Genomic DNA, 144,179 nt, shown 5'->3' on the forward strand with positions numbered 1-144,179 from the left:
ACAAGTTAGGAGGCCCAAAATTCAAAGATCTAGCAGATTTAGCCAAGGTGTGTTGGGAATATTGTCTGAAACAGAACATAGTAGTGCAGTGAGAACATATACCAGGTCTGAGCAATGTGGAGGCAGATTGGGTCTCGAGATATTTCAGGGATTTGAGCAATTGGACCATAGACAGAGGGATCTTCAGGAGATTAATGGATCATTGGGGTCCATTTCAGGTGAATCTGTTTGTGAACAGATTTAATAATCAGGGATGTTTTTCAGTTGGTGTCCAGACCCAGAGTCAGCGGGGATAGATACATTCAAACAGGATTAGAGGGGTCTAAAGCCTTATGCATGTCCTCCATTTTCAATGATAACTCGAGTTGCTGTGATGGTATACAAGTGGAAGGAGACTTTGGTGATTATAACACCCATTTGGAAATCCCAAGTTGGGTATCTGATCCTGTTGGAGATGTCAATAGGGTATTCAATACTGTTGCAGATATTTCCATAGATATTGAAGGGTTCAACAGGAGAATTGCACAGTCTGTTTATGAAAGGTCACTTGAAACTGATGGCCTGGAAAATTTCAGGTGAGTATGGGAGATATTAGATATTTGACAGAGAGCATTAGATCTTATTAAGGAGGCTTAGGCACCAGGGACTCGGAAGATATTTAGAGTGGAATGGCAAAAATGGATTTGTTGGTGTGTGGAGAGGGATTTTGATCCCATTTCAGTGGATAGTGTGATGGCAGTGAATTATTTAGTAGAATTGTTTAGGAAAGGATTGTCCTACAGAACAGTTAGTGTTCATCGATCAGCTATTGCGGCTGGTCATATTTTAGTTAATGGTGTCACAGTAGTTCAAGATGGTCTGGTAAAGAGACTTGTGAGGAGTATAAGGATTGCAAAACCACCAGTATCTAGACATAACTCGGTATGAGATGAGACCAAGGTGTTGGAATACTTGGAAAATTTAGGAACAAATGAGTTATTAAAATTGAGAATGCTGCCTCTGAAATCAACAATCTTATTATGTTTGGTCTTTTTAAGAAGAGTTCATGCTGCTAAAGCTTTCGAAGGTTTAAACAGAGTGTCTTGTCCAGAAGAAGTATTCTTTTACTTGAACAAAAGGACTAAAACAAATTCTATTTCTATATTTTACCCGTACCTTGGTGCTCACGAAAATGTGTGTGGTACGCTGTGTGAAAGAGTATGATAGGACTGTGCAATTAAGTATGGGAAATTTGAAAAAATGTTGATTTCCTTTAGTAATCCACATAAAGGAGTATCTTCAACAACAATTCAGGGGTATCTTCACCAACTCTGGCAAGATTGGCAAAAGAAGTGATGAATACATCCACGGTGGATGTTTATGTGTTTGGTGCACATTCAGTGAGAGGTGAGTCTGCATCACAAGCTATTATTTTGGGATGTGCACTGCAAGTGATAGTAACATGTGCAGATTGGTCAAATGATTCAGTCTTCGGTAAATTTACTTTAAGCCCGTTGAGAGTGCAGCAGGTTGCTTAACAAAGAAGCTTAGAACTTACAATAATGTTAACCTCTGGTCTTGACATAAAATAGAGATTTTCCCCAGCTTTGATGGTCAAAAAATCAGGATTTTATAAAGACACGGAGGCTAAGACTATTGCCACACAATTACCCAACCCTGTTTACAGGTTAATGTGTTCTATTTTTAAAGTGCGTGGCCAACAATAAAGGAGGCAGATGAAAAGAATGGGAGATCTTCAAGGAATGTCCGAATATGATTCATTCATGGGCGTGGATCATGGACTTCTTTCTTTTGGGACAACTGTTGAATTTAGAAAGCTTGAGAAATATGTTTCAATATGTTTAATGTTCAACTGAAAAAGAAGAATGGGGTCAGAGGGTTCTGGTCTTTTATTAACTTGGAATTTTTGATTTTACATCCATAAAGTGGAAGCTTTGAACTGTCAAGTATTGTGGCAGTAAATGTATCCCTATTTTTCTTGTGAGTGACTGTGACTGAGTACATTGACTTTGTAATTAATCAGCAATACAAATAATAGTATGGCACAGCAACATTTTTCAATAAGTCCTCTTAATCCATTTTGCCCTGCAGAGTTGGAGCCTTCCATTAAATGGATCGAATGGGAGGACTATTTTTTAAACAACATTGAGGCTATAGATGAAAAAAAGGATATGCCTCCAGAACAAAAGAAAAGGTTTTTGTTGCACTTAATGGGTGCACATGGTTTAAAAACATACAACCGCATGCCTAAGACAATTACTATTGGAGATCTTAATGTATTCCAGGCAGCATTTAAGGAACTTGATAATTATTTTGCTCCTAAAGTGTGCATTGGTATAACCAGGTACAAATTCTTCCAAAGAAAGCAGGGGAAGGATGAACTTGTGGATGATTTTATTGCAGATTTAAAAAGGCTTGCACTAGACTGCAAATTTGGTGTGTTACATGATGATCTTATAGGGGACTAGTTAGTAATGCATGCTAGTAACACTACAGTACAAGAACAACTGTATGTAAATGGTGACAGGCCATTGGATGAGGTATTGGCTATAGTGAGTAAGGCAGAGATGTCTGGAAGTTGCACAAATATTTTGAAAAAGAGTGATACAGAACATGATACTGTGCGCAAGGTGACAATTCAGGGGAACACAAAAAGTATTTCACGTAAACCAAGGGTAAGACTGGAGGAAAGGAAGGTCTCAAATGTTTTTTTTGTGAAAGCAAGTAGCATTTATGCCCATATTTATACTTTTTTAGCGCCGCATTTGTGCCGCTTTTTGGCGTAAAACGGCGCAAACGTACAAAATACCATTGTATTTTGTAAGTTTGCGCCGTTTTGCGTCAAAAAGGGCACAAATGCAGCGCTAAAAAAGTATAAATATGGGCCTTAGTGTACAACAAGAATCGCCCTGCTTTAAAACAGAGATTCAATAATTGTGGTGTCAAGGGGCATTATGCCAAAGTCTGTAGGAAAAAGAAAGATAATGTTAAATATGTTATGGATAAAGGAGATGGTTCAGATAACAATGATTCTGATGCAGACAGGAGGAGATATTCTAATGTTATGAATCTTCAGGAAAAATTTCTCTTGAATATAAATGACTCAGAAATGAAAGATAGCCAATATGCAGCATGACTATCTGAGGAGTTTGTGTTAACATGTATGCAGAATCGGAATCACCTTCCACAATTGTGAACGAGGGGGTATGGAAGGACAATTTCATCACAAGTATTGGCGCACACCTACAGGAGCCAGAAATACATCCAGAAGGTTATATTGGGGAAAAGATAGAATTGCTTGGTTACAGATGATTAACTTTCCGATTCAAGAACAGAGTGACAGAAGGGCAAATTTATATTGCCTAAAATGGGCCATCTGTTTTAGGTTGGTTAGACCAAGGAAAATTGCACATTGTCTTGGATCCAAACAGTGAAGAGAAAGTGTTAGTTCAGGATGAAGGAGTCACAGTAGGAGAAACAATATTACATCAGTTTCCTAAAGTTTTCAGTAAAAGGTTTGGAAAATTACAAGGTTTTGATCACAATATTATGCTTAAAAGTAAATCAATGCCGAAAGTTCATAAGATGAGGAATGTTCCTTTGTTGGTAAGAGATAAGGTTTCAAATGAGCTTGAAAAACGTGTAAAAGCTGATGTTATAGCACCCATAGAATCCTCAGAATGGATTTCTCCGTTGGTGGTGGCGCAACGAAGTAATGGAAAAATCAGGTTATGTGTTTTACTCTGGCATTTGAATGAACAAATTGTGGTGTACCCTTTTCCCTTACCAAAGATTAATGAGATGGTCATAAGCCTGAAAGGAGCAACATTGTTCTCAACTGTGGACTTAGCATCTGCTTATCATCAAATCTAGTTATCTCATAAATCCAAGCATTTAACAGCATTCACATCACCCTTTGGCTGTTTTCAGTTCAAGAGAATGCCATTTGGTTTGGCTTCGGTAGCAGTGGTTTTCCAGAGACTTATTCACAAATTATTCAGTAAAGAACAAGGAGTATTATTTTTTCATAATGATATCTTGATTTGTGGTGGAAACAGAAAGGAACATGATGAAAGGTTAAAAAGAGTTTTGGAAATTCTGGAAGAACACAAGTTAACTGTGGAACACACCAAATGTAAATTTGCTGAAAGCACTATCACGTATTAGGGCCATGTGATTAATGGAGCCAGCATCAAACCCAAACCATTGCTTATCAGTGCAATTGAAAAATCTACACCTACTAGCAATGAAGAGGAAGTAAGGTCATTTTTGTACTGTGCTAAGTTTATTCCGAAATTTTCAGAAAGTACTTATAACATCAGACAACTATTGAAAAATAAAACTAAATTTGAGTGGTCAAAAGAATGTGAGGAAGATTTTAGGAAAATTAAAAACAGTATTAGCAAAGTGGTTTCACTCAGACGTTTTGACCAAGAATTGAACACTGTAATCACAAGGGATGCGTGCAATAAGGGCCTAGGACCAATGTTAACTCAAAGAAAGATAAATGGCGTGTAGACAGTTATCTCTTTTGCCTCAAGGTCTTTGTCTCCAGTGGAAGAAAAATATCCCAAAATTGAGTAGGAAGCTTTGGCATGTGCATGGGCTTTAGATCATTTTAGGGCTTTTATTTGGGGAACACCGTTAGTCATTCAATGTGATCATAAGCCTTTTATATAAATATTAACAAAAGAAAGAACTGTCCTTGCATCAGCCAGAATGGCAAGACTTTCCATGCAAATGCAAGATTATATGTACAAAATTGTATATGTTTCGGGAAAGAATAATGTTGTAGCTGACTATCTTTCATGCATGCCTGCCCCGTTAGAGGAATGTACGGATGATGTGTGGGATGATTGTCAAACTGCGTTAGCTCATGATTGTGGCACACCAGCATTAAAGAGAGGCGAATGGGAGGAGGAATACAATAAAGACAGTGTGTTGCAGGAAATATCTAGATTCATCTGTAGTGATTGGCCAAGGAAGGAATACCTTGATAAGGAAGTCAGACCATTTTGGGAAATTAGATCAGAGTTGTCCGTGGATTGTAAGTTGATTTTCAGAGGAGACAGAGTTGTTTCTCCAAAAGGGGCCCATCAAGCAATTTTGGAGTTATATCATGAAGGCCATTTTGGAGTGGTTAAGACAAAATCGCTGTGAAGAAATTGTTCTAGTAGCCTGGAATGGATTTGGTAATAGAGGGATTTGCCAGGGAGTGCTTAAGATCTGCTTTTGCTGACAAATCAATACACACATTAAGGCCTCCAGTGAGTGAATGCTGCATTCCTAAACAACCATGGGAATCCTTTGCAATTGATTTGATGGGTCCTATCAGAGAATCTCAAAATATATTATAGTATTAATAGACCTTTTTACGAGATGGGCAGTTGTAGATTTTGTTGACAGGGCAGACACGGAGTCGATTTTGAATTTTGTGGACGCTGTTTCCATTTCAGAAGGAATTCCTTTAACAATTCTGAGTGACAATGGTGTGCAATTCTAATGTAAGGCTTCCAAGGAGTGCTTTGATAGGGTAGGAATTATTCACAAGACCACACCACTGTGCAATCCCAGTGGGAATGGCATGGTTGAGAGATTCAACCAAGTGATCAAAGGAGTGATTCAGTAAGCATTGTCATGCAATAGTGACTGGGAAATGCAAGTAATGAAGTCAGTGAGGGTTGATAGAGTCACCACTAATGAAATAACTGGGTTATTGCCTTTGTAATGATGAGATGAAGAAATCCTAGTATGAAAGCAAACCCTGGACAGTTAGAAGATACCAAGGTAGAAAACTAGTCACCTGAAATAGTGAGAAACATTACTGGAAATTCATGAAAAGAGTATACATTACTATGATGACAAGCATTGTGCTGAAAATGTAAAGGTAAAAGTTGGGGATTGGGTTCGCCTCAAGAAGCCTTATAAAGTTCACAAGGGTGAAAGTCAATTCTTTGATCCTGTGTTGGTGGTAGAGGTATTACAAAGTGCTGAAAGAGTACGAAGTGAAAAGGTGTGGAGTAAGAAGAGAGTAGCAATGGGATCACAGGAATTGTGGAGAGATTGTGAGGAGATTTTGGTTGGTTGGAAAGTTCTCTTTTTGCTTTCAGGGCCTTGCAGGGAGTGGGATGTCCTGGTTGTGATACTGTGGTGAATGGTAATGATGTGGTAAACAATGATATGGAGGCAAATGGAAATGATATGGCTTATAGTAATTCTCACAAAATGGATAAGGTACCAGGAAGAGTAGAAGCTACACCTAGAAGTGACGTTCCACAAGGTGGGAATGAAGAACAAGGAGTTTCTGTTACGAGGAGGGAAAAGAGATTGCCTGTTTGGCTTAAAGATTATGTTGTAGGGAGGAAGTATTAATTAGTTTTGCTATGTTGTTTTGTTCTTTATCATTTTTGTTGTATTAACAATTACTTTATTGTGTACTTTACTTAATTGTAATTCTGTATGTTAATTGTTTTGGTTGTTCAGAAGGGAGGGGATGTATTATGGGTTTTACTGTAATTATAAGAATATAATGTTTCCTCTGGTGACGCCTGCAGGGTTTGGTGGGAGCACAGAACTCTGCAGGCTGAAGAGGTTTTGACCTGCCTTCCGTTATTTCCATGTATTACTTATTAAACCTAAAATTAATACAATCAATGAGTGATTCTTCTACAATTGGTGTGTTCTAAGTTCTTTAAAGAGGCTGCTGAGTAGTGGCAAATAAATGGACACTGCAATAATATTAGCCTTCCTGTCTTTAATTAAAGACAGGCCAATTGATGTTTGCCTTAGTTAAGTGCCATATACTAGGAGGAGAACACATGCAAAGAGGCATTGGTAATTAGCCTCTGCCTGCTCATTGTACACCTAGGTAATCACATTAAAAAAGTGAGGAAACAATGCAAATGAATGGATTATTCTGCAGCTGGCATTAGGGTTGGGTAATGTTTATAAATGTAATTTAATTTAAAATAATGGAAGCATTGCTGAATTTTATATACGCAAGTCAGCATCCCTTTAATCTATTTCAGTTTGCTCCTAACCATGTTCTTTTTTTGAAAGGAGATTAAGTTTCTGGGAAGGACAAAACAAGCATTTTTAACATAGAGCAATTAATATTTGGTGTTGAGATTGACCCTGTTTCAGGTGTCTCAACCAAGAAGCCAACAGATCATGCATTTGGTAGTGGTTGATGTTTATTTTTCATTACTATATTTGTCCTTTCAAAGATTTACACCCCAAGACGTGCAGATTTGTTTCTGATATATGTTATAGTGAAGAAAGACCTTGCAGCTACCTTTGACTCTCTCTTAGCCCTTCTGTTCCCCCTTCTCTCAGCAACCAAAAAAGTGCCTTTTATCCAACAGTGGCCAAATACATATCCCAAAGGTAAAACAATACACAATCCAAGGCACTCATGTAAAATGAAAATGACCATTGTCCATATCTTGTAATGCAACAGATCCTTTTGTTTTATTCAGTGCGTTCTTGAAATTCCAGAATGTCCGGCCAACATGTGTTTCGCCGTGCGAATAGTACTGAAAACCAAAATAATTCAATCTGATGACAGATATAACCAAAATTAAAAAATCAGTCAAGTGTTACTGGTAACTATAGCAAAATTAACAATGGTAATTTAACTGACATTTAAAGAAGGAGCATTGTCATCCATGCATCAAAATTCCAAAGTCAACAACGTGAATAAAGCCCAAAACCTCCATAATGGTGTGCGGTGTACAATTAATCGTTACTGAAAGTGAAATTATCAGTCACCGATCGGTGTGGAAAGATATCCCCAAGCATGATGCATCAATAAAAGTGAAGTGCATAGTTCTAGCCACCAAAGATAAGACATTTCCTTTGTTTGAAATTATGATCGTACCTCTCAATCCACTACTTCCCTTCAAGAATCACTAAAACTAATTGTTGCCATATTGTGAAATTGAAATTCCAATATCTATTCTGTAAGGATCACAAACAAACAAATTAAATTATCATCAAACAACTAAATCCTGATAGAACTCAATATACCATGAAATTATCGCAAAAGAAAAAGGGGAGCGGGAACCACCCATTTCACCCTTATCGACAAAAAATAATATCCGTATACATAATTATTTCAAACACCACTCAAAATAAGTCCACTTACTAGTACTCATATTGTAGACTAACAAGATTACTCAAGAGTCTAAAACTCAGTTGTATGTAGTGTGAACAAATGTGAAAACATAATAATCACAGCATACGATTGTAAGTTGCCCAAAATTACTTTAACCCCTAAATCACAGCCACTCTGTTTGATTTGTATAAAAAAACCTGTTAAGGTCATGCCTCCAATTACAGTAATCTTAAAAAATATGTTGACCACAGAAGGAGAATTCATTTGTAATTACTGTTAGCAGTCAGAATAGTCAAGCGAAAGCAATGTATCTGTATGATATTTACCGTTATCTAGCAGAATATCTTTGCGGTCAGTGTTACCGAAAGGTGTGTACACAGGTGATCAGTATACCCGACTCCATCTTAGCCTCGTTATAAATATTACAAGCCTAAACATAGATGATAGACTGCTTCATCTAACACTAGTCGACATCTTGAATGTATTATCGTGATCAGCAGTCAGCGTTATCGAACGGCGTGTACATAAGTGATCAGTAGGCCCGACTCCATCTTAGCCTCGTTATAAATATTACAGCCCTAAGCATAGATGATGGACTACATCATCTAACACTGGTCGCCATCTTAAAAGTGTAGTTGTGATTGTCGAGTGTGCAAAAACTGGCAATATATTTGTGAAAATACACAGTGCACTAGCAATTGGTATAAAGTCCACTGAATTCAAACCGTAAAAGTGTGTGAAGTCAAAATTAGCAGCAATATTTAATTTTTTCATTCAAATTATTGGATCGCCCCCTATCACCAACATTGCTCATTGCAAAAACAAATCAAAAAGGAATCCCATCCCAAAATAGCCAAAATAAACTGAATATTAATTTTGTACTCTAGAAAAGGAGCAACAAACAGTAATGAGTTGCATTAGTCCATCAATACCATTAGAAACAATTGGAGCTATTATATAATTAATGCTCCCCTAAAGTACCCTTCTCAATGCTGAAAACAGCATGCCTGGGAACTCTCTCCCTATCAATCAACAACATATTCCATAAGCAGCAAACTTAAAAAGAATACAAAATAAAAAATGGCTAGTATTTTTCTACGTTCACACATTAAGTCCTGAATAATGTAAACATAGAAGTAACTATGACTGATCATTACATTGACATGAAGAAGTGAGATATAATAACATAATGTAGTAAGTGTACATTCATCTAAGAAATCATTCACCCAAGAAAAAATCTAATTCATGATTAGTATTCAGGCCCTCCTCCACTGCCCTTAGTCTCAAGATCCAAATATATTCCCTCTTTCTTAAGTATAATTCTCTGTTGCCCCCACGTGGGTCTTTATGAACATGCTCCGAATAAAAAAATTCAAACTCTTAATAAGTCCCTGCTTTGAACATTGTCTCATATGCACTACAATGGGGTATCGAATATCATCCTGTCTCAAGGCCCTGTAATGTTCACTTATCCTTAATCTCAATGATCTAATCATACTTCCGACATACATACGTTTGAATTTACATGCAATCGCATAGATTACAAAATTACTGTTGCAAGTAATATTCGTAAGTATTCGAAACTCCTCTCCAATACCATTGGTAAAGTTACATATAACATTTAGAGCCCATTTGCACATCCCACAATGTCCACATTTATAAAAGCCCTGCGTTCGGGTTGTCAACCAGTTGCTATTGGGTTTCTTGGTAGGATAGCTGGGGCATAATATATTTTTCATATTACTACCTTTCCGATACGTAAAGCGCAGATTGTCTGAGATAAACTTTCTCAAACTATCATCTGCACGTAATACATGCCAATGGTCATGCATACATCTGCGTAACAGGTCCGATATCTGTGTGTAATTCACTATGCGTTGAATCTCTTCACCTCTATTCTTATGTTGGTATCTCAAAGTATCTTTTCTAGAAATTTTCATAATCTTTTTCCGAGCTTGTTCTATGATGTGTGGCTGATATCTACATTGATTAAAACGTGTTTCCATATCTGTAATGCATTGTTGAAAGTCTAAGTCATTACTGCAATTACGTCTTTCTTGCATCATTTCTTCATATGGTATTGCCATGATTTGATGTCTCGGATGTGCACTGTTGCATGTATTAGAGAATTGCACGCTGTGCTTTTCCGATATAGTCTGCTCTCAATTCTCTCATCCTGAACATATAACTTAACATCCAAAAACGAAATGTTGGTGGTGCTATATTCACAAGTGAATCTAATGTTGAGCTCATTGAAATTCAAGTACTCGCAAAAGCTATTTAATTCAGCAATGCTCCCAGTCCAAATCATAAAACAATCATCAATATATCTGCCCCAGTATAAAATATTAGTGTTCCATTTTGTTCCTCCCAAGCCCCAAATGAATTCTAGATAACCCATTAACAAATTTGCATATGAGGGAGAGAATCTCAAACCCATTGCTACCCCTTGTTTTTGTCTATACCATTCAGTTTTGAACAAAAATAAATTGTTGCATAATATCAGTTCAGTCATAACTATCAGCATCTCCATATGTTCCCATAAACTGGCTGATCTCTTATTCAGAAAATATTTCAACGCAAGAATACCCAGATCATGTTTAATACTAGTGTACAATGAAATCAAATCACATCCAAAGTGACCAAAATCATCCCTGGCTCCAGCTAGTGTCCTATATATGGGAACATACGGAGATGCTGATGTTTTGTATCTCACAGTAGTGACTGAAGTGTTATCATGTACATAATATGCCCCTACTTCACTTTCTTTTGCTTTCTTTTGGCAGAATCATCACTAGCGGTGAAGGAGACAGGACTGCGTCGAGTGGGGAAGCATCTCGCCACGGGACCTCCGGTCCACCACCAATACAGAGGGACCCAGTGGCCTAGAGGGCAAGGGGAGTGCCATGGGGGAGACCAAACATTCATCCACATCCTCGGATTCCTCCTCCAGTGGCCACTCCCTAGTGGTGGTAGATCCATTGGGGACCACCTGGGTATCATCTTTGTCCACCACCCTCGTTCTATCACTGTACTCCCTGTTGCTCCCCACCTAGTTGACCGTGCCCACTCACTCAAGAGGATGGGCGTCTCCTTTGCGACAGGAACCTCTGCCCCAGCCCCTGTTACTCCTGCTGCCCTCAGGGAGGAGCCTATTGACCTCCTGAGGTCGATTTCTGTGGGCCAGTCTGCCATCGTGAATGCCATCCAGGGACTGGCGACACAACCCAAGCAGACAAATGTGTTCCTGGAGGGCATTCACATTGCAATGTATGGCCTACAGAGATCTTTTCAGGCTCTAGCCTCCACACTGATGGCAGGCAGTCACCATTTGCCTACCGGCCCAATCCACCTTCCTCTTCCCTGTCCAAATCCACCCTTCCCCGACCCAGCCAAAGCACACAGACAGACTTGAATGCATCCACTTCAACAGCCAAGGGAAGCACAAACACAGGCACCACAAGACACACCACTGGCACATATACAAACATCCACCTTCAGACACAGCAATTGTCATGTATTGCCCTGACTCCCTCCACCCCTAGAATCACACACACGACATCTGGCACACATAGAGACACCACTACAACAGTCACTGATACAGCCACCACACCCATCCTACCCAGTGACACCACCCCAGCAGACCCTCAGACATCCACCCAGTCACCACACCCATAGACACCACAATTACAGACACACTTACATGCAGCATATCCACCTTATCTGCAGTCATAATCGCCAACAGACACCAACCCATCCACCTCAGCATCCCTTACACCACCACCCCCCTCAGCCCAAAACACAAAAACACCTTCACTCACCCACCCATTAGACACCCACCACACACAACCACACCTCCCACAAACATGCCCCCAAGACATCCACACCTACACATCATACAACCACTCCCTAAACCTCCTAATCCCAACTCTCTTCTGATGACCATCCCCGTGTATCTAAAAAAGATTTCCTTTATGCCCTTGACCTTACTCCTGTTCTCCTGTGCCACCCCAAAAGGCGTGTTTCCCTACCAAAGTCCCTCCTTTCTACCTCCATGGCCTCCACTACCTCCTGCAAGCAGCCATGCCCCTCACCCCACCAAAACGAAGGCCACCCTTCCCAAGAAGGCTCCCACCTCCCAAGCCCAAACCCAACCCCCCCAAGCACTCCCTCCATCACCCCCCCAGATAATCCCTGAGTTGCCTGCCTGTCCCCTTAATGCCCCTACCTGTGGAGGTTACATGGCAGTAAAGGAGTCGAGTTGGTGCCCTTTATTGCATCTTTTAGGCTACTGACTTTGGATGGGCCTATGGCCTTTGACAAAAGACTATTTAATGTTTGCTTCTATTACTAAACCCAACCAGGTGTTGGGTTTTTGGATACACTTTGTCCTGCATTTCCTTCCCTAGGTTTCTGTTGTTCTAGGCTTACATTGGTTGTGTGCCTATAGTGTGTGTGTGCTGATCGCTGCTCCATGTTGTCTTTTTTTGCTTTTTTTTCCAGTTTGTGAGTCTGTGTGCAGTGCATTTGTCCCCAAAGCTTAGGTTGTGTGTTGTGTGATGGGTATGTCTATGTAGCTGAGATGTTGGTGTAATTGCATTGTGTTGTGTTTGTAGTGGTATGTGTTTCTTTTTATGATGTGCGATGTGGGCATGTATGGTGTATGACTTGTCACCTGATGTGGCTGTTGTCTAAATGTGGCATGTGTGTTCTTGAGTTTTGTCAGTGCAGACATGGAGTGTGTTGAGTTGAGTTGTTTGCTTTAAATTTGTAGGTGCATATGTTTATTTAGGTGTGTGTCCGTCTGAGCTGGTTGTTGTAGGGGTATGTCCCATGGAGTGTGAGTTGTGTGTGCTTTGTTGCCTTGCCCTCCACTCATTGTTTGACTGTGCATAACAATTGATGTTGGTATTACTTGTCCCTGGGATCTAATTGTGGTCAGTTCCTGTGCCATGTTTTGTGGGGCATTGTTCAACATGATATGTCTTGCAGTGCAGTCTCCTTGCATGAATGATCCTGCTATTCCCATCACAGCTGTGCAGGTATTGTTGCAGTGGTGTGCTTTGTGTCATTTGTCTATGTGTCTCTGTGTGTATTGTGCATGGCATTGAGCTTTCATTGTGCAATGTGAGAGTGTGCTTTGTGTGCCGATTACAGAGTTGTTTGATGGTGGTGTTGTGTGTTCCCTGGCACATGGATGTATATGTGTGTTGTATGTGTGGGCAGTCCCTGGCCAGTGTTGGGTGTGAGTGTGTGGAATGTATTTGTATGTGTGGAATAGTTGTGTTGTGTTTGCTGTGTGTGTATGTTGTGTGGCCATATGTGTCCCTGCACCTGTGTTGTGTAGCCGTGTGTATCTGTGTAATATTGCCGTGCAGTGTATGTGTGTGCTGGCTAAAGCGTGCGTGTTGTGTATGTATGGATGTCCTTATTACAGTGTGTGAGTGTGTGTGTCTACAATGATTGGTGTAGCTGCTAGCCGTCGTCTCCCCCCATGATGTTTTGCCAGCGCAGTATGCTGTTTTTAAATGGTTAATGTTACAGGTAGGTGTGTGCACTTGTGGTTGGTGTCTTACACATCAGCGCTGATTCCGTTGTCTTTCGGCGAGCAGGAGCAGTGGCAAGACTTCAAGGAATGGCTCTGTTGTTGCTCCAGGCGTGTGTGGCTGTCTGCAGGTGAGTGTTTCCATTTGTGTTGTTAGTTTCTGCCTCCTGATGCACGGTGATTGGACTGCCATGGTCACATTGGTGGTGAAAACTGTCTACTAGGTCTGGTGGAAACATGGTCTCCACTGTCCTGTCTGTGGCTCTCACAGACGGCAGCAGTGGCGGCAGACCGCTGATGGTCTTATGTTGCCTCCACTGCTAAACTCATAATATGGCGGTCCACTCTGGCAGCCTGTTGGCGGTTGGACTGCCACCATCAACATGGCGGTCCTCAGACCACCAAACTCGAAATGAGGGCCAATGTGTTTGTAAGTATCACATAGTATCATGTTCTGTTGGTCAGCTGTTATCTCAGATTTGGGATGTCTGTTTGAAATATGTCCAGAGAAAAAGTAATGCTGATAAATGTACTTGTTTAAAACTCCAGGACTTTGGTGCTTGTGATATTTCCTTCACAAGATGCACTGAGTGAAATACCAGCCTTTATGTCAAAGCATAGTGCCCTCTTCACCTCAGACTTCTTGACAAACAAGCACTGACAAAGCCAGAAGATCTGGCCTTCTCAAGCTGGTTTGATCGGTATTTATTTTTATTTGTTATTGGAAGAACATGCTAGAAAAATATAAAGAAGAAAAAATAGAACATGCTTCGGACTGAACATGGCTGCACTGTGTGTAAAAGAAGGTTTTACCTTCACAGATATTTTAATCATCACACATAATTATTATAAAAAAATAAGGGTGATTCCAAGCAGGCAGATATACCTCGGAAAGTATCCTTTTGATTTTCATGCACATCACTGGAAAATAAGATAAAGAATCAAAAGATGAAAGCATTGGCACAACAAAGTATTAGCCAACCAGCCCTGACCCAGAAGTGCACTTCTTTTTCCAGGAATGTGTACATGAGATCGTGAAAATACCATTATTCACTGTATAAGAGATCCAGTGGTTGAAGAGGGTGTCCTTTGTGGTGGGTGTAAGCAGTAAGCAAAATATGAATGAGAGTTCAATGTGAAATTTTAATGACAGTTCCATGAAAACTGCTGACCCAGGATGACAAAGAACCACTATCTCAGTATATGTGTGTGCATTTTTAATTTCTGAACGCTTTTCATTAACTGAGCCTGACATGACACCTAAAATTGCCTCTTAGCCAGAAATAAAAATACCATAGTTTTCAAAGTCCTTAGGACCCATCTCACCAAAAAATCAGAAAACAACTATGCTAATCTTTTTAAGGCACACAGCCTCTTAGTCAAACATGACCTAATTCTTGTGTATTCACCTGAAAATAGACCCTGTTTCAAAGCACTAAGGGCCTCATTTACAAACCCTTTGTGTCACCGCTGTGTCATTTTTTTGACGCAGCAGTGGTGCTTGCAGTGCACTACACTGCTCCATATTTACCAATTGATGCATTAGGCCTAATGCATCAGTTTGTAAACGCCTGTGTCACATTATACCTGCACCAGGTATACTGTATACAGGGTAGGCATGCCCACAGGAAAAGCCACAGGAAATTTACATGTCACTGCCTCATTCTGCGACTTCACTGGGTCACAATTTTACCCCCTGCTCAGAGCAGGCATAAAATTGACACAGGGCTTTTTCCTATGGGAGACTCCTCATATTGCTGCAGTTGAATCAGTTTAACAGTGCTACTCCAGCAAAGCATGAATTTAAACCTAACAGATGAATCATAAATTCTGATGCATCTGTGAAAACGTATGCCACAGAGCTCTTTATTGTAAATGCAGCACATTCATGGCAACATTAGGGGATGTGTGGGAAGCACAAGAAATCTGACGCACCAATGGTGATGCGTCAAATTCTTGTAAATGAGGCCTACAATTCAGAAACATAAACATTTGCTAATCTGGCTTTGTGAGTAGAGACCTCACACGCCCATGCACCAAACTACACTATGAAAGCTCAAGTATGTTCAGTGTATTGATTTGAATCTTGTTTGACATCTTTCATTTTTTAATTTTTCAAGAGTGGTTCAGTAGTATTGTTATGCTTTCGATCTTGAAGTCATAACTAATTCTATAATTATTCCCACATCGCCTAGAAGTAATTTATACAACCGCCTGTTTATTTTTTGAAGATATAGACACATAAGAGGTGCACTCAATCCACAAATGATCTGAGCAATAAAATATTGTTTCTGTGGAGTGCAGAAGCCGAAAAAGGAAAGATATATTTGGCTCTATCTACAGCAATTCAAATGACCTATCAGTAGCATTTACAGTTCCTTCTTTCCCTTTCTTTTGCCAAATGCCTAACACCTTAATTTACAATATTGGATGTTTTCCATTTTTCAGACGATTTTTTTTTCGTTTGCAATTATTCTGAAACTCCAGGCGGGCAGTGAGAGATCGTTTTAATTTTTGGCAAGCAATTCATGACAGAATTTGTCAATGTGAATAATTACCTGTGATGAGAAAGAACTACTCAGCTTCAACCATATGGGCTCAAAACTGGGAAGGAAAGAATGGATGTAAACAGCATAATGGAGAAATTACTCACATTCACTCTTGCAATCGACCGCCTTGATTATGACCAGGAGGTTAAATTCTAAATGCGCACAAGAATCACAAATACAGGTTTTGTTATAATTTTGGGGCCTCGCAGTTTTTCCTGGCAGTTTTTTACCAAGTAAACCTCTCAAAATGTATCTACAGAAAAGGCTAGGTAAAGCAAGGCATGCATGCTATTTTCTACGGACAAAACCTGTAGTATTAAGTATGTACACACCACAGTAAATGCTCCACCCCAGTTAATTGATATCACTGGCATAATATCGGAATCAACAATATCATGTAACACAAGTATGGTGTCAAAAATATAATTTACAAAAATATTGTCTCCCTCCATAATTATAATGCTAGGTACAAAAATATTGAAAAAAATCGTTTCACACTAATATTGTTACAAAGCATACAAAAATATTGTTTAGTAATATATAGTTTAAAGTAGTAAATCTCACTTAAATATTTTAATATATACCACTAATCTAAAGTTAATTAAATAAATCTAATTGATATTTAATACTATTTATAAATATATACTTATATAAAGACAGAAATATATTTGTGCACGTTTATATATATACATATATATTTATTATTATTTTTTGTTTTTTTCTTTATATTTACTACTATAAAAAGCACTATAGGGTAGGATTTCAGAGGGGTTGAATATATTATTCCCATTTCAAAAAGCACAGCACTTGGGAAAGCACTGGACTTCAGAAAGGTAAGATTTACTATTCCCACTCCAGCCTGGAAAGCAATGGACTTTGGAGGGGTTAAATTTACTATTCCCACTCCAGTTTAAGCAAAAGTAGGTAAACTACTTCTTTTCCAACATGTCATATATTAAAATAGAAAACCTAATATAGACATTATCACTTAACATTATATACAGATATATGTTTAAAAAAGAAAGAAATATAACCAATTTACACAAATGGTTATTTAATTATTATTTAATTAACTTGCCACTCTATACCCCTATAAACCCAGCAACCCACACCCAAACTATAACTAAAAGCAATAAGTATAACTCCTTTTACATAATTGATATTCAGCTATACAACTAATTACTAATAACAATTAATTTTTAATTATTTATTAATTTACTTCTCGCCCTACAACACCACAACCCTACAAACCCAGCAGCCCACACCTAAAATGTAACTAAAATACATATTTATTACACAATGTACATAATTCTTCATCACATAAATATTAATTATACATTATTAATTATTATTTTCAATTATTACTACATTGTTGACCCTATACCCCTACAAACCTAGCAACCTGCAACTAAAATATAACTAAAATAAACCAGTATCACATAATTCAATAATTAAAAAATAATAATAATGTATTGTTAAGTCATTATTACTTAGTTAAAGTCTGACCCTATAGCCCTACAAACCCAGCAGCCCACCTGTAAAGAAAACTAAACATATGATTATTACATAATTCACATAATTAATATTCAATGAAATAACTAAAAAAAAAAAAAATTAATAGTTCATTAATTATGACCTAAAACTCACCAAATATATATACCACCATATATATATATATATATATATATATATATATATATATATATATATATATATATATATAAAAAATTGATTACCACATCTGGCATCATTCAGAGGTACACATGGTATTGCTTGCCACACTAGTGCTCATCTAATTTCTGGTCAAATATTATTCCAAGATTTGTAGTTGAGACTCAGATTTCCTATTTGGGAGAAGAATCAGGAATGCAGCTTCTACAGCTTTATCAGCTCTTGCATTGGTTTACGGTCGCAGTTTCACAAAAATTCACGGTGTCCCACAATCTGGTACCCTTTTTTGTGGCTTTCAGCAAAGTCATTAAGATACATCTGTTCAGACTGCCGTTATATATCACATGTTTCCAACTCAGCTCCTCTCCTGTGCTCTTCAATCGTCCCCTATGTATGCAGTGTTTCAGTTTTATGTGACATGGACCATTGCCTTTGTGGAAGGGTACATGATATGAAAATACCTTATATAAAAATATAATTAATGCTTGCATGTTGCTGAGCAGATGATTCGGGGATCCAGCCACGTTTATTTAGTGCAGTGCACAGAATTAGAGGAAATCCTGATATGTGACTGTCAAGCTGCTGCTCTTAATTCTCAAAGTATCCCAGACATCTGTTGCTGCCGAACTTCATGCACTAAAACAGTTCCTGGTATTAAATATGTATTGCTTATTGATGTCATTTTAATTAGCTCAACTTATTTGGCCATTCCTGTGCATTCTCTAGCACATCTGATTTAAAATTTATCTTTTCAATACTCTTGCAGAACTCATTTTTTACCTGTAAGCAGTATGAAATGGCATGATCCATGAGGTCTAATCATCTGCCAGTGGTCATCCCCATAACACCCTTAAGCAAGAAGCAGGCAAGATTTGTCTTGTTGGCAGAAGCCAAAGCCTTTCAGCATGTATTAGACTGCTTTTCTTCTGCACAATCTTCCTACATCCTGATCCACAACAATGGTTTGTGTGGTAGTGACTCCTTAGCTTTAACTATCAGGATAGTGGGACTATGAAGTCAGAAAAACAGACAAATGCAAAAACAGCTGATGATAGATGGAATGCAGACCAAAACAGCCTCCAGTCACAGATCTGGGTTTATTTCTTCTGTTTTTTGTTTGCCATGCTATTCCAGTTTGCACCCAGCCATATGTAAATCAGTATTGACCCTGTTCCCCATGGGAACAGGCCATCCTGAACTGTCAGGCCAGGTCCTCCCTGAACCAGAAGCAAGCATCCTGGGACCATCACCTTTCATCAGCCAGGCTAGCTGTATCCATATTTAGTTTGAGTTTTGTGAAAAAATTAAGCAAAAGCTGGTGTATTTGTAACCAATAAATATGCACTCATTCTTGAATGCCTGAGAGGATTCAATGATATGAACTCTCACAGATGCTAAACCAATGCACTAATTTGAGAACATGTACATTTTAGTATCAACCATGTGTAAATGTGCTGCTAGTAACACATTTTTACTAAAATGTGTTTCTTTGTTTAACCTCCTTACCAGCTATTGACTACTCTGAATGACAGCATTAGAATCACTCAAAAACAACCTAATTTCTGTTTTTATCCATATTTAAACAGACACGAAAATAAATGTTTTCTCTCTGCATTTATCTGTAGAAATCAGTAAAAAAGAGGGAGTCTTATTTATGATTAACATATCTCAACTACTTTCATGACAGGAAATTAGAGAGCATCAGGACATAACAAAGAGACTGAAAGCTGTCAAACAATAATTAACAAAAACAATTGCACAGTGTAGGAAATGCTTCTTTTTTATGATCATCCCCCGCCCCATTGTTTGGGCTGTTGCTGTTGTTTTTTTTTATTCTGTGCAATGAGACTCTGTGCAGGCCCTAACACATGTTGGAATTGGGAATTGGTTATATGTCAAATTGGTATATTTATTTCATCTCTGTGTCCCTAGTGTACAAAGCATACCCAGGGCCTGTAATGAAACTAATAGGATTCTTTGGGTTACCCACTATAGTAACGGTACATACATGACTGTTATCCTAAAACTGAAATTTCTGCCTGTCAATGTAACCCCTTTTGTCATGCCTAAACCTTCCTTTTAAAGTTAATAAGTTGCCTCTGAGTGTACCTTATTGACCATAAGGCTGGGGTGCATAGTATCTAAAAGTAGGACAAGTAATGGTTTTATGTTTAGCTGGTCCTTACAGTGACAATGCCCCAAAAGCTATTTTCACTGTAACATGGTTAGTTGTTCTATAGAAAAGCATTGGGAAGCAATAATAACATTTAATGATATCTTCCTTCAGGAAACACCTAGAAAGTTCATTCTTGGACTTTTTAAAGTATTTATTACAAGCCCAATTCACTGACAAAGTTGGATTTGTAATAACTATTTTGCAAAAGGCACTTTCAGCAAGTCACCTCTTCCCTGCGTAAAGTTTCTGGAAGCACATTTGCATGAGCTTGCAGCTGTCCCTCAGGAGCTGAATAGCTCCTCCATGAAGTGTAAACTTGCTCCAAGAGTTGAGACGAAGGCCTTGGGTGTGGGGCGGTGTTCTGTCCCTCTGAATGCATGATCATCTGGGCTGTATTCAGGAAAATAATTAACTCCAAAGAGGCCTACCTGTCATCGGCAGATGTAGCTAACACCTGAGCCCGCCCCTCCTTTGTCCCTCAATGTATTCAGGTATCAATCCCTGTGTGGTATTGTATCACTGACTATAGAGATGAGGATTATTGGCATATAAGAATATCCAGGACAGATTATCAAGAGACAAAATATTGAAACTTATTTAACTTCAAAGAAGCCTACCCTGTCACTGGCAGATGTAACTAACACCTGGGCCTGTCCCCTTCTTTGTCCCTCTAGTCAGCCAGGCACTAATCCCTATGGAAGTGTGTACTACTAAATATAGATATGAAGAATATCAACATACAATATTACTGAGGACAGAATATTGAGTAACAGAATAATGAAGCGTAAGTGCATTTAGGGAAGTATAGATTTGCTATTACTATGTAACTTGAAGTTATATGCACTGCATAGGTACATATATGTGGAGTTAGGTATAGAAAATGTAGACTTAGGGTCTCATTATGAGTTTGGTAGTCAGACCGCTAGACTGCCATGGTGGCGGTCATCAAAAGACTGACAAATTGGCAGTCTTACAGACTGCTTTATTATGGGTTACACAGGTAGGATCGACAAAATCCATCCAAAAATGCCAGCCTGTCAGTACCATTGAGGGTGAAAAATAGGCAGTCTGACCACCAACACTGACAGCCCATTGACCAGCCACTGACTGTATTACAAGACAAAAGTTGCAGTGGTGGTCAGTCATGCCAGTCCGCCAATGGTGGTCTGAACCACTGCGGTTCACGGCCACCAATGTAATACACAACACCACATTGGATGGATTTGAAAAACAACACAGCTAACACACATTGCCACCCTCGACACACCTGCAAACCACACTATAAAACACACCCCTTCACACACCACAATCTTTTGCCTCTCCAGCACCAAATACAGTAGCCAGAACGCATCAAATACTAAGCAGCAGAATAGGCACCCCTCCAACTTCCCCTAAGCACATACTCCCCACCCTCAACACACTTCTATTTACAATCACAGCCATTGGTACTTCCCAAATTCATAAACTCACTGTCACCTATTAACTTGCTCCTTATTTTTTATCACCTCCATGTCACCCCAGGAAAATCCCTTTTTCACTGAAAATAAGTTAAGACTCATGGTAGATGAAATCATAAGAGTAGATCCACATTTTATAGAGCCTGAGTCCAAAACAGTACTCTTGCCAGGAAAACGGAAATGTGTTGAAGCACAGGCAACAGAACGAATTCTGTAAGCCCCCCGCCACGCACAAGGGAAGACGTCAGGAAGAGGTAGAATGACCTAAGATTAAAGGTCCTTTCCATAGCATCCAGTCTCCAGCTGCAGGTCCAGAAGACTGGCAGTAGCCCCCCTCCTCTCTTACAACTCACATCCTGGGAGAAGAAGGTCTTGGCCATCCTGCATCCTGAGGTCTTGAAAGAAATACCTGGGAGGGTGGAGTCTAATAAGTCACAACACAAACATATCTCACCAAAATGTATTGCCATGCATGGTCACTGCTCACCTTTTGCCACCTCCACTGTCACCCCGCTCACCAGCCCACTTTCCACCTGTCCATAGACCCCAGTCTGGCATCTCACATGTGAAGTAGGCTCACCTGGGGGAACAACTTCTGTGTATAGTGTGTGTAGTACAGAGATTGCAGCACTACAATTCCCAGCAGGCACAGTTCTACAATTACAAAAACCAGAACAGTGTATTCTTCTCTGTGACCTCTGCACCTGACCGGCCCTGAGCTGCTGGTGTGGTAACTTTGGGGTTGCTCTGAACCCCCAACGGTGGGCTACCCTGGACCCAAACCTGAGACTAGTAAGTGATTAACTTACCTGCTAAAACTAACAATAACTTACCTCCCCCAGGAACTGTGAAAATTGCACTGTGTCCACTTTTAAAACAGCTATTTGTGTTTTATGTGAAAAGTATATATGCTACTGTAATTATTCAAAGTTCCTAAAGTACTTACCTGCAATACCTTTCAAATGAGATATTACATGTAGAATTTGAACCTGTGGTTCTTAAAATAAACTAAGAAAAGATATTTTTCTATAACAAAACCTATTGGCTGTATTTGTCTCTGAGTGTGTGTTCCTCATTTATTGCCTGTGTGTATGTACAACAAATGCTTAACACTACTCCTTTGATAAGCCTACTGCTCGACCACACTACCACAAAATAGAGCATTAGTATTATCTCTTTTTGCCACTATCTTACCTCTAAGGGGAACCCTTGGACTCTGTGCATACTATTACTTACTTTGAAATAGTGCATACAGAGCCAACTTCCTACATTGGTGGATCAGCGGTAGGGTACAATACTTTGCATTTGCTGGACTACTCAGCCAATACCTGATCACACGACAAATTCCAAAAATTGTCATTAGAAATTGATTTTTGCAATTTGAACTATTTTTCTAAATTCTTAAAAGACCTGCTAGGGCCTTGTGTTAGATCCTGTTTAGCATTTCTTTTAGAGTTTAAAAGTTTGGTAAAAGTTTGAATTAGATTCTAGAACTAGTTTTTAGATTCTTAAAAAGTATTCCAACTTTTAGAAGCATAATGTCTAGTACAGATGTGAATGTGGTGGAACTCGACACCACACCTTACCTCCATCTTAAGATGAGGGAGCTAAGGTCACTCTGTAAAATAAAGAAAATAACAATGGGCCCCAGACCTTCCAAACTACAGCTCCAGGAGCTGTTGGCAGAGTTTGAAAAGGCCAACCCCTCTGAGGATGGCAACACAGAGGATGAAGATAGTGACTTGGAGGAAAATTCCCCCCTACCAGTCCTATTTAGGGAGAACAGGGCCTCTCAAGCCCTGATTCCAAACATAATAGTCAGAGATGCTGCTTCCCTCACAGGAGGGACCAACATCTCTGAAATCACTGAGGATAACTCCAGTGAAGAGGACATCCTGTTAGCCAGGATGGCCAAAAGATTGGCTTTGGAAAGACAGATCCTAGCCATAGAAAGGGAAAGACAAGAGATGGGCCTAGGACCCATCAATGGTGGCAGCAACTTAAATAGGGTCAGAGATTCTCCTGACATGTTGAAAATCCCTAAAGGGATTGTAACTAAATATGAAGATGGTGATGACATCACCAAATGGTTCACAGCTTTTGAGAGGGCTTGTTTAACCAGAAAAGTGAACAAATCTCAGTGGGGTGCTCTCCTTTGGGAAATGTTCACAGGAAAGTGTAGGGATAGACTCCTCATACTCTCTGAAAAAGATGCAGAATCTTATGACCTCATGAAGGGTACCCTGATTGAGGGCTTTGGATTCTCCACTGAGGAGTATAGGATTAGATTCAGGGGGGCTCAAAAATCCTCGAGCCAGACCTGGGTTGACTTTGTAGACTACTCAGTAAAAACACTAGATGGTTGGATTCAAGGCAGTGGTGTAAGTAATTATGATGGGCTGTACAATGTATTTGTGAAAGAACACCTATTAGGTAATTGTTTCAATGATAAACTGCATCAGCATCTGGTAGACCTAGGACCAATTTCTCCCCAAGAATTGGGAAAGAAGGCGGACCATTGGGTCAAGACTAGGGTGTCCAAAACTTCCACAGGGGGTGACCAAAAGAAAGGGGTCACAAAACCTCCCCAGGGGAAGGGTGGTGAGACAGCCAAAAACAAAAATAGTAAAGAGTCTTCTACAGGCCCCCAAAAACCTGCACAGGAGGGTGGGCCCAGAGCCTCTTCACAAACCAATTTTGGGTACAAGGGTAAAAACTTTGATCCCAAAAAGGCCTGGTGTCGTAGCTGTAATCAGCCTGGACACCAAACTGGAGACAAGGCCTGTCCCCAGAAAAATACCACTTCTAACTCCACTCCAGCTAAAACTGGAATGGCCAGTCTCCAAGTGGGATCAACAGTGTGCCCAGAGCAAATCAGGTGTCACACTGAAGCTACATTAGTCTCTGAGGGTGGGGTGGATTTAGCCACACTGGCTACCTGGCCTCCTAACATGCAAACATACAGGCAGCAGCTCTTAATTAATGGGACAAGTGTAGAAGGCCTGAGGGATACAGGTGCCAGTGTCACCATGGTGACAGAGAAACTGGTTTCCCCTGGTCAATACCTGGCTGGACAAACTTATCCAGTCACCAACGCTGACAATCAGACTAAAGTACATCCCATGGCTATGGTAACTTTAGAGTGGGGAGGGGTCAATGGCCTGAAACAGGTGGTGGTCTCCTCAAATATCCCAGTAGACTGTTTGCTTGGAAATGACCTGGAGTCCTCAGCATGGTCTGAGGTAGAACTGAAAACCCATGCAGCCATGCTGGGTATCCCTGAACTGGTGTGTGTCAAGACAAGGGCACAGTGCAAGGCTCAGGGTGAAAAAGTAGAGCTGGAGTCTGGAAAAAGGGCCCAGCCTACCAAGAGATAAGGAAAGTCAGCTGGGAAACCAACTGCAACACAACACCAAAAAGAGAACCTCTCTTCTCAGGAAGAAGTTCTGCCCTCTGAGGGAACTGAGCCTATGGAGCTGGAACCTTATCAGGTTGAGCTCTTGGGCCCAGGGGGACCCTCAAGGGAAGAGTTGTGTAAGGGACAAGAAACCTGTCCCTCTCTTGAAGGCCTTAGGCAGCAAGCTGCTGAAGAGTCCAATGGCAAGAAAACTGGAACACATAGGGTCTATTGGGAAGATGGACTCCTGTACACTGAGGCAAGAGATCCCAAACCTGGTGCCACTAGGAGAGTGGTAGTGCCTCAGGGGTTCAGAGAGTTTATTCTGACCTTAGCCCATGATATTCCCCTTGCTGGGCATTTGGGACAAACCAAGACGTGGGAGAGGTTAGTCAACCACTTCTACTGGCCCAACATGTCCCAGAAAGTTAAGGAGTTTTGTGTCTCCTGTACCACCTGTCAAGCCAGTGGTAAGACAGGTGGACATCCAGAGGCCCCCCTCATTCCACTTCCAGTGGTGGGGGTCCCCTTTGAAAGAGTGGGTGTGGACATAGTGGGTCCACTTGAACCTCCCACAGCCTCAGGAAATATGTACATCCTAGTAGTAGTGGATCATGCTACTAGGTATCCTGAAGCTATTCCCCTTAGGTCGACTACTGCCCCTGCAGTAGCCAAGGCCCTCATTGGTATCTTTACCAGAGTGGGTTTCCCTAAGGAGGTGGTGTGTGACAGAGGTACCAACTTCATGTCAGCATACCTGAAACACATGTGGAATGAGTGTGGAGTGACTTATAAATTCACTACACCCTATCATCCACAAACTAATGGCCTTGTTGAGAGATTCAACAAGACATTAAAGGGCATGATCATGGGGCTCCCAGAAAAACTCAAAAGGAGATGGGATGTCCTCTTGCCATGTCTGTTTTTCGCTTACAGAGAGGTGCCTCAGAAGGGAGTAGGATTCTCACCCTTTGAACTTCTGTTTGGCCACCCTGTAAGGGGACCACTAGCTCTTGTGAAAGAAGGCTGGGAGAGACCTCTTCATGAGCCTAAACAAGACATAGTGGACTATGTACTTGGCCTTCGCTCAAGGATGGCAGAGTACATGGAAAAGGCAAGTAAAAACCTTGAGGCCAGCCAACAGCTCCAGACGTTTTGGTATGACCAAAAGGCTGCCCTGGTTGAATTTCAACCAGGGCAGAAAGTCTGGGTTTTGGAGCCTGTGGCTCCCAGGGCACTTCAGGACAAATGGAGTGGCCCTTACCCAGTGCTAGAGAGGAAGAGTCAGGTCACCTACCTGGTAGACCTGGGCACAAGCAGGAGCCCCAAGAGGGTGATCCATGTGAACCACCTTAAACTCTTCCATGACAGGGCTGATGTAAATCTGTTAATGGTAACAGATGAGGATCAGGAAGCTGAGAGTGAACCTTTCCCTGGTCTTCTGTCATCAAACCCTAATGATGGCTCAGTAGATGGAGTGATCTATTCAGACACCCTCTCTGGCCAACAGCAATCTGACTGTAGGAAAGTCCTGCAGCAGTTTACTGAGCTCTTGTCCCTAACCCCTGGTCAGACACACCTGTGTACCCATGATGTGGACACAGGAGACAGCATGCCTGTCAAAAACAAAATATTCAGACAGTCTGATCAAGTTAAGGAAAGCATCAAGGTGGAAGTCCACAAGATGCTGGAATTGGGAGTAATTGAGCACTCTGACAGCCCCTGGGCTAGCCCAGTGGTCTTAGTCCCCAAACCTCACACCAAAGATGGAAAGAGAGAGATGAGGTTTTGTGTGGACTACAGAGGACTTAACTCTGTCACCAAGACAGATGCCCATCCCATTCCTAGAGCTGATGAGCTGATTGATAAATTAGGGGCTGCCAAATTCTTAAGTACCTTTGACTTAACAGCAGGGTACTGGCAAATCAAAATGGCCCCTGGAGCAAAAGAAAATACAGCATTCTCCACACCTGATGGGCATTATCAGTTCACTGTTATGCCCTTTGGTTTAAAGAATGCCCCTGCCACCTTCCAAAGGTTGGTGAATCAAGTCCTTGCTGGCTTGGAGTCCTTCAGTGCAGCTTATCTTGACGATATTGCTGCCTTTAGCTCCAACTGGCAGGATCACCTGGTCCACCTGAAGAAGGTTTTGAAGGCTCTGCAATCTGCAGGCCTCTCTATCAAGGCATCCAAATGCCAGATAGGGCAGGGAACTGTGGTTTACTTGGGACACCTTGTAGGTGGAGGCCAAGTTCAGCCACTCCAGCCTAAGATCCAGACTATTCTGGACTGGGCAGCTCCAAAAACCCAGACTCAAGTCAGGGCATTCCTTGGCTTGACTGGGTACTATAGGAGGTTTGTGAAGGGATATGGATCCATTGTGACAGCCCTCACAGAACTCACCTCCAAGAAAATGCCCAAGAAAGTAAACTGGACTGTAGAATGCCAACAGGCCTTTGACACCCTGAAACAAGCAATGTGCACAGCACCAGTTCTAAAAGCTCCAGATTACTCCAAGCAGTTCATTGTGCAGACAGATGCCTCTGAACCTGGGATAGGGGCAGTTTTGTCCCAAACAAATGATGATGGCCTTGACCAGCCTGTTGCTTTCATTAGCAGGAGGTTACTCCCCAGGGAGCAGCGTTGGAGTGCCATTGAGAGGGAGGCCTTTGCTGTGGTTTGGTCCCTGAAGAAGCTGAGACCATACCTCTTTGGTACTCACTTCCTAGTTCAGACTGACCACAGACCTCTCAGATGGCTGATGCAAATGAAAGGTGAAAATCCAAAACTGTTGAGGTGGTCCATCTCCCTACAGGGAATGGACTTTATAGTGGAACACAGACCTGGGACTGCCCATGCCAATGCACATGGCCTTTCCAGGTTCTTCCACTTAGAAAATGAAGACTCTCTTGGGAAAGGTTAGTCTCATCCTCTTTCATTTGGGGGGGGGGGTTGTGTAAGGAAATGCCTCCTTGGCATGGTTACCCCCTGACTTTTTGCCTTTGCTGATGCTATGTTTTGAATTGAAAGTGTGCTGAGGCCTGCTAACCAGGCCCCAGCACCAGTGTTCTTTCCCTAACCTGTACTTTTGATTCCACAATTGGCACACCCTGGCATCCAGGTAAGTCCCTTGTAACTGGTACCCCTGGTACCAAGGGCCCTGATGCCAGGGAAGGTCTCTAAGGGCTGCAGCATATCTTATGCCACCCTGGGGACCCCTCACTCAGCACAGACACACTGCTTGCCAGCTTGTGTGTGCTGGTGAGAACAAAACGAGTAAGTCGACATGGCACTCCCCTCAGGGTGCCATGCCAACCTCACACTGCCTATGCAGTATAGATAAGTCACCCCTCTAGTAGGCCTTACAGCCCTAAGGCAGGGTGCACTATACCATAGGTGAGGGCACCAGTGCATGAGTACTGTGCCCCTACAGTGTCTAAGCCAAACCTTAGACATTGTAAGTGCAGGGTAGCCATAAGAGTATATGGTCTGGGAGTCTGTCAAACACGGACTCCACAGCACCATAATGGCTACACTGAAAACTGGGAAGTTTGGTATCAAACTTCTCAGCACAATAAATGCACACTGATGCTAGTGTACATTTTATTGTGAAATACACCCCAGAGGGCACCTTAGAGGTGCCCCCTGAAACCTTAACCGACTATCTGTGTAGGCTGACTGGTTCCAGCAGCCTGCCACAACCGAGACATGTTGCTGGCCCCATGGGGAGAGTGCCTTTGTCACTCTGAGGCCAGTAACAAAGCCTGCCCTGGGTGGAGATGCTATCACCTCCCCCAGGCAGGAGCTGTAACACCTGGCGGTGAGCCTCAAAGGCTTACCCCCTTTGTTCCAGCACCGCAGGGCACTCCAGCTAGTGGAGTTGCCCGCCCCCTCCGGCCACGGCCCCACTTTTGGCGGCAAGGCTGGAGGAGATAATGAGAATAACAAGGAGGAGTCGCTGGCCAGTCGGGACAGCCCCTAAGGTGTCCTGAGCTGAAGTGACTCTAACTTTTAGAAATCCTCCATCTTGCAGATGGAGGATTCCCCCAATAGGGATAGGATTGTGACCCCCTCCCCTTGGGAGGAGGCACAAAGATGGTGTACCCACCCTCAGGGCTAGTAGCCATTGGCTACTAACCCCCCAGACCTAAACATGCCCTTAAATTTAGTATTTAAGGGCTTCCCTGAACCTAGAATTTAGATTCCTGAAACTACAAGAAGAAGAGGACTGCTGAGCTGAAAAACCCCTGCAGAAGAAGAACAGAAGACATCAACTGCTTTGGCCCCAGTCCTACCGGCCTGTCTCCTGCCTTCCAAAGAAACCTGCTCCAGCGACGCTTTCCAAAGGACCAGCGACCTCTGAATCCTCAGAGGACTGCCTTGCTTCAAGAAAGACAAGAAACTCCCGAGGACAGCGGCCCTGCTCCAAAAAGACTGCAACTTTGTTTCAAGGGAGCAGATTTAAAGACCCCTGCAACTTCCCGCAAGAAGCGTGAGACTTGCAACACTGCACCCGGCGACCCCGACTCGACTGGTGGAGAACCAACACCTCAGGGAGGACCCTCCGGCGACTCCGAGACTGTGAGTAACCAAAGCTGTCCCCCCTGAGCCCCCAGAGCGACGCCTGCAGAGGGAATCCCCAGGCTCCCCCTGACCGCGACTGCCTGACTCTGAAAACCCGACGGCTGGAAAAGACCCTGCACCCGTAGCCCCCAGCACTTGAAGGAATGGAACTTCAGTGCAGGAGTGATCCCCAGGAGGCCCTCTCCCTTGCCCAGGTGGTGGCTACTCCGAGGAGCCCCCCTCTTGCCTGCCTGCACCGCTGAAGAGATCCCTTGGTCTCTCATTGAAAACCATTGAAAACCCGACACGTGTTTGCACACTGCACCCGGCCGCCCCCACGCTGCTGAGGGTGTACTTTTTGTGCTGACTTGTGTCCCCCCCGGTGCCCTACAAAACCCCCCTGGTCTGGCCTCCGAAGATGCGGGTACTTACCTGCTGGCAGACCGGAACCGGGGCACCCCCTTCTCTCCATTGAAGCCTATGTGTTTTGGGCACCTCTTTGACCTCTGCACCTGACCGGCCCTGAGCTGCTGGTGTGGTAACTTTGGGGTTGCTCTGAACCCCCAACGGTGGGCAACCTTGGACCCAAACCTGAGACTTGTAAGTGATTAACTTACCTGCTAAAACTAACAATAACTTACCTCCCCCAGGAACTGTGAAAATTGCACTGTGTCCACTTTTAAAACAGCTATTTGTGTTTTATGTGAAAAGTATATATGCTACTGTAATTATTCAAAGTTCCTAAAGTACTTACCTGCAATACCTTTCAAATGAGATATTACATGTAGAATTTGAACCTGTGGTTCTTAAAATAAACTAAGAAAATATATTTTTCTATAACAAAACCTATTGGCTGGATTTGTCTCTGAGTGTGTGTTCCTCATTTATTGCCTGTGTGTATGTACAACAAATGCTTAACACTACTCCTTTGATAAGCCTACTGCTCGACCACACTACCACAAAATAGAGCATTAGTATTATCTCTTTTTGCCACTATCTTACCTCTAAGGGGAACCCTTGGACTCTGTGCATACTATTCCTTACTTTGACATAGTGCATTCTCCAAATTAACTTGCTTGTCAACACCCACCTGAGAGGATGACCCTTGTATAGTGTGTGTGTAGTACGGGCACTGGCATGACTACAACTCCCAGCAGGCAGTGTTATTGTCACTCCACTCAGCCAGTCCAGTGTCCTCTGCACCAAAGACCCTTGTCACTCAACTCTAAATTGAGGTATCCTCACCTGAGAGGATAACAGTTGTATACTGTGTGTAGTACAGGGCCTGACATGGCCGCTAAGGCCAGGAGGCTCTGTCAGTGTTACTCCACTCAGCCAGCCCAGTATCCCCTGCAACAAAGACCCCTGTGTCACAGCCCTCTGCTGAAGTCTACTTACTTGGGTGGATAACACCTGTATACTGTGTGTAGTACAGGGACCGACAGGAAAGCTAAGGCCAAGAGGCACTGGTACTGACACTGTAAAGACCAGAACAGTATTCTCTTCTCTGAAGTCCACAATACTTTTAAATCTCATATGATTTATACTCAATGGGGGAGTGGGCATCTGTCAGTTATTGGGGAGCAGGGAGAGTGACAGAACTCACAGCAGGCACTGTTCCTCCAACACCAAGCAACAAAACAGTGTTCTCCCCCAAAATACCCAGGGACTGTTCCTCCAACTCCAAGCAACAAAACAGTGTTCTCTCCCAAAATACCCCTGTCTACCAAATCATCATTGAAGTGTACTTACCTGGGAAGAAACCATAAGTATAATGTGAGTAATACAGGAAGTAAAATGGCTGCAAATCACAGAAGGCTCCCTTACTGTCACCCCAACCACCAGTCCAGTGTACACTTGCAAATATACTCTTCTTTGGGAATTCACACATGAAGTCCACTCACCTGGGGAAATTACATATAATGAATGCATGAAGTACCGGGAGTGACATTACTGCTAACACCAGGAGGGTCTGTCTCTCCAACTCCAAACACAAGCACAGTGTGCATCTGTTAAAATATCCATGTTTGTGAACTCGCAATGGAAGTGAACTCACCTGGGAGGTTGACTTATTTATACTGTGTGTAGAACATGGAGTAATGTGACTGTAAATCCCAGAAGGGCCAGCCCCTGTAATTCCACTCAACAGGCCAGTGTCCATATGCCATAATGCATCTGTCTGTTACCTCACAAATGAAGTTTACTCACCTGGGAGGGACCACGATAAAGATCCTGGTACACTCTGTGATGTGGCTTGCCACCTAGATCCATCTTGAGCAAGTAAGTCAAGTTGCAAATATTGTGGACTGGAAGGACAGCTCGACCTGTGTGAAAAAACACAAGAACCTAAAGTCTCAAGATGCATCATCTGCATGGTATTGGCAGCAGACACATTCACAATGCGCTGACCACATGATGACTCCAATCACATTTACAACAAAGTGCTGGGCCCACCTGCATAACAGTTAACTGGGCCTTAAAAGGATCAAAGACACATCCTGCCAGCCACTAGTTTGCCTGCACTGATGGCATGATGTAAGTCAATGCACATCCTTCCAAGTGCTAATGAATTCATACCTCCTGCTGCTGGTTTTCTGAAATGGAATTGATATGTTTCACAAATGTTAGGTCACTGCAGTTTATACCACATGTACCTGTCACATAAGGGAAACCTGCTAATCCAATGTGTACACAGCCTTTGTTAAATTTTGCTGTCAGCTATTGGAGGTAGATGTCAAAATACAACCTGTAACATTGTATCTCTCACATCAACAGATTGAGCTGCCACTGGGGACACCGACACCACTGAAGAGACAACCACCACCCCCACGGAGGAAGCCCTCAGTGAGGATAACACTCCTGAACATCTGGACTTTGAGGATGGTTCCGGCCCATCAGGGCAATCTGGTCAGAAGACACCAGTGAGCCTTACCGTGACCACATCGACTCCCCAGCCCCGTTGCATCAACCTCCCAGGCAGCCATTCCCCCACAACCTGCATCCCAAGGACAGTGACAACAATCTTGTGCCCCAATCCAGGATCCGGAGTCACAGCAACACACCTCTGACAATGATGGTCCTGGAAGCAGTGGTGGGAAGCCAATCTTTGGCAAGGGCACAGGCATAGGGGTAGGGTGCATGGGAGGGATATTGTGGACCAGCAGCATGAGGCTACGGGGGATGATCCCAGCCAGGACACCATCAGCCAAGTCTTGGGAGCCTATCAAGAATCCCAAGGCATGATGGGCCAGGTACTTACCGAACTCATGGGAAATGAAGTAGCTGAAGAGGGACTTCCTTTGTGAGCCACTGGAAAAGTGGGAGGCCACCAACACCATCCTGGCCTCCCTGTCAGGGCTGTTCAAGGAGTTAAGTAGTACCCTGATCAGGGACCGTACAACACCACACCCTTTCCTTTGGCCAAGTAACACCAGTCCCTTCAACAACAGTGGCAGTCACTGGAAGGGAGGCCCTGTCAAAAGAAGGCCGTGCCTCAGACACCCCTGCCTCTGTAGCAGCAGAACCCCCCACAAGCAGGGACGTCCAGGCAAGAATCCAGGAGCATCGGATGGCAAGACACCAACCAGCGCCAGTAAGTGACCTCTTCCTGAAGGAAATCCTTTGTGCCACATAATCACTCTGTTAACTGTTCTTCAACCACCTTCCATTTTCATGGTAGTAGGACACTGGACTTTGAACTTTAAATGTTGTGGCATCCATTAAAATCATTACATCCACCATAACTGATCCCTTCACCTTCCTTTTGTGCTACATCACATTATTATTTCCTGCACCTATGTCAATAAACTCACCTATCAGACATCCATTGCCTGCTTGCTTCTGTTCCACATTTTGAAATGTTGAGATGTAAGCCCATGTGATGCACATTAGGAAGACACAAGATGGTGATGGAAGGAGTGATATGTCACAGGTAGTGCCATGCTGAGGATTACTAGCAACATACTGATATCATTGTCTGGTCACACCAAATATTTTATTGCACTGTACAGCACATAGGCTGTCAAACCGACTGGACTGCCCTAGCCAAGAACAGATGAACCATAGTGAGTCAGGCTAAATATACCAAGGTACAGTCCAGCAGACCACAGAAGAAAGGGTTTTTAGAATAGGCTAAAAGAGTTGTGGATTTTGTCACCACCTTGAGCCTTATAACATACAAAACAGGTCTGCCAACATAACATAAGCCATGGCACAGACAGGTGGCAGTACAGTTGTTTCGGATCATAGGTCCATCCCATTATAATGACCAAGCATCTGGTGGTATGACATAAACCTATGTCAGTTTTGTGGCACAGGCACCGTGGCCTGCAATGATGAGACACATCTTCAGCAACATACAGGTCATTCAAGATCATTGTCTACACAATGTGAAGGTAGACTGCATGGATTGCACTTGATGACAACATATCTCAATGCCATATCATCACACACATGAGGAAATTGGCCCAACACACCACATCAAACCTGTGTATTGTGCACTTCAAACTTCTACCCACCCACTGTGCAAGCAGGTTTGGCATAGGACTCATACACCCCAAATCTGTGGCCAACATTACATGGATCAATCCATGTCCACTTCCTATGTCAGAACAGCATCAGACACCTGCCAATGTCACAACTCTGAAATGCCCACATGAGGATGTCAGGGTGACGGTACATGGATAACACCCACACAAGGAGTTTAGGTTGGAAATGAATATATATGACCAAAAGCTCATATCAAACATCACTTGATACACTTAAATTGCAATCAGACTGACACAAACCCAGCAGATTATCAAGGTAGTGAAATGTTCATATCTGACTTAACAAATAATCCTTGACTGTATGATCCTCTATCTATTGGAAATGCACCCTACTACATATATTCTGACAATGACAGGTCCTCTTACACAGTAACAGTCACAGTAATCACATCACATTACATACTTACACTCAGGTAAGAAGTGATTGATGAGATCTGCCCGCAAGTCTTCACCTTCCTCCTCATCATTGTCATCCTGACTTGGCATTTCAGGATTCCCGCCCAGTGGCACTGCAAGTTCCCCCTCATCTGGGATGTATGGGATATTCCTCTGCAGGGCAATGTTGTGAAACATGCAGCAGGCCACATAGATCCTACACACTTTTTTCAGATGAGTAGAGGAGGGCTCCACCTGTCTTGTCCAGAAACCTAAATCCAGCCATCAAGAGCCCAAAAGCCCACTCTACAATACACCATGTTCTTCCATGGGCATTTGTGAAGTGGACTTCCCATGGCACAGTTGGATTCCTCACTGGTTTTAACAACCATGGTCGGTTTGGGTATGTACAGTCCCCTATAATGAAATGAGACATGTGCAACTTTGAGTCCCTCTCATCGGATTTGTTGCAGCAAACATTGCACACACACAAATAGGAAAGATGTGACTTACCAACCAACTAGGCCCTCTCTGGCTACAGTTGTGACATCAGCTAGGGATTGCGCTGTTCCGCATAATGCAGGCATCATGGACTGAACCCAGAAAATGGGTACAGACATGTGAAACATAGAGATCCCCCAAACAAACAACTTGGACATTGAAGAAGTGGAAGCTCTTTCTCTTGTAGTACACTTGTTCATTGCTATGCAGTGGGACCAAGGCAACACGTGTAGCATCCATGGCTCCCACCACATGTGGGATGTGTGCCAAACCATAGAAGTCAGCCTTCACATGGGCAAAATCCTCACATTGAGGAAACCGGTTATAGCTGTCCAGATGTTTCAAAATTGCTGAGAGTACATCCTTCAAAAGCAGACTGAACATGGGCTGGGACATCCCAGAAGATAGGGCCATTATATTTTGGAAGGACCCTGTGGCCAGGAAGTGCAACACTGCCATGACTTGTGCAAAGCGTGTTATGCTTGTTGGTTGATGAATGGTAGGCATGAGATCTGGCTCCAACTGATGACATAGGTCCACAATGGTTAGCCTATTCAGATGGTAGATCTGAATGATGTGGCATTTTTCCATGGTCTGAAGGTCTGGCAGTGGACGATGGACAGGAGGTTGTCTGATCCTCCCTATCCCTGGGTAACTATGTATGACAAGAAATGAGCATTGCGACTATCCAACATACAGGATGCATGTCAATGATAAAATGTGACAAGGCATGTAGTAAGGTGTGGACATGATACATAGTACACATCACAACTGATAATCACGCAGAAGTCACATTTTATCCCTTTGCTTTGCAACATGTGCACACGTCATGTATCTGGTAATCAACATTTTGTGTATTACAAATGCCACTCAGACTGTGAATTGATGTCCCAAGCTATAAAATGACCTTTGTCGGGGTGAGGTGGGGAATTGTGCTGTAATGCAAATTGCCATATCTGCCTAGCAATGTACAACAATGGTGTATGAGTAGTAGGACCTACATGGCAGGACAAGACATGCACCCATTACTGCAAATATATACAGTTTCAGAGGTGTGACACATCATTCGAGGCATATAATGCATTTCTGGCCTCTAAAATGGTGGCTGCCTGACCTACTCCATTGGACAATAGGATCCTTCCATGACATCAGGCGGAAGTCATCATGGCAGTAGGCACTTGCAACTGCAGTGGACATAGAAATAGGCTAACATTGTTGTCGGTGATGGTAACAGGCCAATGGCTGTGTCCACAGCAGGTGTCGGCTGTGTACGTGGCAGACATGACCGCCATGTTCTGCAAAATCCCTCACTTGACTCCTGACACTACTGCCAGCAAGAACTCAACTACCTGAGCTGCTGTGTACCGCCTCTAGAAGCAATCATGCCACATCCAGCAGGTGATAGGGCAACAGCCATCTCACCAGAGGAGTTGGAGAAGCTGGTGTCTGAGGTCCTACCCCTGTATAAACAACTCTATGGTGCACCAGAGGAGAAAGTAAGTACCTCATGGGCACATATTTTCTCTGTACTTAACTATATATTCCCTCCTCACAGGCTAGATTCTGCTTATATGTGCCTGAATGTCAATTCAAGGCCATGTAGGTGTCGTTAGTGTGGCATCAATGGGAGAGTCAATGTGCATGTATTTGTGTTCAGGGCAGCCATCCCCAGACATCTCTTACCTCATGGATGTTTTCAATGTGAGACAACAATATTTGTATGATAGTATGAGCTGTGTATGCATGCTGTGTGTGTCAGTTGTGTGTGAAGTGAGCAAAGTGTATGTTGCCACAGAGATTCCAACCCACATCTGCCTCTGCTAAACTGTTGTTTGGAAGGCATATCCTGACTCACTCTGCCCTTCACGTTCCAGCACACACACCTAATGCCAAATTGCTGTTGGCTACATGATGTACTGTCCTGCATGGAAGTGGAGTTTCATGTAGGTTCTGTCTACTCAGCCTGCAGAGATCAGGGCCTGTCAATTGTATCTCACAATATGGGTCCAAGTCTAGACTGATATCAAATTACTTTTGCCATGCAACTTTGGCACTCTGCCCACTCCCTGTATCCTAGCATATCCTGTTATGCGGCCATATATTGGCTCTGTGGTAATATGCAGCTTAATGAGGCTAATTTCTCTGATGTGAATGTAAATGGTTTTGGGGAGAGTTAATGATCTGTGACTAATGTGCACTTGACATCATTGTCAATGTGTATATCAGACCCCTGACAGGTCCCTTAATCGACAGCCTTATCGTCACCTTCATACAGGTCACATATGTTATGTGCAGGCTCATTGCATTTCTAACATTTCAAAAGTGCTAATTGCGTGCTGTTTCCTGGTAACCAGTGATATGTGATTCAGTAGTCTGATCGCATTGCTGGTAATGGAGAATGCATGCCTATGTTGTTTTGGATGCAATCTATGTAGTATGGACACATATGTCCAAAAGTGTGTTATGTGTTAATGATAAGACACACCGAACCCCACCCCCTGAAGTGAAATGAGTCTGCATTTGTATCTGCACATGTCCACAAATGGACAGACTAGACTCTTTCAGTGGCCACTATGCCAGTCTCTTCATTATAACCCCATGTTTAATGTTTGAGTTTATACCCTGGCAGTAGCCTGAAGGGACTGTGTGCAGAGGACCATTCTTACAGATTGTGAGTGTTTTGTTGCATTCATGCCTAATGAGTCTACCTTTCAGAAACCAGAGAAGTGTGATGTATCTCATAGTTTCTCAGATCTCAGTCAAGTTGCTAGATCACGTCCCACAAGATGTCAGTTGACCTACCTAGTCAGTGCAGGGCCTGAGCGGGGCGGTGGGTTGGTCTGCAGATTGGGAAGTGTTGTAGTTGGCTAGTAGGTGCCACACTTGGCTAGTATGGTCAGAACAGACTGTAGACATCTGACACCCACAATCTACTTATCTTCAGTGTGTGATGGGTGCTGGTGCCTCATTCCAGTCTGTGATGTGTAGGTGTCCATCATACATGTGACATGGTTTACATGGTTAATTGTTTTCTGGTGTAGCAAAGTACTTTTCCTTGCTAAGTGGGGAATCTCAATTGGCAGGATTTATGTGACATCACTGTTTCTAGCATGACTACATGTCAGCTTGTGCCCCTTTCTGTTTAGGAAACTTTTGTAACCTGCAGTTTCATGCATTGTCTACCTATATTGATGGGGTGATGTCTGTATTCCCTCACATATATGTTCATGGCAACCTGTTTGTGGATTTGCTAATTTACAATGGGGTTACATTTCATCTTGTGCCACAGACAGGAGTGTGTCACCATAGTTTGTTGTCTGACAGATAACTTCATGCATCATATTATGTCATTTGTTATGTAGAACTGCAACAGCAATGAGGGACATCACAGGTAGGCCCATTGTGTGTAGCCATTTTGTGTATAGCTATGCCCTTGATGTGGAATCATGTGGAAGAGTGCTCTGCACATGTGTAATGGTTAAGGATTGTGCAATGACTGTCTGCATGCATCATGAGTGACTTGCAGTGATGTTGACATACCGTATTTGGGTACAGTCATTTATCCACAGACAGACTCCAGGGGTGCCATGTCCAAGTTGTGGATAATGTTGTTACTTCTCATTGGGCAACAGGTTGAGGGCCTTCTATTAGTCCTTGCAAGTTCTGTGTCTCTCCAACATACAAAAGGTCAGATGGCTTCTACAGAAACATTCATAGGATGTTACTGTAATAGGTGTCGGACATTAGTGCTGACTATCCTGGGGCTTGCTGATTCACTTTTTGTGTATTTCCGGAGACATCTCTCCCTGACATTTTGAACCTGACCTGATCTTTTCAATGCATCATGTGCGGACTATCTGAGTGACTTGATACTACCTCCTTGACACTGTTGATATGTTTTGAGTGTCACATAGGTATTTCCATGTCACCTACTCCAGGATATTGTACTTTTGTAAGGAACATTGCAGGATGTCAGGGCATCAGTTCTCATTATTGGTTCATTACATATGTGCCAGGGAGATGTGTTGCATGACCTTCTGTGACATATGTGGGAATGGACTATACAAGGGGATATTATTGGTTGCCTTTAGTAAACTGAGGCCTGAGCATGTGGGACAGCTTTTGGGATGAATAGGTCTCCTAGTTGTTGTGTGGTTATTGTGGTTCCAAGACTTCAGCCATGCAATTGGAGTTGCCTGAGATCCTGATTTTTCTATGGGCAATTTTCAGAAATCCACATGGCATGCATATGTTATGGCACGTGTATGTGCCACTTAGGTGCAAGTTGTTGCTGGGTCCTACTTGACATAATAGTATTGTTTATTGTTGAACTTTGCCCTTTTTTCGGGGTCATCCCCAAACTTTATGCCTCATTCCCCTATTTTTTCTGACATGTTTTTGTTGAGTTTAGGACTCTGGGCACTTTGCCACTGCTAACCAGTGCTAAAGTGCTTATGCTTTCCGTGTAAATTGTATTGGTCATTGGTTTATCCCTGATTGGTGCATTTGATTTACTAGTAAGTCCCTAGAAAAGTGCAGTAGAGGTGTCCATGACCTGTAAATCAAATGCTACTAGTGCCACCCACATAAATAGCCCTGTAAACATGTCTCAGACCTGACACTGCAGTGTCTGTGTGCAGTTTTAATCTGCCAGTTCGACCTGGCAAGTGTACCCACTTGCCAGGTCCAAACCTTCCCTTTTTATACATGTAATGTGCCCCTAATGTAGGCCCTTGGTAGCCCCATGGGCAGGGTTCAGTGTATGTTAAAGGTGGGACATGTAATGATGTGTTTTACATGTCCTGACAGTGAAATACTGCCAAATTCAGTTTTCACTGTTGCAAGGCCTATCTCTCTCATAGGTTAACATGGGGGCTGTCTTTAAATAACTTTGAAGTGTAGCTTCCCTTTGGGAGCAGATAGAGGTTTGGAGTTTGGCGTCTCTGAACTCACAATTTAAAAATACACCTTTTGGTAAATTGGTTTTTAGATTGTCCATTTGAAAGTGCCACTTTTAGAAAGTGGACATTTTCTTGCCTAAACCATTCTGTGACTCTGCCTGCTTGTGTATTCCCTGTCTGTGTCAGACTGACAGTTGGGCTGTTTCTGAATCTCCACTAGACAGTAATACAAAGGGAGCTGGGGTGCAGCCTGCATATCCTGATGGGCCATCTGGGCTAGACTGGAGGGAGGAGAGGTCACCTACACCTGAATAGGCTGTGCCTGCCCTCACCCAATGCAGTCTCTAACCACCTGGTGTGTGTCTGGGGCAAGGCCTGGGCAAGTCAGGATCTTGTGAACAACAGAGACTTTCCTTTGAAGTTTGCTTACTTCAAAGGCAGAAAGGGGTATAAGTAGTGGACTCAAAACCCCAGATTTTCAGAGTACTTCTAGAACCAAGAGGAACCTCTGCCAAGGAGAAGAGCTGAAGAGCTGGAGGAGGAGTACTGCCCCTTTGCCTGTCACTGTGCTATGCTGGGGTGCTCTGCAGCTGCTGCTTCTGCCTGAAAGATGACAAAAAATGGACTTTAAGGTATTTTCCTGCTTGTGAAGTGTCTCCACATGCTTGGGCTGAGCTTGCCTCTTGTTTTGAAGTCTCAGGGCCATCAAAGACTTCCTCGGCCAGTACCTGGACTCTCTGCTGAGACTCCCGCCCCACCAAGTGGTGCCCTATCCAGTCCATGGGCCCTTGAAGCTGGTAGAACAAGGACTGAAATACACACACAGGAAGCTGTGTGGGGAGAATTTTGACCCATTACCTGCAACGCGGCTGTAAAAATGGCATGCCACCCACCTTGTGGCTGAAATCGACGCACCACCTCAACACTCAAAAGTAGCTCACACAAACAGTCCCACCACCCCCAGCATCACAGACACTACATGAAGCATACCAACAGGCACAATACCAACATTCATATGCACACACAGTACATCCATCAAACCAGCAGACACCACCCCAGCAGACAAACAGACATCCTCTACAAGCACCACACCCATAGATATCACAACTACAGACACAGATACATCCACCAGATCCAGCCAACCTGTAGTCACCACCCCAACAGACACGCACACACCCACCACTCCCACATCCCTCAGCACCATCACTTTGTGTCCCACCAAGACACACAAACGCTCACACACCCAACAGACACCCACCATAAATGAGCAAACCACCCATAAGCACACACCGACAAAATCCACACTTACACAGCCTACAAACACTCTCTCAACCTCCAAGTCCTGACCCCCTTCTGATGACCGTTGCTGTGTGTCCAAAACCTTTTTTTTTGTCTAACCTTGACCTTTGGCCTGTTACCCCCAAACCCAGATGTTTTCGTTTGCATCAGTAGGCATTGTAGCTGGATCCTTTGACCAATACTAAATTAATTTATAAACAAAATCCCCTGGCACATTTTGTTGTTTGAATGCAGACGATACAGCACCGCCAAAGCGTCTGTAACTTCACAAAACTCCTTAAACCAAGCATCTAGCAGAAGTGCCTCAGCCCTTGCAAACTGAACAGCAAACCTAAAGCCACAAAACTATTCACTAGCATTTGTAATATGTAAATCATATTAAGCATGTCAAATCTATGGGCAGATGAAGTCTGAAACTTTCATACAGGCAGTAAACATCACCTTTGGCAAAGGAAGGGATGGTCCTAGCTTCACTAATGGCAACATTTTACTCGCCCAGCCCGCTACATGTGATGATTTTGTACCTTGATAGGTCCCATCCTTCCACATCCTCCTAAGTATGAGGTGAGTAAAAGAGGGGTAGGTGGATGCAGTTAATATGGAAGTTGGGACTGCGGGACAGTTCAGGGGACAGGGGACTTCTCATAGCAAAGAAGACGCATGGCTAGAGGTTTAGTTGAATGTATGTGGTATATATGTCTCTGGGGCGAAAGCAAAATATGGAAATGGATGCCAAGTTATAGTTGGGCAATGAGTTGGTGGGGAATCATAAAGAATACAAGGCAACATATCTTTGATTAGAGATCGAGGTAGCAAGTAGTAGGGGAGTAGATGTGTAGAACAACCAGACACTAAAAATATATATCCTAAAACGTTCTAAGTGTTTATGCTTAAAAATATTCATATCCAAATCTAAAGAAATACTGGTCCACTCAAAACATATCTATAATTCTTTTTAATCCAAAGTGCGTAATACAGCTATTACAACTCTCAAATTTACCTATTTAAGACACCCTGGACTATGTTACAGAAAAGGTGCTGAGCAATGGCAAGTTACTGGTGGTGATATATTCTCACCCAGTTTTCATGTACTAGTGAGAATGAAGTATTATAATGAAGCCAGCAAGAACCAAGAAAGAGGTGCAGCAGCACCACGAAAATTAAGATCAATCACTGCACTGTCCTAAATGTGTTGTTAATGCTCAATATGGCATGGATTGCCCCGCAATGAGGGGGTAACTCACCAAGCCCCACCACTCCAAGCTAGAAGTCTGTAGTTGCTCTCACAGACCACCTACTCTCCTAAACTGTGCCAGTGGCACTCCTTAAAATGGCAGATCATGATTGGTTTCTACAGTGTCCTCTCACTGCCTGTTTCTGCCCTAGTGAAAAAATCACCTGTCTCACCTGGGGTAGTTATTATGTGTGTAGTTGGCCACTTGCTGCAGTTCAGTTTATAGGCCACATCACAGCCTAATCCAGGGTTGGTTGATCACGTGTGATGGCATTTGAAGGATCGTACAGGGTATTTCCTTTGTAGGTGGGTACCCGCAGTTTGGACGTATATTCAGGGCCACTAGAATAATGCGCCAGGAGAGCACCTAACTATGCAGCAGGGTTAACTAAATTATGCAGCAAAAAAAGTATATTTATGAAGAATAATGCGCCACATTTTTTGATGAAATTACTTCATTATTTTGTAAGTTTTACACATGGTAATGTTGTCTGGTCAAAGATTTTACCTCATTAGTACTAGTTTAACAACCAACTTTGATTCGTTTGAGCTAGAAACATTTTTTTGTTAAAATCGGAAGATTATGCAGTAGATGACAGATTAGGTTGCAAATACAGAAAGACTGAAAGTATGCGAAAAAAGCCGCAAAATCACATCATTCCAGTGGCCCCTGCATAGATCCAGACGGGCTATGCTGCCTTCCTTCGTCATTGGTTACTCATACTTCTTGTAAAATTGCAAAATAGATTTAATGGTACTTAAACGATAAACGAAAAGAAATCAACATTTTTCCGAAAATACTAGGAATTACACTTGTATTGATGCTATGCCTATGTCTTGATGTCAGGCCATTTTTTAGAAGAAAGAGCAGCTCTTCAAAATATTATTATTGTTCTGCTACAGTTCTCTTGTTTCAAGATCATACGGATTTTACCACTGGCGTTTTCAGTGTATGTTATTTTCAGCGCTCTAAATGTGTTTGTTTGGGATAGTTTCCAATTACAACAAATCCATAATTACTTAACAACTTAAGGCTGGGAAGTCACCAAAATCCCAGTAATAAAAAGCACCCGGTGTGTTACATCTGCTTCAACTAATAAAAACACATACGCAAGCAAAAGATGTATTTATAGACGAGTGTTCATTTCTCCTCTCTGCTCATATTATTTTCAAACAATGCCCAATGTTTGAGCAATAATAGGGTAACGGGAATAGTTTTTTTTCTTTTTGCAGAAGAAAACCTGGTCGAAAGATACAGTACCGCTAGAGTGACTCAAATGTGTGGTAGGCCAGAATTGAAAGTCTTACAAATAAGCACAACAACATTTCAGTGTGAAACTGCAACAGCCATACATATGGACTCAGCTACATGATTTATTAACAATTCATTAAAACGCCATGGACAGCAAAACTGACATTCCATGAGCTTAATCAACCTCTCACGTTTTAGGATGAAAAATGATTTTTTAACACAAGCATCACTTTTCCGACATTGTGTACCAAAACATCTGGAAACCACCATTTATTAAATTGTAAAGAGCAATTAGCCGAACGTTAGTCATATATGTGTTGAGAACAGAATGTGAAAAATGAGTTGATGAAAGGATAGACTATATGAGGAGGTTTAACAAAGAGCGGATATTAGCAGGCAAAACTGGGGCGATGGCACAAAGTATGAATGTTGGAACCGTCATCCTTCTCAGATACAGGCCTGACAGCTCTGCAATGCATACTTCCGCCTGTATCACGACCTTTGTATGCGGTGACAGGCCCTTATTTAGAGTTAGCTGTCAATGAGATATCCATCTAAAAGGTTATGTATGCCCAGGATGCCCAGCTCTAAAGCGCCTTTCCTCGATTAAGCTGAAAGTGTAGCCATTGCCTGTGCTACCAATTCTAACACTGTCTCTTGAGGAATCCTCCAACGGGAACAGAATTATAAGGGTTGCCCTATTCAGAGAGATTCATCTGACACTATGTCATCAGGTTATTTCCTGACAAAGACTGGAAAAAATTGTGGTATCGAAAGCACTGGATGATAACTCCAAGCAAAGAAGAGACTTAAGGGCATATTTACAAGACCCTTGCGCCCCTTAGCACCTCTGTAGAACCATTTTTTCTGTAGCACAATTTTCTTACGCTATAGTAGCGCTTAACAGGCCCTCACCCTGTTCCATTTTTACAAAGTGGTGCAATGCAATCATTCCATTACTTTGTAACCCCTTGTGCCACATTATACCTGTGACAGATATAAATTATGCAAGTGGGGCGTTCCCCAGCAGGGAGGCACAAAAAAGGCACAGTACAACTTACAAGATTTCACTGCACCATTCCTGCTTAATTTTTTAGCACCTGCTTAGGGCAGGGGTTAAGATGATGCTAGTGCATTAGCCTATGGGGCTTCCTGTGCTTTGCTGGACTAGCACCAACATTTTTGGTGCTAGGCTAGTCTAGTCCAGCAAAGCGCCAAAAAGCATCAAATTTGTATACGCTATTGTCCTAATGTGCGTCATGCTGCGCTGTATCGTAAATGCAGCGCTACCATGCTGTTGTTAATGGGCGCAGGGTGACACAAGGAAACTGGCGCATCAAAGCCAATGGGCCAATTTCTTGTAAATATGCCCTTTATTTGTTTTAAAAAATAAACCCTTGGTTTGGGGTTTTGCGTTTGTGAAACTGAAAAGAAAATGCAGACAGGCCTGCCATGGAGTGTAGCATGGCAGACCTGCCACCACTGCTTGTGTTGTTTTGGTGGGAGCAGCTTTGCAAAAAATAAGCATAGGCTACAGAGTAAATTGTGTTTCCGATTTTCAGATAAAACTGGTTCTAACTGGTAAAGCTCCTCTGTAGGGAATATTTGTGTTACAGTATAAACAGGAAAACACAAGATTTTTGCTGCAGCTTTACCACTTGCTGTCCTCCTCTGTCCAAGCCGTATAACTAGAGCCTCTACCACGAACCATTTTTCGATAGTGGATTCCTCTGCTATGATTTACTCTGTCCGTGGTGAGCCACTGAACATGCCCTCAGGATCATTCAGTAGGTTTCTGGACTCCCAGGAACTTCTTCCACTACGGTATTGAAAGCACGAATCACCTCATATTGCTTGCACTCATTGTTCTCTTCATTTTGCTGTGGTGGCCAGCTGATTAACAACCTAAAGCTCTAATTTCAGGATTGTGGTGACACAGATCCCTGTACGTATGGACAACTGCAAAATCAATGTCCTCTTGCTCTCAATTGTACATTTTGATGGTCTGAAAACCATGCCTATAGGAGCCGCATTCCTTCATACAGGAGGATTAGCAACCATATGAAGAACATCTATAACACTCATGTGTACGTCCAGAACGAATTCATGTACTGAACTAGCAGAAACTTTCCTGCCTACAGTGTATACATTGTCTCACAAAATCTATGCGATGTGCTTGGGCCCTTAACAGTGCAGCACAGACAAATGAAAGGGGCAGCCACTGCACTGTTAGTCCTAGTTTGTGCTGCAAACAATTTGAGCAAAACAAGTCCATGTACCCGTTCTGAGCTTGTACTCTGATATAGATCAGCTCATGATACAATCCCAGGTACGCAAAGTCCAACTTTTATTACCACTGCTTCCATGTAAAAATGAAGCTTGGAACTTATAGTGCTGAACAAGGCCTGACACTTGGCAACTTCATTACCTGGGACAGCCATTGCTACTGCTTTTAATGGAAACATATTGAGCTGCCTTCAAGATGGATAATAAAATAGAAGAGTGCACACTGCACTAAACACCAAGGATAAGTGCCTTCTGCCACTCTTACACATGCCCAACCAGAGCACAGCTCCTGCACTGCTTACAGATAAACAAAAAGGCCCACGTGGTTGGAAAAAATCAGTGCTTTTCAGTCCTTGTGCTGGCTTTCAACTAAAGTAAAACGTGCATAGTCAGGGCCCAACAATGTAAATTAAACTTAATTGACCATGTGAACTGCAAAGGCAAACAAGCAATGGTGCCTGCATTAAGTTTATGTTCTACTTCAGATGCCTCTTCATACAGTGCCACAGTTTCCTGCCTCCAAAACCCTTTACCTAGCTGTATGGACATTAATTGCTTCCATATGAACATGTAGCGCAGGAACAGGCTCAGGTTATGCCACCAATCCTTTCTTGGTATCTCAAGACAAAGAACAGGACTGTGTGACACTGACTTGCAATAGCGGAGCACTGGGCACCCCACAATAGATATCTTATATACTAAGAATAAACTCTCAGCCAGTCTTTGTTATTTGTGTGTTAAATGCCCACCTCTCACTTTTTATTTGCGGCAATCAATTAAAAATGAGATACTAACACATACTTATCAAAGTACATCCTTGACAAGGTGTGGGGCTGGATTACCGGAAAGAGGAGCTTGAGTGCTAGGAAATGAGACAGGCAGGTAGGTGAGAGAAATAATGGAAAGCTCTTTTAAAGACCAAATTCACGAAAAGCTTACAGAGAAGTGAGTCAGGATTGTGAAAGAAGTAAGGAAGAACTGAGGAGGAATGAATGAGGCAAGTAAAGGAAAAACAAATGTATTTTATAATGATGAAAGAACAATCTCTGTGATTTCACTGTACATTTTTGAAAACATTTGAAAACACTTAAAAACCCACCACAGAGAACAGAAAAATAGGGAAGCCTAATAGACAGATAATAAATTGAGAAATATTGCAATCACCCAGTGTCACAAAAAATGTTCTAAAATGAAAAAAATAATATGGCAATCACTAACGTAACCAAACAACTTTTCTGAAGGAAAAAAAACTTAAGATGTGTTAAAAACGTCCAGCGGGTTAGTACTACAGAAGAAAAGTACACACAGGCAAGTTCACTCTACATGCGTTTCACTCAATGAAAACAGCATCCTTCCCAATTTCATATTTGAATTTGATTTCCTTTTGAAAAGGTGACAACCGTTAGGGCAAAATGTAATGAGATGTTAGTAGTTCAAAATGGAAAGAGAAAAGGCCACTCCCACAGTGGGGAGAAACTGAAATGCTTTAATACACTTCCCCTTTAGCCCTCCTTCTTAACCATAATACTTAATACGCACCGACAAAGCCAGTTAGGTCTGCAGTTAGCTGCCAGATTTTTTGCAATTCATGTTTTGTTTTGTCATGGTTTTTGAAAACGTTATTGTTCAGGAAAATGCGGGCCCTCATTAATTTATAAAAACATTGGCTAAAGGTAAAAATGTTTGGTTTGGTCTTAAAAAAGCACACATTACCAAAGTACTCCGTGGCACTGAAAGGAACCACTTTGTTCATGGATGTGCTCCCTGTGAAAGTAAAAGGTGAAAACATAAACACTAGCACTGAAGGGAACTAACTTGTTTGTGGATGTCCTCCTTGTGAAAAGGCAAAATGCAGTCACTCAAAGAAATGTTAACCAGTGGCTTAAGTAGGCTGACCTACTGCCCTATGCTGTATGCTTTAGTGGGTGGACGCAAAATGTAAATGACATAATGAGAGACCAAAGGATGAAGGTAGGTAGCTGAAAGTCTCTTTAAGTAAATATATTATACATACAATTTTAGTAAAATCAAAAGGTCCTAACTAATGCCACACCTAAAAATGTGAGAGAGGAGGAGGCACTCTAACTCAGCAATCAATGCAGGAATCTTTTTTTAGGAGGAAAGGACATTAGTGCAAGTAAGTGACTGAGTGCAAATAGGCAGTACATTTTATCAAACTTCAAAAGGTATGTCTTGTCTTCCTACTAGACTGTCAGATTATTACACGACCACAGAGACATAACAGCATTTCCAAGTAGTCCAGAGTTCTACAGTGAGGGTCTCTGAGGAAGTATAAAAATTCAGCAAATCTGAAAACTGAAGAACCAAATTTGGAAGGACATGTATAGCTGAACATCACATATGAAACTGAAAGGAACAAATATAGAAGTGCAGAAGTCTGAAGATTGGGGCGGAACTAAACAGCAGAGCAATAAAACAGTGCAACTCTCATATTGCCACGAAGTCAAAACCTTTTATTGCCTACATTGTGCTCCGTACACAATAATTGAATTTGGTAGACTAAGAAAAAGATTGAGCTCTTTCTACAAAGTATCTCCCTAGTAAACAAGTGCATAGCGAGAGAAATTACAAACATCCATCTGAACTCTTCACATTGGCGCTAAAGTAAATTAATCCAAGTACTCTGTTGTCCATGTACTAGACTGAAACAAAAAAATCACAATAGGTCACCCTCTATTTCATGCGTAAAAGCAGTATCATTTGCTGCTTTTGTGCAATTGCCCGAAAAAACGTTTCAAATATTTGAAAAATTGTGTTAGGTGGAGGCATTTCCTTGTTTATACCACCTTTTTAAGCATATTATATTTTTACTTTGTATGTTGTATTAGCATCTATATTTTTGCTGTGTTACATGAAAACACATAAACACTAGTTTCTAAGAGGGCTCCATTGTCTACAACAACAGCAGCTGCTCCCTCCTTCTCATCATCCTGATGTTCTTGCATTAAAGTGTGGCCCGATGTCAATAGTTCATTTAAACAGCAGAGCTACTGTTGGTGAATTATATATCCATGTTATCAATATGTGGCATCTTTGATCTTCCTCATATAGCAAAGACAATATCGGGTGAAAAAGCCCAGTTCTATTTTTATTCTAGTCTCAATTGGTAACCAATGCCAGGGGCAGGATGGGAGACTGGTCAGCAGAATATAGGGTGCTTCTGCAAGAATGGTACAGCCAAAGACTACACATATATTATGAATGCATTAGCTCTGGTCTTTACGTAAGAGGGAGACAGAAGAAGTGTAATTTTTCTGAGGACAAGTGGGTAGAAGTTGGCAGCTTTGGTAATTGTATTTGTATGTAGGATCACTGTAAGACAGGAATAGAGTGTAAAACTAAATTAGAATTGGTGGGAGATGGTAAGAACTTAGCATGTTCAGCTCACAGAGGCAGTAGAATAACAGTTGTTTTCTGTTTTTGTGTAATGTATTACAAACTTGATCTTTTTGGGGGTGAGTTTAAGAAGTTGTCTGCCATTCAGGATTGAAGCGCGATGAGCAGACATTCAATCAATCAATCAGTCAATTTATAAAGCACGCTACTCACCCGTTAGGGTCTCAAGGCGCGGGGGGTGGGAGCTACTGGTCGAATAGCCATGTCTTGAGGTGTTTTCTGAAGGTCAGGAGGTCTTGGGTCTGGCGTAGTTGGAGCGGTATGGAGTTCCAGGTCTTGGCGGCGAGTTGAGAGAAGGATCTTTCTCCGGTGGTGGTGCGGTGAATGCGGGGGACGGAGGCGAGGCCGAGGCTGGCGGAGCGGAGCTGGCGGACGGGGGTGTGGAAGGTGAGTCTGTCGTTTAGGTAGGCCGGATCTGTGTTGTGGAGGGCTTTGTGTGTGTGGGTGAGTAGTTTGAAGGTAATCCTCTTTGATACGGGTAGCCAGTGCAGTTCTCTTAGGTGGGCAGAGATTTGGTTGCGGCGTGGGACGTCAAGGATGAGTTGGGCGGAGGCGTTTTGGATACGTTGCATTTTCTTTTGTACTTTGGCCGTGGTTTCTGCATAGAGTGTGTTGCCAAAGTCCAGTCGGCTGCTGACTAGGGCGTGGGTGACTGTTTTTCTGGTTTCTACGGGAATCCACTTGAAGATCTTGCGGAGCATGCAGAGGGTGTTGTAACAGGAAGAAGAGACTGCGTTGACCTGCTGAGTCATGCTGAGTGCTGAGTCGAGGATGATGCCCAGGTTCCATACTTGGGTGGTAGGGGTGGGGGCGGCTCCGAGGGAGGTAGGCCACCAGAAGTCATTCCAGGCGGAAGGGTTGCTGCCGAGGATGAGGACCTCAGTTTTGTCTGTGTTTAGCTTGAGGCAGCTTGACTCCATTCAGTTGGCGATGGAGTGAAGTCCCTTGTGGAGGTTGTTTCTTGCTGTTGTGGGGTCTTTCGTGAGGCAGATGGATCAGCTGGGTGTCATCTTCGTAGGATACTATGTTGATGTGGTGGGATCGTGCGATGCTGGCGAGGGGAACCATGTAGACGTTGAAAAGTGTTGGGCTGAGGGAGGATCCCTGTGGGACGCCACAGATGGTTTTGGAGGATTCGGACAGGTAGGGCGGAAGGCGGGCTCTCTGGGTTCTGCTGGAGAGGCAAGAGGAGATCCAGTCAAGGGCCTTGCAGCAGATCCCAGTGTTGTGGAGGCGTGTTCGAAGGGTGTGGTGACAGATGGTGTCGAAAGCTGCGGAAAGGTCCAGGAGGATGAGCGATGCGGTTTTGCCTTTGTCGAGCCTGGTCCTGATGGCATCTGTGGCAGCAATGAGTGCGGTCTCCATGCTGTGGTTCTTGCAAAATCCGTATTGTGCACTTTGCTGTCTTCCAGGTAGCGGGATAGTTGGCTGTTCACGATTTTTTCAGTGACCTTCGCTGGGAAGGGGAGAAGGGAGATGGGCCGGTAGTTTTTGGGGTCATCTGGATCTGCAGGGTAAGGATATCTAACAATGAACAGACTTGTCGATAAAGCTTGGTATCATCCACATACTGATGAAGTAAGAAGTCTATATCCTAATGAATGGAAATTTAACTTGGTATACATGTTGAAGAGTATTGATGACAGAATGAATCCTTGGGGCAAGCCGGAGATTACTGCATGGCAATTAGAAGTTGTTCACCAATTGTGATTAGTCTAGTCTGAAAGAAAAGAGTACCTCGGATTAGATTCCTGACACACAGGTTTTCACTTAAGAGGTGCCAGAGTATCCAATGCCAAGTTTTAGAACTTGTAGGTAGCATCCAGCTTACATCATCCATGTTGAAACAGTGACAGTTTCAAGATGATATACTCTTCTAGCTCAGAGGAAGACAGAGTCAGTGAATGGTACCAGATTTTCTGTGGAGGGATTTTACTTAGCAGGGCTAGTTATGGGATGATTATCTTAAATGGAATGAGAATATGGTCAAGCCAGTCAATCCCTATGGGAAGGAGGCATGTGATTGATTTGGCTAGAAGTGATAGGCTTAGATCAGCCTTCATTTTAAGTTGGTAAGGATGAGGGTTGATGATCATGTAGCAAGACATACTTTGGGTGTTCCATGGTATTGCAATTAATGTTGTCTCAGTCATTACCGAAGTCACCTAGGGAGTTGTTATTTATAGAAAACTTCTGGGCCAAAATTTAAGAAGGGCTTAGCGCCACATTAGTGTCTTTTTATTGGTTCTAATGTGGTATTAGGTAGGCAAAAACTCTGCACCAAATTAGCAAAGTGGTGCAATGCACACATTGTGCCACTTTGTAAACCCTTGTGCCACATTATGCCTCCACCAGGCATAATGTATGCAAGGGGGCATTCCTCCAATAGGAGACCCAGAAAAATGGTGCAGTAGAATCTATGAGATTCCTCTGAACTATTTTTCTCATCATTTGTAATGCCTGCTCAGTGCAGGCATTAAATTGAGGCACACCATTGTTTATAATGGGTCTCTATACACTTTGCAGGATTAGCACCAAAAGTTTTGGCAGTAATCCTGCAAAGTCCAACAACAGCATCAGAAATTATGAAGCTATTGATCCTAACGTGGCCATGGTGCATGGTATCATTAATTCAGCGCACACATGGTGACGTTAGAGGGCACAATGGGGTGCAAGAAAAGTGGCACTTCATGTAATGAAGCACCACTTTTCTTAAATCTGGGCCTTAGTTTGTAGACAGGTAATCAGTGATCTGTTCTTCAATGTTGGTTTTGAACTTTAGAGACAGTAGTTTTTTTGGCATTTATTGATTTTACCAAAGCAGTACAGAGTAAAATACCATCCATGTAGTTGCATAGGTATATGCTTGTTGTACAGCAAATTAAGGCATGTGCACAATAAATCACCATGTATCCCCCAAGCGACAATCAGTCTATAGTATAAGAACATGATCAACTAATGTGAATTGTCCTACCATACAGGAAAACACATATCAACACCTTTGGTTCATGTGAGGTAGTTTAGTCAATGATTCAGGATCCCCTATTTTCTCCCTTGCAGGTGCTACAGACTGGGAATCTGAATTGTTAGTGCAAGAATATCCTTAATGGACCCCACATGACTTTGGGCCTAAATGTAATAGGTTGTAGAGATGTATATAGTTCAGATCGATCATTGATAGTAATCACGTCTAATATCCACTCACCTTTGTTAAAACATTTCACTCTAAACCAGTGCATGGCCACCCTCCACTTGGCTCGCAAGGTGCCATACCTGTGTATGTACAGGTGTGAAGTGGTAGTAGTTTAACATAACTAAGAAGTATCAACTCAGGGTCTGGTGTTAGTCGACTTCCAGTCATGAGGAGAAGATCTCATGCCAATTCTGAAGGACAGGTGAATATGCCCAAGTCAGGTGAAAAAACCTGCCCAATGTGTTTCACACCGTGGGTAGTTATGAGACCTGGAAAGATCTATCTGGTGCTGTTTGGCAGGTGTGATATACATTTTGTGTAAGAACTTAAACTGAATGAGTTTGTGGCAATGATTAATCAGGTTTGTGTACAGCCTTATTTCCATCTAGCTACTTTTCTCTTGCTCCCAGGATCTCTTTCCCAGGCGTGTTAATGGGGTAGTGTATCCCCCTTGCAGGGTCCTGAAAGCATCACATAGAACTTTGAAACTCCCTGGTGGCATTGGGGGACATACATGTCTCTGTCAATGGGCTCATCTCTTGTTGTTCTGTTGGAAACCACTGTAAGCTCTCATGAGGCGTATGTCCTAGGCTCATGGATGTGTAGAGGATCAGTGGTGTGAAGTGAACAAGGAACAGAAAGAGGCGTGCCTGTGGATTACTCTTTCTTTACCATAGTATAAGGTATTCTTCTATACGAGTGATTCCACCATCTAGTAAAATGGCCCGAGTCACCAAATAATAGGTCTTCAAATCCCTTCAAATCCACCTTTCTTATTTTTGATAGAGCAAGAGTGTCCCACTCTATCCTGGGTTGCTTGTTAGCCTAAACCAATCGGATAAGGAGCGTTCTCTGGGAGTGAAAGAATGCTTTGTTTAGAATAATGGGAATATTAAGAAACAGGTAGAGAAATTTAGGGAAGGTTATCATTTTTATGAGTGCTACTGGTCCTTTCAAAGACATTGGTAGTTTTATCCAAGCATTCCCTTGCTGTGTCAGCTTGTCTATGGCTTGGCTGTAATTCATCCTAATTAGCTTCTCTCTGTTTCTATGTATGAGTATTCCCAGGCATTTGATGAAGTTGGTTATCCATTGAGTCAAGAATTCTAGCATCGGGTTCTCCGCATAGTTTGTCAGGGGAGTCAGCATTGTTTTTTCCCAAATTGATCTGGATCCCAGAATATTCAACATTTCTCATTACTTGACGGATCAGTCGAGATAAATTCTCTCCAGGGTGGCAAACAAATAGGAGAGTATCATCTGCGTACTTGGAGAACAGTATACAGTCCAAGTGGAAGGCCAGCCCCCTCTGCAGATGGGATTCCTGTATTTTCCTGGCCAAGAGATCCATATCAAGTATGAATAGCAGTGCACCCGGTTAATAAGAAAAATATCAGATGTCAGGCCATTGATCCTCGCCTTTGCTATTGAATTTGAAGCTGTTTCAGAGTCAGGAAATGATTCAGGATGCCAAATTGCTGCGACATCACCACCAGGAAAGGCCATTCTATTGAGTCAAAGGCCTTTTCAGTGTCCAAGAAGGCTGCAGCTGCGTTCGACTGAGTGTTAAGCTGATGTGCTAGAGCAAACACTGTCCAGTGGTTGATGACAGTGGACCTGTGTGGTATGAATCCAGACTTCACTAGGAATACTATCCACTCCATCAACAGGGATAATTGATTGGCTATGACTGTGGCCAGTATTTCATTGCCTAGATTCAATAGGGACAGAGGACAGTAAGCGCCACATTTATTTCCGTCTCTCCCTGTATTATGGTATATAGAGTTGATTGCCTCCCACAACATTGGGGGTAGTGAGTCCTCTTTCAGAGCCTCTTCATACTTCTGAAGGGAGCTAATAAATGCCTAAAAGATTTATAAAACTTTATTGTGAACCCGCCAGAACCCAGGGCCTTGCTCCAAGCCATAGTAGCTCCTATGATTTCATCTAATGTCATGGGTAGGTCAGAAACAGCATGTGGCTTTTTCCTAACCACACCAGGTAGCCCTCTATTTGGTTGGAGGAGAAGGCAATACCAGACGTAGAGTATGCTTCAAAGGCAGCCACTATATCCTCACTGAGGGTTTGTTTACGCCCATCAGGTTTAACAATTTTTAATACATGGTTGCAATAGCAATCTTTCCTCAGCGACAAGGCCAACTTATGCCCTGGTCACTCTCCCTCACTTTATTTTCTAGCTTGTGCAAATCTGCTCATCTACATGTCCCGCTTGCAGCCATCCTCAGAGGCCACGGATACACAACTCATCACATCCCTCACTGAAGACCTGGACAAGCCAAGAAGAACTTTCACACTGGAATGAAAGCAGTCACCGCCTGGATGAGGGACAGCTGCCTCAAGCTCAGCTCAGACAAGACCAAGCTCATCATCTTCGGAAACTCCACTTCAGCCTGGGATGACTCCTGGTGCCTCACATCGGTCAGCATCCCACCTACTGCGACTGATCACACCCGCAAACTGGGAATCATCCTCAACTTCTCCCTAACAATGACCCGACAGGAAAATGCAGTCACCTCTTCCTGCTGGCACACCCTCTGCCAACTCCGCAAAATCTTCATGTGGATCCCAGATGTGCCCTAGTCACAAGTAAGCTCGACTACAGCAATGCACTCGACACTGGCACTATGACAAAGAACATCAGGAAACTACAACTCATCCAAAACGCCACCGCCAGAATCACCCTGAACCTCCCCCGCCAGGAACACATCTCCCAACACCTGAGACTCCTCCATTGGCTCCCGGTGGAGAAGTGAATGAACTTAAAACTACTCACCCACACCTACAGAGGCCCTTCACAACATCAGACCGGCCTACCTGAATCATCGCATCTCTTTACATAACCCCACCAGACCCCACCGGATCGCCCAGCAGGCACTAGCCACCATTCCACTCATCCAGAAAACCACTGCGGGAGAAAGTTCTTTCACCTACCTCACAGCCAAGAGCTGGAACAACCTACCCACACACCTCAGACAAAGTCCATCACTCACCATCTTCAGGAAGAACCTCAAGACATGGCTCTTCGAATGATGCCCAGACCCTTCACCAGCACCCTGGGACCCTCACGGGTAAGTAGTTGCGCTTTATAAAAACTGATTGATTGAGGCATGCAACCTCCTTACCTGCCAATTCTGCATATTTCCGCAGAAGTGGGTGCAAGTTTTGAAGATGGAGCCATTTTGGGGTTTCCACTATCCCACCCTTTAATCTTTTCTTATCACCCTCTAGAAACCAAGGTTGTCTCTGTATGTCTTTTAGCATCCCATTGCGTTTAACAACAACTATCCCTCTGATATAGGCTTTAAAGGCCTTCTACAGGGTGCCATAAATGAAGTGAATCCTTTCTTCAAAATATTCTGATGGATGTCCGCATTTTGTTTCAAAATGCAGGATCATGGAAAGCATCTGATGGAAAGCTTCAAGGTGTGGTAGCCAGGTGTAACTGGGTCAAGGTGAACCGTAGATCGACCAGTGAGTGATCAGATAATGTTCTGCAATGATGTGTCACATCCCTCACCAAAGACCTCACACGTTGTGCTACCAGCCAGAAGTCTAGTCATGAGAAAGAGTTATGTGATGGAGAAATGAAGAAAAACTGTGTAGTTGTGGGGTGTTGATGTCTCAACATGTCCAGTAGGGAATATGTGTCTATTATTTTAGTGAATGCCCCCACTGCTTTTGTATGTCTAAGGCCTGGAGTGGTCTAATGCAGGGTTGAGGACTAAACTGAAATTCCCCCCCCCCATATTACGTTTGCAGCATCTGAGCATCTTAAGATGGCATATACCTCCCAAAACAATTCTGGTGACTCTGCATTGAGCCATACGTTTTTAGGAGCACCAGTTTCTGATTGTGAAGAGTCACTTCGGAGAAAGTATACCTACCCTTCCGAACTGTCAGACACTCTTTGAGTTTAACATGAACATGTTGATGGATGAGAATGAAGACTCCTCTACAGTTGGAGCTGTAAGATGAGAATTAGCGATGTGGTCCTCTCTTCTGGCTAGTATAGCTGGACACACTGGTGTGTAATGAGTTTCCTGCAGCATTATCATACCAATCAGTGCCATTCTTACTCTGATGTCATCATTGAAGCTTCAAATGCTCCAGGATTTCAGGGTCCAGTTATTCTGGGACATAAATTGAGATCATAATATGGAATGTGCTGTAATTAATGATCTGATACCCAGAGTAAGGTTCTTCTGTATGAGACAGAACTGGATGAGACTGAATGGAATCAAAGGGAATGCTATCAAACTCCCAACTTCACCCACCCTCCTCCCACACTAAGATCCCCAACTGTTAATGGTCAGTGACAAGGATTATGTGGTGGTGTCCATGGTAAATGTGAAACAACATTGTGTACTTCAAGTTCCCCAGTACCCAAGGTGGGTAAGTGTGTAAAAAAAAATTGGAACAAAACTGTCAGTGAGGCAGATAGGCATGACTGACTGATATTCTAGATGACAGTGAAATTGCCACATCGACTTTATTCCACATCACTTAATGGCGTGGATGAAGTGTGGAGGCCGCTGCCTTGTCCAACACAGTTAGAACCCAGGATGGTCCTGTGTGAATTTGGAAAACATCTTACGTGTCTGTGTCACCTCTGCCACCATTGAAAAGATCTACAATTACATCCATGTGTACCATATTAATTGAGTCAGGTATCTCCATGATCCTGATGTTATTGCAGCAGAAGCGGGCTTCTAAATCTTCATTTTTTACTGCTATTGTCTACATACATTTTCCAAGTCAGGAGACCTTCTCGGCTGAGGCAGCAGAGTCATACTCCATGTTGGAAATCCTCCTCTCTGCACCGTGAAGATGGAGATTTGGCTACACCAGGCACTCAGAGAGATGGTTGAGCTGGCTAGTCACACAGTCTAGCTTTCCTTCTATGGAGGCCAGACTTTCATTGAGTTGCAAGGCTTCAGTGTAGGCTCCAGGGCCAGGTGCCCCAACCCTGCACCTCAATGCCAGCCCGGCCAGTATCAGATCCTTGTCTGCTGGCCCCACAACTCCTCTGTTCAGCTTTGCCCATCATAGCAAGTGACATTAAGACCCAAAGGGGCCACACAGAGTCTTTGGCAGGGGAATACAGACAGTTGCCACTGTACACCTATGTAGTATCACAAAGAGAGTGTCTGATGGGGCCTCAGCACATATGTGCAATCAACACTGCTGAATGGTCCTTCAAGTGTTGCCCCTGCACACGTCCATTAGAGGAACTCAGGTTTGCCTCTCTCCACCACTCCAATGCACAGTCAGGACTTGGATGGTCTCAAGGACGCAGTCTCTCTGGAATCTCACAACACAAGGCTGCCTTTTTAGTGCCCTAGCTTGCAAGGGAGTGTTGCCTTTTCTTTATAACTTCTGTCTATACAATGCAGGCACCGCCCCAACGGCCAGACATGTTAACAGCAGTCTCAATGTGGTAGGTCCCTCATGTAAGTTCCCAGGAGTATCTGACCTTGCTTTCCACTAATAGAACACAATATATTCAAAGAAGTACTGGCCACTGAGGAATCCAGAGTCTACTGAGGAGCATGGTTCCAGAGGCAGGGAGTGGCCCTGGGGCTCCCCAGTCTCCTTGTTGTAGACTGCAAGGCCCTCTGCCCATCAGCATCTACTTGCATGGCCATCTCCACAGCTGGAACAGGTGGAGAGGCCCTGCTGCAGGCAAGGTGGCTGTCCATGGTTGCAACTCCCACACGGCCCCTGTGCCCCCCAACTCAGCAAGCGGCAACAACAGTGAACATAGACTCTCCAACCACCACTGGTCCAGTTGGACCTCAGAGGCCTACTTATGCACGAATATTAAAGCCTCAGTATGGTGTGCAACAACAGCGGGGATCCTCAGGGATCCCAACGCCAGATCTCAAATGGCAAGTAACTCTCAGGCCGCCATTAGTGGAGCACAAACCACAGAGCACTGGTGGGATGAGTGATTATTGCCCAAGCACACCACTGAGCACAGAAGAGTGTGGGCATCATGGTTGCGTGTCAGGCCACTCCTCATGGAGATGGTAATTAATGTGTGTATAGTATGTGTATGAAGGCATGAAAGTAATGGTAATCTTGAGGAATGCAAAGGATAAAGTGGTGCACAGACAATCAGTGAGCAATTCATTTAGGGTCAGATGTATGATTCTGGCCCATTGCGATTCGGTAATTGCGATTTTTAAGAAATCGCTATTACCGACTCGCAAAGGGCCATGTATCACATTTGCGAATCGGTAATAGCGATTTCTTAAAAATCGCAAATGCAATTACCGAATCGCAAATTGCGATACTGGCCCCATTCGCAGCTATGGGCCTGTTGGCCCATAGCAGCAAATTTTTTGCATTTCCAAAATTTCGATTTCTGAACCAGAAATCGCAATTTTGGAAATGCAAAAGGGCAGGGTGCTGGGGGCCTCAGGCCCCCTCTCCTGCACCCCATTATTTTTTTTTTAACATGTAAAGTACACACATGCCAAAAGGGCATGTGTGCTTTACATGTTACATTTAAAAATGCAGTTTTACTGCATTTTTTATTTTTGCACCAGGTTACCACCTGGTTGCAGCCCATGGTATTTTGCATGTGCAAAATACCATTCTGCGAAAAATCGCAATTTGCGATTTTTTGAAGAATTGCCTTGCGACCTGGATTTTGCGAATCGCAAATTGCGATTCGCAAAATCCAGGTCGCAACGCAAAAAATCGCAATTTTTGCGATTTCTGTTTTGTGGTCTGGGAATGCCTTTGATGCATTGCAGACCACTATTTTGCACTCGCAAACGGCCGATTTTGCCATTTGCAAGTGCAAATTTTTTGATAAATCTGGCCCTAAGTCTTTGTGATGGCTCTAACTCTTCCATTCTGCTGAATTTGTCAGTTTTCCCCGCTCATGGTATGGCTTAGAGGTACTAGGTAATTAAGAATGGACCAAGAGTAGGCAATGAGCCATGATTTGGGTATTACTATGAAATCCAAGTTCTTGATTTCAACAAAGTAAGCTCTTTATCTACAGCAATATTCCTGTTGAGTAGAGACTTTAAACAAAGTGACAATAGGTCTGAATGTAGAGAATTGATACATGAATCCAAGCCATTCAAAATGAAGGGGGCTTCTAATGGGCAAAGGGCTACCAAAGGTCAGAATTTAAGACAGGTCAGTGTGGTATGCAATTTGTGAAATTCAGGTAGCTAACAATTCAACTAAAATAAATATAGGCAGTGAAAACAATTTCCTGGATAGCTTATTCAGGTAGTGCAGGCAGTAAGCAGTTTAGATAGTTAGCAGTTTAATTCCGTGTGAAAGCTGCCACCATTCGGATCAGTACATGATCTGTCAAACTGCCTCTTTTTGAAGATAGTTGGTAGAGAACTTTCATTCATAGGCACAATTCTATCCGAGCAAATCTGAGAAGAGGAAAGTTTAATATCCAGAAGCTCACTCCTCACATTGGTATATGAAACAGTTCCTATACTTCAAATCAAGCAATTGATTTGCAGTATTAATAGCATTGGAGGAAATACCTCAGTTCAAACCTATATAAAGTTCAAAGTTCAAATATATAAAGGAAAAACAAGGATTGTGCATTTAAATTATTAACCTGGAGCTGCTAATAATCCTCAGAGATAGTTCAACGTGGCAACAACCATATTTTTGAGCCTCTGTGTTGTAGGTTCTTGAGAGATGCTGTTCCCCAGATTGTTTTTATGGCATAAGCTGAGAGTGCAGCTGTTGCCAGACAATCATGTGAGAATCATGAAGAGTGCGGCTATGTCTCAGCCCGAATGTTGGGAGTCAGGAGTATTTGTTTTGATTAGACAGAAGTCATGTGCTTTCACAAAAAAAGTGCTTGCCCTTGGCACACCTGTGATAATTTTTTATCCAGCTGGCTGCGCTTGAATCTTCAGGGGCACACCCATGCCACTGTGATACTATTAAAGTGTTTTAGATAATTTGATCGAATATGGCATTTGTCCTAGCAGCAGCACAGATTGGAGAAGGGCAGTCATTAACGCACATGGATTTTAAGTTCTGGCTTGACAGTTCATTTTTAAGCCAGACTTATTGGCATTGCTAATGTTTGTTTAATTTTTGCCTGCTTGCTTTTGGTTCTCCCCGTAATTTATTCCAGTACCTTTCTGCAACACATCTATAAATCCAGTCCATCCACCACAGAGCTATGTAGCTGTCCTGTGGAATGAAGCAGGTCACACAAAAAACATGCAACTCCCCCATGGCTGCCACTATCATCCAAAGCCACAAATTTTGAGAAGGCAGAGACCAGCTGCTCAGTAGCAAACTGGTCAGGACAACCAGCAAATCATCAATCTCCACACCATGCAGACAGGTAACATAGCCTGCTGCAGTGAGGGAGAACAGCAGTTTTCAAACAGATCTTTTGATATAGGGGGTAGCCTTGGCACAGGAAAAGAAGCACTCGGTAGTCCACATTTGAAATTTTGGATGTTGATACAGAAACACATGTTAATGTAGTATATGCACCTCATCAACAACAGCCAACTGAGTTTGTTTCTCTGACAGCAGAAAACAGAAAGATTAAGCAATTCTGGCTATGTCACTTTGAGAATCACAGGGAACAGCTCCTGCTTCTGTATCTTGCTAGCCCATTGGCTGGTTCAGGGTGCATCATCTTCATTTTTAAGCTCATTAAGTTTATGATCTGAGAGAATAGCGAGATCTGCGGTCACTTAAAAGCTTGAAAATTCGGGATCAGATAGATGGAATAGCTAGATGAAGTGAACTCAGCTAGTCATATGATCATATGTATATCAATGTGCTGTGATAACCAAATAAAAAAAGCTAAACTTTAACTTGGATATCACTAGATTATACTTCATTTTATAGTATCCCATGGGACCATGCATTTTCAAAAAGTGACTATAAACAGTGTAAAAGTGATACCTTAAATGAGGAGTAAATTTCAGGAAATTTGATTTCCCAAATACAAATGTTACCTAGAGTAGTACAAGCACATATTTCTCTTCGTTGTGCCTCTATGGTATGTCTTGAGATACATTTGTGCTCATCTAGGGAGTGCTGATTAGGATAGACCCCAGACATGATGCACATTTCCCAACAATATACATGCATCTCATGTGCATTTAGTGTGTTTCATGTGATTAGGAGATACACAAGGGGGTTCTCATATATTTTTACCACAAAGATGGGGGCATGTCAAGGCATGATACATATGATTCAGAAAGTCAATGAATGAGTGTGTATGCATGTTTTGGGATATGACTTCAAGAGTCAGATTTCATAAGACTAGATTGTGGTTACAGATGGAGGGCCTGATTTACTCTGTCACAACAGTGATGGATCTCCCATCTACCAATATATAAATTACATAGGATATAATGTGATTTATATACTGGTCAATGGGCTATCCATCACTGTTGTGACAAAGTACCTCGTCCGCCAATATCTAAATTATGCCATGTGTCTTATTTTCAGACATAACCAAGCAATTGTGATGATGTTTTACATTCCAAATACATTTTGTTGTGACACAAGAGTTCTGGTGTCCTCTTTTTAACTGGGCTCGTTTTAACTGTGAAGTACCTGGTTAGACTGGGGGACTGCATATCTCACAAAGTCACTATGTTGAATGATGTGTCATAAGTAAAACTTAATTTACGAGTCTAGGAGCTCAGTGAAGATAGTTTGGGTTGTGAGACATGCATTGGTCATTAATGTTGACTCCAATGAGGGGTGTGAAAGAGTGATGTCAAAGAATACAAAGTGCTAATGGATGAATAGAGGTTCACAACTGGGCTTGATCAACAAATCACATTTTCAAATAATGTGAAGCACATCAGGCTTCACATTAAGGGCAGAGTATGGTTAAACTTCAAACTATGAAGGTTTATTAAAAGCTAATGATTTACAAAAGGACAAAATTAGGTTAGTATCAATGTATAATCAAAATATGTATTAATCGATTAATGTGCAATTCAAGGTATCAAAGTAACATAAATCAAAGGATGACCTGAAGAGGGTTGCCTCAAAGGCAAAAGGACAAAGGAAAGACAGTTCTTTAACTTGGAAGAGTACTCTGAATCTCCTGCTCTATGCTGCTCTAAACTGTATAGAATAACTGAACTCTGATTTATATTGCAGTAACTTAAAATATAGAATTCTAACATTTTGTACATCTGCAAGCAGCTCTCATAAGGTTGCCCAATCAGGTTAAAGCAAGATAATACAACTACATTCACATTTGGTTTTCAGAGTTTCTCGCTAACATGGTTCATTCCCCATTCTTTAAACTTATAATATCTGTCACAGGACTAGACACACAAACCAAGGTGTACTCTGTAGGCATCTTCTTGATTGTACTATTCATTAAATTATTCCAAGATTATCACAAAGAAAAGAAAACATTTATTCACATGGGAAATAAAGTAAAAGAACATACCAATCAACAATTACGATTCCAGCTCACCTTGTCATAAAATGCTCAGGTGTCACAAGCAAAGATGTCAACTTTAACTTGATACCTAGAGGGAACTTCTACTCTTCTACTTGATATCTATGGGAACCTAATATCTTTATCTAGATACTTAAGGTACAAAACATTATTTTTTAAACATGTGGAGGTATCTCACTTGAGTTCATTAATCAAAAATCTCATTTAATCTGTAACTGTGGTAGCATCATTCATGGGGTTTTTTCAAACATATCTTGAAGATGTCTAGACTTATAAGCTCTCAGATCAAGATCACTTTCAGTGAAGTTGTTCCACTCAGGAGCGGAATATCTTTGGTTTGACACTTGATTTCTCTTTTGCCTTTTGACAGCCAGTTGTTCAATATCACTAGCATTCTGTTTGGTTGGCTCTAGTTCTTCCCTTATTGTTTCTGGGATCTGTTCCTCTGACACAGAAGTACTCAGTCTCCCACCACTTTTCTGCCACTTCTCTTCACTCCTTACTCTACCATCCAAAGTGCTTGCACTTTTTTCTAGTTCATGGTTCTAGTTCATGGTGCATACTTTCAGTTTCAGTCTCAGCTGTGGTTATTCCCTGCTCATAACACTACAGACTGTGCACTTGCCACAACTTGAGTTTGGATCCCTTGCATACTATCTTTACCTTCTAAGAATTTGTTCTCAGCTTGAGTTTGGCTCTGCAAATCAGTGGTTGTTATCATCACTTCTTCACCCGCCTAATTCACTCTCTTGGTATGGGAGGCATGATCCTTTGGGGCACAATTAGCAGCTGTGTTTCCCAAAAGGTTAACTTGGAAGGGTCCCTTCCAACGTGGGTAAATTCATGACTTTCTGACACGTTTCTTCACCAAGACCCAGTCACCTCCACTGAGGTCAAGGTACAGCTCTTGTCTTGCATGTGGGGTCAGCAAGTCAACCTGTTGAGAGACTGACTGAACCGCATCTGTTAATATTTTGCAGTAGTAAAAAAAATATAAATAATTATATCAACAGGTGCAGCTACAGCGATTAATGGGATTCTCATGACTCTTGCCATCAACACTTCATGTGGGGAAAGTCTAGTATTTCTCTTTGGAGTGCTTTGAAGTCTCATCAGAACAAAGGGAAGAGCATAAGGCTAATTTAAAGAAGTAGAGGCACACACCGTGGCCATCTTACATTTCAGAGTACTGTTGATCTGTTCCACAATACCAAAAGCTTTTGGTCAGTTACAGTGGAATCTCTGGTCAGTCCCTATGACTACACACAGCAATTTAGTTATTTAATTTTTAAATGATAGACTTGATCTGACTCCAGATAAATCGATAGGCCAAATCTGGGAATCAATTCCCTCAATAATAATTTGGCTACAGTGAAGCAATCAAAGCTCTGGTCAGGTATGCTTCAAACCAACAAGTGAAGAGGCAAACTATAACTAGAATGTAGCAAAGCTCATTGCATGAAAGCATTTCAGCACAATCCAATTACATGTTATTAGAGGAACGGTTGAATTTCCCTATGTGACTCATGGTCCCCACTGTTCATTTACCTGCATTTACTTGTTGGCAAGTGACACGCCTTTGACACAAATTCAATTGGGATCATGCCAGTAATTCCTAAAGGTGCAAATCATATAATTTCTTCCTGCATGTGTGTGTAACTGCCGAGGTGCCTTGCCACTGGAAAAAGCATAGCATCCGGTAAAACAGGTCTCTCATTGCTTGAAACGTAAATCATGTTTTGATTCCTTACATATCATCCACTTTTCTTTCTCTGTTTCTGGCACTTCATTCTGCAATACCCACAATTAATCAAATGTGTTGACAGTGCTCATTAACATGTTTGAAACAGGGTCGTTCTTGAGTTGATGTTGTTCATCTCAATTAAATGTACAGGACTCAAGAGCACAGAACCTGCCCATTTTGTCTTCATAGCTGTTTCTTGAGATAACAAAATCACATCTGCTCTTGTGTGCTGCACATTTCACAAATGATACCTACCGAAGCACTTGCAATGCTTCCAACAACTCCATGACATTGTTTCACTCCTAATTAGAGAACCAGGGGAGGTTGGGAAACTCCACTGTGACCACAACTGTCCAAAGTCATGGACCACATGACTTTGGACAGTTGTGGTCACAGTGGAGTTTCCCGACCACACCAAATTCACACTAATTGTCAATGCAAATTGTGACACTAAAACTATTAAAAACACCTCATGCTCTAGTCAGGGTTATCATTTCAGCCACTTGTTTGGAAGTTACATTGCACAAATAGGATGTTTCCACAACACTCTCTCAGGTACAAATGCATATGCTGCTTTCAAAAATCCTTGTCTATCTCTTAAATAGGAGCCCTACACAAACAAAGTAAAATTGGGCTCATGTAGTGGGACATTTTGAAGGGCAGATCTTGGCTTGGTGCTCAGCCATTTATGGTCAACATAACCATTTTCAGAATCACTTTCTCGGGGAAGCAAAATAATAGTTGGGTTTAGGACTCAAGAGCACAGAACCTGCCCATTTTGTCTTCATAGCTGTTTCTTGAGATAACAAAATCATATCTGCTCTTCTGTGCTGCACATTTCACAAATTATACCTCCCGAAGCACTTGCAATGCTTCCAACAACTCCATGACATTGTTTCACTCCTAATTAGAGAACCAGGGGAGGTTGGGAAACTCCACTCTGACCACAACTGTCCAAAGTCATGGACCACACCAAATTCACACTAATTGTCAATGCTAATTGTGACACTAAAACTATTAAAAACACCTCATGCTCTAGTCAGGGTTATCAGTTCAGCCACTTGTTTGGAAGTTACATTGCACAAATAGGATGTTTCCACAACACTCTCTCAGGTACAAATGCATATGCTGCATTCAAAAATCCTTGTCTATCTCTTAAATAGGAGCCCTACACAAACAAAGTAAAATTGGGCTCATCCAGTGGGACATTTTGAAGGGCAGATCTTGGCTTGGTGCTCAGCCATTTATGGTCAACATAACCATTTTCAGAATCACTTTCTCGGGGATGCAAAATAATAGTTGGGTTTAGGACTTTACAACTCTTAAAATAATTTTTTTTTGACTTCCACAATCATGTGTTCATATTTAGTGTGTTTGCTGTCTGCCATGTGCTGAATTTGAGTGTAGGTCAATACGATCTAGACTAAGGGGGTCATTCTGACCCTGGCGGTCATGGACCGCCAGGGCCAACGACCGCGGAAGCACCGCCAACAGGCTGGCGGTGCTTCCGGGGGCATTCTGACCGCAGTGGTAAAGCCGCGGTCAGAAAAGGGAAGCCGGCGGTTTCCCGCCGTCTTCCCGCTGCCCCAGGGAATCCTCCACGGCGGCGCTGCAAGCAGCACCGCCATGGGGATTCCGACCCCCTTCCCGCCATCCTGTTTCTGGTGGTTTTCACCGCCATAAACAGGATGGCGGTAACGGGTGTCGTGGGGCCCCTGGGGGCCCCTGCAGAACCCATGCCACTGGCATGGGCACTGCAGGGGCCCCCTAACAGGGCCCTATTAAGATTTTCAGTGTCTGCTTGGCAGACACTGAAAATTGCGACGGGTGCAACTGCACCCGTCGCACACCAGCAACTCCGCCGGCTCCATTCGGAGCCGGCATCCTCGTTGCTGGGGCTTTCCCGCTGGGTGGGCGGGCGGCCTTTTGGCAGTCGCCCGCCAGCCCAGCGGGAAAGGCAGAATGACCGCCGCGGTCTTTTGACCGCGGTACGGTCTTCTGGCGGTTCCCGCCAGGCGGGCGGCTTCCGCCTCCCGCGGGGGTCAGAATGACCCCCTAAGTATCCAATAGCTATGCCTTTTGTTGTTGGATGCTAAAGCACACTGTGGCTATGACTTTAGGGCACCCAGGAAGATCCATGGCCACTGGATCAAGTGTGGCAGAGAAATAAGCCACGGGTCATTTTACTTTTCTGTGGGTCTGTGTCAAGACAGATAGTGAGCACCATTGTATCTCATAGTAATAAAAAAATAAAGTCCTTGTTGTAGTCAGGCATCCTTAGGGCTGGTGCACAGCAGAGTTTCTCTCTGAGCTCTAGGAAATTACTTATGCATTCATTGACCTAGGATAGTGGACCAGTCACATCATTAAGTGGAAGTCTCTGTAGATGCTTAGCCACTAGCAAAAGGTTGGGAATCAACTGATGACAGTACCCCACGTTTAGCAGGCACATCCAGACTTCTCTGTATGTCGTAGGGGGAGTTTATCCTCAAGATAGTAGAGATACAGTTTTATCATGCATTCCTAGCTCCTTCCTCAATGTGGTGTCATAAGTAGAGAACCTTCCTCTGGCACTACTGAAGCTTTGTAGGAAACATCTTGTGTCCGTTTTCTGCAAGGTGATTCAGCAGGGTAATTGTGTCCTGCTTGAAAGGTTCTCAAGTTATTGATATGACTAGAAGGGTGTCTATGTACAGGACCAGGACTGAGTTGCAAGGCTGCTGTAATGTATCCTAGTTTTTCTTTAATATCTATTTATAAATCAAGGGGGTCTCTGCATATGCCTATGGCATTCAACACCACACAAACCACACAACGATTTTCACTAAAAATCAGCGGAGAGAAAAATAAATTGACTATCTTCACATAACTTATGTAAGAGAATAAAAAAGAATGCCTGGCAAACATCAATGACAGAGAGCAACTCAGTATCAAGAAGAATCTGAAAAAGTAACACAGCAGGATTCAATACCATAGGACGACATGTGACTGCAAGTTGATTCACTTTTCTGAGGCCTTCAGTTCTTGTTTGGTTTCTGCAAGTCCTTCACTGGGGAGTTGTAGGGACCCCCTAGTGGTTTCCTTCAAGATACTCTGTTCTAACATGGATTCAATGACAGGTGTATTTCCTGCTCCTGTAATTATACCATGCAGCCACCCCCATGTCTAAACCAGATGGTGATCAAAGTGTTTGTCTATGGCCAAGACAGACCACTTGTCATGCTAAGAAAGTTCCATAGTGTATGACCATCAATCAGGGGATGCACAGATTTATGTAGTGAAAGAAGGCAATGGCATGCTACTAGGATGCCTGGCTGCGGAACCCCTTGGCATGGTAACTTTTGCTTTTGGAGTACATCAGGAAGCCATTACTCACATTCTAGAGGAGTTTCCAAAAGTGTTTGAGGGCATTGATGGCCTGAAGGGCAAAGAGATAAGACTACATATAGACCAGTCTGTACAGCCTGATGCCCTTCAGCACAGGCGTGTCACTTTTCAATTGAGGCCTCAAGTGGAAAAAGAGCGGGACAAGTTTGAGGCCACGGGCATAATCAAGAAAGTGACAGGACCAACCCCTTGGGTGTCTCCATTGTGATGGCCAGGAAGCTCAAACAGCCTTGTGATGTGCAAATATGCACTGATATGCATCGATTTAATGTCACCATTAAGAGGGAGCGACACCTAACTCTCACAATAGACAATTTGATTGGTGGACTAAGTGAGGCAAGGTGGTTCACTAAATTGGATTTCCACTCAGGCTACCACCATCTCGTCCTTGTAGAAGAGTGCCGCTACATCACAACATTTGCGACTCATGTGGGCCTAAGGAGCTACAAGAGGCTATGTTTTGTCATTTTGAGCACCACCGAAGTATTCCAGAATGCCATACATGAGCTCCTAGCTGACTTCCCCAGGGTCGTAAATGTCAGTGATGACGTTGTGATATATGCCAAGACCATACCGGAGCACAATCTGAGACTAAGGAACGTAGTTCAAAGAATTTAAGGCCCATATTTATACTTTTTTCACGCTGCATTTGCGTCATTTTTTGATGCAAACGCAGCGCAAACTTCCAAAATACAATTGTATTTTTGAAGTTTGCGCCGATTTTGCATAAAAAAACGATGCAAATGCGGCGCCAAAAAAGTATAAATATGGGCCTACGTTTCTGGCCTCACTCTGCATCGAGGGAAGTGCGAGTTCCTGAAACAAAAACATCACTTCTTTGACTATGTATTCTAAGTGGAGGGAATGGCCCCTGACAAATTACAGGACATTAAGGAAGCACCTCCCCAGCTAAAGTGACGGAGGTATGCAGTTTCTTAGGTATGGCCAATTACTGCAGTCATTTTATGAAAGACCTCATGACCCTAAAGCAACCACTCATAGGCCTCATCAAAGCTACAGTCCCCTGGTATTGGGGTCCCGAGCAAGAAAAGGCTTTCCAAGCAACCAAAGATGCTCTGTCTGCTGACATGGAGTTAGTCTGTTTTGATCCTGGAAGGATACCACCATATCAGTAGATGCCGGCCCAAGAGGTCTTGGTGAAGTGCTGATGCAACAACAAGCTGAAGTACCTTTTCGTGAGTCTCTCACAATGACTGAACAGAGGTACTCTCAGATCGAGAAGTAGGCAATAGCCATTCATTGGGGATGTCACCACTTCCATCTGTATGTCTACGGCATTCCAGTTACTGTTATAACAGATCCAAAGCCACTGATCTCGCATTTCAGAAGGGCCCAATCAAAGCCGCCCTTGCATATTGAAAAGTGTATGCTCCAACAAGCAGTATAGTCAAGTGTCAAGTGAAATATCGCCCTTGGCCCCATAACTCCGCAGACTACCTGTCCTGGCACCCTTGGGCTGTCAGCCAGAAAAAGAAGAGGCAGATGAAACAAAGGAGTATGTGAGGTACGTCGCTGACTTGTCTGGTCCCCCTCCCCCTCTCCATGGAAACCCTTAGACAGGCCACCAGTCAGGATGAGTGCCTACAAAAGGCACGGGAAACTGTGAAGAACAATCAGTGGCATGCGTTCAAGAGCCAGTATTCCTGACTCACCCTAAGGCCAGAGGCATCATGGAGAGCCTCTACATTGTGCGACAAGATTTGAGTGCCGAACCCGATGGCTGCCTCCTGAGGGGGCATCACTTAGTCATCCCCACCAGCCTTACTGATTATGTATTTCACCTTGCCCATGCAGGTCACCAGGGCATGGTCAAGACCAAAAACGGGCTACAGACCAAAGTGTGGTTCCCCTCGATGGAGCAAACAAGTTAAGGTCGTGCACCTGATGTCAAGCCTCCAGTGAGGCCAGTCCACCAGTTCCCATGATGACTTAAATGGGCCAACAAGAGCCATGGGTGTTGCTCAGTCTTGACTTTGGGGGCCTCCCTGACGGAAGACACACAGTAGTCATAATAGATGACAATTCTAAATATCCCGAAGTTGAGATCCTCTCCTCTCTAAGTGCCAGTCTGGTGGTGCTTAAGATTGAGAAGATTATGGCTACCTATGGCCTAATAAAGGAACTAAGAACTGACAATGGCCTGCGCTTCCAAGGCCAAGTAGTGGCCTCCTATCTGAAGTTGCTTGACATCACTCACAAAAAGATCACTCCCATTAACCTCAATCTAACTGGGAAGTAGAGTGATACATGAGGACCTTTAACAAAGTTATTCAGATAGCCTCTGCTAGCCGGCAAGCTCATGATCTGGCCATTTACAAGTTCATACATGATTATTGCTAAACACTGCACTCTACAACAGGACGAGAACCTGGGCACCTCTCTATTGGTCGAGTGGTCAAGGAGTTGTGAGGTTATTTTAGCATTTAAATGAGCACATTATTTAGCCCTGGGCCGGAGGCTAAATAATGTGCTCATTTCTCACCTATTTACATTTCACTTTTATTATTTTAGCAAAGCTTTATTTTAGTGGAGATATTTTTCATTCCCTTATCAGTTGCCCTTCCACGCAGAATTTGTTATTCATTTCTTTGTACAAGATTTTCACCCTGTGCTCAACCCAAGGCTGTACACAATATTTATATTACCGGTCCAAAGAGTATATTTTCTTCCGTACACAGAAAAAATATGTGCTGACACATCAGAGCAGTTCTTAGAATAATAAACAGGTTATTATAAAACATGACACTGCCCACGCCAAGGTAGAGGGGACATTCCAGCCAGCTTGTCATCTCATGCTGTCCATCCTTGCAGTTTCTTCAGAAACCTTTTGGCTACTCTTCATTTACATGGGAAGACTCCCACCAGACTAACAGACCTTTTCTTCACCTCTGAACGCAGTTATGGGGGTTGGGATTCCTTCTTGGGACCAAAAGGGTGCATTAGGGGTACCACTGCCTTTTGCCGTCATGGCAAAATTTAGTGTAGGTAGGAATATTAAGGACACTATTGTGACTTTATGGAGGGAATCTTCTTGTGTTCCACTTTCCTGGTCACTTCTGTGATAACGCTGTGCCTTATTATCCTCATAATCACAATTCCTGCTTTTTTCAATAGAACACAGTTGCTTTGATAAAATATATATTGAACCAAGATCCTGCTTCTATTTGTCTTTGCATGAAAGAGATTGGTGTAACTGAGAGAAAGGGATATAATCTGTTAGACCATGACTTCCCTGATGAGTCTGTGTGTCATGCAATAGCTGCTACAAATCACTCTTACCTTTGGTATTGGTGTGGTGCTGATAGCTAGCCAGAAGGGTTATGCTAGCAACTGTCACATGTTCTGGGATCAGACTGAGTACCCTATACTTGGTGATGCTGCCACCCAAAATCCAGCAGTCTTGTTACTATAAGTGGAGTCTATGACATGGGGCTGTCAATGTTAGTTAGGCCCTGATTTGACGGATCTCCCAAGTAACTCTGTCTCATTTCATGCAAAGTCACCTTAATTACCTTATACAGAGATCTCCGTGGTATTAGGGAATATATTCCTCAGCTGGATAGGTAGAAACTATTTGACCCTGTAGGTTGTTCAAGCTTGAACTCTTAAAAGGATTCCCCAGTTGGTGTTTCCATCTTTGAATGATTAAATTTCACTTTTAAAAATGGCGGACCAAAACAGGGTCGTAATTGCAGTAAACGTGAGACTCTCTCTCACAATGCATCTATTACATACACGCACAGATGAAGGAGGAGCTGTTACATTTGTCAATGAGGCTCATAACGCGAACAGAACAGAAATATTTTATTCTTGGGTCACTTTTCCAGCAGCAGATGGGAATACACACACTTTTCATCATTACACTGCAGCAAAATAACCCACACAATACAGACCATGTGTATACTTAGAAATACCCCTATCTTATAAAGAACACTAAAACTGGCTTGATGGCATCCTACCCCACATTACACAAAACGTTGGACTAGGTCCTTTAAGTAATTAAGGACCGACACGGCCAGAGTTGGCTATCTATACAACACATCCTAACACGGGTAAAATGGCGGCATCGGACATACGCCTCTGATACAATAGTTTAGTAGATGATTAATACAATTTGTAATTTGTATTTTATATATTGCCCAAGCTAGAGCTTCTCCAGTGCAACCACATGTGGCCACAGCGGACATCAATCCTGGTACGGTGCATTCAATTATGGGTAAAGTACCCACAATACGCGAAGAGATTCCATTTTGGTTAGCCCAAAAAATGAGCACATTGGAAGCAGTATTTTCCTATATGGGACCACACGATAAACACAGAATTCTCACAATGTGCTTGCCGTTTGGGATGGTTTCTTCAGTGGGCAACTGCGCCAATTGGGGTGCAGTATTTGCTGCACTCCACACTACCACAGAAGCTACACTGACACTTGCGAATCTCCCAGAAGTTTTAACCAAGTTCAGGATGAATATGGGGCTGCCCTGGATCTGGGGATGCAATTAATGGGCAATTTTGCCACAGTATCCTCAATCATAATAAGCAATCATAAAGGGGAAGCAGTAGTGCTGGCAGTATGCCAAGGGCTCTTGGATGTTACAGTAAAGGATCAAGAGAGCGAGCTGCCAAAGATTATCACTGAAAACTATTCAAGTATAGGTCTGGATAGTCTGGGGGGCTGACCAAGCAAACCACAACTGCAAGGTAAATCCAATAAGGATTCTTCCAAGCAAGCCACGGAGGGTTCAACAAATGCTGGGATAAACAAAAACAAATTAAAGATAATGCAAAACAAAGAGGAATTTCTCTGTGCTTAAAGACCTCTGAGAAATTCTACAACTTGAGAAATAGCGATAGTTAAAAAACTCCTGATAGATACCAATATTTTAATACATGGCAATCTTGTTCCTTTCAGGACTTACCGGATAAATGAAGTGAGAAACGCGGGCATTTCAAACAATGAAACGAGTACGTGAAACCAAGAAAAGATTCACAGTGCTTATCTGAACCTTCCATAAAAAAGGGAAAAAAAACCTTCACAACAAAAAGCACATTTTAAAAAGAAAAACATGACAGCGATTTTGGCTAGAAATGCCACACATAATGAGAGCTTTACTGAAGAACAGGATGTGGGCACTGACGGCGCTAGACAGCGTGACAGAGGTCACAGTAGTTCGCCGGAATCTTCAAGAGCTTCTGGAGGTGACAGCAACCAAGACTTTTTAGAAGTCGAAACCGCAGGCATGCAATTCTCCCCCCAAGATAGGGTTTACAAAGTGAAAATACAAAATGAGGGAGACATACGGTGCACAATTTAATGATATATTCTGGGAAAAACTAACATTATGTTATGACATCCTATTGACAGAAACGATTGGCTACCAAAATTTGTCCGTGAAATCCCACTAGTGGTAGATGCCATTATGTTGTCTTTCTCGGTTCTTGTTCCTGAAGAATTAAGACAAGCTTACTCAGTAGAATGGGCATTGGCACACGCCCCAAAGCTGTATCGCAACCATGTAGGATGGGACAAAGACTCACCCTACCACATAATACTGGTAAGATCAACACCATTACCACAAACACAATACCCCATTATTAAATATAAAGCTAAAGCACCAGTGAGGGAAGTACTCACACAGCTTGAGAACCAGGATGTGATAGAACCCTGCATATCACCAATAAACAACCCTTTGTTCCTTGTAGCTAAACCAATCCATTCATATAGAATAATCTTAGGCTACAGACACTTAAACAGTCACACACACACATTTGCTATACAAAATGCTCATGGCACAACACTCATCAATAATTCAGGCCCATATTTATACTTTTTGATGCAAACCTGAGTTAGCGCAGGTTTGCATCAAAAAGTATAGCGCCGGCTAGCGCCATTCCAGGACGCCAGCCGGACGTCATATTTAAGAAATGGCGCAAGCTGGCGCTAAGGCCCAGTTAGCATAAAAATAAATGATGCTAACTAGGTAGGGGAGGGGTAGGGAAAACTGGAGGTTGTGTGTGAAATGATGGCACTAGTCAGGTTAGAGTCAAAATAATGACTCTACCTGACTAGCATCATTGTTTTGACGCACAACCCCCATGGACATGACTCCGGTCTTAGTAAAGACAGGAGTCATGCCCCCCAGCCCAATGGCCATGGCCAGGGGACCTATGTCCCCTGGCCATGGCCATTGGGCACAGTGCCATGTAGGGGGGCCCAAGTTAGGCCACCCTATGGCACTTTGAAAAAAAATAAAAAATACTTACCTGGACTTACCTGGGGTGGGTCCCCCCATCCTTAAGTGTCCTCCAGGTGTGGGTGCGTGTGGGTTGGGGTGTCCCTGGGGGCAGGGAAGGGCACCTGTGGGCTGTTTCCATGGTCACTGACCATGGAAAAAGGCCCACAGGTCCCCTAACGCCTGCCCATACCAAAGCGTTAAATAATGGCGCTACCATGCTTAGCGCCATTATTTAAGGCCCTCCTCCTCCTGCGTGTAATTTTTGCAAGGGAGGATAAATAAGGCGCTAGGGCCTTGGAGTCATTTATTGCCCAGGAATGCCTACCTTGCATCTCATTGACGTAAGCTAGTTTTTCCGCAGGCAAAAAATGACTTTAACTCCAATATTTTGGCGCTAGACATGTATAGTGCCAAAATATGAATATGGAGTTAAGTTTGCGCTGGATTTGTGTAAAGAAAATGTGCAAATCTGGTGCAAACAGAGTATAAATATGCCCCTCAGGCCCATATTTATACTTTTTGGCGCAAACCTGCGTTATCGCAGGTTTGCATCAAAAATTATAGCACTGGCTAGCACCATTCCAGGATGCTAGACAGGCGCCCTATTTAAGGAATGGCGCAAGCTGGCGCTAAGGCCTGGTTAGCGTCAAAATACATGACACTAACTGGGTAGGGGAGGCGTAGGGAAAACTGGAGGTTGTGCGTGAAAGGATGGCGCTAGTCAGATTAGAGTCAAAATAATGACTCTAACCTGACTAGCGTCATTTGTTTGACGCACAACCCCCATGGACATGACTCCTGTCTTAGTGAAGACAGGAGTCATTCCCTCCAGCCCATGCCCAGAGACCTTATATCCCCTTGGCATGGCTACTGGCACAGTACCATGAAGGGGGCCCAAGTTGGGCCCTCCCTATGACACTTTGAAAAAAATTTACAAATACTTACCTGGACTTACGTGGAATGGGTCTCCCCCATCTGTAGTTGTCCACCAGGTGGTAGGGTGGGTGTCCATGGGGGCAGGGAAGGGCACCTGTGGGCTGTTTCCAGGGTGTCTGACCATGAAAAAAGGCCTGCAGGTCCCCAAACGCCTGCCCATAACCAGGAGTTAAATAATGGCCCTCCTCCTCCTGTGGGTGATTTTTGCACGGGAGGATAAATAAGGTGCTAGGGCCTAGTCATTTTTTGCCCTGGACCGCCTACCTTGCATCTCATTGACGCACGGTAGTTTCCGCAGGCAAAAAATGACTTTATCTCTAATATTTTGGCGCTAGACATGTCTAGTGCCAAAATATAAATATGAAGTTAAGTTTGCACCGGATTTGCGTAAAAAAATTATGCAAATCCGGCGCAAACAGAGTATAAATATGCCCCTCAGTGTGCAAAAAATACAAATGAACCTTGGATATTTGCAACAGTTTTTTTCTGCCAAAATGTAGTGCCTGAAAGCAGGGATTTGACCACTTTCATTGCATTCGACTATTAAGGGAAATATTGTCAACTCCCACAAGAGTATAAGAACAGTCCTGGATTGTTCTTAGCACGTATAACATCCATACTACATGACATTGACCCTGAGGTGTTGTCCTAAGTAGATGACATCTACCTAACAGATGAGGACCTGATCATGCACCTAAAACGGGTGGACTGCATTGTTGTGGGTTTCGCTGAAATAAGATGCAAATTTAATAGTAAGAAAACAAAAATTGTGTTTCTCAGTTCCCTGTTTCGGGGATATGAGCTATCAGATGAAGGAAGAGAGCCTGCCACCCCACTTCATAGAAAAGGGTGCGCAATTACAACCACCAATCACCATCAAAAAGCTACAATCAGTTTTGGGCTTTTTCAGTTTTTACATATATTCCAGATAATGCACAATGCATAAACCCACTTTATGACTTGATACCTCCAGGTTTTTCAAATAAATATTGGACAGTTGAAGACTCACACATTATGAGAGCATTACAACAGGACATGCTTGAAGCAAACCACTTACACATGTGACAACAAAATAAACTTTGTCATCAGAGTAGTCGCTGGTGCCTTTGGGTTCACCTATGTAACATTCAATGAAGGTGATGCCATCCCCATAGCATGCAAATCACATTTGTATTCAACAGCAGAACAATAATCTTCTCCCACTGAGAAAATTCTGACTGTTGTCCAGATAGCTGTCATAAAAGGGAGACCTCTAGCCTAGAGGAAACAAATTGTTCTTGTGACCCCATTGAGCACATTGACACATTCTCCAGGGCAATAAACCGCCTGACCAATGCCAGCTCAAGCCTGACAAGTTGTACTGTCAACATCCAAACTGAGATGTCCCACTGCAGCCAGCATGTCGTGCATGGCCTGTTGCAGGTAACAATTGCACTTGAGAACATCCAGACACACAACCTGTGTATGCCCCCATCCCACCCCCACCTGAGAGCGAGGAGGGATGAGCCATGAGTGGTGTTTCTGCTCAAGAGGGCTGGCCCACTTGAGTACACACTCTGAGTCTGAGACAGGACCAGGACCAAGTCGCAATGCATATGAGAAGTGAAGCACAGCAAGAGGACGGAAAAAGTTAACCCATCTGACAATTCCTAGTTTCACTCTGTTTGGCATATATGTACTATGTGTAGTTATATATTTTTTGTTTTTATGGGATTTGTCTGATCCACCTGAATATAAGGTGGTCACAGAGTTGTGCACTAAGCAACAACCCCTGTGTGGGACATTTCATTACTACCATGCCATGTAATGTCTTTCCTCATTGCATGTTGCCCATCCCTCAGCCACAATTGTGCCATCCTGATGTCCCTCTAGTGGGTATTTGTCATCATCAGATTCTGGTTCAATGATGACATTGCGCAGTACCCTCCTCAAATCAATGTTGTGCAGCATGCCACAGGTCGATAATATCTTGCAGCATGTGTGTGGCCTGTAGAGAAGTGCACCCCCGGTCTTGTGGATGATCCTGAAGTGGGATGTGAGTATGCCAAATGTTCACTCAATGACTGAGTGTGTTGACTTATGTGCCTTGTTGTACAGTCTCTCACTTGTTATCAGGGGTCAATTAAGGTGTGAAGATCCAATGGTGTAAGGCATATGCACTGTCACCCTTGGAGTATGAGTGGGAAAACCATTACGTCAGTTGACACATACACCTCTGGCCAGTGCATGCAGTGGTTTTGAGATAAACTTGCCTAGCAGGAATCCATCTCCAAATTCCCCCTGTGGCAGTCAGTTGTATAATCCACTTGGCCGGAACATGAATGAGCTGTGTGTGCTGCTTCGGTACCTGGCCACAAGATCAGTGATGACACAGTAGGCATCACACACCACATGCACATTCATGGAGTGTGTGCTCTTTCTCTAAATATATTCTTATGTTGAAGGGGGGCATAAGGCAATATGCGTGCCATCCACAAAGCTAATGACATCGGGGAACTGTGCCACCCTATAGAAATTGTGTTTTGTCTGCTGCAATGTTTGGGGATATTTGGAAAATGGATGTATTGGTTCAGTTGAGCACCCATTACCTCCAGGAACTTGTGGGGGTACCTTGATAATGCACTCTATGACACCCCGCCCCTGCTATAACTGACTGGTTACTCCCTGAGGCAAGGAGATGTAGGCAACACATTACCAGCACATGGGGAGGTATGGGGTTGCTCCACAGTTAAAGGGCCTGTAGCTGGGGCTATATGTCAGCTATCAGGTCAAGTATGACCTGGCTAGACAGTTTGTGCCTGTCTATTATCTCCTCCTCTGTCAGCTTAACAAGGATGACCCTCACCCTTAATATCATCTTCTCCTCCTTCTGTCCCTCAGAGCCTAAATCCTCATCTGCCTCGCTAGGATGTATAATGCCACCATTGTTAAACAGTCAGATGAATGTTGCTGCTTTTTTAAAAAGTTTGCACATGGTTACCACCAGTGTCTGGTCAATGGTAGTTGCATTTCTTAGCAGGCCATTTTTTCACTAGTACCAATAGCGATTTCTTGGTACATGCGGTTGCAACTCACAAATAGGTAATCACTAATAGCGATTCCCTAGTTTAGCAGTTTCTTAAATGTGATTCCTACAGCAGTAGGAATCACATTGTGTGAACATGTTTTTGGCATAGGAATCGCATTTTGTGACCGTGTTTTAGACATTCGTACATAACGAATGCAGATTTCTTAACGGCCCAAAATAGTAATTCGGTCCATTAAGAAATGCAAAGTTGTTTTGTACATCTGGGCCTTAGTAGTGTAGGTAGGCATATTAGGGAGACTATTATGACAATATGGTGGTCTGCTTTCCTGGCCACTTCTGTGATAATGATGTGTTTCATTAGCCTCATAATTGCAATGCATGCCTTTTTACATAGAACGCAGTTGCTTCAATAAAATATATATTGAACCAAGATCCTTCTTCTGTTTGTCTTTGCATGTATGAGACTTATGTAACTGAGAGAAAGTGGTACGATCTGTTCCTCCACGACTTTCCTGAGGAGTCTGAGTGTCATGTGATAGACCGTCACAAATCACTCTTACCTTTGGTATTGGTGGGGTGCTGCTAGCTGCCATGGTCCGACTGCCGGCACTGCCAGGTTGCTGCCAGTTGACAGCCTGGAGGTCTCGGTGTTTGTAATCTGGATTAAGAGTCCCCTTTCCCCCAGCCTTTGCATGGCGGTTTGCCCCAGCACTGTCCATGCACTTTGCATTGACAGTGCAGGGGCCCCCATGGACAGCACCAAATTACGGGCAGTAAAACGCCTGACGGATGCTGTTGTACTTGATGCACCACAACATTTCCGCCGGCCCAATTACAAGCCGGTGTCAATGTTGTGGTGAGTTTCCCATGCTGTTTCCACACCCCGGCCCAGTAGGAAACCTGTAATAGGGCCCGTGTAGGAGTTCATCCCGACGCAGGACTTTGATGGGCGGCCTCTGCCGCCCGCCAGTCGTAATGACCCCATCAGTCCCCCATACTTGGTGGTGCTGCCACCCAAAATCCACCAGTTTTATTACACATTCGTGATGGGAGTCTTCGACAATGGATTACATTCTTCATCACCATCTCTGGATCCCTGACCACATGAATGATCGTGTATATGAGAAAAAAATGAAATCTAATCACAGCCAGTCAAAGACTGCATGCCAAAATGCCCTCTCTTACAGTTGAGGATGCCATACTTATCAAGGATCGGTCCCCTGGAAGCAAGTTCAGACTACCATTTGAATGCCGCTCTTGGACCATTTTCCACTTTCACAGCACCAGAGTCACTGTTCATCGTGGGTCAGAAGAAATAACCAGGAGCATATGAGTGTTCAAGAGGTTTTATCCCAGCACTGATTAGTTTAGGGACGTGAATGACAATGACTCTTAGATGGATGAACAGGGCACGTTGTCAGAGTCCAGGAGTCTGCTGATGTCGAGTCTAGCCCTGTTCCCTCTTCGGTGGGCTGCAACGGGAGCTTCAGGTCTTGGCAGCCAGACCAACATGACAGTCCAACCACCTGCACCAGTTATGAACTCGCGGCTGAAAAATCACATGGTGTGATGGATGGACCATGAATGGTAATTGATATAAATACAGCATAAAAAAATAATCTTAAAAATACAAAAACGTTTGTGCCACTGCAAAATAATTTAGTAGTTAGTTCTGTTGCAATGGCTTTGTACTTTGAGGAATATGTTTTTTTAAACGCTACCCAGGAAGTTCCTCATATTGTCAACTTTCACTCTCATACAGGGCCCTTGTTAGACTCATTTGTTTCAAACTGCTGCTCTTCTCCAATGCTGGTGCAGTAAAGTCGTTCAGTCAAACAAGCCACAGATGAATAGGATTAAGTATAACAACAGAGATCATACTTTGGAGAGTCATGAAAGGAGCCTGGGGCCTGATATGCGTTTCTGGTGAACCAGGGGATTTTCTCACTGAAGCCGATTTGTTTTATTTGGAAGAGTTTTTACTGGTCTTCTACTGTATTCTGCTACTTATAATATTAAACAGTTTTCCACTAGACCGGTTTAACAAGTGAAGTTAAAACATGCACTTTCATATTTTCAAAGGGCAATGAGTGTAATGTTTTCTGAATTGGGAAGTGAGGACATTTGTTTTCTTGGCTTAGTTTATTGAACGCTGAGTTTTATTATAATTTTCCTAATAATCAGATTGTTGTGTGCAGAGGCATTTGTTTTTTAATGTGGGGGTAGTACAACATGGGATGGGATTATACTGTGCAGGGTCTACAACAGACCACTGTATATACTGTTGCCATTCAAAGCCTGTGATCCTGGTAGCGAATAGCGAATACGGCAACACACCACAGGTCTCTGTGACAGGGGCTGAAAACAGTGTGCGCTGTGAGGGTTAACGCACTAATTTGCCACAGTTGCAAGATGTGGTCAACTCATCCTGGGTCGCATGTGCAGAGCCATGTGCATGGATTTTGCCACTGCATTGTTACATTTCCAGATTTAACCCTATATTTCGCAGATCTACGGCCAGCTGTTCAAAGCAAAATGCTTCTTGCAATGTAGCAAATGCAAAATGACTCAGTAATTTGTTATTGTTTTTCTTTGGCGATTAGGTTTTAAATAAGGGTCGTGTTCAGGGCATCCCTTCCTAATACCCAGTCACACTGGTATGTATGAATGTTTTGCAACCAGAATGTGGTTGCAAAACATTCATATTTTACTGACTCCGTAGAGTAGGTAGTATCCCATTCACAAACAGAAAGGGGTCCCCTAGGGACCACTTCCCCTTTGTGAATGCATATGAAAATGTTTTTTAAGGACAGGCAGTGTGTTGTGTTGGGGGCCTCATGGGGATGTAATGCTGGTGCCCTCATTAGTACAATAAATGCGTAGCTGAACAACATGTGCTGGGGCCTGGAAATAACAGTACGCAGAGGCAGTACACGGTGTGCTTGGTAGTCCACACAGGTGGGTCATGCTCGTTTGCTAACAATGCCTGGCTCCTCCCAATGTTTATTAACAACTACCCACATGGCCTCTGGGTCTTACCAGCACAGTTTACAGTATGGGGGACAACAGCACAAACCCCTTGCTCATTAACTCTTGACTTACCAGTCTGGCCATCCAGTTACGTCACTGGGGCAACACTACATTTTTCCCTAAATAAAAACAAAACAAAACAGAAAAGGCAGAGCAAAAAAATATGGTGATATCATAACAAATAGGATAAGACATGCAGCAATGTCTCCTACATAATAATCATATGTAAATCAAATAGAATGATCCTGTAGACACAAATACAGTTAAAACCTCATCATATCTTGTGATCGGACTTTACCAGGTGCTACAGCAATGGTCAGAGGCGTCCATTCCAGTGTTCCCAAAGCTCAACAAAGACTCTGTTCTTTGTCCATTACAATGGCCCATTTTAATCTTTAACACCACCAGCACAATCTCTCCTAAAATATTAGCGGAAAAAAACGACAAGCTACAGTTGTTGCATTAATTCATACTGAGAAAAATATTGCCCAAATTAGTTTCCTGTATAGACTCTGCCAATTTGAAAACTACACTAGCCATACTCACCTGTGCTTAGAAAGACTTAAGTTGGGTATGTTGTGAATATCTATGGGAGGTTATGTTATTGTTTAAGTATCACATACTCTTTCTGAGGGCAAGTCTGTTTCTGTTGCCATTAACATTTTCTATATTTAAAGACTCACATGCAGCATCATTAAGAAATAATCAACGGTTACCTGGGTACATGGTGGTGTCCACTTCTCAGAAAGTAAAATCACACACTGATGATTTGTTAGTTATAATTCCTGATTCAGAAGATGGTAAGAAATGGGGTCTCTGGTATGCAGTGGTTTGCACCCTGTCCAAGTAGGGACAATCACCGATTTAGAAGAATAGCCAATATTTATCTGAGTAAAACAAGACCAAAATGACAAAAATCCAACATACACAAGTCAAGATACAACTTTTAAAAGTTTAAGCAAATGCAGTCCATAGAAATCAATAGATGAGTTTTTTTTAAGGCAAAGTACCTTAGATGCATCAAAAATCTAAGACTGGAACCGGCGCAGGGGAGGTGAGGTGCCAGAAAAGCAAGCAATGCAAGAGTTCCTTACTGCCAGGGGAGGTGATGCTTCGGTTTCTTACTGTCGCAAGGAGGTGATGCGTCAGTTCCTTACTGTTAGGGAATGGTGATGCGTTGGTTTCCAGACACGTAGTCTCTGTTCCGTACTGCGGTGCGATGTTGATGAAGGGGATATGTCAAAAATCCAGATGTGCTGTGTTGGTCCACAGTGGCGAAGCAGGTGCTGCGTCGATTCTGCAGCAGCAGTGCAGGCTTTGCGTCAATTCTGCAGTTGTGGTGCAGGCACTGCTTTTGGTCTGTACAGCGATACTTTGATTCCCAGCTGTGAAGAAGGTTCTGCGTCAGATCCTTCCACTGATGCGTCGATTTACAGCAGCGCTGGGAGTTGATGCATCAATTTTCTCATTAAGATCACCAGAACTCACTCAGGAACTGGATTTGGCATCACTTGGCATGTCAGGACTCTCAGCAAGAGAGCAAAGGTGCTGGAAGATGAAGCCTTTGATGGCCCCAAGACTTCTTAGCACAAGGCAAGCTCTCAGGACAGAAGCAGCAAGTAACAGGGCAGCACAACAAAGTAACAGGCAGAGTGACAGTCCCTCCAACAGCATCCAGCTCTTCTTCCTGGCAGAATGTCTTCGGTCCAGAAGTGTTCTAACTATGTGGTGTCAGAGGTCCAGTACTTATACCCATTTCTGTCTTTGAAATAGGCAAACTTCAGAGAGAAGTCTTTGTATTGCATAACACCATGCCTTTCCCTGTTTTGGCCCCAGACACACTCCATGGGGTTGGACACTGTTTTGTGTGTGAGGACAAGCACAGCCTTATTCAGGTGCATACGTCAGCTCCTCCCCCCACTCTAGCTCAGGAAGACCCATCAGCCTGGTGATGAGCCATCAGGATATGCAGGGCACAGCTCATCTCCCTTTGTGTGACTGTCTAGAGTGAATGCACAAACAGCCCAACTGTCATCCTGACCCAGATGTGTAGTCAGCAGACAGGTAGAGGCACAGAATGTTACCCTGTGGGAGAGATAGTTCTTGCAATAGTGAAAAAACAACTTAGCAGTATTTCACTATCAGGACATGTCAAACACACCAGTACATCCTACCTTTCAGTGGTGGCTCCTATGCAATGGGGGAGGAGTGTCGCCCCACTGCCTAAAAGCCAGCAGCATAAAAATAAAACAATACTTGAATATTGTCTTGTTTGTCTGCTGCTGGCTCAGCCAGCATGTTAAGGGAGAGGCGGGGCTCAGCCAAAGGAGGTGGGAGGGAGAATGAGAAATTGTGTGCACTAAGTGCGCATGTTTGTTTGGACAGCCTAAGACAGCCGTCCATACACACATGCGCACTGAGTTTTCTCCAGCCCGACTGTGTAGAAACTGCACAGGCCGCAGGATTGCGTCTGAGCAGCAGTCACTGCCATCAGACCAATCCTAGTGCTGCTTTCATGCTAGCTTTAGCAGCGCCAGGACTGCTGGGACACCCGTTCAGCAAATGCTGGGAGACCAGAACAGGAAAGAAGGATGATTGAGGCAGCAGGAGAGAACGGCAGCGGCAACAGCTGTGAACGGTAAGTCTTTTAAAAATATTTGTACTTTATTACTCCCGCAGTCTTTGTCTGCTCCACCCCTCCTCTTGATATTTGCAGCAGCAGCCGCTGCTACATTTTAAATACAGTGCACTGTGCCCATGGGGCTGCCTTGGGCCAACCTTAGGGTGCCTTAGAGGTCATAAAACATAAGGTTTGGGCCTGGCAAGTGGGTGCACTTGTCAGGTCGACATGGCAGTTAAAAACTGCAATGGCAGGCCTGCGACATGTTTGCAGGGCTACTTATGTGGGTGGCACAATCAGTGCTGCAGGCCTAAAAGTAGCCTTTGATTTACAAGCCCTGGACACACCTGGTCCACTATATCAGGGACTTACTAGTACATCAAATATATCAATCATGGATAAACTAATCACCAATACAATTTAGACAGGGAGCACTGCACTCTAGCACTGGTCAGCAGTGGTAGAGTGCCCAGTGTCCTAAAACCTGCAAAGATTAAATTCACACTGGATCAAAAACAGGAGATCAGAAGCGAAAAGACAGGGGCAACCACGCCAAGAGCTGCGGGTCTAACAGTAATTATAACTTCAGAAATGTTTCTGGTGACAAAATACATGTTGCTAAGACAGCAGTGAAGGTATTGATTACTGCAGCAAAGATTGTTTTCAATTGTCAATAACATCAAAAGTCGTGGGACAAATTAGATGTCTCGTAGATCAAATTCCTTTATAAGTAAGAGGTTCAGTGTATTAATTTATTATGTCAACAAATGAGCAAGGATTAAAAAAAATATGCATTAAAATCAGCATTTTCTGATATCCATTCTTCATAGAAATAATTATATTAAGAGGGTCAGGTTGCCTGAAGTGCTCTTTTTATTTCACCAATTACGAATATATATTCCAGGTGCATTTTGGCTAAATCAGTATCCCTTTTATGTGGCTGAAATAAATTCCCATTATTTCTATGACAACTTATTTTACAACATAAAAGAAGTTGGACTGAGACGCCAGCAGAAATACTGGACTGCCTGTTTGCATGATATTAGGTAGCTATGAGTTCCCTGTGGATGTATCAGAACTCATAAAGCTGAGCTAAACATACAGTTTTCTAGGTACATTTCATAAACAAAAATGTTTCACAAAATGCAATTAAAAATTAGACAGCATTCAGCACATACTATTCTAAAGTATTTAAAATATCTGAGACGTTCTCCTATGTATATATATTTCCTTCATTACAGGTGCTGTTATTGTCTGTGGTCTCCAATATTATACAGTATACAAAACATTTAGTGGAGTAGGCGGGGACAGTAAAACAGATGGAATGTTTCAGGACTGAAGGTACGGAGTCTTCTGTCTTGGTTAGCTTATAAAAAGAAGTAAAATGAAGGCAGCATTCAATCGCCTTAAGTCTTGTGAAAACACCAATTTGGCAGACCATTTTTTGAAAACACACCATATAGCTCACAATATCACTTACACAACAACGCCATTTTATCAAAAACTGTCACGTGAGAAAGAAGTTTGGACCCAGGTGCCCACAATGCAGTGTGTTTCTGATATCATCGGTTCAGATGATTAGATTTGGCTTATCCTTTTTTGCATTTGTAAAATTAGTTTTACATTTTGTTGACATTATTAACTGATAATACACTACTCTCATTATATATATATATATATATATATATATATACACAGTAAAGTATGTAAAATTGCCACGAATCAATACACCAGTGTCCCAGATGTAAAAAATACAAGGGTCTTATGTGCAAAATTATCATTTGAAAAAAGTAGTCGCAAACAGTGCACCAACTTTTCGTGAGTGGAAGGGAATTTTATGAACCAACTTATTTATTAGTAGGTTCAGTTAAAAAAAATTCCAAGTTGTGATGAACGCAATCTGGCTTCAATATTCATGAGGTAGTTTCTAATTTGTGACTCACCACCATCTGATGCCATCAAGGGGATAGGGGCCTGCTTGGGCTAGCATACCACCATGACTGTGATCACATTTTAAATAAAGTCAACCTCATGTTTTTTTTTAAATGCAGCTCTTTTTCCTGAGAAGAAACACAGTTGAATTTAAAAAGAAAAGGTTTTTTTTATTGTTTTTTATATGAGTGTTGACATTGGTCTCATGGACCACTACCTGCGCCACAACAAACTTTTTTGGCATTAACATTTGGAAAGGAGTTTAAAGCGGACTCCTTCCCACTTGCGAATAGGTTTTTAGGTAAAATTTCATTGATTTGCAACTGGATTTCATTCACGAAACATTGACATGTGCCTTAGCAAATCGCTGTTAGGAAGGCACACCCTAGCCTCGCCCTTTCCAAGTAGCTATTCATTATGGGTTTCTAAACTAATTTTGCATTTCAGTTTGGTGTTACTAAAACTGAAATGGTTTTATTTCATAACAAAAAGCCATTTTGTGGTTGTACACTCTGTGATTTTACAAATCATTAGATTGGCAATTGCAAAACGGCTTTGTAGAGATGACTACATTCAAATCGTGTGCACATTTGTTATCTGTGTCCAATAGTGCCATTTTAATCATAATTATCAGAGTTCTATCACCACAGGAGACGACACATGACTTGACCTGACTTTTCTGATCTTTGGGGTGGGCATGCATTGCATTAGTTTGTCAACATTCATCTCTTTGTGTTATGTAATATTGTGTGCATTTGGAAAGCACACTATTACACTTGAGGGTATTCTGGCATTGAGCATGTGTATGTCTAACCCTGCTTATAGTAGGTTGGTTAAATGAAAAGCCAGATTTTCAGATTCTCTCTGATTTTACAAAGAGACAGGGACGCTCTGAAGTGGAGTGGGAGGCCATTCAATGCTTTAGAAGTGATGTAAAAGTTAAATTATCCTCCTGATAGGATTCTGTGTATGCGTGGGATGTGCGTGAGAAAGAGTCTTGTGGAGCAGAGGTGTCTGGGTGGTTGGTGCGAGGAAATATTTCTACTTCAGTAGGTGGAGCCTAAATTGTATAGTGGGGCCTAAATTGTATAGTGCCTTGAATATATGAATGAGGAGTACGAAATGAGTGTGTTTGTTTATTATGAGCCAGTGGAGCTCCCTGAGATATAGTGTGTAATCGGGAATGAGTCAGGTTGCCAAGGTTTCGATGGTTTGTAGTCTTCTACTGAGTTGCTTGGTGATCCTGACATAGAGGGTGGTCCTGTGGTCCAACCTGTTGGTGAGTTGGGTATGTCAGTTTTCTAGTGTTGCTTAGGAGCTATTTGAAGATCTTCCTCAGCATCTTTAGGGTGTTTGCAGGTTTCTGAGAAGTGAGGTGCCAGGCTGACATCTTGTGCTCTATCAGTTAAGGAGCAGATCCAGTGGAGGTCAGATCCTTGGATGCCAATCTTGCACAGTATGAGTATGGGATGTGAGACCATGTCAGATGCTGCAGAGAGGTCCAGGATAATGAGTGCTACCGCGTCATCTTTGTCAAGTATCATGTGGATATCATCTGTGACAGCAATGAGTGGTGTTTTTGTAATGTGGATGAGGTGTCGATTCATTGGTTTCTTTAAGACCTTTGCCAGGCATGGTAGGAGGGAAATGGGTCTGTACTTGGAAATCATGACTGAGGCAGCAGATATTTTTTTGAGCAGGGGCATGATTGTGGCATTCAGGAATTTGACTGAGTCAATGTAGGCATTGATGATGGGTGTTAGTGATTTATTGATCAGCACCCCTTCCCTATTGCTTTATGTTTGGCCACAACTGTGGACCAAACATTGATAGTGAAGCCATGGAGGAATTCAGAGCCTCCACTATTTAATGCATGAATTAGTCAAGGTAAATATTTATGTGCAACTGAAAATGTAACCAGAATATTTGACTAATGTGCTTGAATCACCACACTGAATGAGTATTCATCACATGAGAAAAACCTTTACAGAGCATGGCTCCTAATGCCCCTGAGAGCACCCCTGACTTTTTTAGAATTCTTTCCTTCAGGCAGTGCACTCACTGATTGGATACACATGATCTGTGCTAACTGGTGGACTTCAATCCCAAAAGGGTACTTGGCTCATTATGAAAATTCAGATTACCATCTCTATAGATGCCCTTCTAGAAATTCACTGTGGTCCCTGGTTAAGAAAAAATTAAAGGCACCTGTCAGAAAGATAGATAAATATGATTTAAGTAGCCTGAAACCAATTGCTAATAGAGCTTCAAGAAACGCACATCAGAGTGTAATTATTGGCAGAATAGGTTATTACTCATTAAAAGTGAAATTGTGAGCATAGTTAATTATTAGGGAATTGATGCATTATGTTAATATCAATATAAGATAAAGGGAAAGGCACAAATTAGGCTAGAACCCAGAAACCCAAATTGTTTCACTATTATTTATCACTATGTTTATGAGGTTCCAAACACTCTGATTCCTTAACTCTTATTTTATTCTGGAGTGATTCAGATGTAAATGTGGAAAAGTGTTCAATTATTTTGGATAATGGGGTTCCTGGGAGGTGAAGAGCGAGCTATGGTGAGCTACTTGGAACACTGACTAGCAAGCAGAAATAGCGACAGAAGATTTATTGAAGTATTACGCTTTGGAAAGGAAACATAAGGTCCTGGTGTATCGGCCTACATTAGGTTCAAAGCTCCTACTGGAGGTGGGGAGATGTCTCCACTAGACTGGCATAATCTTGAGAAAGGCTTAGAGAAGGAGGCAGTTGCAGTTTGAAAATCGATCTGCATCCATATTTACAGATTTTATGATTGCAGTCCAACAAAAAAGATGACCCTTTCTGAAGGTGATGCAAAGGCTCTGTTGAAAAAGAACACAGTATGCACTCTTATTCCCTGTAAAATAAAGGACAATAGTAATTGACAAAACAAAATTCTTTATTGAACTGAGAGCTACATGGGACTGGCTCAACCTGTATGGAACGAGTAGAGATGGGGACCACAATACCCATCATGTGCCACTGAATAGTCAGAGGCAAAGGAGGTCCAGGAAATGAAATGTGAAAAGACCATCATGAAGCCAGACCGGAGCAGGTAAAAAAGTGTCAGTAGAAGCAGTGTGTACCATCAAAAAGTGTTTAGACCTCAACGAGGGTCAAGTAGGGTCAATGAACGATACAAATTCTGAATACAGGTTTAACCCCTGTGAGAATAACAGCAATAAGTTCCCTTGCTTGACTGATAGAGAGGCAAGTAATTTGTAACAATGGTACTATACCTGTTAACATCTCTTAAATGAAGTATTTGTTGCTGAATGCATACTGTTGCATAAACTCATCATCTTTGTGCGTGGTGGTTGGGAGGAAGACAAGCAAGACTAAGATGTGCACCCTCTAATCCAAAACTTTGACTTTTTCCCAGTGTACTCAGAGGGAAAATACTTTAATTCTATGCAACTGGTATAATGCCCTGTAATGGGATTTGAGATTCAGATATAGCTGGGCTTGAGATGTTATATCCCGTTATCACTGGGAAGAGCACTGAAGATCAAAATTGGAGGGACAGCAGCTGACGGTTGGAAAGGGCACCTCAGACGTTATACCATCATGCAGATGATTGGGTGAGATAAATATATGCATTTTTCACATGGAACACGAGGGCCATGGGATTGGTTTCTGTTTTGAAAACCAAGTCATGAAACAGAAAATGAGGAAATAGCAATTTAGATGGAGGGGGTATTATTTGTTACCTGCTGTTGCTCATACTCTAGAGGTGCACAGCTCTATGTGTACTGTGGAACCCCACTCATAAAACTGAAACAAAGACACATTGAGACTGCATAGGGCAATTTGTACTAGTCAGGTAAAGGCTAGGTTGGGAAGGACCTATGCTCCAAACATGGAACATACTGCATTTCATTAAATACTGACACACTGAATAGATAGGTAGCTACATATCTCCATGTTGCTTGGGGTAATTACAATAGTGTGCTAGATACACACTTTAACTGCTTCCACATTCCTCTATAGGGCACTCCAGTGTATAAAAGTATATAGCCTTAGAACCCACCGTAGCGGGCTCTACCGGCTATTAAAGGCCCGCTCCCCGCGTTAAATGCCTGAGCCGAAGGCGAGGGCATTTAACAAGGGAGAGGGACTTTAATAGCCGGTAGAGCCCGCTACGGCGGGTTCTAAGGCTATTAGAACATTCTGCCACTCAGGGCAGAATGTTCTATTAAAAAAAAAAATGTTCACCGAGCCCGAGGGGATTAAAATCCCCTCCGGCTCCGTGAGGCTTTGTTCACAGCTGTTGCTGTGAACAAAGCGAACAATGGAATGTTGGTGCTGCGGGCTTTTACCGGCCAGTAAAAGCCTGCAGCACTCCATTGTTTTCAATGGAGCTACCAACATTCCAATGTTCTAATAAGGGTTAAACATGTGGATGAGTAGTAATTCTTTTCACTGGTACATAACTTACACAATAGGCTTGACTGTCCCTATGCCTGTCTCTGCTCTAGTCTGAAGTTCCCCTTGGAATATGAGGTAAAACATTCTTGGATCATTGCCCTTATAGCAAATGGGTTCGTCCATTTAATCACCTTGGATTGCTTCTGGACCACTAGGTTTTAGACTTTTACTCTGAGAGAGCCTGACGGAGTTTCACTCACTGTATTGAGTGTGCTAACCACTAGTGTCCATCATTTAAGATAAGGTCAGCTGCGGTGCAACTGCGTTAAGTGGTTCTGGTTAAATGCGTTAAAAGCATTATATGGTTACATGCAAACACTTGAGTACACATGTGAGGGCAGAGTGTGTGAGACTATCTGCCTGGTATCTCTGCACAAGTAGCCTGTAACAGTGGTCTCCTTCAGGTAGTGGGGCTAACCTGGTGTAGGCAATATGATGTGACTGGGCAATCATAGTGTGGTTTTGTAGTGCTTAACTGAAAAGAGGGATGCTTCAATGAATTAGACAATATAGCCTTAGAACCCGCCGTAGCGGGCTCTACCGGCTATTAAAGGCCCGCTCCCCGCGTTAAATGCCCGAGCCGAAGGTGAGGGCATTTAACAAGGGAGAGGGACTTTAATAGCCGGTAGAGCCTGCTACGGCGGGTTCTAAGGCTATTAGAACATTCTGCCACTCAGGGCAGAATGTTCTATTAAAAAAAAAAATGTTCACGGAGCCCGAGGGGATTAAAATCCCCTCGGGCTCCGTGAGGCTTTGTTCACAGCTGTTGCTGTGAACAAAGCGAACATTGGAATGTTGGCACTGCGGCCTTTTACCGGCGAGTAAAAGCCCGCAGCACTCCATTGTTTTCAATGGAGCCCCCAGCATTCCAATGTTCTAATATGAGTGAAATGTGCTCCAAAGCAGCTTTATCCTGTGTGGGCCTAGAGATACAGGTATGGCATCGAGCGTAAGGTAAAAATGTACCCCAATTGCAGATTCAATGTACATTTTGGGAAATCTGTACTTCTCATGGTACTTGAGAATTTGTCATAATTCTCTGGCTCAGGTCATGATTGGATTCCAGGTCTTTTTCTCCCTACTGGGAAAAGTTAATTACTTTGCTGACCAGGAGGAGGAACAGAGTCTTTTCCAAACAATAGAGCCATTTGACAGTGCTTGGGATTGTTCCTGGAAGGAAGGAGGGGGGCAACAGAATTTTCCTGAGTAAATTACGTTTCACACTACACCTGGCACTACACCTGGCCTGAGAAGGCTTACTCCCCCAGAAACAAAGCAGAACAGCCAGACTGTAGCCAAAGGCAGTAGGGGCTCCCCTCTGAAGTTCTGGAGAAAAAGGATCAGGCAACTGTGGCAGTTGGGGACAGGGATGAGACTCTCAGAGAATATCTTTCATCAGACTTGTACAAGTTCCATGATGGAATGTCCCTGAATGATGTGCAGGAGATTTGGGACAGGAGTTGAGGGATGATGTGTCACCCTATTGTTGTGCAGAGGAGCCTCCATTCTAGAACCTTCCACCGCCACCTAAGAATCCATACACAAAGGAGAGAGTGTTGAGAACTTTCTGGCTCTGAGAGCGATTATGCTGAAGGAATACCCATCTGGAAGGAGATTCCACTGCAAGGATGGGCTTAAGGACTTCTTGAAGCCAACTGCTACCAGGGCCCATGTGGACCTTGTAGACAGTTACTGCAGATGGATGACTTCCATTGGAGCTAGGGGTAATGGGCTTAGCTGCTGACACACAGGAGCTTTTCAAGGTGGCCAAGACATAGGGCCTGGGAGTGTTGCAGGGAGGGTACTCTGCTGGTGGTCTGAGAAGGGAGGCTGAAGTAGCCTTGAGACAAAGGCAGATGCTGGGAGTCCAAACAGAGGGCAGGTCCAACGTCAAGAGCAGTGAAAACCAGGCTTCATAGACAAAGATCAATCTATAAGCCAGAAGGCCTGAAGAATTGCCAGATAAAAGTGCATGCTGGGTGACTATAATCCCCAGCGAGAGGCTTACAAATGTGCATATTGTTTCTCCTGGTGTACCAGGAAAGGCAGGGGCACCACCAATAATTCATAAAGTGTTTGTGGGCAACCAGGAGTGCTGTAGCCCTCACTAGATCCCCTCACAACTTTGTTCAAATGTCTCCCTAAGCCTCTCTGAGTGTTTTATTAAAGCCCCAGAGAGAGGTTTGATTTGATTTTAAGCACTCCTAGAGCTTGCTCTTTAGAGCATAATCTCTGGAGTGTAGAGATATTTCTTTGTTTGTACTAGAGAAGCAATGGCAACATGTTAAAGGTAAAATAATGACTCTTGCACAAATTGAAGTGAACTGCAATGCTTTATTAACAATGACAACTTTATCAATGAAAGGTTTGATTGTTTAATGAAGGTCTTTGTCACATGGTACCATCCAGAATTATTTTAATGGTGCTACAGTAGTTTTGGATGACCTATTTCTGCTTTTATGAATGTGGTGACATCCTGACAAAGCTAGTAGGCCTGCCTTTGCTAATTATATCCAATTTTATTGCGTCTAGTATATTTTGGGGGAGTATTGTAGCTTTAGGGTTTAGGGCTCATTAGAGGTATCAACTAGTGTAGTAATGTGTGCTTAATAAAATATTTTTCATTTTTATAAGTAAAAGTACTGACTAGACCTAATTTATTGGGTTTTGTGTGGTGGTTCTTGTGAGCTGGTGTACTAGACCCTGCCACATCCCTTTTGTTTGCCTTGGAATGCTCTTCTTCATTGCCCTGAAAGTGTCAATTGCTACAATGAGGTACTTGCTTGCCAGTTGACTAAAGGTTGCGGAACTATTACTTGTAAAGGTCTCCCATCCTTTGCAACTAATTACCCATTTTCTTACAGCCCACTATTGCTTATTATGATGTGGGTAGGGGGGACACTTCCTGTTTACCCCTTTGTAAAGACTGTAAACTACAATTTATATAGATGTAGCATTTAGATGATCACTAAGAAATGTCATACAACACTATTTAATGAAAATGAAGGTACAGCAAAAATATGATAATACAGTTGGCTGCCTTCATGGCACTGGTTAGAGGCCACTGCATAAAAGAGGTAGTGACTATTAGGAAAGTGACTGAATCGGATTTGACAACACTGTATAAATAAACCAGGGAGCTGGAACAGAAGTCAGTCCCAAATCCTTCCAATATTAAGACACTGGCAGAGTTGAGGGAGAAGTATACAATAATTCGCAAGAAACTGTATTGCCAGACTCATTCAGAGTACATTGCAGAAACTCATACATAAGGAAAAAACCCAGTCAACTGTTTTCAATGCTGATCAAGACAGTGTTAAGGGGACCACTGGTGTCACAGGTTAAGGATAGGTGGGAGATACAGCAGTCACACCGATGACCATTGATACAGCCTTTTTGGTCTACTATGCAGAACTATATTGGGGCCAGGACATAACAAGTGAGACAGAAGTCAAGGCATATTTATATAGAGGCATGCTTCCTTCTCTCCTCCCAGAATGCACTGGAAGCTCTGCATCAGCATAAACAGAAGGAATAAAAGTGACATTAACAGAAATGGCGATGGACACACTTGGGCTCAGTTGGTCTGCCAGTGGGATTTTATGAAGCATCCACATATTGTTGCCTCATTTCTGGCAATGTACTCCACTTCACTGGAAATGCTCCATCTGCTGAAAACACTGGAGATATGACATGAGATAAGATGTGGCTTAGTGGCTTGAGCTGTTGCCTTTGAAACCTCTGGACTCCGGTTCAAATCCTGGCTTTGGCACTGACCCAAAATCATGTGATTCTGGACACGTCTCTTAATCTCTCCGTGCCCAAGTGTGTGTAAAATGTGTCTGTTCAATCCACATTTGATGTACATGATCTACAAGTATCTCCCAATCCCTCTTCTATTGTACAGTGCTTCATTGCTTTGCAGCAAGGTTCTAACTATAGAAAAAAAAGGTCAAACATTGTTCACTACCTAAACCCCTCAAGGCCTGGTGTAGAGGGCCTTCAGTAGGCCACTGTGCATGCTAAACACAGAATATAGCATGTTAAGCAAATCCCTTGCACAATGGATCCAACCCTTGTGTACCAACACCAGAATAGGCTCATGTGAGAAAATACCTCCTTTTGACATGGTTAGCCCCCCACTTTCTGCCTGATGCATGATGTAGCCTAGAAATTGTATTGCCCAGTGCCCTGCTAACCAGGTTCCCTGGGCCAGAGCTTTTTCCCTAAAACTGTTGTGATGCATTGGCACAATTGGATACACCTTTAACTGCCACTATATGTCCCTAGTAAAAGGTACATAGGTACCCAGGGCAGGGGGTACTAAGGGTAGGCCCCTTAGGGCAGCAGCACTGATTGTGCCACCCTCTAGGCCCATGCATCTAGATGCCCCCAGCACTGCAGTTGCAGGCTGAGTGTCCTTGTGCAAACCTAAAACACAAACTCGACATGACACACTGCCTGTATGCCCTGTCCACTATACACTGCATACAATGTGAATAAGACACCCCTCCAGCAAGCCTTCCAGCTCTAAGGTAGGGTGCACCATATTATATGTGAGAGCATAGCTGCATGAACAATATGCTCCCACTGTGCCCTTGCCAAACCTGGGACATAGTGAGTGAACAGAACAGTCATTTTAATACATGTGCTGGACACTGGTCAACACGAGTTTCCCAGCTACATGATGGCCACTCTGAACCCTAGGTTTGGTATCAAACAACTAAGAATGATCAATCTGAACTGGCACCAGTATTGGATTTATCCCTAAATGTATCCAGTGGTTACCCTAGAGGTGCCTCCTGCAAAAGCTAACTACCCTGGCATGGTTGCTGACTGGTTCTATCCAGCCTGCCACCTCCAGATACCCAATCTACAAACCTTGACGGAGAGATCTGTCTTTCTGGTGTGTGTCCTTCCTGGGTGGAGGCGCTAGCACCCCCTCCCTCAGGAATGTACACTGCCCTGTCGGCAAGTGTCAAAGGGCTTACCGCCTTTGAAACTCGACCCCCATGCCTGCTGCTAGCAGCAGATGGTCAACCCCTTTGCAGGAGTAAAGGCAGGAAACTACACAAAGAGTAGGGGGAATGGCCCCACATGGCATGCACTGCTTCTTAAGTGTTGCCTGCGAGGCGGGACTCCGTTTCATTTTCCTCCATCATAGATGAAAAGAAAATAGTCAATCAGGGATAGGGAAGTGACCCTTCCCACAGGAAGTGTTACAGACACTAACATGTTCCCCCTAAAATGACTTAGACCAGGTAATCATATTCGATGGACAAAAGAAGACCAGCACAAAGAAGATCCAAGGCACAAAAACTGTGGATCTGCTGCACACAAAAAAGGTGCCCAACACTGCCACCTGTACCCAGGACCTGACACTCACCTCTGAGGAGCTGCTGGACATTGGAAAAACTCTAAAGAACCCCAGAGGACCTCCAGGATTTGAAAATCACCCAAGAACTCCCTCCAGAGTAGAGGTACCACTCTGCAAAAAGAAGAAACCAGCAAACTGTTGAGGGTCACTTCACTGACCAGCCACCAACTCCTGAACCGTAAGTCACAGCCAGACCCAACAAAACACCAACAACTGCGAGGACACACCTTGCAAGTGTGCCAGGATTGGTGGCACTGCACCCTTCAGTGGTGGAACCGTGCCAATACCCTGTGTTCTGGTCAGCTAACGTCGGACACCAAGAAAACCAGCCCGCCCAGGGCTGAAAAAGGACCAGGTGGAAACCCCAGTTGAGGGACTTTAGGAATACCCTGGACCTCCCACCAGTGTGACCCGTTGTCCTACAACTGATCCTTGAGCGAACTTACCTCCAGCTCCAAGGACATCTTTGCGACAGCCCCTGGCTTACTGATTTGCTCTGCACCTGGCCGCATTGTGCCCTGCAACGAAGAATTTGCTGTGCCCTAAGGTTCCCTCACCCCTTGCGACCTTAACACTATAAGGGGACCCCAACAAACCACCTCTAAACTTACCTGTGCAGTGCTTTTCTGAATGGTCCCTCGCAGTGGCCATGCACCACTTCCAGAGACTTTTCTTCGCTGCTCCCGCCGAAACCAGGAGCTGCCCAAACTTCTCCAGCTGGCACAGTGTGCCCACCAATGACCTCAACCAACCAGCAAAAAAAGATCTTTGTAACTCGACTGTATGATTTTATATGTATTTTTAAAGGTGATTTCCATTGATTCCTATGGTGCGTAATTACGCAAAAAATACTATTTTTTATTAAACTCCATAAATCCATATCTCAAAAAGAACTTAACCAATTTTGATAATATTGGTCTTAAAAATTATATAAAAATCTGAAGTATTTTTATAATTTGGTCTCGAGTTATTCCTTTGAAAGTGTGAGTTGCACGATTGATACTGTGAGTACAACAAATGCTTTGCACTTCTCCAAGACTGGCTCACCCAAGCTACCTTAAACACTATAGCATTAGGTGATCTAGTTTTTACCTCTGTAAACTAATGTGTGGTTTCCTGGACCCCCTGCACAGTGTGCCTACCTTTGCACACTCCATAGAGGGCCAGCCTTCTACAGCTCATACCCACATGAAACACCTCCTTAAATGTAAGGCTTCTCATATCCAACAATTATGTCCAGTCACTTGGCAAAAACCTTTGACACACTGAGCTGGCAATACTTAAAGGATTACTATGACACATGGAGTTTGTGAAGGAACTGCTGCAATGGACAGCACTATCATATACTACCCCAACAGCCTTGGTTTATGTGAGGAGGGTAGTCAAATGTATGATCAAGCTACTTCGTAGAACACATCTGGAATATCTGTTTTCCTTTATGGTATTCTAGGTGGCAATGGAACCATTTGCTTGCATGATAAGAAATCTGCACGTCCATTCTCCCACCTCAAGCACCTTGAGTAGGGACTGCCAGTAGGGGCAAACATTAATTACTTGTTTATGGGCCTATTGTGTCTATAGTGGTCTAGACAAAAGGCTAATAAATACCACTTGAAGGGAATATGTTGACAGAGGGGTGTGAACAGTTAGCTGAAATATACATTGAAGGAAACATTGAAATAAGGGGGGTAGCAGAAAAACTGAAACAGACAATTAGTCTGAGAAATGCAAGGAAGGTAGAAAAAAAGACAGGTAAAAAGATGAAAGAGCAGGAGGAGAAAAAATTGTGAAGGAATTGAAAGAAAAATGGCAGGAGAGAAAGAAGAAAAGCACAAATGTGGAATTGAAGTTTGAAAGAAAGGAAGAGTGAAAGATGGATGGATGGATAGAAGGGTGAAAGAACGGATAGATGGAAGGGTGTAAGTATAGATGAAAGAGAGAAAGGGACAATGGATGAAAGACTGAAAAGGTGAAAGATGGAAGAATTACCAGGACGGCTAATGATGGATGAACATGGATACACTAATAGGTGAAAGAACGGATGCACATAAGAAAGAGTTACTGGATGAAGATGTAACTGAATTATGAAAAAGTGAAAGGAAAAACAGATGGATGCATGAATACATGGAAGAGTGAAAAAATGGACGGATCAAACAAAGGAAGGAGGATGGAAGGATGAAGGGGATTCTTCAAAGGAGTGTTCAGTTTGCTCACTTCATCTGCTTGGTGTGATTGGAGGTCTGGTTCAAAAAGGGAGGTATTATAATTTTGTAGCTACGTACTTGTAAAAAAATGTTGGGGCAGAGAGAAGAGTAAAGCTGTCAGATGTGCACAACATATCATTGTAGGCAGATTACTTCCTTCTGCTCCTCCATGAGAGATACAGTGTACACTGGGCTAGTTATGGCAAATGACTCCCTGCAAAGATTTGGTCATATATCTGGATTAAAAGTGAATTGGACAAAAACATGTCTATTCCTGACCAACCAACCTGGCATAAGGTGTGGCGTGATAGCAGCTTCTATACCAAAGGATATCAGCAGAGACATTAGTCTTTAAATACCCAGGTGTGAATTTTTATCACATAAAGTCAGGCCTGATTGATGGACAACTCAAGATGACACTTCAATCTCTGAGGAGATGCGAAGAGTTCTGTCTTGAGTGGAATTGTGGCAGCCAAATGGTGGTGATCCTGAGACGGCGGTATTTGTTTGTAAATCCATTAAAATGCCCTATAGATCTTTCTTCAAAGGCTTGGACTCACATTTAACACATCTGATGTAGGGTCATGTAGGAGCAGGGTTCCCCATGGTGAATTACAGATGTGTGGCAGTGGGGAACATTTTGGTGCTCCTGAATTTGAGACCTATTTCTTAGTGGCCATTTGGAGTGGGTGAGGTGATGGCTTGAGGGGCCCACATATGTGAGACTAGGATAACAAGGGAGAAATAAAAGGATGGAGCTCTGTTTAACCTTCATATGGATCCCACAACTAAATTCAATAAGGGCTCTCATTTGTTGTGTACAGAACTGCAGTTCGGGGCAGCAATATGGTGAAAGACCCAAATCAACTGATCATACTCTCTGGATATGCCACCGGTGGGCTTGCTCAAACCAGAAGGGTACTTGACAGCTCATTAGGGAATAGATATACACAAAAATAAAAAATATAGGGGGTTGTTACTCCTCAAGAGAACTTAAATTGCTAGCCAACCTAATGGAAAAAGGACTCTCCACAGGGTAGTTCTTGCTCTCAAACACCTGGACACATAGGGCCTGATTACGAATTTGGCAGAGGGGATTACTCCGTCCCAAACATGACGGATATCTTGTCTGCTGCTTTACAAGTTCCAAAGGCTATAATGAAACTTGTAATATGGCGGGTGGGATTTCTGTCATGTTTGGGACAGAGTAATCCCCTCCGCCAAACTCCTTATGAGGCTCATATTCTGCGAGAGAGATGCTGCATGAAAGAGGTATAATCATGACCACACAAAGTAATTCAGCTCTTACCAACGCTGGGTAAGGGAAGAAGACGGGCTCGATAGTTGTGTGAGGCTCTAACTAAAGTTTACATGACCTGGCTGTGTCTTAAATGGGAAGCAGATTTAGGAAATTTTGATTACAAAGACTGTAAGAACGCAGTGGGCTGTACAAAGAGCATCTGGAAATTCCCCATTGAAATATATTTGATTCAATTGATACACAGGATATATCTGAGTTAGAAGGGAATTAATAAATCTATATAATGAAAGCCTTAAAGTACCTCAACTGCGTACAGGTTTTCAATATGGTATGGAAATACTCTAACCTGACCTGCTATTCGAGGAAGGGTGGGAGACAGCTAGAGACACCCTTGGGTAGGATGAATTTGGAGATCTTGTTTTATAGGACTTTAGGACGATCGAGATGAAAAAAGTGGGTACTAGATTCCTTGACCTGGCTTTGTTAATGGTGAAAAGAGCTATTGCTATTTCAGAGAAATGATCTGGGACTCCCAATGTCCAGCAGTGGGGTCGAACAATGCAGACATGGGCGAGAAGGAAAGTATTGCACCAAAGAGGGAAGAAAAGAGGACAATTCAGACATGTGATAGCTTCATCCTGGAAAGATTTGTTAGAGGTCTTCATGAGAAGACAAGATCAGTGATTGCAACATATGCAATGTAACTGACTACATCTGCAAAGATTAAACGGAAATAGATGCTCAACCTCTAGACAAGACTGTAGATTTGAGTGAGGAAATAAGCACTGGTTTAGTCACCCACTCCTGCTGCCTCCTAACAGAGATACGAGCCCCCCACACACACACACTTAGGTTCTTCAACTCTACTTCATCCATATGAAACTGCTAGATGCCACGCAATCATTTATCCCAGAAAACAAAGATCCACCAATGCATTAAGTGACAACACCCATCAAGCCCTAGTAAATGCTACTAGATTTCTTCTTGCCTTCTGTTGTTGACTACTAGCACTGAAGAAATATATGATGCAGACACTGACAAAACAAAATATTCAACTGTCATGCCAACTATAATATGCTAATACAATGACAATATTTATGTGTATTTGAAAACAATTAAAATGTGTTTTAAAAAATATACTACTTGATATGAGGTGCAATCACACAGTCGGCTAGGAAAGGGAGCATTCATCTGTGAAACACATGTAATGGCTGGTCATCTTTCAATATTCTAAGCACTATACCTTGATGATCACTCTCAGCTATCTCTAGTATTAATGGTGCATAGAGGACAAATAGGAGAGGATGCTCTCACTTTCTCACTATTGTGAGGATCAGTGATTAGGTTTTCTCAACACAAGCAGTGTGAGAACCATCTGCATCTGTTATACATACACAAGATTGTCAATAAAGTTTACTTTGGTGATAATGCTAGGAATGGCAGTTTGCTTCCAAGACATAGGGTCTCATTTTGAGTTTGTCGGTCCCACCACGGGACAGCCAAACTCACAGGGAGGACGCCATGGTGGTGACGTTCCCCCCAAGGGTATTACAATGTTCTCACCAGGCTGACCAGTGGCAACATTGCAATATGCGTTCTTGCTGGGCTGAGAGTCGAGGCCAATATCCTAACACTCCAGCACCCTCGGAATGCACACTGTCTGCAAAGCGGAATGCGCATTGCCTGCAAAGCAGGCAGTGTGCATTCTGACGGTGCTGGGCAGGTGGCCCCCTGCACTGCCCATGCCATGGTCATGGGCAGTGCAGGTGCCCCCCTTCTGGGTCCCGAGACTGAGGGGTTGTAATCAGCCATGCGACGATGAGTTCAGTGCCGGCGTGGCTGGTTACAAGCCCGACCGCTGTCACCATATCGGGATCTTTGATCCTGGCGGGACGGCGGTCTTTAGGCAGGTCTGGCTGCCAATCTGTAATGTGGCAGTCGGATTGCCACGGCGGTCTGACTGCCACTGCAGGGCTGGCGGTCCTAGGACCACCAGCCTCGTAATGAAGCCAATTGTCTTCCAACTGAGAAATACTTAAAGCTACGAGGTTGAACACTCAAAAAGCTCATCAGCAAACAACACTCAGTGATTCGACTTGCCTCACACCAGTTCAGAACTGGACATCAATACCTACCTAAAACCTGACCCAGCATAGACAAATTACTTTGTATCCCAAACAAACTCAGTGTCAAGCAGTGGTGTTTCTAGAAGTGGATTTTAAGGAGGGACACATTAGAACACAGGTAAAACTACTTGACCACCTATAAATGTTATGTATTTCCTTAAAATGTTCACTTCAATCTGACTTTGTGTGGGTGCATATACATGACAAATGTTTGTGAAATTTTCCCAAAAAATTCATCTGACTCAGCTCCTTCCTGGAACGTATCATGATGATCTGCAAAGTGGGGTTGGAATAAAGGGGAGAGGGTCCCAAAACACTTGTACCAGATGCAATATTCATTGGAAAAATGTAACAGTTATACAGATAAAACGATAAAATTACACTAAAGCCCTCATTATGACCCTGGCAGTGAGTGATAAAGTGCAGTAATACCGCCAACAGGCTGGTGGTAAGTTCCGCCAAATTATCACCATCGGGTGATGACTCCCATAGACAGCCAATGTACCACACCAACCGCCAGGGCGGAAACAACATTCACCACGGCGGCAGCCAACATCAGCCAGGCGGGAGACAAAGTACCACCCACCATATTAAGACACACAAAACCGCCACCTTTTTGGGGGCGGTACCAACGCCAACAAAAGCCTGGCGGAATCAGAGCTCAGAAGTGAAAGGACTCGTCATTGGAAACACAGGGAAGAACCACGGCGCCATGGAACCCAAACTGCAAGTTTTCCCGATGATCTTCTATGTCATGCTCCACCTGGAACGCCAATGAAGACGACAACGGTGAGTACATCCATCTAGCACACAAGGGAGGGAGGGAGGAAAATGAGAGTGACACACACACGCACAACACACACCCGACACACACCCACACCATACGCACAACCAGCTGCACACCTAAACCAATGGCACACGACACATGGCCTAATAAATCACGGACCACAATGCTGGAGTACTGACAATATATGAGCATAGCAAAACCCACCACACAAACCAAATATATACAAATGTTCATAAAGGGCCAATGCCAAGTCCAAAGTCATGAGGTCACACAAGGCCACAGGGCACAGTCCAAGGCCCAACCTGTATCCTGACACATCTGAAGTGAACACTGCAGGGGCATCATTTTGCAAGTGGGAAGGCACCTCAGCCGAGTACGGGAACGTCCCCACTGGCTCTGGCCTCCTGGGCAGCCTTTGCACTGTCCGATGGCTGCACTGTGGTGGTGGTTGGAGGAGCCTCCTGGGCAGCCTCTACACTCACTGATGACTGCAGTTCACCAACTGGCGGTGGGGGCCCTGTGACAGCTGGTGGTGGTGGCGGTGTCAGCCTGACGTCTTCCACAGGTGTAGAGTGCCTTGTCTCCTCCTGTACATGGGTTGTGGATCTCTTACCCTTCCTGGCAGGGGTGGATGGGCTCTTGCCCTCTCTGCCTGGTGGTGCAGGCTCCTTCCCCTTCTTCACAGGTGGTGCAGGTTCCTTTCCCTTATTCACAGGTGGTGCAGGCCTCTTCCCCTTCTTCACAGGTGGTGCAGGCCCCTTCACACTTTTCCCTGGTGGTGCAGGCTCCTTCCCCTTCTTCCCTGGTGGTGCTGGCTACTTCCCCTTCTGTGATGGAAGTTGGTATCCTTACCACCACGAGTAGGTGGTGCTACCACTGTCCCCGTGGACTGTTTGGCTGAGGTGCTGGGCTGTGTCTTTGGTACACTGCCCATACATGCAGGACGGGGGTTGAGGGAAGAGGTTACATTGGGAAAGGAAAAGCTTTTTAGGGACCGTGGGGCGGGAGGAGTAATGGGAGTGGAGGATGAGGGAGTGGTTGTTGGAGGTGTATGTCTGCTGGACTTGGGTGCAGGTGCGTGGGCTGTATGCTGTATGCTGATGTGAGGTGGGTGGCTGTTGGGTGTGTGAATGCTTGTGTTTGTGTCCCTTGAAGGGGGACAGACAGGGTGGGAGAGGACAGAGGGGACGCGTTTATGGCTGTTGTGGAGGTGTCTGCCAGTGAGGTATGTGTTCTGCTTGTTCTGCTTGGTGTGGTGATGCTGGTAGTGGATGTAGATGCAGTGCATGCAGGTGTGAGTGTGGACGTGACTGGGAGGGAGGTGGAGGAGGAGGGGGAGACAGTGACGGCAGTGAATGTTGTCGTGTCTGCAACTGTATGGTGTTTGTGTGAGTGCCTGTGGGATGAAGTGTGGTGCTTGTGTTTGCCTGTGTCACTCTTGTGTGTTGCTTTGTGTGCATGCTACTGGGAGGGTGATGCTAGTACGGGGGTGGCGGCTGTACCTGTAGCTGGGGTGGTCACAGAGGTGTCCGGCACCACTGGGGAGCTCCCATCAGAGGAGATATTAGAGTCTGTGTCGTCTCCTCCTGTCTCCGCTGTGGTGCTCCCCTCGCCCTCCGTCCAACTGGTTTCCTCGGCGTCGGTGGACTCTGCCTCCAGGGTCCTGTTTGATGCAGCTCCCTCTGTTGGCAGTGCTTCTGCTCCTCCACCAGATAATGCACACAAGGACAGGATGACAGAACGAAAAACGGGGGGAGAGAGAAAAAAGAAACACTGGGTCAATTACTACACCGACACCACAGTTGGCGAACACAGCACCCTCACACACCGGGAACAGGCCTAAGCAATATGCATTGCACTACCAGTTATATGGCTAGACACCAAGGCATGATGAGGAGCACACACCGCCAACTGCAGCACACCTGGGACCCACGATGCCCTGCCTGAAATTGACTACTAGCTATGTTACCTGTATTTGACATGAAACCATTACCCTAGATATGAACCACGCTGCAATGTCTGGCCTGGCCTTAGGGGCACCTACTAACACACAACCACCACCCGTATACCACTCCACCAGCCAAAAGATGTAATGATACCCACTGTACTTACCCCTGATGGCTGCTGTGATTCCCTCAAGCGCCTATCCAGCTCTGGGTACGCCACCGCCAGTATGCGGGCCATCAGGGGGATCAGGGTCTGACAGGCACCCCTTCCTCGTTGGGACGCCATCCCCAGCTGGGCCTCCGCAGTCTTCCGTGCCCAGCGTCTCAGGTCCTTCCACCTTTTCTGACAATGGGTGCTCTGCCTGCCATAGATCCCCAGGGTCCACACCTCCTTGGCGATGGCACGCCATAATCCCTTCTTTTGATGGGCGCTGACCTAGGAGACAGGAGAACTCCATTAAACTAACAGTGCAGCCTGTCACACACATGGCCCACCATACCTGTTCCCATCATCATTGGCACACACAGCCCAGCGCACAACATGTACACCACCAACAGATCATCCCCCCTGCACAATGCCTTCACACAAATCTCCATGCATCCATGCCACATACATCGTGCCCACAGTGTACTCACCTGTTGGTCTGGAGACCCATACAGCAGTCTGTACTGGGGTAGAACCCCATCCACCAGTCACTCCAACTCCACCGAAGTGAAGGCCAGGGTCCTTTGCCCGGTCACATGGGCCATGATAGGTTCCAGACACAGGTCACAGCAGCACATGCAGTGTAGGTCTTCTCCTGTTGAAGGTCAGGAAACAAGTGAGGATCATTGAGAGGACCTTAGGCCTCCTGAAGGCCAGGTTCAGGTACCTCCATCTGACAGGTGGATCCCTGTGCTACTCACCCGAGAAGGTCTGCCAGATAGTAGTGTCATGCTGCATGTTGCACAAACTGGCCCTCAGACGGCATGTACCTTTTCTGCAGGAGGAGGGGACTGGAGATGCCCCTGTGGCAGCAGTAGACCCTGATGACACACAGGTGAGACGGTGCACCTTAAAATTTCTATGAATATTGGTGTATTCTATGTGGCTATGGCATGATGGCATTACCCTCTTTTTACCTCTACTTAATGTCGCATATGGATTCTCAGTTTACAGGTGTTAGTGCAATGACATTTGTGTATTGATGTGCTGACTACAGCCAGCTACAGGTCACTATTTCTATGTTCTCACACTGTACAGTTCATTTGCAATGGATATAACTGTTTCCATCAATACACTGTTTCAAAACATGAATACAAGTTTTTGAGTTGTGTTCAAGGGTGTTTATTGCAGTGCTGCAAAATTGAGAGGAAAATGCAATGGAATGGGGTGATGATAAAGGAAAGTCGAGGGTATTGTTCCAGTCTGTTTGTAGCACACGTACAGTGTCCAAGGGGCCATAGGAAGGGGAGCAATGTCAGTTCAAGGTGACAGTGTGAAACACAAGCGGGACAATCAGGAGAGTCTTATTTCTTGGCAGTTGTTTAGGCTAATGTCTCTGGCTTCTGTCTGGGTCGCAGGGAACTTTTGCGGGGTGGTTCACCTTCAGCAGGGGAAGGGATGCTGGTGGCCTGTGGGTCCTGTGGCGGGACCTCCTGGCCACTAGCGGCAGTGGAAGTGGAGGGCTGTTGACTGGCTAGTTGTAGGGGCCCGCTGGTGTGCTGTTGCCTCCCTCATGATGTTGGCCATGTCTGCCAGCACCCCTGCAATGGAGATCAGGGTGGTGTTGATGGCATGCAAGTCTTCCCTGATCCCCTGGTGTTGTCCCTCCTGCAGCCGCCTGTTCTCTTGCATGATCTGGCCCATTGTATCCTGGGAGTGTTGGTAGGTTCCCAGGATCTTGGAAAGTGCCTCCTGGAGAGTCGGTTCCCTGGTCCTGTCCTCCCCCGGCGCATAGCAGTCCTCCCAGTTCCCTGTTGGCCTGTGCCCCTGTCCCCTGAACGGTGTGCCCACTGCCACTGACCCCAGGTCCCTGATTTTCTTGGGGGCGAGGTGTGGCCTGGGATCCCTGCCCAGGTGGGCACCCTGCTGATTGACGTGTCCTGGGGTCAGAGGTTTGGGTATGCTGGGTGGGTGCTGTGGTGTTGGATCCTGATGGGAGAGGCTCTTTGGTGGACTGTGATTGTGCTTGGGTGACCGGCTGTCCAGTGGTCCCTGATAGGCAAGGTAGGTCATCCAGATCCAGAAGTCCAGAGTTACTGTCATCACTTGGGGCATCTTCTGTTGGGTGACTGGATAGTGGTGGCACCTCCTCTCCATTGACATTGGCTGGGGTACCTGTGGGGATGCAAGTGATGTATTATGCTTCAAGTGTATGACATTTGTACATCCATGGCTTCCCTTCTATCGCTGGTGTTGCCCTGCCAGCTTTTGCTTGTGTATGGTGATCTAGTGTGAGTATGTTAGTTTCCCTATGCTGTGCATGCTTTAGTGATGGGTGACCATGCAGGGCTGGGAGGGGTGTCCATGCATTGGTATGGCATGCAGGGTTTGGCATTGGGGTTAGTCTGATGTGTAGGTGCAGTGTGTGGGATGGAGTGGAGTGATGGGAGTGAGGGTGTGGGTGTGAGATGGCATGCAGGTATTAGGGGTGATAGGTAGTAAATGTTGCTTACCAGTGTCCAGTTGTCTGGCTACTTAAGCGAGTCCCTCAGGATGCAGTATTGCCAGTACTTTCTCCTTCCATGCTGTGAGCTGTGGGGGAGGAGGTGGGAGTTCACCACCAGTCCTCTGTATGGCGAGCTGGTGCCTTGCTGCAATGGAACATGCCTTCCCCCGTAGGTCATTCCACCTCTTCCTGATGTCGTCCCTTGTTCTTGGGTGCTGTCCCATGGCGTGGACCCTGTCCACGATTCTCTGCCATAGCTCCATCTTCCTTGCAATGGAAATCTGCTGTACCTGTGCTCCAAAGAGCTGTGGCTCTACCCTGACAATTTCCTCCACCATGACCCTTAACTCCTCCTCAGTGAAACGGGGATGCCTTTGTGGTGCCATGGGTGTTGTGTGATGTGTGTTGGTAAGAGTGTGTTGGGTAATGTGGTGGGGTGTGTGATTTGGAGTGCGTAGGAGGTGTATGGGTGTGAGTGCTGTGTCTGTCTAGTTGTCTCTGTGCTCTTCTTCTCATTCTTCTGGTAGCAACTGGTGTTCATAAGGTGTTGCGAGTAATGTGGGTGTGTGGTTTATAGTGGTGTGGGTGTGTGGGTGTGGAGTGTGTATGGGTGTCAGGTGTGTGTCTTTGGTATTGGCCAATGTGATGTTGTTTTGTATGTGGGTGTCCATTCTGAGCATGGTGGTGTGTACCGCCAATGGTTTACCGCCGTTGAATGTCCGCCGTGGTGATTCGTGGGTCATAATGTGGTGGGTGTTGTTTTGTTGGCGTAACGGTATGGGTGTTGGTACCGCCACTTTATCACTGACCTTTAGGCTGCTGGATTTGTGTATGCAGCAGTATTCTGTCGGATTGTGTGTGTGTGTCATAATATGGTAAACGGGTATCTGTGACTGCGGCGGTATGTTGGCGGCCATCAGCGTGGCAGTAAGCAGGATTTACCACCAATGTCATAATGAGGGCCTAAATTTGGTAGTGTGTGTTTTTTGTGATTTGGTGTAAATCTGTTCAGCCATTTTACAGAAATTGAGGTTTAAAATAGCGATATCTATTGCTATGGGAGTCTTGCAGGAAAAAACACAACTAAAGAAGAATTCTGATTTGCTGATCCTGTGGGACACCCATAAGGCTGAGCAATGTAATTGCCATGTGTAACAAAGAAAAATGTAGCAGCCATAATTACTGCACTTGAGGACTCGTCCCTGGTTATTAAACAATAAAATAAAAATATAAGGGGGCAGGGCAGGGATACCCTGACCACACAGCTGTTTTGGGGTGGGGAGGTCACATTGAGACTCACTCTGGACACAAATTATTTTTTTTAAAAACATTTTTTGGGTCATCTCAGTCCCTCTGGAGTTGAGCAGGAGCCAGCACGGCCCCTGTGTGGTCCTTTAGGAGCAAAAAAATAATAATAATAAAGAGGAGGGTGGGGCATCTGTAGCCCATGCACCTCTTGTGGGGTGTTGGTGCGGTGAGCGGTTGGCGGCCAGGCCGTGCAGACCGGCTGAAACATTGCAATATGCGTTTCTGCTGGGCTGACTGGCGGGAACAGTGTTAGGATATTGACCTCGGCTCCCTTAAGGGAGTCAAGGCCAATATCCTAAGACTCCAGCACCCTCAGAATGCACACAGTCTGCAAAGCAGACCGTTCGCATTCTGAGGGGGCTGAGCAGGGCGGTCCCCGCACTGCCATTGACATGGTCTTGGGCAGTGCAGGGGCCCCCCTGGGACCTCCAGAACTTTCTTTACCCCAGCCTTTTCATGGTGGGCTCCCCGCCATGAAAAGGCTAGTGGTAAAAGGGTTGTAATCAGCCAGGCAGTGCTAAGTTCAGGGCCATGGCTGACTGCAAGCCTGGCTGCCGTCATGCCATCGGGAACTATGTCATAATTTGGCAGTCAGACCGCCAAAGCCATAGTTGTCTGACTTCCCACGTGAGTTTGGCGGTCTCATGAAGGCCAAACTCGTAATAAGGCCCTAAGGCCCAATTCACAAAGAGCCTCTGCTCTCTGGGTGAAATCCCTGTACTCATGGCGGTATCTCCACACTACAGTTTGCCATTGCGGAGATCACACCACAAGTGTGCAGATCCTGCAATGACTGCAGAGCCTCCATCTCGAGTGTAGAGGCTCCTTGTGAATTGGGGCCTAAGGATGTTTACTCTGGTTTCTCTGGAAATCCTGCCATATCTTCCTAATTGTACTGCTAACACACTAAGGGGGTCATTCTGACCCTGGCGGTCAGTGTTAAAGCGGCGGCCAACCCGCCAACAGGCTGGCGGTCCAAAAAATGGAATTCTGACCCTGGCGGGAACCGCCAACACAGGCCGCCGCTTTAACACTCCGACCGCCACGGCGGCACAAACAAACAGCGCGGCCGTCACCGCCAACAGCCAGGCGGCAGACAATGTACCGCCCACCCTATCACGACTCACCAATCCGCCACCTTTTCCAGGGCGGGAGCGCCGCCGATAAAAACACGGCGGAAACAGACATTTCCAATGGAAAACGCTCACCTCGACACACTCAACGCGGAATCGGGACAGCATGGAACCGGAACTCCACATCCTCCCAGCCATTGCCTTCCTGCTCTTCTTCCAGGATCACGAACGTCGCCGCAGACGACAACGGTGAGTACTGCACCTACGACACAGGGGAGGGGGGAGGAGGAAAGGTTACGGCCACACACATATGCCACACACCCACCCCCACCCTCACCCCCACCGAAATACCTACACACCAATGCAGATTAAAAAGTCAGAGTGACACCCCCAAACCCCCAAAACAAAAATGCAAAGACAAAAGGCAATGATTGTAAAAATAGAACTATATTATAGCAATAATTAAGTATAGCGAACTTAGCAATATATAAAGAATTATTACACATCTAGAACTATATATATACAAGTAGCAAAAGTCCGGCACAGTTTTGCAAAGTTCAAATGTCCGTGGGCCAATGTGCAGCAACACATGGGCAAAGCCCACACACGAGATCGAGTCCATTGGAGAGAACACTGCTGGGGCATCACAAAAATAAAATACTGGCACCTCAGGGGGAAGGGGGGGCACCTCAGTCACATGAGTCCACGACGCCAGATCCACGAAGGGCCTCCATGCCCACTGTGCCATCCTGGGGAGTGCAAAGCCACAGTCTCTCAAGTCTCTACAGTGGGTGGATTGCCCACTGTGCCATCCTGGGGAGTGCAAAGCCACAGTCTCTCAAGTCTCTACAGTGGGTGGATTGCCCACTGTTCCATCCAGGGGGGTGCAAAGCCACAGTCCATCAGGTGGATTACAGAGTCCACTGGTCATGGAGGAGGCATGGTGGGCAGAGTGCCTCGTGAAGCCCTGCCCGACACAGAACCGGGCCTGCCAATGGGCCAGCGGTGCTTGACAGGAGGGCCCAGCAGAGCGGTGCTTGAGATGAGGGCCCAGCGGAGCGGTGCTTGACAGGAGGGCCCAGCGGAGCGGTGCTTGACAGGTGGGCCCAGCGGAGCGGTGCTTGAGATGAGGGCCCAGCGGAGCGGTGCTTGACAGGAGGGCCCAGCGGAGCGGTGCTTGACAGGAGGGCCCAGCGGAGCGGTGCTTGAGATGAGGGCCCTGTTCAACGGTGCCTGTCTTGGCGGGGCCCTGTTCAGCAGTGCTTCTCACGGCGGGGCCCTGTTCAGCGGTGCTCCTCACGGCGGGGCCCTGTTCAGCGGTGCCTGTCTTGGCGGGGCCCTGTTCAGCGGTGCTTCTCACGGCGGAGCCCTGTTCAGCGGTGCTTCTCACGGCGGGGCCCTGCTCAGCGGTGCCTGTCTTGTGTTTCGAGTGAACCACACCTGGCCAATACTTCCCGCTCAGTCAGCATCGGACCTTTCCGTTGCGGGGCCCTCCTGTGATGGAGTCCTGGGGCCCTGGGTCTCCTCCGATACCCCCGGAATGGGGCTGGTGGGGCCCTCATGGCCAGGTCGGCTGCTCCCTGCCTTTTGCGCTTTGGTGCCCTTGCCCTCCTTGGCAGACTCTCCGTGGCCCTTGGCTCCCTTACCCGATGTGGCAGGTGACGGTGCAAGGCTACCCTCCTTTGGGGCAGGCGTATCAGGCCTGTCGCGCCTGCCCTTCAGTTTTTTGCTCTTCTTCCCAGGTGGGGGGCTGGCTGTGCCTTTGCTGCTGGCCAATGTCCCTGCCCAAGGAAAGGGCGGACTCCAAAAACCAGGCACGATGTTCTTGGGAGTTGCTGGGCTGGTGGTGGCTGAGGTGTTTTTGGAACTCTTACGAGATGGAGGGGGTGGGTCAGGTGAGGAAAAGAGGTCCAGTTTATAGAGGAATAGTTTTATAGGAGCAATGGGAAGGGTAGCTGGAGTGGGTATGGGAGTGGAGGAAGAGGATGTGGTTGTAGGAGTCAAGTCTGGTGTCTTTGGGTGCAGGTGCTTGGGCTGGAGGCTGACGTGAGGTGGATGGCTGTTGGTTGGGTGCCTGCCTGCGTTTGTGTGGTTTGGAAGCGGGGGTGACAGACACACTGGGAGAGGACACAGGGGACGTGTACATGGCAGTGGGGGTGGTGACTGCACATGTGCGGACTGGTCTGGAGGGTGTGCTGGTGATGGGTGTACTGGCTGATGGTGGTGTGCATGCAGGTGTGAGTGTAGACATCACAGGGAGGGAGGAGGGAGACGAGGAGGTGGGGGACACAGAGGAGGTAGTGGCTGTTGGCATGTCTGCACCTGTATGTTGCTTGTGTGAATGCTTGTGTGTTCTGTGGTGCTTATGTCTGGATGAGCTTCTCTTGGGTGTTGAGGTGTGTGCAGGCTGGTCTGTAGGTGTGGATGGGATAGGCAGAGGAACAGGGGAGTGGGACTGGGTGGAGGGAGTTAGAAGAGGGAGGCTGGAGACAGGGACAATCTCTGCCGTCAGTGCTGAGGCCAGAGCGTTGAATGATCGCTGCTGGGCAGCCTGACCCGAATGAAGGCCCTCCAGGTATGCATTGCTTTGATGCACCTCCCTCTCCACACCCTGGATGGCATTCAAAAGGGTAGACTGCCCAACAATGATGGTCCTCAGGAGGTCAATGACCTCCTCACTGAGGACAGCAGGGGTGACTGGGGCAGGGCCTGAGGTGCCTGGGGCGAAGGAGATGGCCGCCTTCCTGACCGTGCGGGCACGGGCCGAAGGCCGAGGGGCTGCTGGGAGGGCGGAGCTGGTGCGCTGTGTGGCGGCTGTACCTTTAGTATCGGTAGGCACGGATGTTGCCACCACCGCAAGGGAGCTCCCATCCGAGGACGTGTCGGTATCACTGACGTCTGCACGGGTCCCCGTGGTGGAGCCCCCCTCGCCCTCCGTCTCACTGGTCATGTCGGAGTCTGTTGCATGGCCCTCCGGGGCCATGTGAGATGCAGCTCCCTCTTGCGCCGATGCCACTTCTCCTCCGCCTGATGATGCTAATGCACACATTCACAGAAAAACAAAGAAAATGGGGGGGGGGGAAATAAAGACAAGTTGAGTGCATGCATTGGGGACACCGTTGGCGTAGAGGACAGACACAGAAGCCCCCTGCACTACGCTGCGCACTTGGGGTACACTACTCATTCACTGGGACATGCCCTACAAGCCTATGGGCGACAACTGCCCACACAGAATACACAGGTCCATGAATAGCGTTACTAGGCACCCTACAGAGGTAGGGGGCGGGGGCACAGGACCATAACTCACGGAGGGGCCTAGCCTACAGAAATCGCCCTGGCCTAGGGATACCCACAGCCCTCCTCCCCCACCCAGGCACCTCCACTGCACGCAAATATAGCTGAATGTGCTGGTACTCACCCCCTTGTGTCTGCTGTGATGTCCTCAAGCGCCCATCTAAATCGGGGTAGGCCACCGCCAGGATCCGGGACATCAGGGGGGTCAAGGTACGACTGGCACCCCTCCTAGGTTGGAAGGCCATCCCCAGCAGAGCCTCGGCGGTCTTCCTGCTCCCGCGGCGGATGTCCTCCCACCTCTTGCGGCAGTGGGTGCCCCGTCTGTTGTGGACCCCCAGGGCCCAGACGTCCTTGGCGATGGCACGCCAAATATCGATCTTCTGATGGGCGCTGACCTATGTGACATGTACAGGGGGGGAAAAGAAACATCATCACTTTTCTGCATGCTCGATGTGAGTGCCCCCCCCTCCCCAAACTTGCCATGTGGCACATGCTCTCATCTGTCGTGCCATGCATTCGTAATTCGCTCCCCTCCCCTCCATCGTACATCCACCCCACTCATCACAGGCATTGCCCACTATGCATTGGCCCCCGTGTACTCACCTGTTGGTCTGGAGGACCGTAGAGTAGCACATACTGGGGGAGGACCCCGTCCACGAGCTTCTCCAACTCTTCGGAACTGAAGGCAGGGGCCCTTTCCCCAGTCACAGCAGCCATTGTCACTTCCAGACGAGGTCACAGCAGCACTTGCAGTATAGGTCCTCTCCTGTGGATGCTCAGGTCTCGTGTGATTAAGCAGAGAGAAAATGGCGGTCACGCCCGCGGCGGTGCGTACCGCGGCGGTGCATACCGCGACCGCCGGCGCACATCGTCATTGGCTCCTGAAACCCATAGGGTTCAATGTTAACCAATGCTGCTTTGCGCCGCGGTCTTCGACCGCCTACGGCCACGGCGTGCCACACCAGCGCAATGACCTCACTTCACATTGTCACACTTCACAGGTCAGGCAGCCGCCATTTCAAGGGCCCACATGGCTTAATTCCTACTGCGTCACACATGGCTAGGCCTTGCATCGACACTCATACAAGCCATTCAATCCAGAGAGATTCGTGTACTGTGCAGGCTGTGGGAACTTACCTGTGGGTTGATTGACTCTGTGCTCCATGTTGTCCTTCCTAGGCACCGTCCGCTGGGACTTGCGAGGAGACGGAGGAATGTTCCCGTGTACAGACCGCTGGTGGACCTGTCGACAATGGAAGAACGACATGTCATACTCACCTACAGACTCAACAGTGCCACTATACAGGAACTGTGTGCCCAGCTGGAGCCAGACCTGATGTCACCCATCCGCCAACCCACAGGGATTCCGCCTCTAGTGCAGGTGCTGTCAGTACTCCATTTTTTGGCTAGTGGATCATTTCAAACTACAGTGGCCATTTCATCTGGGATGTCTCAGCCTATGTTTTCAAGGGTATTGTCCAGAGTGTTGTCTGCCCTGATGAAATACATGCGGAGCTACATCATTTTCCCTGAGGTGGGTGACTTGCCTACAGTGAAGGGTGATTTCTATGCCCTTGGACACATTCCCAATATCATTGGTGCCATTGATGGTACCCATGTGGCTTTGGTCCCCCCAAAAGACAATGAACAGGTGTACAGGAACCGAAAAAGTTATCATTCGATGAATGTCCAGGTGGTCTGTTTGGCTGACCAGTACATCTCCCATTTAAATGGCAAGTTCCCAGGGTCAGTGCATGACGCGTACGTCATGTGAAATAGCAGCATCCCTTATGTGATGGAACAGCTACAGAGACAGCGTGTGTGGCTAATTGGTGACTCTGGTTACCCCAACCTGCCTTGGCTATTGACCCCAGTGAGGAATCCCAGGACAAGGGCAGAGGAACGGTACAATGAAGCCCATGGGCGTACTAGGAGGGTGATCGAGCGGACCTTCGGCCTCCTGAAGGCCAGGTTTAGGTGCCTGCATATGACAGGTGGATCCCTAATGTACTCACCAAAGAAGGTGTGTCATATCATCGTGGCCTGCTGCATGCTTCACAACCTGGCTTTGCGACGCCAGGTGCCTTTCCTGGAGGAGGATGGTCCAGATGGTGGTGTTGTGGCCGCTGTGGAGCCTGCGGAGAGTGAAGAGGAGGAAGACGAAGAGGACGACACAGACAACAGGGACAGAGTGATACTGCAGTATTTCCAGTAACAGACAGGCAAGAATCTACTCCTGCATTTTATTATATCTGTAACAGTACTGGCTCTCTACTGTCTGACCTTTCACCCCAATGTATGGTAACTTAGTTGTGAATTTGCCTTCCTATTTCAGTGATCTGGTCCCCACGGAGTGCCCTCTGGTTTATTTCCCCATGGACTACCGCTGTGTGACACTGGTATGTTGTCATCACAATGTAATTGGACATTCTTGGTTGGTTATATCAAATACATTTGGTTTAAAAAAATAAATAGCAGACTCCAGATGGTTTTTGTGCAATAATTGTGTTTATTGAAGTGCAAAAATTGGTGTATAGTTAAAAAAGGGTGATGGGTGATGGTGAAGGCATGTCCATGGCAGAGTCCAGACTCTCGTTCGCACAGGTGCATTGTCCATATGCCTGTGGAAGGTGGAGCAGGGGCAGTTCAAGGTTGGACAGGGTGAACAAGTGGGACAGTGGGATGACATCCGGGGGGATCCGTGCATGGCGGGGGTCATGACAGCCTACTCTGTCTTCTTCCTAGATCTCAGGCCTTTCTTGCGGGGTGGTTCATGTTCTGCTGGGGGTGGGGTCCGGGTGGCCCGTTGCTGTTGTGTCGGGGCCTCCTGACCACTAGCGCCGGCGGAGGTGGTGGGCTGTTCTTCCTCCATGCTAGTGGCAGGGGCCTTTTGGGGGGCCACATGGTCCCGCAATGTGGTGACAATCTGGTTGAGTGCCACCACGATTGTACCCATTGCGGAACTGATGCTGCGCAGTTCTTCCCGGAACCCCATGTACTGGCCCTCCTGCATGGCCTGGATCTCCTGGAACCTGGCCAGGACCGTCGCCATCGTCTCTTGGGAGTGGTGGTACGCTCCCATGATGGTGGTGAGGGCCTCTTGGACAGTGGGTTCCCTAGGCCTGTCCTCCCTCTGCCGCACTGCAGCCCTCCCAGTTCCCCTTTGTTCCTGGGCCTCTGTCCCCTGGACGGTGTGCCCACTACCACTGCCCCCAGGTCCCTGTTGTTGTTGGGGTGGTGGGTTGCCCTGGGTGCCCTGTAGTGGTAGACACACTGCTGCTTGACCTGTCCTGGAGACAGAGGCATGGGCCCGCTGGGTGGGTGCTGTGCTGGGGTTTCCAGAGGGGGGTAGGTCTGCTGTGGCCTGTGGCTGCCTGAGGGGAACCGACTGTCTGGAGGTCCCCGATGGTCCGGGCTGGTCATCAGGTTCTAGGTCGACAGAGCTGCTGTCATCACTGGGGGCCTGTTCTGGGGGTGAGATGGACATTTCTGGACCCTCCGGGCTGGTGTGTTGGCGTTCGGGCCCTGCAGGGGTAAAAGAGTATGGTTATTGCTTCTGTGTGTGCCATGGCGTGCGATTTGTGGGTGCCCTTGTCCCCCAGTGCTGGCATTCCCTTGTGGGAGGAGTTGTGAGGGTGGTTTGGGGGGGGGGGATGGGTATGTGCAGTGGTCATGCTTAGGTGATGGGTGTCCATGGTTTGTGTTGGCATTCAGGGGTTGGTGTTGGTTTGGGTGGGTTGTGCTGGTGAGACATTAGCAGGGAGGATATGTGCTGGGGGGTTGGGGGTGAGGGCGGGGGTGTGGGTTGGCATGCTGGTGGTTGGGGGGGTGAAGTAGTTGAGATTAGACTTACCAGAGTCCATTCCTCCGCCTACTCCAGCGAGGCCCTCAGGATGCAGGATGTTCAAGACCTCTTGCTCCCATGCTGTGAATTCGGGTGGAGTGGGTGGGGGTCCGCCGCCAGTCTTCTGCACAGCGATGTTGTGTCTTGACACCATCGTCCGCACCTTCCCCCGTAGGTCGTTCCAGCGCTTTCGGATGTCTTCCCGATTTCTGGGATGCTGTCCCACAGCGTTGACCCTGTCGATGATCCTTTGCCATAGCTCCGCCTTCCTGGCTATTGTGGTGTGCTGCACCTGTGTGCCGAAGAGCTGGGGCTCTACCCTAATTATTTCCTCCACCATGACCCTGAGTTCTTGGTCCGAGAACCTGGGGTGTCTTTGGGGTGCCATGGGGTGGTGTGGATGAGGTGTGGGGTGGTGTTTGTGGTGATGAGTGTAGTGGTGTGCGGTGTTTTGTGCATAGATGTAATGTGGGGGATGATGTTGGGTTCCTGTGTGTGTTGTGGTTTGCGTTCCCTGTGCTCTCTCTCTGTGTATTGCGCCTTGTCTCTGAATTTCGATTTGTGGGGGTTTGTGGGTGATGTGGGTGTGTGTTTTATATCGTATTGATTGTGTGGGAGTGGTGTTTGTATGTGTATCAGGTGTGTGTATTTGTAATTGTCCAATGTGGCTGAGTTTTCTATGTGTGTGTGTATTTTGACCGCAGCGGTGTGTACCGCCAATGGGATACCGCGGTTGAAAGACCGCCGCGTGGATTCGTGGGTCGTAATGTCATGGGCGTATTTCTGTTGGCGTGACGGTGGAGGTTTGGTCATCTCCAGTTTATCGCTGACCGCTGATGTGGCGGCCTTCAGTGGAGGTCGGGTTTTTGGCGGTTTGGCAGTTGTGGGTCAGAATGACCCTGGCGGGTTACCGCGGCCGCAGCGGTGTTATGGCGGTCTTCTGACCGGCGGTAACTGCCTTTTACCGCCAGGGTCAGAATGACCCCCTACATGTGAGAAAACTAACAATCATTCTCCACCTTTCACAGAAGTTGCAAAAAGCCATATACTCCTCTCTTCATGGATAAGTTCCAATGCATTTGGGCCTTTTCTACCAGGCAGGAGTGGCATGCACATGGGCATTTCAGTAAATAATCTTTTTTATCAAATTGCCTGTGTAGGAAAGTCCATATAACAATGCTGCTCTTAGTGACTACAGTCAATAATTAATGACTTGTGAGTACATATGTAGGCAAAGTTTTAAGGTTACACCATGCTAGATATGGCTTTGTGTTTAATCTAATAAGATATGTCAGAGTCTCTGTTATTCTAGTCACCAGGTCATCAGTGTCCCTCAGTAGCCATGGTGCCATATACTGCAAATTTGTTTTGTAATAATAGTACTGGCAATCTGGCACATGCATCCTTCCCCTTTCTCTGAGAAGACTCAGCAACAGTAGGGTTACACATGCTCTTCTGGTGCCTCACAACAATCATTTTAACATCATATCTAGTGTTTTAAATTTCTGTTCCTGAATTATCATAGGCCTATGCTGCACTCCATTTGGCACCCTGAGCCTGAGAATCATCGTAGTTAAGGCTATGTGATCATCACTAACATGAGAAACTTAAACCATCTTTATATTGACTTTTAAATGTTCTCAAGTAGCGGTATCATATTCTTTTGACACATTTCTTCATGTTGTGGCTGAGATAGATCCATAAATATTTAAATGGGATTTGTTATATCTGTAGGGGATTGTGGTGAACATGGTCTTGTCTGTTCCACGACGAGGATACAGAATAGACTTTCTCAACTCTAAGTCTGATATTGCCCCAATCTGAAGTATTGTATCATGTATACCATGGAATGTCTCAGCTGGATCATGTGCAATTAACAGCACATCATCTATGTGTAAGGATTTTAATGAGGGTGTGGCTCCAATTCAAATTTCATTCTCCGAGTATGTGCTCCAGACAATTTGTCCTAGTATTTCCTTAACAAAGGGATCAACCTGTCAATTTACTCCCTCAAAACTGGCTACTTGACAGATATAAAAGTATGTTCACATTTGCAGATGAAGCACTATATACCAATGCAACCAACTGCAGGAATACCATACATAAATCATAGTATTTTAAAATCTTTTAAACATAAGTTGTCAGTTAACAGCAACAAAGGCCTTGTAGCCATCAATGCATCAAGGTCAGGACTTCAGGGCATCAATGGAATTAATGACATCAAGGCATCAAGGGCATCAGGGGATCAAGGTCATCAAGGATGTCTTACATACCAAAGGCCTTTTTGTGCTTACAAACAGCCCGACTTTGCTAATCAGATCTTTGTGACTGCAAAAAGCCTTTGTACATCTGGCCCCTGATTCTTAAAGGCAAAATACAGGACATTGTTTAGACTCTTGTTTATCTCCTCCTCTGTCTTTTTAGGTGAAATAAAATGTCTAGCCTCTGTGCTCACTCATTCGAATAATTCATTCTGTCTTCAATTATCATTCCTAACTACAGACCTTGATCAGCAAAGGAAAATCAATTTATTAGTGCCATCAAAATGAACCGCAAGAACAGTTTGTGTCTCAGCCTGGTGCTTCACTGACAGAGGAGGTGGACTTGACTGGCTCGTTATTACAGTGGGAGTCTGGGGAATGCCTTATGCTAAAGATAAGCAGAGCATTGTGCGATATTTGCAAATTCTATGCTAGGATCTTTAATGTCAAAAAAGGCCTTTTCTGGTAATCTGACAGGTCAGTCAGTCCTGCATCACCTACTTCTTCTCACACTCAATTCAGTCTCTGATATGAAATCCGACCAGCCTGTTATCAGCGCTGTGTTGTGACATCACAGGCTGTGACATGCCATATGAAGTCAGAGGAACAGAGCAACCTCATGCCCACAGAAGCAGTAAACAGCTAACTGCCAAGCATGCAGTGCACTCACTCTAACACAGATAACTTCCCAAGTACAAAAATGCAGTTCACAGTGAAAAAACAGCATAAATGCTACTTTCAGATAATGAGCAGGGCAGACTGGCCCTCCAGCCAATATGGCATCTTGTGCATGGTCTAAAGGGAAGTTTGCTGAGTTGGATCGGCAGCCAATATCCAGCTCCTAATGATCCTGTGGATCTATTCTGACCTATGGGTTTTTAGCCACTCTATTTGAAATATGGGTGTTGAGTGCAATGTGGGACTGACTTTTTCCATTGCTGGTTTTGGATACCAGTCGAGCTTTAATGCTCAGAGTAAGGAAAAAAATAGTCCTCTGCTAGCATCATTTCACTTCCAAAAAGACTGTACTTAAAGTGGAAATTCCTACAATGATTGCACTCCTACTGCATGTAGTGTCATGAAACTATGTGCAGTAGGCCCCTTGTGGTTCTGGGCTGATTCAACAGAGGAATTACGTAACTTGCTGGGAGGTATTAAGGTACGGTAATTAACGCTTATGATGTAATCCAAGTTCAGTGTGTGATTGTATCCTGAGGAATACAGATCTCTGCAAAAGTTTGCAATGATACAGAAAATTGCTCATGTATGCCAAATGCACCCAAGAAAAGCAGTTTGAAGTTGATGAGTGTAGTCAAAGACCCACTCCAGCCCATACATGGGCCTCAAAGAAGTTGAAGGCCCTGCGGAAGAGCACATTCAAAAAGCTAACCAGAATGCATTCATAAAGCTAAAAGAAGAAATATTGCATCATGACATAACACAGAGCCATCATTCATGCCAAGCAAATGATAATGGGAGCGATAAGCAGGTACAAAAGTACAAATATACTTACCAGCACGAGCAAGGGAAGTGCCACACAACCTTGAATTGGGTGCGTTGACCCAGACTCTGGTTGAGAGGACGATGCGAGCACAGCGGAGAGTGGCATCCAGTGCATCAAAAGCCATCAGAATAGTGATTTTTTCAATAGCTGCAGAAAAGAGTGCAAAGTATGATGCAGCTGTACTTCTGAAACCACCACCTTCATTTGACAAAACTAAGAAGCAGAATATTGGCACCGGGTAGACCGTATGGATTGAGATGTTCAATTATTTCATAGATGCCCTAGAAGAGGTAGATGATAAGAAAACCATTAAGTAATTAAGGCACCTTGTCAGTGATGGAGTAAAAGAAGTGCTGAAGAACATTTTGCACAATGATGCAATATTATACCATCAGATCTAAGAAGCTTTGAGTAGCAAGTTCAATCTGATGCCGAATGTCGACCATGAAAGGTACATTTTCAATCACACGAGACAGCAAGCTAGTCAAACAATGGATGAGTTTGTTGAAAGACTTGATGTGCTTATCAAACACTGTAAGTTTAATGAATTTAATGATGAAAAAGCCATGCTCCTCAGAGACATCGATGACTGTCTTTAAGATTCTTTCAGAAGACGTATGTTGAGAGAGACACTCAGTTTAGAGAAAATACTAATGCCTGCACGAGCCTGTGAAAGAGCATATTGACACACTGTTGATTTGGAAGCTGGAACAGTAAAACACAAATCAGCATTTGTCATGAAAAGCAAGCACAAGTGCAAAGTAGATGCATGCAAGTCAACATCTTCAAAGAAGAAAAAGTTATGTTCCTGATGTAGGATTTAATTTCCAAATGATGGTAACTGTCCAGCCATAGGACAGACGTGCAAAGGTTGTGGAAATGAAAACCACTTGATAACAGTTTGAAAAGCAAAAGAGAAACCACAAGCATCAAAAGGAAGAAGAGAAAATGGACCCCAGAAGGTTCCAGAAATATCCTCGACACACCCTCAAGGCAAAAAAACAACATCAGTTATGACAAGCAGAAACCAGACAAAATTGATTGTCACCAAGTTCATCCTACAAATGCTCTTTTATGTCATTATAAAGTGCAGAAGATGGATGTGCGATGATGGTATTGACCAGGAAACAACAGGCACATGTCAGTTTGGCTGCTTGGAAAAAGGAACAAAAGACAAAGGCAAACCATCAAACGAAACAACCAAATTCATTTCCACACTGCCCTAAGATTACAACAAAAGTCAATGGTTGCCCCATAACCTTTATCATAGACAGTGGTGCATTGAGTAACATCATGCCAGTCAAGAAGTTCAACCACAAAGGTATACACATTGGTTGCTTCTAAACCAATGCAGAGTCAAGGGTCATTCACAGCGACAATGTGACAAAGCAGAGTCCGTGCAAGCTCCAATTCACATTCTTCAAGGAACTTCATCCAGTGTATGGCTACTCAGTTTTGCCACTGCTGCTGACATGGGACTGATATCTCTCCATTACAACCTCTACAGTCAATCTGACATTGTGATCCAGTTTCCGTCATTGTTTCATGGCCAAGGAAGGCTCAAAACAATGAAAGTGTGGCTTTACGTTAATGAGGACATTCACCCTGTTGCTCAGTGGCACTGCAGAGTTGTTTTTAACTTTTTCACTTAAAAGAAGTGGTCGAGAAACAACTAGAAACACTGTTGAAGCATGACATAATTGAGCGCTCTACTGCTCCTATGCCGTGGGGTTTTGCCCATAGCGGTGGTACCAACAAACCACATTGAAGATGCAGTGATATGTGAGTTGATATGTGTCAGGCCAACAAAGCAATCAAAATAGAAATATATCCCGGTCCACACATAGCAGATATGATCATGCAACTGAACGGAGCCAAAGTCTTCTCACTTCTTGACCTGAGCAAAGGATACCATCAACTCAAATTGGAAGACAGCTGCAGGTACCTTAATTTTTTTTCAAATCATGTTGGCTTATTCAGATACAAAAGGTTGAGTTTTGGAGTGTCGTCAGCTTCAGACATATTTCAAGATATTTTATGCTGAAAAACTCAACCTGACATGCATGCTTTGAATTACAGTGATGACATACTGGTATTTGAAACAACGAAAAAGGAGCATAACACGTTTCTTACACAAGAGTGCCCGTTACTTGCTGTTGCAGGTCTCATTCTGAATGTAGCAAAGTGTGAGTTTCATCAGTCCAAACTTAAATTCTTTGACCACATGTTCTCTAATGGAGGAATGATTCCTGACCCAGATAAAGTGCAAGCTTTATCAGCTAATTGCCCCCCTCAAGATGTCACCATGCTGCCAGTTATTGCTCAAGGTACATTCGTGCCTTTGCTACTATAAAGGGCCCATTGAGAGACTTCAAAATAATAAAACACGCAAATGTGAATGCTTAATCCGCTGGCACACACTAAACAGAGTCCACTGTAGTTAAAAAGCTTTACTGCTGAATATCCCTCTTAAAAGTCTTCATTACTGCAATGCCAACACTGTTTCATTTGCAAAGGCGTATGCCCACAACTTCATCAGGCTTAATACCAATAATCTAAAGCTTCAGCAACTGTCAAAATCCTATATACATCAGTAATATTAAAGCATCCAACTCCTGTTCCATACATTCACTCTACTTTTTATCAGAAATGGAGACTGTGGAGAGTACTCCACGTGTAAATGGACGCCAGGTGTAAAAGGGACACCAATTTGCACATAGAATATTCTGGAATACATATTGTGGCCCATGCCAGTCAAAGCCTGTCTGACGCAGAACATGCCAGAGAAGAAGAGCCTGGATGTAGCATGGGCCTATAAACATTCTCAAGTGTTTCTATACAGAAAACGTTTCACTATCATTACTGACTACCAAGCATTGCTCACTATTATGAAACCCGAAAGCCAAGATTTCCCGTCCCATTGAGAGGTGGAGGTTGCAACTGCAAGAGTATGACTGTGCAAATGTACACAAGCCGGGCAAAGATAAGAACCCTGGTGATTACTTTTCACGAGTTCCAATACATCATCACAGTTTGACATCCAAAACGGCTGAGGAGTACATTAACTTCATTGTGAGATCCAGCATCCCAGCATTACTATCATCAAAACATATTATTGCTCCTACTAATGTCGATAAGAACATGCTTATCCTCAAAGACATAATTTCATCTTAAGCTCAGGAGTGCTCGACCTTTTGCTGATGATGTTGAACTTCACAATGCAAATGTGCAGAATGAACTGTCTGTGACCAATGAAGGTGTTGTTTTGAGAGACTTGAGAATTGTCATACTTGAGAGCCTTAGACAGCAAGTCATTAAAGTAGCCCATGAAGGACATTGTGGCATTGTAGCTACCAAAAGAGCCCTAAGAGACGGAGTGTGGTTCCCGCACCTAGACAAGTGAGAGGGAACTAAAAGAGGGCCATCTTTGCAACTGTCTTTCCCCCAAAGTGATACAACATCCATTGACAATGTCTGATCTTCCAGCACAGGCTTGAGAAAGAGTTGCAGTTGATATCTTTGGGCCCTTGGGAAATGGACATAATTTCATGGTAGTCACTAATGAGTATTCACGCTTCCCTTTAGATTAGTAGACTGGTTGTCATGAACAACACATGACAAGGTCATTGAGCAGCTGGATAATATTTTTGCAGTGGAGGGTACCCCCGCCATTCTCAAATCTGACAATGGTCTACCATTCAATAGCAAAGAATTCAAGGAGTTTCTAGTCACACTAAACGTCTAGCATCGAAAGAGTACACCTCTGTGGCCACAATCCAATGGCGGTGTTGAACAATTCATGGGTACCCTCAAAAGGGTAATTCAACAAGAATCGATAGAGGCGGTCAAGCTAAACCAGGCCCTTTGTCAAGCCCTCTGTGCTTATCGTTCAATTCCTCACTCCACAACTGGTTAGAATCCTGCCATCTTTCTACCTGGGAGAGCCACTAAAACCAAACTGCCGTAGTGGACAGGGGATCGATCCTCAAAAGCTGATAAGGTTTGGGTTACAGACACTTCTCAAAAATGGCAAATGAAAAAAATATGCCAATCGGGGTCGACAAGCTCAAGAAACAGGCTTTGATGAAGGTGACTGGGTCCTGGCAAAGCAGAAACAAAAGTGGAAAGCAGACACTTTGGGGGTTATTCTAACTTTGGAGGAGTGTTAATCCATCCCAAAAGTGACGGTAAAGTGACGGATATACCACCAGCCGTATTACGAGTTCCATAGGATATAATGGACTCGTAATACGGCTGGTGGTAAATCCGTCACTTTTCCGTCACTTTTGGGACGGATTAACACCTCCTCCAAAGTTAGAATAACCCCCTTTGTTTGCTGTCGATCCTCTGACTGTTGTGCAATGCAAAAGACACATGGTGATGGCAAATCATCCTGTAAAGTCCATCAAATGGGACTTATCACACCTTAAGAACCTACTTCAACATTTGCCAACTCCTGCAATTAAGAATGAGGCAATCCTATCTAACAGTCCAGATCAGGCATCAGAACATGTGCCATCGGTACCAACCAGAGTGCCTCTCAACCACCGCATACCACTCAATCTGGCCGACTAGTGTGAGTGCCTCAACTACATTTTGAAGAAATGTAATGTGACTGTTGTTTATACTTTTTATTTAACAAAGGAGGAAATGTAGTGTTGTGAGGCATGGGGCATATTTACAAGAAAGTGGTGCATCAGTCCCGATGCACCACTTTTCTTGCATCGCCCTTGCCCCACCTAACAAAACCACAGTTGCACCGCACTTACAATATGAAGCTCTATGGTGGTCGTTAGGACAATAGCGTCAACACTTTTTATGCTCTTGCAGCAAAGCACAGGGATGACCATTGATTAGAATGGGTGCGTCATTTTAACACCTGCTCTGAGAGGGCATTAGAAATGATGGAAAAAAAGGTGCAGTAAAATGTTGAAAATTTCACTCTGCCATTTTGTTAGGCTACCCTGCCTTGATACGCCCCTCTTTCATACATTATGCCTGGCAAAGGCATAATGTGGCACAAGGGTTTACAAAGTTGTGCAATGCAAGCATTGAGCCACTTTGTAAATACAGCGCGGGAGAAAGGCCTCCTTAATGGCGCGTTAGTGAAAAAAAAACTATGCCAGGGCGGCCCAAGGTGGCACTAGGGGCTTGTAAATATGCCCCTATATGCACTAGGACCATTGCAGTTCTGTTCGACTCAACAGAGAAATTGCGTTACTTGCTGGGAGTTGTTAAGGTGTGGGTATTACTGGTTATGAAGTAATCAGAGTGTAGTTTGTGATTGTGCGCCTGTGAGAGCGCTCTGTGTGTGGCGTGTTCATTTCCATGCTCCTGGGCTAGGGAGAATGCTACACTGCACACAATGCATAGTGTACGGACATGTATGTTTAGAAAGAAAAGCAAATGACACTCTTTTATTGAATTCTCTACAGTCTTAGGGATTTGTGTCGACATGTATATGTTAAGTGTTCTTAAATAGCAATGTTTCTCAAATTATTCAGTAGTGGAATCCGAAAATGATTTGGTCTAAATGGCTTACGTAATTTATATTTTTTGAAACATGGCCTTTGAGAGCAGTGGTGCTGAAATAGGTTTCAGAGTGGAGATGCAGTCTTCAATGTTACATCATAGTGAAGGTGAAAAATGTGAGCGTTACACCAAACAAGGCCCAAATTTACAAAAAAGTGGCGCAGCGAGGCTCTGCGACAAAATTTGCAGTGATGCGCCGCTTTTGAAACGCAGGGATGCGCAGTATTGACAAAAATATGGCGCACCCCTGTCTTTCCCACTTCTCCGGTGCTAAATTTAGCTGCCAACGCAGGTATCCTTGCACTATAGTGCAAGGGTGTCTGCATTGAGGAGATTGATTGTTTATGTGCAGGAAGGTGTCCAGTCCTGCACATAAACAATCTACATTGGCAATCTGCCACTTCTATGTGTGCTGCAGAATGCAACACACATAAAAGTACCAAATCGTAATTTTTGAATGATTGTGTGTAGGAAGGGACACTTTCCCGCACTTAAACAATCATTCATGGCCTTTTGCACTATGTGTGCTGCAGAATGCAAAAACGAGAAAGAATAAAAGTATTTCTCCTCGTTTTGTCATGCTAACGCGAGCCGTGGGGTGGCGTTCATTTTTGGCACTGCCACAGTTTTATGATTTCTCGTAAATCTGAGGCAGCATCAAAAGCATTGGGTGTTGCGGTGGAACACCCACAGCACCATCCATTGCACGAGCCTCTGTCGCAGAAAACTGCGTCGGAGGGGCCCATATTTACAAAGAGCTGTTAAACCATAAAAAGTGGCTTAACGCCTCCTTGTAAATATGGTGCAGTGAATAGCGCCAACGGTGCGTCACCAAAAGTGACCCTCTGATGGCACTAGGGCCTTGTAAATCTTTTTAGTAAATAAAGCCAGGCCTAGTTGGCAGGAAATGGTAGCGCAGGGAGTCTAGTAAATAACCGTTGGTTCATTTTGGAAACCACTTTTCAGGATATATGACTAAAGCTGGATGTGTTAGGGGATTGCCATTTAAGAACAATTCATTTTTCAAAGAGATTACATTTTTAAATTGGCACTAAATCGCCAATAGATGTGATTCAGCCGTACCATAAACGTATATGGTGCACAAACGACAACCTGTGGAAATCAGGTTTCAGCGCATATTTATCATTTGCATCTCACACAATTAAAGTGTGAGGTTTATTTTGATCCTATTAAAATCGTTATTTCGTACTTTACTCACAGTTGATATATTTTAAAATGTTTGTATAGTTCATTTCCAACTATTTAAAATGTGACGTGTTAAAAAGCATCGGACATCCTGCAGCCTTCCCTTTCACACTCAAAGGAAGGGATTGTCACATTGGTCAATTTAATTTAAAGAAATCCCTCTCTTTCCAATAAGAGAGAGGAAAAGTAACAAACACATAGACAACACTAGCCATGTTAAAAGAATAAACAACATTTTGACAGAAGGCTTTGACTGACATTTGACCTCTGACTTTGAAAGGGCTTTATTTCTCATTCTGACCTGCAAGTTATTTAAGAGGTGCTGCAGTACCTCCGACAACACTTCTTCCTACAGCGTCCCTGTTTAAGAGGCCAATTTAAACAAAGCGCAACTGTCCACAGTAGAAATTAAAAAAGGTTTAAAATACGTCCATTATAATTTGCAAACAGCTTACTCATGGTTGTTTAATGGTGTAGATTACCACATAGGAAGGGCAATTTTGTACATGAATTGTGTCATTCCATTTCCTTTTCAGTTTATTGTTGCTTTACAACATATCATTTGGCATTCTGTTAGTTATACTTGTCAACACTGGATCAAAAAGCAATTTGCTACACGTTCATCTATATTGTAGAATTTGAATTAGGTTCCTACAACGCAGTATTATAAATATAATTTCTCATCCAAAACTATTCCCAAATCGATTTTGTCTGCCAAAAAATGATCTATTATTTCCTCGGATAGCTTTAATGCAGCTTCGATATGTTACCCTATCCAAAAATTCGTTCCTCGATTTACTTTAGTGAGCCTTATAATCCGTCTCTGAAGAGCGGTTTCCAGTAATCTGTAAAAACTGTCCCACAGGGATGTTTCTAATTAGGCGGTCTCATTCCGAATACTTGTAAAGAGGATACAGGCCACAGACAGTCACACTTCCAGACAAGAACAGTAAGCGGTTGCCCTAGACTCCGTGAGTGGTATGAAACTGTTTACATTCCAGACACTGCACAGGCAGTTCAGTTCTCAGTCGTTCCCATTAGACTAAGAGCTATTGCTATTCTGTTTACCAGAAAATATGTTTTGGTGAAGAAAAGAATTTCCCACTTTGGCTATCATTGAGAGTTGGCTGGATTTAGCAATGGTGGGGGTTGGGGCGAGGGCTGAAACTCAGATTTTGGCCTCGGAATCTCCTCAATTCAATCCTGCCATTATGAGATTTTGTTGGAATAATGGGGAATAACTGTGGAACCCATGAAAAACTGCATGTTGTTCTGTGCCTTTATAGGGACAATAGGGCACAACTGGAGTGAAAGATTGAGAAAAGTGAGTTGGGGGAGGCAAATACGCCTGAGGGGATAATCACAAAGCCTATGCTGGCGAAGTTTACAGACGTCATACGGGTGCTGTGTCTCCCGGATTAACTGCAGACAGGGACGATAAAAGTGGTAAACCAAAAGACGCTTGTTTGCTTTATAGGCCGATTTTCCTATTCAATATGGAATTTAAGATACTGGCCAAGATATCGACTAAGCATAGACATCCACAAACTGGTAAACCCAGACCAATCCGAGTACATACCCAGAGGATCATGAGACACAACCTTAGATGACTGTTTGGTTGCCTAGAGAGATGCCAGGTGATCTAGGAACCTGCAATCCTGCTGTCACTAGATTCCGAGAAGGCATCTGACTTACTGGAATGGTCACACCTACAAGCCATTCTGTGCAAAATGGGTTTCAGCCTGCAGTTTATGGCTAGAGTGTGGCTACTCTATCAGAAGTTCAACAACACTTGCTCGGCATGCTTATCACTGAGGTGGGGAACAAACAGTGCTGCCCGCTCTCCCTGGTCCCTTTGCGTTGTCCCTTGACTCACTGGCAGAGTGGGTGAGAAAAGAAGTATTGATGGGCGGAATCAACTAGACCCCCACGTGGAGATGACATCCTCATGTAATTGACAGATCAGGACAGCTCCCTCCCCAGGGTGCTAGAAGTCCTTACTATATTTACAACACACTCAGGCATTCTTATTGACTGGCAAAGTCGGCAGTAATATAGCCATCACCCCTTGGAGGGGGTGAAATCCCAGTGGTGGTACAAACTCTTGAATAGTTCTACCATCTAAGTACACACACTCTCACACACATATATATACATACATACACACACACACACACACATATATGTGGCGTCAGTAGGTAGTTTTAGTTAGGACCACGTTTCCATAGAAAAAGCGCTTTTTGACTTGCCTATAACTTTGGCATCGTTTGACGAATCTTTACAAAATTTTCCAACAAAAAGTGCCCTTGTGATTCTTGTACATGGAAAGTTTCAGGGTGATCCGTCAATTGGGGCCTGAGAAAAAGAGGGATCAGAACATTTGTGTTTCACTGGTTAGTTCCCATAGGACCTTTAGGTATGACTACAGCCCGAACCGCTGGACGGAATTGCACCAAATTTGATTTATGGGTGTTTTAGGGGCTAATTATGGGTTTGAGATGCATTTTCTTCACCATGCCCGATATTTGTGAATATCCTCGGAAATCCTTGAATATCCTAGAATATTTGGGGATATTCTCAAAGTATCAAGGATATTCAAGCGTATTCGAGGATATACAAAAAAAAATGTAAAAACATTCACAGTCATTCATACACTAATTCATTCACTCATACATGCACTCAGAGACGAATGCGCCCACTCGCACACCCACTCAGTCACTCACGCACCCACTCACAGATCCTCTGACAGAGACAGGCCCTGTGCGATTCCCCACTGCGTAATGCCAAAGGCTGTGCGTGGCATGAGGTTTGCTCATTATAAGGGCTTGGCTGCAGGGTCTGCTACACAACCATACAAATTCAGCTGTTATAGTTAGAGTATTTTGAGTAACTATACCTCATAACTATAACTCGGGCCCTCACCATGCACTGCTTAATATCCCAGATGTTACATCCCTCATGACATCTTCTATGACATCATAGATCTCATTGCAACATTTGCAATAACATTTATGTGTGAGTTATAGTTACCTTAGGGCACAAGTTACAGTTACTTGAAATAACTCTAACTATAACAGCTGAATTTATATGACTTTGTGTACGTAAAATCTGAACCTAACTATAACGTCCCTGTAACCTTTGTTGTTTTTAGTGAATATATATATATATATATATATATATATATATATATATATATTATGTATGTATTTTGCAGTTTCAGCTTTAAACAGCCCCACATTCACTGTCCCTACAAATGTGATGCAGGAAGGAAGCAAATGGCACAGCTTCTTATTTCCAACCAATCCTTTATTTAGTCATTCATTTTCCAAAGTGCAAGAGTGAAAAAGAGACATGTTAAGAAACTATGGCCCTCATTCTGACCTTGGCGGGCGGCGGAGGCCGCCCGCCAAAGTCCCGCCGTCAGGTTACCGTTCCGCGGTCGAAAGACCGCGGCGGTAATTCTGACTTTCCCGCTGGGCTGGCGGGCGGTCGCCTTCAGACCGCCAGCCAGCCCAGCGGGAAAGAGGCTTCCACGATGAAGCCGGCTCGGAATCGAGCCGGCGGAGTGGAAGCTGTGCGACGGGTGCAGTTGCACCCGTCGCGTATTTCACTGTCTGCGCAGCAGACAGTGAAATACATGTAGGGGCCCTCTTACGGGGGCCCCTGCAATGCCCATGCCAGTGGCATGGGCACTGCAGGGGCCCCCAGGGGCCCCGCGACCCCCCCTACCGCCATCCGGATCTCGGCGGTCCGACCGCCGGGATCTGGATGGCGGTAGGGGGGGTCGGAATCCCCGCGGCGGTGCAGCAAGCTGCGCCGCCGCGGAGGATTCAATGGGGCCGCGGTACACTGGCGGGACCCCGCCAGTGGTGCCGGTCCGACCGCGGCTTTACCGCCGCGGTCGTAATCCCCATTGGAGCACCGCCGGCCTGTCGGCGGTGCTCCCGCGGTCCTCCGCCCTGGCGGTCAAAGACCGCCAGGGTCAGAATGACCACCTATAACTTGTGGCCTAATGTTAGTTTCCGGCACAGATTATAGTTTCTTCAGATAAATGTAACTGTAAGTATAACTATAACTGCAGAAATTCTATGGTTTTATGTGTGTGTGAAACGGGAATCTAACTCCCTGTAACCTTTGTTTTTTCAGTGAATTTCTATGTTTTTTACAATAAAGTAATATGTAATTACTATAATTAATTTAACCCCGACTATGCACGGGATTTGTCCATGCACAACAGGGGTTGGTGTCAGGGTCTGGCCTGTGACCAGGCCCTGAGGTCAACCCCCTCCATACAGCCAACCCCACCCCGCACACAGCCTTCAGCCGTGCGTAGCAGATGGTTGGTGTTTGAGTGGGTATATGTTTTATTTTATTGTGCTTCAAATCCACGGCTCCATCACAAAGTTACACTGGGAGCTGCGCTGAGCACCACAGGTGGATCCAGGAATCCTCACATAGCCCAAAAAGAATAATTGTGACAATTTCTTACCCATGAGGGACCCCTCCATCTATCCTATGGTGTCAGGATACCTGTGTCTTGACTCCTTATGTCATTTTTCATTTTTGTTTTTTCAACCAAGAAACAAAATGGAAGCTGTAACTATACTCTCAGGTGGTGGGCAGCCAATCAGGGCCTTGCTTTTGGCTTCGTATCCACAGGTTCCCCGTGGGCAGATGTGTGGAGGATTTGCATACCTTGATACACAATTTTCTTTTTCATTTATTAACTCCAAAACTATTAAACAGATTTACACCAAATTACAAATAGCACTCTTTCCGGACCAAGATCAAGCTTTCTGCCAAATTTGGTGAAATCCATTCCGCAGTTTGGGCTGTAGTAATATCTAATGACAAATTAAGCCAAAACTTTCAAGACAGCAGCTGAAGTGAGTGGTAGGTAATTAATTGTTAGGACCTAAATTTCTGTTTTGCTAATAACTTTGGTGCGGTTTGATGATTCTTCACAATATTTTCAAAACTAGTTTGATACTCACCTCAGATGCTGTCTGGAAAGTTTAGGGGTGGTTCGGCAAGCAGGTGTTGAGAAAGAGGGTGGTCACAAAGCCCATTTTCCCCATGCAATTTCCCATAGGGATTTTAGACACGACTACAGCCCGAACCGCTGGACGGAATTACAGCAAATTTGGCAGGAAGCTAGATCTTGGTCAAGAAATATCTTTTTTGTAATTTGGTGTAAATCTGTTCAGTAGTTTGGAGTTATTAAAGTAAAAAGATTTATGTAAACTGTATGTATATCTACAGATGCTGATCCATTGCAGGCCCACAGCAGTGGATCGATGAATCAAAGTGCCAACAGCAATGTTGTGATTGGATGGTTGCAACCTGAAAGGAAAGTTACAGCTGCCATTTTGTCTATCAGGAGTTGGGATGGATAAGGATGAAATAGGATATAAGGGGTCAGAATAGAGGTACCCTGACCCCCATAGGACTGATTGAGGGGTCCTGAGGAACCCCTCATGGGCAGGAAACTGTCCAAAAAATGTGTTGTGAGGGAGCGCCGGTATATACAGATCCGTGCTGCGCTCAGCAAGCCCCCGCTAGGAATCTGTTATATGGCCATTGATCCAGACCCCAATTAAAAACATACACGCGATCACAGACCCACTCACACACTCTCTCACACACCCATTCACATCCTCACACTCCATTCACAGACCAACCAAACCACTACCTCACCCAGCCACAGACCCTCACAGCAACTCACATAACAATTCATACAGCCACTCACAGTCACACACCCACACTCACACTCACACTCCCACACCGATTCATACACCCACTCACACACCCACTCACACACCCACTTATACAACCTCACATTCACTCACACATCCATACAGACACTCACACACCCACTCACAGACCCATAAAACCACTCACACACCCATTCAAAGATCCATACAGCCACTCACACACATACACACTCACACATCCACTTATACACCACACAACTAGAGGCACAGCCAGACACACTCATACAGCCACTCACACACGCACTCACAGACTCACAGCTTTAGATTGGCTACATGTGGGAGGTTGGTCGCAGGGCCTGGACAAAGGCAATATACGGCAGTTGGATTAACATTTTTAAAATTGAATATTAAATTATTAGTTTACATTAAAAAATCCTAGGAACTCAATGCAAGAAACAAAGGTTACAATGACATTGTAGTCAGGACATATAATTTAAAAACCTTAGAAATTCACACAAAAAACAAAGGTTACAGGAACGTTATTGTTAGGCTCAGATTTTACACACACAAAACCATAGAAACCCAAGAAACTATAACTTGTGCATTAAGGTAATTATAACTTGCAACCTCACCATGCATTGTTAATCACCCCACATATTATGTCAGTCATAACATCTTCTATGACATCATAGATAATGTCATTGCAACATTTGCAATAATATTATTGATGAGAAAACTGTGCATGGTGGGGGCATGAGTTATAGTTACCTTAGGGCATGAGTTAGAGTTTCTTGAGATAACTATAACTGCTGAATTTCTATGACTTTTGTTGGACCTGTCCTTTTTGCAGGGTTATCCCCAAACTTTTTGCCTTCTTCCTCCTATTTTTTCTGATCTGTTTTTGTTGGCTTTAGGACGTTACTACTGTGAACCAGTGCTAAAGTGCATATGCTCTCGGTCTAAATTGTAGTGATGATTGGTTTATCCATGATTGGCATATTTGATCTACTAGTAAGTCCATAGTGTAGTGCACCAGGTGTGGCCAGGACCTGTAAATCAAATGCTACTAATTGGCCTGCATCACTGATTGTGCCACCCACATAAGCAGCCTTGCAAACAAGTCTCATTGCCTGTGCATTTAAACTGCCATTTTTGACCTGGCCAGTGGACCCACTAGCCAGGCCCAAACCTTCCCTTTTATTACCTGTAAGTTACCCCTGAGGTAGACCCAAGGTAGCCCCATTGGGGAGGGTGCAGTGTATTTAAAAGGTAGGACATGTACTGGTGTGTTTTACATGTCCTGATAGTGAAATACTACTAATTTCATTTTTCACTATTACAATACCTATCTCTCCCATAGGGTAACATGGGAATTGCCTTGAAGTATCTGCTAAGTGTAATTTACTATTAGGAGCAGATAGTGGTGAGGAGTTTGGGGTCTCTGAACTCACAATTTAAAATACATCTTTTAGTGAAGTTGGTTTTTGAACTGTAAGTTTGAAAATGCCACTTATAGAAAGTGGGCATTTTCTTGCTTAAACATTCTATGCCTCTGCCTGTCAGCTGAATGCATGTTTGGGTCAGGATAACAGGTGGGCTGCGCATTCACTCTAGACAGTCACACAAAGGGAGCTAAGATGTGCCTTGCATATCATGATGGCCCATCACCAGGCTGATGTGTCTTCCTGAGCTAGAGTGGTGGGAGGAGCTGACACTTGCACCTGAATAGGTCTATGCCTATCCTCACACAAAGCAGTCACCAATGCCCTGGAGTGTATCTGGGGCAGGGAAAGGGAGGGTCTTGTGCACTACAAAGACTTCTCTTTGAGGTTTTACTTACTTCAAAGACCAAAATAGATGTAAGTACTGCACTTTTGACACCACATAGTTAGAATCATTCTGGATTGATGAAATTCTGCCAGGAAGAAGAGCTGATGCTGGGAAAGGGAATTCCACTCTGCCTGTTGCTTTGTTTTGCTGGTGTGCTGCTTGCTGCTTCTGTCCTGGGGGTGAAAGGACTGGACTTGGTTTTCTACATCCTGCTTCCAAAGATTCTCCAAGGGCTTGGACTGAGCTTGTCTCCTGTTAAGAAGTCTCAGGGACATCAAAGACTTCACCTGCCAGCACCTGGGCTCTGTTGCTGAGAGTCCTAACTTGCCAGGTGGTGCCAAATTCAGTTCCTGGGCTCTCAGGAGTGAGTTTTGGTGCAAGAAGGAAGAAACCGGTATATCAACTTCCAGAATGACTTCAGAACCGGCACCATTCTCCGACTCCATGCCGCTACCTGCACCACAGCTGTGGTCCCTGCTGAGTGCAACGACTGTGACCTACAATGCAGGCCTGACACCGCCACAGCGCCTCCAAAGTCACGCCACAGCGTGAGTTTCGAGTGCTGTGTCACCAGACTGTGCTGCAGCACTTGTGGTCCGGTGGTGTGATTGCGACACCAGGAAGTCAATGCCTGGTGTCTTGACCTGAAACTGACATGTCACCTCCCTGGTGGCAGTAAGGAACCAATGCAACACTGGCTCCAGCGATACTCACCCCCGACTTGGTGCAACATCTTTGTTTCCTCATCATTTTCCAAGACACTGTAACTGGGGTCTACACGACTCCATGGCTGGCCGCACTCCCTCGTGAGTGGCACCAGACTGTTGGAAGCAACTCTGTCACGCTGTTTTAATAGCCCCAGGTGGAGCTATTGTGTTTTTTAGTGCTACACTACATTTAATCTTTAAAAATGTGTATCTTTACTTGTGTATTTTGGATTTGTGTCATTCTGGTCTTGCTTTACTCACTGCCTATTTTTTTAATCTGGTGTGGTGTTCTTTTGTGATGTTTTCACTGTGTTACTGTGTGTGTACAAATACTTTACACATTGCCTCTAAGATAATCCTAACTGCTTGAGGTAAGCTACCAAGGGGGTGAGAAGGGGATATCTTAGCTGTGTGACTCCCTCCCCCTGGCTAGAGTGAAGGTTCCTACTTGGACAGGGTGCAAACTACTGCCAACTAGAGACCCCATTTCTAACGGTTTTGTTTGTGTAAAATATGAACCTGAATATACCATCCCTGCAACCATTGTTTTTTTTAATGTGTATATATATATAGATATCTCTCTCTCTCTCTCTATATATATATATATATATATATATATATATATATATATATATATATACATACACATCTATATATGAATATATATATATTTAAATATATGCATATATATATATGTATATATATATATATATATATATAAATATGTATATAGAGATATAGGGCCTCATTATGACCCTGGCGGGCGGCGGAGGCCGCCCGCCAGGATCGCGCCCTCCAAATTACCGCGCCGCGGTCAAAAGACCGCGGCGGGTATTACGAGTTTTCCCCTGGGCTGGCGGGCGGTTCCAGTTAAACCGCCCGCCAGCCCAGGGGAAAACGACCTACCCACGAGGATGCCGGCTCGTAATCGAGCCGGCGGAGTGGGAAGGTGCGACGGGTGCTACTGCACCCGTCGCGTATTTCACTGTCTGCAAGGCAGACAGTGAAATACATTTTGGGGCCCTCTTACGGGGGCCCCTGCCGTGCCCATGCCATTGGCATGGGCACGGCAGGGGCCCCCAGGGGCCCCGCGACCCCCCCTACCGCCATCCTGTTCATGGCGGCTTTCCCGCCATGAACTGGATGGCGGTAGGGGGGGTCAGAATCCTCATGGCTGCGGAGCGCGCTCCGCAGCCATGGAGGATTCCAATGAGCAGCGGAAAGTCAGCGGGAGACCGCTGACTTTCCGCTTCTGACCGCGGCTGAACCGCCGCGGTCAGAATGCTCATTGGAGCACCGCCAGCCTGTCGGCGGTGCTCCCGTGGTCGGTGGCCCTGGCGGCCACCGGCCGCCAGGGTCAGAATGACCCTCATAGTGATATGTAGATATATATCAATTTATATGTATACACATATTACCTACTTGTGGTCTCCAGTAGATAGTTATAGTTGGGACCTAGTTTCTATAGAAAACGCATTTGCTGACTTGGCTATATCTTTGGTGCTGTTTGACGAATCATCACAAACTTTTCCAAAAAAAGTGTCAAGTTGGGTTTTGTTATGCATGAAAGATTTCGGAGTAATCCATCAAGCTGGGGCTGAGAAAAAGGGGGGAGGTAAAAAAAAGTGTGTTTCCCATGTTAATTCCCACCAACTCTTTAGACATGCCTGCAGCTCGAAGCGCTGGACGGAATTACACCAAATTTGGCAGAAAAGGACTTTTGGTCCCTGCGACCTCACCAAATGTGCAGGGGGCGCGCTGACCCCTCCTGGCCCTTGGGACCACCACCTCCCTGTGGCTATTTAAAAAAAATATATAGTGGGCCACATGGACCACCCTGGGTCCCAGGGACCACCACCTCCCCAGGGCTACATTTTACAAATACACTGGGGCTGTGGGCACCCCCCTCGGGACCCAGGGGCCACCTCCTCTCTTGGTATGTTTTTTAATTTTTGTTGGTGGTGTGGTGAACTTGCCTGGTTCCTGGGGACCACCACCTCCCTGGGGCTATAATCACATTTAAAGAGGGGGTTCATGCGGACCCTACAGCCCTGGGGACCACCATCTCCTCAGGGCCATAGACATTTTAAAAAACAAGGAGGTGGGCCGCACAGTCTCCTTCCTGTGCCATAAATGGCTCAGGAACCACCACCTCCCTGGGGCCAGCCTGTGTAGAAAAAAAGAGGGGGCAGTGTGGTCCCCCTCTTGGAAACATATATGGCCTTGGGGATCACACCCCCAGGGCCTGCTCTTGCTACCTCCTCAGGAGATAGCTGTTTGCTTTTGCTTGGCGGGAGCTGTGACAGATCCTGCCATGCAAAAGCAAACATAAATCTGCTCCCAGCAAGAGGGAGCATTTAAAAGAGTTTTCATCTCTTTCCCTGTCGGCTGTCATGCAGGCAGGAAAAAGAGATGAATAGATTGCTCCCCCAGGCAGGGAACTGTATTTTCAGCAGCTCCCTGCATGTTGGAGCAATGCTGACTCCAGCAGGAGGCAGGGGGGACAGCTGGGACCAAAGGGGCCTTGAGGCTCCCCCCGCGGTCCCTAACAATTAAAAAACAAATAATAAAACCTGCCCAGCGTACTTATGTCAGATAAATACTCAGTGCACTCTTCATTCTGGCACAAAGAAGTGCCCAATTTGGAGCTCCACTTTTGTAAAGTACTAATCGCCCTAAGGTCATGCGCATGGCGAGGAAAAGAAAGTGTGCTTTTTTCTTCATTTCCACCATGAAAAGTTATCTCTGAACCTTGAAGGAGGTGTTTGCATCCATGTTTGTTTTCAATGCAATATCTCATGGAGTGACTTTGACGAGTGAGTTCATTCTTGTCATCTGATGCTGAGATCAGAGTTCATCTTATTCTTTTTAAAAACTATGGTCCAAATTTAAGAAAAGTGGCATTTACATTATATGCAGCATTTCTTTTCTTTCGCTCTTTAGTGCCCCCCTAACGCAACCTCGTGTGTGCCGTTTTAAACATATGGCAAGCCATGGCGCTGGTTAGGGACAATAACATCAAAACATTTTGTGCTATTGTAGTATATTGCAGGATCAGCGCGAAGAGTTTGGCACCAATCCTGCAAGGTATATAGGGGCCCATTAATAATAATTGTGTGCCCCCTTTTAATCAGTGCACTGTGCTGGCATTAAAAATAGACAATGAAAATGGCGCAGTGGAATGTTATGCCTGGTGCAGACATAATGTGGCACAAGGGGATACAAAGTGGTGCAATGCATGCATTTTTGCCACTTGTAAATCTGGCTGGAGAATTTGGCCTTGTTGAGCCACATTAGCTTCATAATAAATGACTCTAATGTGTGTGCAAGGAGGCACTAGGCCTTCCTAAATCTGGACCTACAAGTTTTTTTAAATGGCCTAGCAGCCATTTCTTTTTGGCCCTGCCTCACATGCATTAGTCAATTGCAACGTCTTCCCCTCAGTTTCCAAGGAATATGGACAGCTTACTAAAAAGGACCACCTAAGCACATTTCCAACAGATTTTGGAGATGAGTTCTTAATGCACAGGAATATGATCACATCTCCACCAAACCGAGAAGCACTTTATGAGTGCTGTGTGGTAGTCCTTGTGTACCTAGGGTTGGGTTATTATAGGGGGATGGCCCCACGGCCTAGCCACAGTCTCTGTGGCCAACCCCCGCTGTGCACAACCAAACACAGTCCGTAGTGCAGAGTTGGTTGGTTATAATGGGTTGGCCACAGGCCTGTCAACCTCCGCCATGCAAGGCTGAAGGCCGTCTGTGGCGGTGGTAGAATTAACCTATATTAATTAAAATTACTTTATGTTTAAAAAACCATTGAAAGTCACTGAAAAAACTAGGGTTACAGAGACATTATAGTTAGGAAATAGAATTTTTTTAAAAACATAGAAATTCACCTAAAAAACTAAGGGTTACAGGGACTTTTTGGTTAGGCTCACATTTGAAATGTACAAAACCAAAGAAATTCAGCTGTTATAGTTAGAGTTTATTTCAGGTAACTATAACTTGTGCCCTAAGGTAACTATCATTTGTGCCCTAGCCATGAACAGCTACTAGCCTCAGATATTGCACTACTCACTACATCTTTTATACTATCATTGATAACATCACTGCAACATTCGAAGTAACATTATTGATGAGAAAACTGTGCATGGCAAATGTGTCTTCACATCACGGATGGAGCAGGCATTAGTGGCCGACAGGGAAGCAATTGGTAATGTGAGCTACCTTGGTCTGATGCACGAGAGAGGAGCTCCCCAAGAACTCCTGACTCCTATGGCCAATAACCCTAGGACATGGAGAGCAGCCACATGAGCAATGGGATGGGACCCCAGAAAACCATTTTGGGAGGCCGACATTAAAGCAAAGATGGAGGACCTCGAGGTGCGTCGCTAGTGGGCTCTGATAGGCATGACAAAGTTGAGGGCATATTTTAGGAAAGAAAGATGGTACTTTTTGCAGAACTGCAGTTGAGATATGACTTGGCCAGTGGACAATTCCTGAGATACTTACAAGTACAACAGACACTTAAAGATTACGCAGACTTACCGGCAACTATAGCTTTGGAGTTTTGGATTTTGGTAGCTCCTTTACACAAGCACACCATTTCACTCATCTACAAAACACTTGTGACAAATTGTCACTGCCCTCTGACAAACTGAAATCTAGTTGGGAAGTGGACCTGGTAGCTCTGGAGGAGCAGACTGGGCACATGCGTGTTGTGCCCCAAGGTGGATTGCATTTAAAGGAGGATTCCACCAGTACAACTTAAGATTTTACAGGGAGCCTACTTTAGTAGAACAATGTTATTTCAAATTCATCATGTAGCAGAAGGAGGTAGAGGACAAGTTAACACTCAAAACACCTATGGCAATGCTGTAATTGTGGGGAGATATCCTACCATCCAAATCTAATTTACTATTTATTTAACATGGCCCTGGTGGTGGGCAAAAGAGTTATTGTACAACTGGGGGCAGGGGGGGTCAAAACCTGGCCAAGTGGGTCAACAACATGAACTGGTGCATTCTCGACGGAAGGCAATGTCGTGCCCTAAGACGTTTGATAAGATCTGGTCCAAATGGAGAGGCACACAGCATGATGATATGGAACTCTGAATGTGGAGAGCAGCTTAGATTTGGAGGGGGCAAAATACATGAAGAAAATGCTAAAATTGCAGGGGTTTTGACTAATAAAAATGATTCAGTGGGGAGGCATCCCAGAAGAGTTTATCTGTATCAATACTATGAGGTTACTGACTGTTTCATATCAATGTGGCAATAAGGTGTGCTTGAAGCTATAAGGCTTGTACTCATTTGACGATGGTTTCCCAACCCCAGCTGTGCTGTTGCTGAAAAAACAAATAAAAACAGTTATTAAAATACTATGGCCCTCATTCTGACCCTGGCGGTCGGTGATAAAGCAGCGGCCAACCCGCCAACAGGCCGGCGGTCCAAAATATGCAATTCTGACCCTGGCGGGAACCGCCAACACAGCCCGCCGCATTAACACTCCGCCCGCCACGGCGGAACAAACAAACAGCGCGGCGGTCACCGCCAACAGCCAGGCGGCAGACAATGTACCGCCCACCCTATCACGACCCACCAATCCGCCACCTTTTCCGGGGCGGGAGCACCGCCGATAAAAACACGGCGGAAACAGACTACGAACGGGAAAACGCTCACCTCCACATACTCCACGCGAGATTCCGGCAGTATGGAACCCGAGTTACAGGTCATCCCCGCACTCCTATACCTGCTCCTGTACCAGGAGCACGCCCGGCGGCGCGGAAGACATCGGTGAGTACTGCACCTACGACACAGGGGAGGGAAAAGATTACCGGCACACACCCACCCACCCACACCCACTACAACACACACATCAATGCATTCCCACAGATCACTGTCACAACCCACAAACCCCCCCCTCCGAAATAATGCAAAGACCAAAAGAAGAGATCTTAAACGGGCAGATATATTGAAAAATGGACAGCAGTAATCCAAATAAATAAATAAACTATGTACAAAATATATACATCTACTATATGTAGTCCAACCACTGTCCGTGGACCACAGGGGTCCTGAGCAAAGGGGCAAGGCCCAGTCCCACGACAAGAACTCCACGGAGAGAACACTGCAGGGGCATCAGAAAGAAAAAAGGACAGGCACCTCAGGGGTAAGGGAAGGGGGGGCACCTCAGCCACTTGAGTACACGACGCCAGATCCACGAGGGGACTCCATGACCACTGGCCCATCCTGGGGAGTGCAAAGCCACAGTCCATACAGTCCATACAGTGGGTGGCCTGCCCACTGGGCCATCCTGGGGAGTGCAAAGCCACAGTCCATACAGTCCATACCGTGGGTGGCCTGCCCACTGGCCCATCCTGGGGAGTGCAAAGCCACAGTCCATACAGTCCATACCGTGGGTGGCCTGCCCACTGGGCCATCCTGGGGAGTGCAAAGCCACAGTCCATACAGTCCATACAGTGGGTGGCCTGCCCACTGGGCCATCCTGGGGAGTGCAAAGCCACGGTCCATACAGTCCATACCGTGGGTGGCCTGCCCACTGGCCCATCCTGGGGAGTGCAAAGCCACGGTCCATACAGTCCATACAGTGGGTGGCCTGCCCACTGGGCCATCCTGGGGAGTGCAAAGCCACAGTCCATACAGTCCATACCGTGGGTGGCCTGCCCACTGGCCCATCCTGGGGAGTGCAAAGCCACAGTCCATACAGTCCATACAGTCCATACAGTGGGTGGCCTGCCCACTGGGCCATCCTGGGGAGTGCAAAGCCACAGTCCATACCGTGGGTGGCCTGCCCACTGGCCCATCCTGGGGAGTGCAAAGCCACAGTCCAGTCCATACAGTGGGTGGCCTGCCCACTGGGCCATCCTGGGGAGTGCAAAGCCACAGTCCATACAGTCCATACCGTGGGTGGCCTGCCCACTGGGCCATCCTGGGGAGTGCAAAGCCACAGTCCATACAGTCCATACAGTGGGTGGCCTGCCCACTGGGCCATCCTGGGGAGTGCAAAGCCACAGTCCAAACAGTCCATAACAGACTCCACTGCCACTGGAGGAGGCATGTTGGCCAGAGGACATCCTGCAGCCCTGCCCGAGACAGATCCTGCCCTGCCACAGCTGCCAAAGGGCCAGCGGTTCTTGCCTTGAAGGGCCCAGTTCAGCGGTTCTTGCCTTGAAGGGCCCAGTTCAGCGGTTCTTGAGACGGCGGTCCCCAGCGGAGCGGTGCTGGAGACGGCGGGCCCAGTTCAGCGGTTCTTGCCTTGAAGGGCCCAGTTCAGCGGTTCTTGCCTTGAAGGGCCCAGTTCAGCGGTTCTTGCCTTGAAGGGCACAGTTCAGCGGTTCTTGAGACGGCGGTCCCCAGCGGAGCGGTGCTGGAGACGGCGGGCCCAGTTCAGCGGTTCTTGCCTTGAAGGGCCCAGTTCAGCGGTTCTTGAGACGGCGGTCCCCAGCGGAGCGGTGCTGGAGACGGCGGGGCCCAGTTCAGCGGTTCTTGCCTTGAAGGGCCCAGTTCAGCGGTTCTTGCCTTGAAGGGCCCAGTTCAGCGGTTCTTGCCTTGAAGGGCCCAGTTCAGCGGTTCTTGAGACGGCGGTCCCCAGCGGAGCGGTGCTGGAGACGGCGGGGCCCAGTTCAGCGGTTCTTGCCTTGAAGGGCCCAGTTCAGCGGTTCTTGAGACGGCGGTCCCCAGCGGAGCGGTGCTGGAGACGGCGGCCATTCTATGGCCAACTGCTCATTGCCTGGTGGTGCCCTCCTGGGCAGCGGGGATGGTGCTCCTTCAATGCCCACCTGGGCTGTGGGTGGTGGGGCCCTCCTGGCCAGCTGGGCTGGGTCCTCCCTGGGCAGCGGCTATGGGGGTGGTGGGCTCTCCCTGGGCAGCTGTGACGGTTCCTCTCTGGGCAGCGGCTATGGGGGTTGCGGGCTCCTCCTGGGCAGCTGTGACGGGTCCTCCATGGGCAGCAGGCCTGCTGCCTGACTTCTCCGCCTTGCTGCCCTTGCCCTCCTTAGTCGGGAGTCTGTGGCCCTTTCCTCCCTTTGGAGCTGTGGCTGTTGACGGTGGCTGGCTAGTGTCCTGGGGGGATATAGAACCCGGGCTCCTGCGGCGGCCCTTCCGCCTTCTGCTCCTCTTCCCAGGGGGTGGGCTGGCTGTCCCCTTGCTGCTGGGCGAAGATCCAGACCTGCAGGCTGGTGGGCTCCAATACCCCTGCACCCTTGTCAAGGGGGCTGCAGGGCTGGTGGTGGCTGAGGTGCTCTTCTTACCCCGACGAGAAGGAGGGGGGGGCTCAGGGTCAGGAAAGAAGGTAGCAGTAGAGAGATAGATTTTCCTGGGACAATGGATAGTGGTAGGTACAGTGGGTATGGGAGTGGAGGGAGAGGATGTGGTTGTAGGCGAGACAAGTTTGCTGTCTTTGGGTGCAGGTGCAGGAGCGGGAGGCTGTCGTGAGGTGGATGGCTGTTGGGTGGGTGGGTGGCTGCGTTTGTGTGGTGTGGAAGAGGGGGTGACAGACACAGTGGGAGAGGACACAGGGGACGTGTAAATGGCAGTGGGGGTGGTGACTGCACGTGTGCGGACTGTACTGGAGGGTGTGCTGGTGATGGAAACACTGGCTGATGGTGAGGTGAATGAAGGTGTGAGTGTAGACGTCACAGGGAGGGAGGAGGGAGACGAGGAGGTGGGGGTCACAGAGGTGGTAGTGACTGTTGGCATGTCTGCATCGGAATGTTGCTTGTGTGAATGTCTGCGTGATCTGTGGTGCTTATGTTTGGATGAGCTGCTCTTGGGTGTTGAGGTGTGTGCAGGCTGGTCTGATGGTGTGGGTGGGACAGGCAGAGGAACAGGAGACTGGGAGGAGGGAGTTAGTAGAGGGAGGCAGGAGACAGGGACAATGGCTGCCGTCAGTGCTGAGGCCAGAGCCTGGAACGATCGCTGATGGGCAGCCTGACCCGAATGAATGCCCTCCAGGTACGCATTGCTGCGATGAACCTCCCTCTCCACCCCCTGGATGGCATTCAAAAGGGTAGTCTGACCAACAATGAGCGTTCGGAGGAGGTCAATGACCTCCTCACTGAGGGCAGCGGGGGTAACAGGGGCAGGGCCTGAGGTGCTTGGGGCGAAGGAGATGCCCGGCTTCCTGGCAGAGCGGGCACGGGGCGAACGCTGAGGGGCTGCTGGGAGGGCG

Source organism: Pleurodeles waltl, chromosome 1_2 (assembly GCF_031143425.1).
Source record: "Pleurodeles waltl isolate 20211129_DDA chromosome 1_2, aPleWal1.hap1.20221129, whole genome shotgun sequence".
Classification (NCBI taxonomy): domain Eukaryota; kingdom Metazoa; phylum Chordata; class Amphibia; order Caudata; family Salamandridae; genus Pleurodeles; species Pleurodeles waltl.